Raw genomic sequence first — 144,179 nt, 5'->3', positions numbered from 1 at the left:
TTCTTGATTATATGCAATTTAGTCCTTTTGTTGTCTCCTAAGTTTTTAACATTTACTAAGATCAACTGTCTCTCTACAAGATAAGGCCCTCTAAAGAGACCACAGACGGTCTACCTTAGTGGTTAAGTATATAGGCTCTGGGCTCAAATTGCCTCGATCCAAATCTTCGTTTTACCACTTAACAGCTGTGTGACCTTAGATAAATCCTTCTCTTTGTACCTCTGTTTAAATGGAAATAACATCACCCCCAACTCAGGAGGATTTGTGAGGTTTAAATGTGTAGATTAATCATACTGGTCACAACCTAATAATGGGTTTTTCATCCTTTAGTGTGATGTGTGCCTCTTTTTTTTTTAATGTAAAGAAGACAACAGAATTTACCAGAGTACACTGCATGTAGTATGAATAAGTACTGTTTTGCAAAAATTTTGTTTCCTTTATCTATATGTGTGCATATATGTTTCAATTACATAAAATATACTTCTCATGGTGGTTTGCTTTTAAAAATGTCAGAACCACTGAATTAACACACAAAATAAAGGTTCAAACAGTGCCTGGCTCACAGTAAGCACTTAGTGCTATGACTGTCGTTGTTGCTGTTATGTACCTACCTGTTAAAGTTGTTTGTAGGATTACCTAAGGTAATATGAAAGCACTTTGGAAAGTCTAATATACAATATTAGTGTAAGTTAAAGGAAGCAAAAAGCCCTTCTCTCCACCTCTTAATACCCATACAAGCATAGCCCTGTTTCGGCACATATTTGTTGCTTGGTCCACAAGTTATTTGTTACATTGAACTGAAAAGTCCACAGACCATGACTTATCTACCACTCTGTCATGCTCTGTCAATATTTGCAGAGAAATAGAGGCATGGTGCCATAGTAAATTTATTTATTTTTACCTGGGTGGAGGTTGGGATGGGGAAGGCAAAAGTCATGCCCATGGGTAGCTGAAGGACGCAAGTGAGTCAGAGAAATTGCCTACTCCCACAGAGCCAGGTAGACTCAAATGCGCCACAGACCAGGCTGGACTGACAGATACCTGTGCCTTTATGCAGGGCTGAATCACTTCTCTCTATCCTCACCCAGGCAACTCATAAAAAAAAAAAAAATAGCCTCTGAGCTCCTCACAGGCATAGCTCACACCAGGAAAAACTGGGAATCCCCAAAAAGATACAAACAGCGGGTGACTATGCAACAAAAAGTTACCTGAGGGATTCCTTGAAATAACAAGCCCACCTAAACGTCCAAATAGCATTTAAATTCAAAACCCTGACTTAGAGAAAAATTCGGAAATGTGCTCACCAATAACTGTATCAGGTCTGGATTCCATCCTCAACACTGTGTGACCTTGAATTAGTCACTGCATCTCTCTGGCCTAAGTGATTTCATCTGCTAAAAAAAAAGAGAGATAAGACGTACCTCACAGGGTCATTGTAAAAATTAAAGACATTATGCAGTAAAATGGCTAACACAGGATCTGGCACTGGTAAATGCACAGTAAATGTCTGTCCCTTCTAGCCTCCAAGTCAACAACTACGGCAAACTGAGGTTCACTGGCCAGCTCATAGGCATCCCAGTCGCTTCATGGAAATTGCCTTCTTTTAAAAGAAGCTTTATAATACCATTTCTTTACCTCTTTAGCACAATAGCCTATTCTAGAAGTCTAGGAAAAAAATAATTTCCCATCTCATTCTTTACAAGTAGTGATTCCTAAATGTTTTGGTACTGAGTGCCCAAATTATGCATTGGTACTGCCCCCCTCCATCCATTATTAAACGAAATGAGCGAGAGACTCGGTATGATGACTACATTTTACAGTTATTTGCGTTCCCGTTTCAAATTAACAAAAGAAATGTATTAAAATTCCCCCGCTGAGGCTGCGACCAGCCTGCGGGGTTTCATCCCAATCTGGTCAGCGCACTCGCTGCGCGGGGAAGGCCCCGGCTCACGGACGGGAGGGGGGAATGGGGGGTCGGCCGCGTTCTAGAGCTTTCGGCCCGACTCGTTGGCGACGGATATAGGCCACATGTCGCCATTTTGTGTTCAGGAAACATGGCGGCCACCCCCACGGGGAAGAAAGGGGGGGGAGGGAAGGACCGCCACGTTAGCCGCTTTCCCTGAAGGATCCTAAAGCACCCCGTGCACTCGGCCTTTTCTGTCTGGCTCAGCCGAAGAAAAGAAGAAGGGGCAGAAATCACAACTGGCGCCCCAAGAGCCTCAGAGACCTTTCTTTACCGGGAGGAACGCACGGCTCCACACACGGCAAGAAAGGCCCTCCAAGATGGCGGGCCCTGTTGGGGCCGCCCCCGGAGAGCGTGGGCGCCGTGGCTGCACCGAGCGGGGAAAGGGCCGAAAAGCAGCAGCGGGAGAGTAACTCGCGCAGGGAAAACCGCAGGAGCTCCCCAGAGCAGGGGTAAATGCGGTCCCCCAAAATGCACGCCATTGTGTTAAATGTCTGACGAGGCGGCAGCGACTAAAACGACACCGCGCAGGAGGTGGGGGTTCTGCAGGTTTAACGAAAGAGTTGCAAAATGCAGACAAAGCATTATGTAAATGGACGCCATTCTCTTTATGGCCATGTTTCTAGCACTTCCCAGAAACCATGAGCAGAGCCGTGACTTTGACAGCGGCGCGTGGTGGGTTTTGGTCTTTCTCCCAACCGACCACCGCCACGGGGCCGAGGCGGGGGTGGGGGCTGGCGTGGGGCGCCCCGACGCCGAACATGAAGGGGCCCCACGTGCCCGCCCCGCAAGCCTCGCCTCGCCGCCCCTCCCCCCCGGAAGACCGCGGCAGCCCCTCCCGTCCTCCCCACACCCTCACGCACGCGCTCTGGCCGCCTCGAGCGCATGTTTTAAATCCGCGGCGTCCTAGCATCCGCCTGCAGTTATCGCCGGGGCTGCCCGTGTTGCTCCGCGCTTAAACCGCTTTTGTAGGGCGGGAAAATAATGTGTCGCCTCCGCGCAGAACACTACCGTTTCCAAACATCTGCCGGCGCCTCTGGGATTAATAAAATACATGTTCGTTTTAAAACTTTGCCGGACTCACAGCTTCTGCCTACCGGGGCTTTCTTTTCAATGCTAGGCTGTTAAAAGTGTATTTTAAAAACTACTCTATGGGGGTTGGCGCAATCTTGTGACCTAAAAAGGATGGGTCCTCATTTTTTTTTCAAGGGGTCCTGCGCAGCAAGCACTTCCGGGGTCAGAGGGTACGCGGGGTTGAAAGCGGGCTTCCCGCCCCGCCCAGACCGCCGAGGCTGCCGCCGGAGTCGCCACCGCCGCGCCCTCGCCCACCCGCCCGCCCGCCGCTCCCGGCCCCGCTCGCCCCCTCCGCCGCCGCCGCCCGCCCCTGCGACGACGCCGCGGCCTCCCGCCCTCGCCCGCTCGCTCCCGCGGCCCTCGCTCGCCTCGCGCCGGCAGTTTTGGGCCTACACCTCCCCTCCCCCAGCCAGCCACCAAAGACTTGACCACGTAACGAGCCCAACTCCCCCGAACGCCGCCCGCCGCTCGCCATGGATGCCGGTGTGACTGAAAGTGGACTAAATGTGACTCTCACCATTCGGCTGCTTATGCACGGAAAGGAAGTAGGAAGCATCATTGGGAAGAAAGGGGAGTCGGTTAAGAGGATCCGCGAGGAGAGTGGCGCGCGGATCAACATCTCGGAGGGGAATTGCCCGGAGAGAATCATCACTCTGACCGGCCCCACCAATGCCATCTTTAAGGCCTTCGCTATGATTATCGACAAGCTGGAAGAAGATATCAACAGCTCCATGACCAACAGCACGGCGGCCAGCAGGCCCCCGGTCACCCTGAGGCTGGTGGTGCCGGCCACCCAGTGCGGCTCCCTGATTGGGAAAGGCGGGTGTAAGATCAAAGAGATCCGCGAGAGTACCGGGGCCCAGGTCCAGGTGGCGGGGGATATGCTGCCCAACTCCACCGAGCGGGCCATCACCATTGCTGGCGTGCCGCAGTCTGTCACCGAGTGTGTCAAGCAGATCTGCCTGGTCATGCTGGAGACGCTCTCCCAGTCTCCGCAAGGGAGAGTCATGACCATTCCGTACCAGCCCATGCCGGCCAGCTCTCCAGTGATCTGCGCGGGCGGTCAAGATCGGTGCAGCGACGCTGCTGGCTACCCTCACGCCACCCATGACCTGGAGGGACCACCTCTAGATGCCTACTCGATTCAAGGACAACACACCATTTCTCCGCTCGATCTGGCCAAGCTGAACCAGGTGGCAAGACAACAGTCTCACTTTGCCATGATGCACGGCGGGACCGGATTCGCCGGAATTGACTCCAGCTCTCCAGAGGTGAAAGGCTATTGGGCAAGTTTGGATGCATCTACTCAAACTACCCATGAACTCACCATTCCAAATAACTTAATTGGCTGCATAATCGGGCGCCAAGGCGCCAACATTAATGAGATCCGCCAGATGTCCGGGGCCCAGATCAAAATTGCTAACCCAGTGGAAGGCTCTTCTGGTAGGCAGGTTACTATCACTGGTTCTGCTGCCAGTATTAGTCTGGCCCAATATCTAATCAATGCCAGGCTTTCCTCTGAGAAGGGCATGGGGTGCAGCTAGAACAGTGTAGGTTCCCTCATAACCCCTTTCTGCTGTTTTCCCATGATCCAACTGTGTAATTTCTGGTCAGTGATTCCAGGTTTTAAATAATTTGTAAGTGTTCGGTTTCTACACAACTTTATCATCCGCTAAGAATTTAAAAATCACATTCTCTGTTCAGCTGTTAATGCTGGGATCCATATTTAGTTTTATAAGCTTTTCCCTGTTTTTAGTTTTGGGTTTTTGGGTCATGAATTTTATTTCTGTTTGTCGATAAGAAATGTAAGAGTGGAATGTTAATAAATTTCAGTTTAGTTCTGTAATGTCAAGAATTTAAAAATTAAAAAGTGGATTGGTTAAAAAATGCTTCATATTTGAAAAAGCTGGGAACTACTATCTTAAACTCTTTGTTGGTGCATTTCTTTTCTTCCCTTCTAGTGTTAGGCTTTTGTAGGGAGAAGGGTGGGCCCGTCCCTGGTATTTTCTCCAGCCCTTTTCACCTTACTGGTAAGATTCCATTCCCTTTCCATCCCAACAAAGGAACACGGCAGGCTGGGCCTGCTTTGGGACGTTTGCAGAGACAGTGGGGGTCTCTTGGAGAGTGACATCCCTCCAGCCAGGTTCCAGAGAGAGGCCTCTGCCCATTTCTCTGGTAGAAAACATAAGGGGTTTCTCAGATGGGAAAAGTATGCCCACTCGGTAGGACCTCTGATGAATGGCAGTGTGTCCTCTAGTCCCACCCGCCCCGCCCTCAATCTCACGTGCAAAACTCTTAGCCAGGAACAAAAAACGTTCTGAGGTGGGAGGAGCCTGGGGGACCCAGAGAAGAGGTGGGGGAGGGAAGGGCTGGGCTGGGGGGGAAGGGAGGGGCTGAGGTGGGGGAAGGGAAAGGGGCTGGGTGGGTCTAAGGGCTTGGGAGAGGGTAGCTGCTACAGGGTGGTGGTAGGGATGGGGGCTTGGTTGGGCAGCAAGACTGAATGGGGGATGGTAGCAGCGGGGCGCATGTGTCGCGCATGCACCTGTGGCAAGCGGCCTGTCAAGAGGATGTTATTACACCTGCCAAGTGGCTACCCAGAAACAAAGGAGGCCAGCTTCTAATTCTCCTGCTGTGTGCAATGTTTAGAGAAATCATTGTGCCAGGAAATAATTCTGCCTAAACGGGGCAGTCCACACAGGCAGGAATGTAGGCTGATCATTGACAACCGCCTAAGAATGACCTCAGTGTTAAAAAATGCAGATTCCTGGGTCTCACCCCAAATCTAATCAGAAGACTGCATTTTCAGCAAAACTCCAAAAGGTCCTTAGATGTGAGTGCCACTGATTCTCTTCACCAGTGGAGTAGGAAGATCTTGCTGTAAAGGCCTAGCAGCCTCATGTCAGCCAGTGGGTCTAGGCTGAAACTGATGAGAGAAGAAAATTTTTCCACCATTAGGCAAAAGCACTAGAAACAGCAGATTAGGACAATAGACGATTAGGTGCCAGAGTGTGTTGTTCAAACCAGGCACTGTGGGAGATCACCAACAGCAGAAATTCCTGCGGGAGGGGAGTATTAGCCACCATAAATATTTGTTGAGGTTTCTTCTCCACAGGGCATCTGCTCTTTTTTTGGAGGTACAGACCTAGTTCCGAGGGTCCCTGGAGGTAAGATTGGTGCTTACCATGTGCTTTATACCCACTGCAGAGTCAGGCAGTTAGTCCCTGAAGGGAGCCCAAGTCCTGAAGTTAAACCTGAATTTAAATTTGAATCCTGCCACTTGGCCTTGGGCAAATTAAGTTCTGTATAAAATGGAGGTGTTGAAGTACGCATCTGGGCTTGCGAAAGAAAAAAAAAAAGCATGTGTAAAACAGAACAGCGCTTATAACACAGTAAACTTCAATATACCTTAGATTGCAAAAAGCCAAAGGCCCATTTCTGCCCCCAATGTCTTCGGGCAGAGAAATACTGAAAGAAAGCAATGTGTACTAAATGATAAGCTGAGAGAAGACAGTTGTCTTGAGGAGCCAGGATAGGTAAGGGAGACACTAGTGAAGACGCAGCAATGGGTTTGATGTCTTCTGGAAATAATGAGCACAAATAAGTTTGTGTAGAGTAGAGCAGAAGGGGATAATTAGGTTGGACCCTCAAACACCACGTTGAATGGTTTGTGAGATATCCTTGAAACTTGCTGGGGGAAGTGGTTCCAATACCCTATAAAAAGTAGGCCTCAGGGCTTCCCTGGTGGAGCAGTGGTTGAGAGTCCGCCTGCCGATGCAGGGGACACGGGTTCGTGCCCTGGTCTGGGAAGATCCCACATGCCGCGGAGCGGCTGGGCCTGCGCGTCCGGATCCTGTGCTCTGCAACAGGAGAGGCCACAACAGTGAGAGGCCTGCGTACCGCAAAAAAAAAAGTAGGCCTCAAATTTTCCTCAAACCCCATCCCCACCCCTTAAAAGGCAAAGCCGGCAATAATATGTAAAATAATGATTTAGGCAGCAAGGATGGATAGGATAGGATGGGAAGAATGGCAACTTGGAGAGAATAAAGGCAGGAACAGCAGTTAGAAAACTACCTCAGGTAAGTAGGTTCTAATATTGGTTGGGAAGCGGTATCAATAGAAATGCATATAGAAAGGGACCAATGCAAGAGAGATTGAAACTGCATGAGGAGGCCAGAGAAAGAGCTGTAAGGAAGGGGAGCAGTGAATTCAGACATGGTGACTGGAGTATTTGCAGGCAGAAATATTCAACAAGTAGCTTGAAATAGGAGACAAACTCTGAAGAGAAATCAGAGCTACAGGGAGACAGGTAACAAGAGGAGAGGGCTAGAGATTGAGCTTTGGGGTATAAGCTGGGGGTAAAGGGACCTAGTCAAATTGTTCACTGTATCTGTAGTGCCTGTCACCATACCTGGCATACAGCAGGGGCTCAATAAGTATTTGTGGAATAAATACAGAGGAAGCAGCCAATGAAGAAGGAATAGTCAAAGCAGCAGAAGAAAAACCAGGATAGCACCCTTGAGAGTAGTCAAGGAGGAAAGTTTCAAGGCCAGTGGAATGACAATAATGCAGCAATTGTGAGATTTAACAGGTTTGATTGAACATCTATGTGCAAACATAGATTTGAACTAAAACTTGAAGTTTTGGTACAGCTGGGAGATGTGTAATAGTCCATTGTAGTTAGAGCATGTTACTTGGTAAAGGGAGGGAAGGGGAGGGGGAGGAAGCCGCAGAATCATTTGAGGCTAAATTATAAACAGCTTTGAATGCCAAAATAAGGGTTTAAGCTTTATCTTGAAAACCAGTCATCTCCAAACATTTTCTTAAAGTGTACCCCTTCTGTAAAAAGTCTTTAGCATATACCCTTATTACATGCTCATTTATTTATAAATTACGCATATGTCTATAGTCATGCTTTTTATAAACTATATACATAATATAAAGCATAATTCTAAATATTATGTATATTAGAAAACAAAAAAAACTTAAAACTTAAATGTTAACAGTTAAGATAAAAACAAACTGAAATCTAATTTCTAATAGTTTTTTTTTTACTCCCTTTCCCCCCATTCATTTTAGAGATTAAAGGGGATACCGGAGAAGACAATTTCAACGTCCTGAGTATCCTTAGGGAGCAGAATTTCAGAAATATGGGGAGAAGCCGGACTGCAGCAGGAGGGGAGGGCCTGGGGGCTGAGGAATGGAGACAGGAGTATAGATGGCTCAAATACGTGGTACAAAGGAGAGAAAGACAGGACAGTGACTTGGGGGAGAACTGGGGGAAAGGTTTTTTGTTGTTTTGTTGTTTTTGAAAGGAATCTCACTAAAGGCAGAGTAATAAGGAAGCAATAGAAAGCTAAAAATAAAAGCTACAGGTTTAAGAAGACTGTAACTAGAAGAGGGCATTGGAGCAGTGACTATCAGTTGCCAGGCCAGTTTGACTACTAGAGTTAAATTCACTTTGTCCCCTCTCTTATGGGGACTTGCACTTCAAGACTCCTCCCCTTTCTCTTGGCTACCCCAAGTAGTGAACCACATACGGTCCAGCATCGCTGGGCCTGTCATCTGCGAAAAGGCAGCACCCAGCCAAACATATACATAGGTAGTCACCACCGGAGAAGCTGTCCACTGCCGAGTCCTCTGGCCACCTTGCTTGGCCTGGCCACCTGAGGATTCCAATCTGACCACGTCACTCCCCTGCGTAAAGGCCATCAAGTCTCACCTCTACCCGTGGTCTACAAAAGAAAATCCAAACTTCTCAGCAGAGTTTCCAGACCTTTCAGGACCTGTTCCCACCAGCCTCACCAGTGCAAAGACTGCTAGTCTCTTGCAGTTCCCCAAAGTCATTCTGTTTGGGCATCCTTGCATTTGGGAAATCATTGTTTCTTCGTAATTCTGACCCTGGCTGTCCTCTTCTTCATTACCTGCCTGGGGTTCTGGGGTTCCTGCTCTTGAGCATCAAAATTCTGCAAGGAAAGTTATACTCTGCTGGTTCTTGGTTCAGAGACCTGAGTTCTAGTCCTGGCTCTAAGTGACCGGGGACAAATTGCTCCGCCTTCCCGGGTCACAGTCCTCCCTCGGAGCTAACTGGGTAAGATAATATCCATGGCTGCTTGGGAAATACTGCCTTCGTGGGCACCCAGCCCTGCCTCTGCCTCCTGCGACAGGGCTGACTTTTGACACACAGGCCCTCTGTAAACACTCTAAGAGAGAAAAACGGAAGTTAACAAAAACTGGCACAGCAAACCCCAGCTTGGCATTTTGGGTAACTATTCCACCAGGGCTTGATTGAGGAGGAAGCAGAAAGGAACCTACCAGAGAGATTTGCTATGAATATCCCTGAAGGCGCTGTCCGCTTTAGACTTTCTGGGCAAGAGGAGAGGGCAGTAGAGGAAAAGGTGAAGGGGGCATGCCAGAGGTTACATGCGGGCAGGCGGAGCTAGGCCTCCAAGCAGACCCAGGCCCCGTCCCCCTCCTTCCCCTGCTCTTAGGCCCTAACGGTGAGGGCTCTGTGAGACGGCTCTGGCTCCCCTGAGTGCCCCCTGGACCCATGTCCACTGAAGTAGGGAGAGGGTAACTATAGCTGCCCCCTTCTCCTCCCAGCAGCCAATTAAGACTCCAGACATCTGCCACGAGGCTGAGTCCACCCTGATGGGGAGTTGAGACAACTAACTCTGCTTCAGTGACAGCAAACACATTCCCCAGTTAGTCACTCAGGTGGTGGAAGACCCCAAATTGCTTACTCCCTGAGCCATTCGACCATAGCAAGGAGACAGATGAACTTTCTTAAACCTGCCTCCATGTAGATGAAAACCCGTGCCTTCATTTGTTAGTTTACCTCTATTTCAGAAAACATTTTCAGGGCTTGCTCAGTGAGCCCTTAAGAGAACCTTCTCCCACTGGCTCCTGACAGGACGTCAGTGAGGTCAGATGTGGTCATTCCACAGCCTGCAACCTGAGCCACTCGAGCAACATCTCCAGGACTGGCTAACATTTATCAAGAGCTTGCTATGTGCAAAGCACTGTTCTAAGCACTTTAAATGAATTAACTCCTTGAATCCACAGGGCCCTATGAGGTACAGTTATTCTGATGCCATTTTACAGGTGAGAAAACAGGCACACTGCAGTGAGGTGACTTGTCCGAGCTTACAGAGCCAGCGGGAGGCAGAGACAGTATTTGAGCATGAGTAATGTAGCTCCCAAGCTGCTTTCTAACCACCATTCTGGACTGTCCCACTAGGCCAGAAAAACTGCCCTGGGAGAACCTAATTGTTTCATTTTGTCTTTAATAACTTTTATTGCCCAATCTTTCAGTTAACACAGCAATACATATTTTTGTAGAACATACATAAATAGATAATACATATGAAAATCCATATTGTTACATATTGCTAACTAGAAGTTAACATCCTCTAGTCTTTTGTTTTACGTACTACTCTTTTAAAGTAGCAAATATGGGGTTTCCCTGGTGGCTCAGTGGTTAAGAATCCGCCTGCCAATGCAGGGGACACGGGTTCAAGCCCCAGTCCAGGAAGATCCCACATGCCGTAGGGCAACTAAGCCCGTACGCCACAACTACTGAGCCTGCGCTCTAGGGCCTGTGAACCACAGCTACTGAAGCCCGTGCGCCTAGAGCCTGTGCTCCGCAACAAGAGAAGCCACCGCAATAAGCCCGCGCACCGCAATCAGAGAAAGCCCGTGCACAGCAGTGACGACCCAACGCAGCCAAAAAATAAATAAAATAAATTTATTTAAAAAATAAAAAAAAATAAAGTAGCATATATATACTACCCTTTTAAAAATAGATATACTCTACACACTAACTTATATGCTATTTTCCTTTTTATTAAATTGAGATATCATTCGTATACCATAAAATTCACCATTTTAAAGTGTACCGTTTCGTGGGTTTTAGTATGTTCACGAGGCTGTGCATTCATCACCACTATCTTATGCCAGACGTTTCACCACCTCAAAAAGAAACCCATACCTGTTACCAGACACTCCTCATTCCTCACACACCCCATCTACCCCATTCCCTGGCAACCAGTAATCTACTTTCTGACTCTATGGATTTGCTTATTCTGGACATTTCATATAAATAGAATTATATAATATGTGACCTTTTGTGTCTAGCTTCTTTCACTTAGCATGATGATTTCATGTTGTCACACATATCAATACTTTGTTCCTGGGCTTCCCTGGTGGCGCAGTGGTGGAGGGTCCGCCTGCCTATGCAGAGGACATGTGTTCGTGCCCCGGTTCCGGGAAGATCCCACATGCCGCGGAGCGGATGGGCCCGTGAGCCATGGCCGCTGAGCCTGCGCGTCCGGAGCCTGTGCTCCGCAACGGGAGAGGCCACAGCAGTGAGAGGCCCGCGTACAGCAAAAAAAAAAAAAACAAACAACTTTGTTCCTTTTTATGACTGAATATATTCCACTGTATGGCTATAGCACAAGTTGTTTATCCATTCATCAGTTGATAGGCATTTGAGTTGTTTCCACTTTTTGGCTATTATTAATAATGCTGTCATGAACATTCCTGTATAAGTTTTTGTGTGGACATAGGTTTTCATTCCTCTTGAGTATATACCTAGGAGTAGAACTGGTGGGTTATGTGGTAAATCTGTTTAACTTTTTGAGGAACTGCCAAATAGTTCCATGGGGGCTGCACCATTTTACGTTCCCGCCAGCAGTGTATGAGGGTTCCAGTTTTTCTACCTTCTTGCTAATGCTTGTTAGTTTCATTTTTTTTTTTTTTTTGAGTCATCCTAGTGGACATGAAGTGATACCTCATTGTGATTTTGGTTTGGATTTCCCTAATGATTTGCATTTCCTTCACTGAGAATTTTTTCTTGTGCTTATCAGTCATTTGAATATCTTCTTTGAAGAAATGTTTATTCAAATACTTTGTGCATTTAAAAAGTTAGGTTATCTTCTTGTTGAGTTGTAAGATTTCTTTTTTTTTTTTTTTGGCTGTGTTGGGTCTTTGTTGCTGTGCGCGGGCTTTTTCTCTAGTTGCGGCGAGCGGGGGCTACTCTTCATTGTGGTGCACGGGCTTCTCACTACGGTGGCTTCTCGTTGTGGAGCACGGGCTCTAGGCCCTCGGGCTTCAGTAGTTGTGGCGCACGGGCTTAGCTGCTTTGCGGCATGTGGGATCTTCCCGGACAAGGGATCGAACCCGTGTCCCCTGCATTGGCAGGTGGATTATTTTTTTTTTAATAAATTTATTTATTTATTTTTGGCTGCGTTGGGTCTTCGTTGCTGCACGCAGGCTTTCTCTAGCTGTGGTGAGTGGGGGCTACTCTTTGACGTGGTGCGCGGGCTTCTCATTGTGGTGGCTTCTCTTGTTGCTGAGCACGGGCTCTAGGCGTGCAGGCTTCAGTAGTTGTGGCACACAGGCTTCCGTAGTTGTGGCTCGTGGGCTCTAAAGCACAGGCTCAGTAGTTGCAGTGTTCGGGCTTAGTTGCTCCACAGCATGTGGGATCTTCCCAGACCGGGGCGCAAACCCGTGCCCCCTGCATTGGCAGGCAGATTCTTAACCACTGCACCACCAGGGAAGTCCCGTAAGAGTTCTTTATATATTTTATATACTAGAATCTTATCTCATAAATGACCACAAATATTTTCTCCCATTCTGTGAGTTGTCTCTTAACTTTCTTGATAGTGTCCTTTGAAGCATAAAAGTTTTTAATTTTGTTTAATTTTTTTTTTTTAGGCCGCACCTCACATGGCTTGTGGGATCTTAGTTCCAGGGCTCGAACCCAGGCCCTGGCAGTGAAACCTCCGAGTCCTAACCACTGGACCTCCAGGGAATTCCCAAAACGTTTTTAATTTTGATGAAGTCCAGTTTATTTTTTTCTTTGTTGTGCTTTTGGGTGTCATATCTAAGAAACCATTGCTTCATCTAAGGTCATAAAGAATTATACTAATGTTTTCTTCTAAGAGTTTTATAGTTCTACCTCTTACACTATAAAACTCTTAAAACATAAGTATAAATCTTTATGACCTTAGATTTAAGCCTTTGATCCATTTTGAACTAATTCTTATTTATGGTCTGAGTAGGGATCCAAATTCATTCTTTTGCGTGTGGATATCCAGTTGTCCCAGCACCACTGGTTGAAAAACTTTTTCATTATATCCTATTTTTTAACTTAATAAACTGTGAATATTTTCCACTGTGATAAAGCAATAAATACTATTTTGTAGTAGCATTTTTTATCAGCCATATGTGCTCCATTGCACTCATGTAATTTATTTAACTAATCTCCTATTTACAGACATTTAAATTGTTTTTACATTTTACTGTCTTAAATAAAGTGGTGAATATACTTAGAAAAGTATCTTGAGATACATCTCTGATTATTTTCTTAGGATAAATTATTCAAATGAGGAAAGGCTGGATTAAAGGGCAGCTTTATTTTCAAGGCTTTAGATGCATACCATCACCTTACTTTAGAGCAGCAGTTCTCAAACTTTTTGGTCTGGGGATCCCTTTACCCTCAAAAATTATTGCGTTTCCCAACAGGCTTTTGTTTGTGTGTGTTATTCTATTCATATTAACTGTCTTAGAAATTAAAACATTAAACAGATTTAAACATTTATATATTCATTGCAAAATAACTATCATGAACCCATTAAGTGCTAACATACATGATACTTTTTTTATTAAAAATAGTATTTTCCACAACAAAAAACATTTAGTGAGAAAAGCGGCTGTTTGACATTTGTGCAAACACTTTTAGTATCTGGTTTAATAGAATACGCTGGAGTCTCATTATCTGTTTCTGCATCAGGCTGGCTGAGATATCACACATCATCTAGCCTCTGGAAAACTGCACTCCACACTAATGAGAGAATGATAATGAAAAGGGCAAATAATATCTCGGTAATATCATAAAAATAGTTTTGACCTCTTAGATCCCTAAAGAGTCTCAAGGAGTGCTAGGTGTCCCTGACCACTCTTTGAGAAATGCTGCTCTGTGGAAAGATTTTACCAAGTATATTCTTATGACTGTACCCTTTTCCCTGCACCTCCACCAACAGTGGGCATCATCACTTTTTTAAAAAATTTTTATTTATTCTTTTTTTAATTTTTATTTTTTGTGTTAGTTTCAGGTGTACAGCAGAGTGATGCAGTTACGCACACACATGTATCTATTCTTTTTCAAATCCTTTTCCCATTTAGGGTATTACAGAATATTGAGTAGAGTTCCTTGTGCTATACAGTAGGTCCTCGTTAGTTATCTATTTTACATCATTTTTTAAAATATCTTTATTGGAGTATAATTGTTTTACACATTTTTTTTAACATTTGCTAATTTGTTAAGCAAAAAGCAGGCTGTCTTTATGATTTGAATTTGCACTCTGTAATTTCTCATAATGTTGAAACTCTTTTCATGATTTTTATATTTTATATTTTTCTTTTATAAATTGCCTTTTCATATCCTTTGCACGTTTTCTTCCTGAGATGAACATCTTCTATCTTAATGATTGTAAGAGCATTCTATATATTTAGGATATTAGCCCCTTGTCATGAAAGTTGGAAGTGTTTTTGATGTGCCTGAGTTTTGTTTTGTTTTGTTTTGTTTTATATAGGCAAACTTACCAGTATTTTTCATGGTTTTGTCCTCTCCTTTTGCCCTACCTAAAGTCAAATAAATTATCCTCTAATTTAATTTCCCACCAGCAGTGTGAATGTGCCTGTTTGGCCTAGGAAGGCATCAGGAAGTACCAGATTAGCACTTTTATAGTATTAATAGCATCTTCTTATTTTTATTCTATTGATTATGTGGGTATTACACAATGAACGTGAAATCACATTTGAGCCAGAATGAAGATGACCTTTGATGTCATCATGCCAGGACATCTCCCAACCAAGTGTCCTTGGGGAGAAAACTCCTGCTCACCCAGAACAAGGTGACAGAAATAAGTTTTATTGTTTGCGTGTCTGATAAGGTGGGTCTCACCTGCTCAGAAGTCTGGAGACTTGTGAGTCTCCTGTTCCTCCCAGGGGAGGAGGTGGCCCATCTGGGTGGGCTCCTGGCCTCATGCCAACGCTGTGGTGCCCAGCAGGGGGCTGTCTCAACGTACCTGAGATGGGGCCAATTTATACCCAAAAATTTAGCAAGGGATTCGGGTCTCCAGAAGTTAAAGCTTTATTAGGGGACAATAGCCAACGCACTCATGACCCATTTCTTAGGAAGAGCCATTTGAAAATAAGAAAAGGAAACTAGAACTTAACAGTCTGACAGGATATTCTAGCTAACCACAAATTTACAGAATTATAGCTTAGCTACAGAGATCTCCTTTCGCAACTTTTTGCAAATCTCTCCAGTAAATGCTACCTTCTAGAGCTTGACTGCTCTCTGAAAAAAGTAATCAGAAACCATTACAAAGTGGATTTTTGCATCCAAGATGACTAAGCCCAGTGAGCAGGGATTTTCCCAGGATTGTTTCCCATGTTCTTAAGCACACTAGAGATTTTTCTTTGCCAATCTGGCAGGTGAAAACAAATGTCATGCCATTGTGTTAATTTTCATTCCTTAGATTACTGGTGAGTAAAAAAAAAAAAAAAATTATACATTTCTCAGCTGTTTGCATTTCTCCTTTGGTGAATTACCTATTAAACACATTTTTCACCTTTTTCTGTTGGGGTGTTCGTATTTTTCTTATTGACTGAGGAGCTCATTATATAGTAAAATATTAACACTTCATCATATATACTGCATTTTTTCCCTCAGTTTGTCAGTTTCCTTTCAGCTTCTGCTCTGCAGAAGTTTCTAATGACTAAGAAGCTAAATCTATCAATCTTTAACTTTATGGTTTCTGTCTTTAGCGTCACGCTTCGGAAGTCCTTTCCTCACCACAATTATAAAAAAAAAATCCTCTTTTTTCTTCTAGTATTTTATGTTTTCATTTTTTACATTTAAATCTAATCCATCTGAAATTTATTTTGGTATATATGGTAGGAAAAGCTAATGATTTTTTTCCCCAAAATTGCTGGCTAGTTGTCCCAATGATATTTCTTGAATAATCCAGGAATGACAACTATGTGGCCTGAGTGTAGTCTTCTGTTCCTGGGCCCCTGGAAGACATTTCTAATCAAACGCAGAACTCCTGGCTAAGCCTAGACTAGGCCTCACAGCCCTCCTAGAACTTCAGGCAGCCACCTCCTACTCCTACCTGTGACATTTGGTATCAAGATGAAACTCTATCATTCTCTAGACTAATCCTTCCTCTTCCCCATTGATGTGAGAGGCCTTTATTAGAAAATACATTCTTTTTTATTCTAGACTTTCCTTTCTGCCTTATCTATATGCCTGTCTTTTCCTGTGCCTTCTCCACCCTCTTTGCTTATTACTTCTATGCACTAAATGGTAATAACTGGTAGCACAAGGCTTACACCCTTTGCAACACATTTTTGAATATTTTCTCTCCTTTAAACTTGTAAGTTTATTGAATCAAAGTACCTCCAAAATAAATTAATTAAAACTTAAAATTCATGTTAGATTTTCCAATCTAGATACATAGTATTTCTTTCCATTTTTAAAGACTCCCTTTATGTTTCTGAATAGTTTTATTCTAAGTCCTACACATTACTGATTAAGTTTATTCCTAGATATTTTATATTTGTGGTGAGACCTTTTTTCTAATACAATATCTAACTTCTCATTACCTGAATGAAAACTTCATGGGAGCCGAGACTACATATCTTTCATTCATAACTGTAGCGCTACAGCTTAAGAAACAGTGGCTCCACATTGAAGGCTCTGTACGTTGCTAAGTAAGTGAACATAAAGCAATGCTATTGTCTTAGTGTGTCATTAATTTGTAACAGGAACTTTGCTGAATTATTGATTAGCTTTGTTTTCCAAGTGATTCTCTGGAATTTTCCACATTTGCAAATATTGATAATTGTTTTCTTTCCAACCTGTATTGTTCTTATTGACTTTTCTTCTAAGACTTATTGAACTGAATAGATCTTTCTATTCAGGTTTCTATTGTTCTTTCAGAACAATCCTAAATAATAGTGATGGCAGTGGGCACCTTTTTTGTGTTCCTAACTTTTATGGTAATACTTCTAGTATTTCACTGTTAAGTATGACTACTAGAGTAAAAGCAAATTTGATGGAAAGAATATAATGAGTCCCATTCTGGACGTGTTCAGAGGTGTATTAGTGTGGAGATGCCCAGTAGACAGCTGGACATATAAGAAATCTGGGGGCTTCCCTGGTGGCGCAGTGGTTGAGAGTCCTCCTGCCAATGCAGGGGATGCAGGGGATGCAGGTTCGTGCCCCGGTCCGGGAAGATCCCACATGCCGTGGAGCTGCTGGGCCCGTGAGCCACGGCTGCTGAGCCTGCGCATCCGGAGCCTGTGCTCCGCAACGGGAGAGGCCACAACAGTGAGAGGCCCGTGCACCGCAAAAGAAAAAAAAAAAAAAAAAAAAAGAAAGAAAAGAAATCTGGGCTAGGGACTTCCCTAGTGGTGCAGTGGTTAAGAATCTGTCTGCCAATGCAGGGGACACAGGTTCGGTCCCTGATCTGGGAATATCCCACATGCTGCCGAGCAGCTAAACCCGTGTGCCACAACTAGTGAAGCCCACATGCCTTACAGCCCGCGCACCACAACTACTGAGCCCACGTGCCACAACTATGGAAGTCCGCACGTTCTAGGGCCCATGCTCTGCAACGAGAGAAGCCACCGCAATGAGAAGCCCATGTACCACAACGAAGAGTAGCCCCAGCTCACCGCAACTAGAGAAAGCCCGCATGCAGCAACAAAGATCCAACGCAGCCAAAAAAATTTAAAAAAAAAAAAAGAAAGAAATCTGGGTTAGAGGGACTTCCCTGGCCATCCAGTGGTTAAGACTCTGCCCTTCCAATGCAGGGGGCACGGGTTCGATCCCTGGTCAGGGAACTAAGATCCCACATGCTGTGCGGCACCGCCAAAAAATAAATAAAGAGGTTTTTGTTTTTTAGAAAAAGAAAGAAATCTGGGCTAGAGACAAAGATTTGGGAGTTAACATCATATAGGTAGGAGCTGAAGCCTTGGGATAGATAAAGTCACATAGAGAGAAGGTCAAGGATAGAACTGGGGAACACCAATCTCAAGGCTGGGTAGAGGAACAGGAAACCATCAAAGAAATGAGAGGAAATCAGTAAAGGAGTCACAGGAGACCAAAGATGAATTTCAAGGGAGAGGAGGTGATCAACACAGCCAAAGAGTGAGAAGGGGAAGATGGAAAATAGGCCAAGGATTTAGTGTCTAGGAGGTCACCTGTGACCTTAGCGAGTGTCAGCATTGTGATGGAGCTGAGCTCACCTGTAGGGGGTTGGGGAGAAGTGAGAAAGTGCAGACCACCATGAGGAAGAGGACTCCTTCAAGAAGCTTAGCGAGGAAGAGGAACAAAGAGATAGAGTACTAAATTGAAAGAGAGACAGAATTGAGGAAGGGATTCCAATTTTTCAGGTGGTAGTGACACGAGGATGTTTATAAGCTGAAAATGAAAAGACAGTGAAGCAGGCTAAAAGTCTGAGAAAGAGACAGAGGAAAAATAAAGGTGAGCAAAACGCAGAGGGTGTGGAAGGGATGGACTCCCGTGGTGGGGACCCTGTTAGCCTCGGTCTCTGCTTTCTCTGAAGCGGGAAGGACATAAGATGGGTGAGGATTGGTGCCTCCCGAGACAGTAACTTCCCACCTCTGTCCTTTCCCACTTAGACTGGCAGAGGAAGGAGAATGGGAGTCCAGAGGGCAGTGGAGGTGTGGAATCATAGCCTGGGCCTGCTGACTAGGGAGGCCTGAGGGGCTGCTGGGCAGAACTTAGGGTTCCAGCTCAAACTGGAAATCATAAACCCACCTGGTCACAGAGTAAAAGCTTCAAGAAATTCCAGTTTAATTGGTCTGGTTTTGGGCCTGGGCATCGGAATTTAAAGAGCTGCCCCGGTTAAACAACAAGGTCCTACTGTACAGCACAGGGAGCTATATTCAATATCCTGAGATAAACCATAATGGAAAACAATATAAAAAAGAAAGTATAGAGACTTCCCTGGTGGCGCAGTGGTTAAGAATCTGCCTGCCAATTCAGGGGACATGGGTTCGATCCCTGGCCCGGAAAGATCCCACATGCCACGGGACAACTAAGCCCGTGCATCACAGCTACTAAGCCTGTGCTCTAGAGCCCGCGAGCCATAACTACTGAGCCCGAGCACCACAACTACTGAAGCCTGCGTGCCTAGAGCCTGTGCTCTGCAACAAGAGAAGCCACCGCAATGAGAAGCCTGCACACCACAGCAAAGAGTAGTCCCTGCTTGCTGCACCTAGAGAAAGCCCGTGCGCAGCAACGAAGACCCAATGCAGCCAAAAATAAATTTAAAAAAAAATTTAAATTATATATATATATATATAATTGAGTCACTTTGCCGAACAGCAGAAATTAGCACATTGTAAATCAACTATACTTCAATAGAATAAAAATTAAAAATTTATAAATAAAAGAAAAATAATAACTTAAAAATGAAAAGCTGCTCCAGTGATTTTAACATGCAACCATGGTTGAGAAATGCTGGGGTCAAAAAGTACATTTGTGGGAATTCCCTGTCAGTCCAGTGGTTAGGAGTCTGCACTTCCATTGCAGGGGGCAAGGGTTCAATGCCTAGTCTGGGAACTAAGATCCTGCAAGCCACGCGGCATGGCAAAAAAACCCAAAAATGTACCTTTGTGCATATAGAGACTCCAAACCTAGCGGGGAGGACAAGGAGAGGCTCAGCTACCCTGGCTGAAGCCTCAATGTCCTGTGGGGCTGCGGGCATCCCCCCAGTCACAAGAGGACAGATTCCTGACTTGTTCTGCCCTTTGGTCAGGATCTGAATTCCTCTCCAACCTCTTGCCTGAAGTTAAACCACAGAAAGTTTCCCTGACAGAGAGACCCAGGGAGCCCTGGAATGGCAGTGGAGGGCCAGGTTGAGGAATATGACGGTAATTATGGCGAACAATACGCTTTCCCACTTAAGAACCAAGCCCTCGGCCAGGCTCACTGCTAGTGTGTGTGCCTGTATGTGTGTGTGTGTTTCAGGCGTCCTATTCAACTGAAATACAAAAGCGGCTCTGAGACTGGAGGGGAGGTTGAACAAGTGACCAGGATGAGTCATGCTGCTTGGCTGCAAAGACCAGGAGGCTGCCACTCCCAGTGGGGTGGGGCCTGGGTGGGAAGAGCAGCAGGTACAGCAGTTCCTGTGAACTTTCCACCCTGCCCCTGGGCAGGCTGCCTTTTGGGTCAAGCAAATATTTTTGTAAAAACTAAGACAGAAAATGTAACTTTCTGCTTATGGCCACAAATTTCTGGTGCAAGCAGACAAGCTGAAGCAAGGATGAGGCCAGTGATCTTGCAAAGCCCTGGGATGTTCGCACAAGGGTCGGGTTTACAATATTAGGCCGAAAACTGTGACCTTTTCAAAACAGGCTCAGGTTGGAACAAGAGAAGGGCTGCAGGGCATGGATGCCCCTGTGAGGAGGGGTCAGGAGGTAGAACTGGCCCAGAGGAGTCCTTTTTTTAAAAAAAAATTAATTTGTTTATTTATTTATTTTTGGCTGCGTTGGGTCTTCATTGCTGTGCGCGGGCTTTCTCTAGTTGCGGTGAGTAGAGGCTACTCTTCATTGCCGTGCGCGGGCTTCTCATTGCAGTGGCTTCTCTTGTTGCGGAGCACGGGCTCGAGGTGCGCAGGCTTCAGTAGTTGTGGCACGTGGGCTCCGTAGCTATGGCTCATGGGCTCTAGAGCTCAGGCTCAGTAGTTGTGGCACACGGGCTTAGTTGCTCCGCGGCATGTGGGATCTTCCCAGTCCATGGATCAAACCCGTGTCCCCTGCATTGACAGGCGGATTCTTAACCACTGCGCCACCAGGGAAGTCCCTAGAGGAGCACATTTAATGGACATTTTCAATGTGCAGGTTTTGGGACATGAAGGAAACTGCTCAACACAGAGCCCCTTGCCACGTGTGGCTGTTGAGCACGTGAAATGTGACTGGTCTGAATTAGATGTACAAAGCACAACAGATTTCAAAGATATAATACAGGGGGAGAAAAAAGTGTAAAATAGCTCATTAATAACTTATTGATACTTTTTTTTATACTGACTACACATTGAAATTATAATACTTGAACGTATGAAGTAACCTCTTTTATTAAAATTAATTTCATCTGTTTCATTTTACTTTTTAAATTGTTGCTATTGGAAAAGTTGAAATCACATCTGTGGCTTCCATGATATTTCTGTTGGACAGTGTTGCCATATGCCCTTCACCCAGTGAACTTTTATTGGACACCCACTTTGCCCAAGGAAGCCATATAATATTAATAATGGCTCCAGCTTTTATCAGGCTGACTACTTGCCAGGCACTTTGCACTGATTTAGTAACTTGCCCTAGTTAAGAAAGTACACTGGCTTCCCAAATCCCCATTATTAACCAATTGGCCAAACTGCCTTCCTGGTGGCAAAGACCTTGGGGTATAGTTGGGGTGCATCACAGATGCCTGCCCCAACATAATAGAAGGGCTGTGTGAAGCCGAGAACACCCAAGTTAAAAACCAACCCTCAGGAACACATACGCTTTAAATGTTTTTTTAACATGATTGAAACACACAGCCATCTATCTGCATTCTCTTTCCCAATTTTTTTTACAAAGATTGCCAAACTTTTTTGACATGCTGGTCAGTTTCTCTGAGGTTCAGGATGTGACCTGGGGAGAGAACAGTGGTTCTCCACCTCGGCTACCCAGTGTAATCAGCTGGGGAGCTTGGGGAAATGCTGATGTCTGGGCCCCATCCTTAGAGATTCTGATGTAATTAGTCTGGTTTGGGGCCTGGGTTTGGGGATTTTTAAACCAGGGAGGGGGTGGTTCTAATGTGCAGTCATGGATGAGAATCGTTGGAGTAAAAAGTTAACTGGTCCATATGGAGATTGGATCCCCCAACCCCAGACTCCCTCATTTGCTCTCTTCTGATTCATTCTGCCCACCTGACCAGCTGAAGGTGTGCTCATGTCCCGAACTCATTACGAGGGGCTGCTGGGGTGAACAGAGCTCAGTACAAGGAAAGGGACAAGATCACAGAGCTTCTTAAAGGCTGAGCATATTTTATTTTGGTTTTTATTATTATTATTATTTTTTTTTTGCGGTAGGCCTCTCACTGTTGTGGCCTCTCCCGTTGCTCCGGACGCGCAGGCTCAGCGGCCATGGCTCACGGGCCCAGACGCTCCGCGTCATGTGGGATCTTCCCGGACCGGGGCACGAACCCACGTCCCCTGCGTCGGCAGGCGGACTCTAAACCACTGCGCCACCAGGGAAGCCCCGAGATTTAACTTTTGAAAAAGAAATTTTCTTCTGCATCCTATCTTGCTTATCCCCACCCTCCCCACTCCCACCCTCCTCATGTAAATCAGCCTGGGGAATCAGATCTTGGAGAAACTTTGATCTCTTTATCTGAAGGCACAAAGATAGCATTGCAATGCCTGATGCTGGTGTGGAGGTGGCATGGTTCGGAATGCTTCACATTCTTCTAGCAAGTTTCACTGATACTGTATTCTCAGAGAAGGGACCTTCCTGCTTGAGCAAGGCCCTGGGGAAACTGGTGATGGAATGTACGGAAGAACAAGGACAGGGTAGGAGGGAGTCTTCTTTGAAAGGAAACATCAGTGAGCTCTGATATGCAAAGATTTGAAAAATCCTTTACATCAGTCACTCAGAAAGAACCTGGGACTGGGCTATGGACTTGGCTCTCTCACTGTATCATTAAAAAAAGACATTTCAAGTTTCCAAGCTACTAACTGCAACAGGCCTCTCACTGAGCCCCTGAGTCCCTCCAGCCCACCATCTGTCTGCACGGCTGCCAGTGCTTGCTCTGAAATGCACATCTGACCATGTTCCTCCCTAGTTTAGGATCAGTCTCCAGCTTGACTCCTACCCTGCGGCCTCCATGACCAGTAGGAAAAAAAAATCTAAACTCTTCTCTATGTCCTTTGAAGCCCTTCAAAATCTGGTCCCAGGATGCATTTTTTATCTCATCTGCAGATCTGCGCCCTTTCTCCTGCTCTCCAGACCACTGAACCTGTTGCCCTACCATCCTGTGTGTCATATCCGCCTCTGTACAGCCATGAGCTCCACCAGGAAGGGCAGCGGCTGGGCCCCTCTGGCCATGTCCATCCTCCAGCACCCATCCCAGTTCCTGGGACACGGGCTCAGTTAAGGTTTGATGCCTGAATGACCAACTAAATGAGCAACCATGTAAATTAAGGCCCTTGTACTGGACAATTCCTAAATTCTCTTCTGGCACTAGCTTCTGAGAACTGTTCCTCAGGGCCGAGCTCAATAACGGTCACTGCAGTTTCCAATCCAGAAAAACAGAGACAAGTGGTCTGACAAAGGGTTTAAAAGTTTTTGTTTATTTTTAGTAAATCATAAAAATTTTTAGTAAGTCCTATGGTTGCATAACAACGTGAAAGTACTTAATGCCACTGAAGTGTACACTTAAAAATGGTTAAGACAGTAGACTTTATGTTATGTGTTTTTCACGACCACTTTTAAAAAGGACCTCTCTGAATGTTCAGTTTCTACCACAATGCCCCTAGCCCTTCTGTCTAGTGAGATTTCAAGGTGATCAAACAAAAACCCCTTTGAGTAGGAAAGGTATTAAAACCTTTATTCTTAAAGAAAATGGAGAAAGAGAGGATTCCTGGTTTAATAAAATGTTCAAATACAGTGATACTCAAAGTACCGTAATATCACACATTTCCAGAAGCTTCAACTATCTATCACGGGGCCCAGGACTAAGAAATAAGCAAAAATAGCCTCTGAGTGGCCACAGTAAATGTCACTAGACTAATTAAAGAACCGATTTTATGAGGTAGGTGATCATCTCCACTTCATGATCAAGGAAATTGGGGCTTAGAAAGGGTAACTTGCCTACATTTATACAGCTGGCCAGTTAAAGAACCATGATTCAAGACTACTCTGGATGCGGAAAGATTTTAAAAAGAAAAAAACCCCAAGTTCATGCTATTTCTACTTCACCATGCCTCTACTTCTTGGATGCTATAATATTTATAATGTCTTTCTTGTTTCGCTTGGTTTGGTTTTTGTTTTGTTTTGTGTCGTTTTTATTGAGATATAGTTGATTTACAATATTATATTAGTTTCACGTGTACAACATAGTGATTCAAAATGTTTACAGATTACATTCCATTTAAACTTATCATAAGGACTTCCCTGGTGGCGCAGTGGTTAAGAATCCACTTGCCAATTCATGGGACATGGGTTCGATCCCTGGTCCGGGAAGAAGAGAAGCCACGGAAATGAGAAGGCCGCGCACCGCAACAAAGAGTAGCCCCCGTTCGCGGTAACTAGAGAAAGCCCGCGTGCAGCAACGAAGACCCAACGCAGCCAAAAATAAAATAAATAAATAAAGTTATTATAAAATATTGGCTACATTCCCTGGACAATATATCCTTGTAGCTTATTTATTTTATACATAGTAGTTTGTGTGGTTTTTATTTTTGTTTTTGTTTTGAGTCCTCCCAAAATAACTTTGACTACCTGCTCCAAATGGGACTTTATTGGAAGGAGACTGCGGGCTCAGAGAACTGAAGGAACAGTTAGCAAACGGGGCCAGACTGGCAGGAACCGGGCAGCTGGGGGACCTTCTCTCTAGAATGTGGCAGTTCATGTGACACACACCTGAGCTTGCCGGGCTCAGAGACTCTCTGTTCAGGTTTCAAATTCCCAGGAGGGAGAATCGGTTTGCCTGCCTGGGTTAGGTGTCTACAGCCCTATTAATCATCTCTGCCCAGGGAAGTGGAGGACTGGACACCAGTCTTGGCCACTGGGGCTCATCCTGGGTGTTGGCTCTTCTCAGAGAACGGGGGGAGTCCCTGTGGGCCAGGCAGACCCCGAGGTGTGTCTTCAGAAGGAAATTTCCTGGGGGAGGTAAGAAGGCAACAGGAGTACCCTGGCACCCCGAGAGGCCCCTGTGGAAATGCTCTGAGCTATAAATTTAGCCTAAGCTTTGCATATCATTCCATTCACAGTTTCATCATTATCCGGAGTTACAGACTTTGGCAGCATATCTGCAATTTTGACCTCAGCGGATTTAAAGTGTTAACATTCATCTTACCTGTGCCAAGGTGGCTGTTCTGCAGCTTGCCTTCCAAAGTAACCGTAGGGGGTTTAGTGGGTCAGAGAGCTGTTCACGGCAGGAAGAAATGAAGGCCTACAATCCAGAAAGCTCAGAGCTGCCTGGGTGGCAGGCTGTGCTCACTCTCCAGGACCCCCGAGGGCTCTCTAAAAAAGACAATTAATATGTATGTCATGCTTTTGACTCCATTTAACTGTGTGTTTGGGCTCATTGCATAGAAACCTGCCCCACACAGACAGTCTCATCAAGCAATAACCAAGCCTGGCCTAAATTCTAAAACTCATTTAAGGCTATTAAAACCATTAGCTCTAACTCAAGTTCAGCTTATAGGCACAAACCAGTAACCACATTAAATGGCCAGTAGTTCAGCCAGACTTTCAAAGTCAGGGAGGCCTGTATGCGAATACACAGCAGCAGCAACTACCATTGCACAGAACCTTACTGCTATCCTGAGAAAGCTATTATTACAACTATTTATGGATGAGAAAAGGCACAGAGGAGTTTTGACTTGGCCCTAGAACAGCATATTGGGGAACCCCAGATAGACTGAGGACTTGAATTCAGGTCTTCTAACACCAGAGTATGTTACCTAATGGTTCTTCACCTTTATACAGAGGGACTGGCTTCTCCATGCCAGTGTACCTTTAAAGAATGCATTGGATTAGCTTCTCTGCCCAAGAAAATAGTGTCACCCTTTTCTTGGGCTCTAATTGCAAGAACAGCTGAGCTGGAGCAGATCCTGTTGACCATTTGTTGCCAAATCCCGGATTACACTGTAGACAAGAGGAGTTTTCTAGGACTAAAGTGAGTATAGTTAGGGTGAGGATTTCAGGACCATGGAACTAGAAAGAACTTTATTCTAAACCTCAGGATTGAAATCCAAAACCAGTTTTTGCTTTTGCCTGTTAGATGTCAATCAAAGCTTAGTTCAGCTTCAGTGCTTAAACACAAGGTCTTCAGTGTTCTCTATGGATTGATGATTGTCTGGCCTCTCCATCACCCCTGGGTGTGGGAGATGAGTGAAAGTGGCATGGAAGTCGGTAAGATTTGGGGAGAGTGAAAATCAGCCTCTTCATGGTTCTGATCTGTGTTTTGCAAACTCTAGGTCAGGCTCCACTGATGGGTTAAGTCAATTTACTGAGTCAAGACTGACACCTTTTTTAAATGAAATAGAATAGAATTAGTCAAACAGGAAATAGACTATATCACATGTAGTCAGGGTAAGTAATGTTTCATGAAACATTTTAAAATATATACTTTTTTTAAAAACCAGTTTTTTTTTTAATTAATTAAATTTTCTTTTTTGGCTGTGGCTTGCGGCTTGTGGGATCTTAGTTCCCCGACCAGGGATCCAACCTGGGCCCCAGCAGTGAAAGCACCAAGTCCTAACCACTGGACTGTCAGGGAATTCACTAAAATAATTTTTTAAAATAAACATTTTTGTGGGTAGTGGCTTGCAATGTAGAATTTATTTTTTACGAGTCACGGTTAAAAAAAAAAGTTTGAAAGCCACTGGCTAGGCGGACTGAGCTGGAATGCCTAGGTTTATAATCCTCTCCACTTAATACTAGGTCTCAGCTGTCAGGGAATATCATGGGGGCTATTTCAAATCTGCCACCTAGAAGCATGAAACCAAAACCAAAGGCTGCAAAGAAAAGATTTAGAAACTTGGTTTTGAAAATATTTCTAAATTTTCTACATTAAAAGGTGTAAAACAGAATTGAAAGGTAAAAAACAAACTGAAAAAAAAATACTTGCACACAAATTTCAGAGTAAATGTTCTTAATATAAAAATGACTATACTAACACAACATTGCAAATCAACTATACTTCAATAAAATAAATGTTTAAAAATGATTATAAATCAAAAAAAAAGTCTAAATACCCAAGAGAAGGAAAAAGGGCAGAGGCAAACCATTTAAAAAAGGGAAATAAATGAAAATATGTACAACTTCACCAATAATGTTAATTAAAACAAAATATCATTTTTTCACCTCCCAGTGTTTTTTAAATAGCCGGTTTTGTCAAAGATGTAAGAATATAAAAGGCATCACATACAGCTGGTGGGACTATAATTAGATAAACTGGAGGAAAAATTGGCAATCCACACCAGAAGCCTTCAAAATCGTGTACCCTTTGACTCAATAATTCCTCTTCAAATAATTTATCTCAAGGAAACAATCATGGGTGTGTTCAAGGTTACCGACAATAGTAAAAACTGGGAAAACACCCTAACTATCCAATAATAGGAATGTTATGATCTCCCTTGTGTAAAAATTGAATAAATAAATAAATAAATACACACATAGCAGAGACTCCTAGCTAAGCCCAGCCTGGGCTTAGAGTTTGGGCCATTTGTGGGGCTGGAAGGCTGGTAACTCCTCTGGGAGTTCATTTTCCTGAGCTGACAGGTGAAGGCAGGAGGAAGGAGGAGTTTGGGGAACACAGGATTGGGGGCCAGGAAAGGCAGACAATGGGACTGTTGAATATCAACGGAAAGAGAGATTTGAGACAGAAGCAGAAAAGCTGTTTTCATGAGGGACTTTGTGAGACTTTAAACTGTTGCCTGGGATGAACGAAAAAGATATCATAGGTGTGGTGGTGAAAACTCTTCTGGAAAAAAGTAAAGCAGATAAGAGAGTATAGGGAGTATGGGCGATGCGGGACTTTGCAGGTTTATTTAGGGTGGTCAGGGAAGACCCCTCTAATGGATTGACATTTGTCAGAGACCTGAAGGAAAGGTGAGAACCAAAGGAGTCTAGGCAGAGGGAACAGCAAGTGCAAAGTCCCTGAGGCAGCAACACACTTGCTATGTTTGAGGACCAGCAAAGAGGCAGTATGGCTGGAGTGCAGTGAGCCAAGGGGAGAGTGAGAGAGTAGGACATTGTAGCTATTCTAAGGATTTGCCTTTTACTCTGAGTGAGTTGGGGAGCTACGGTGGGATTTTGGGTAGAGAAGGGTCATGACCTGACTTACGCTTTTAAAGGATCGCTCTAGAGAATGCAATGTAGGTAATAGACTTAGGGGTCAGGTGTGAGGGCTAAAGATAGAAGCTGAAAACTAGTTAGGAGGCTACAGCAATAACCCAGGCAGAAGGCAGTGGCTTGGACCAGGGTGATGGCAGAGGAGGTGGTAAGCAGTATTCATATCCTAGATATATTTTGAAGGTAGACTGGCAGGATTTGCTAATGGATGGGGTGAGACATGTGGGCTTATGTGTGTCTGTGTGTGCGTGTGTGTGTCTACATTGGGACCCCCCCCCCAATCTCAAGTGAATCAAGTCATCTGCATGCAGATAGTTCATGATATTTCCTGAAAGTTCCCCAGGAGATTCTAACCAGGGTTGAAAACCACTGCTCTAAGTTGGTATAGGTAATAGGAGACTTTTGTTCTTTTTTAATCTTTATTTTCTACAATAAAAGTTGTAATAAGGGGGTAAGAGATTTTAAACGAAACATCTCTCTTCCCCCACTCTGGGATATAAAATGTGGGTAAAATAACAACCATAGGGCTTTATTTTAATGATATCTCCATTTGCCAAATTCCTACCACCCTTCCACGACCAACATAAATGCTACCTTCTCTCTGGAGTCCCTTGAGCTTCCCCAATCCCCTGTGACGGCTAATTTTGCCCATTCCTGTGGCCCGTGGCCCTTCCTCTTGGAGCTTAGTTCACTAGTGTTTGTGCGCGGGAGTCTGTGTTTTGGCTAGAGGGAGTGGTCTTGTAAACCCAGTCTGGAAGCTGTGAAAGCAGGCCCTGAGGGGTTCTGTTTGTCTGGAGGCCACAATCCAACTGGAAGAAGTGGTGGAGAGATGACCTGGAATATCAGCAGGGGGACACAGCCAGGCTGAAGGCCGGCCCTGGATCTGGGACAGGCTGTGGCCTCCCCTGAGGCACTTGGCTCCAGGTTCATCTGTCCTGAATCCCTAACTCTGGGGAGGCAGGGAGTGAGCTATTTGTGTAAGACTCTGGCCCTGGAATGTATCCCAAGTTCTCCGGCACCAGGCGCCCAATTTGGAGGCCTAGTAAAAGGCTAAGAAAAGAGGTAGGGAAAGCCTCTTACCCTCTTACACCTCTTCTCCACATGCACTATTTAGTATCCTGCTTTTTAAACTTTCATGTCAAATTATGACTAGTTTCCCATGTCATTAAACATGCTTCAGAAATATAATTTTGATGACTACATATTATTCCCACTACCTAACCATCCTTTAGTCATTCCCCCATTGTTTAAAATTTAGATTATTCTGGGAGGGGGGGAAATAAAAAAGAAATGAAAAAGAAATAAATAAAAAGAAATAAAATTTAGATTATTTCTAGGTTTTACTACAATATTTAATACCATATATTTGATCTAAAAGGAAGAATTAGAATGCCGTCCCCAAATTTTGAGACTGCAACCAAGAGCAGACTGCAACGAAGCTCTTTCATTTTCCAAAAATTTCCCCACTTTTTTTTTTTCTGCTTTAGAAAGGCAATCACTCTTGCCAGCATCCGAGTAATATCATCTTTACTATTATTATTTAGATCTGTATATAGCTTTACGGTTCACAAAGCACTTTTTCACACATCATCTAATCGACGCACCAACACTATGAAACAGGTTGTTACTCCCACTTTACATTTGGAGAAATTGACGCTCGGAAACGCTATGTGACCTGTTGAAGATAACAATTATTGAGTGTCAGAGCTGAGACTTGGGTCCAGGTCTTGGGACTCCTAAAACCATAGCCTCTACGATATACAAAGTATTATGCTGGGGGTCGTGGGGGAGAGGTAGACAGCAGTAGAAGAAGGACAGGTATGGCACAACTGTACAAAGCAGAGCGGTCAGTGCCATTGATGAGATACAGATAAAGTGCTACCAACTGCGGCCTTGCAAGGACAAAGCGGTTCCTCTCACTGGGGGACATTATAGAGGCTTTTAGAGAAAAACGACTAAAAGTCAGGTCTTCAAGGATGATTAGGATCTGGATATTTAGAATAAGAAGGGGGCTTTCTAGAGGCACAGTGAGAGGGAAAGGAAAGTGTGGCTGATTGCGGAAAGGACCAGCACAGGGAGTGGAAGATGGGGTGGGGATGGAGGAATGGAATGGTAATTGTAGCCTCACAGAGGCTAGAGCCAGAAAGGCCTTGGAGCTCATCTGGTGAGCAAATCAGAGATGGGGAGGAATTTGCTGAAGGTAGTAACAGGCAAGGAAAGGGCAGGGTCTCGCTTCTACCCTGGTCTCTGGTCACCCAGGCCAGTGCTCCTTCCATGCAAGAGACGTTTATCAATCTCCAGAAACTAAGGGGTCATTTCCATGGCATAGTCTTTACGATGGATCAACGGCCCGCAGCAGGATGAGGGAACACAGCACCAGAGCTCGGGAGGAGACGGCCAGGAGGCTACTGCAGTGGCCTGGCAGGGTGACAGATGAGGCGCGAAGAAGGAGGAGTTAGAGGAACAAAGAGGAGGGATCAGAGAAATAAATATTGCAAAGGTCACGCTGCCAGGACCCAGCATCTAATCTGATAAGGGAGGCAATCCAGAGCAAGGGACTAGACCTGAGTTTCCAGCCCCTCAGAGAAGGAAGCTTCGGTGGTGTGAGGAGACCAGAAGCGGAGAGGGGGTGAGAAGTCAGGTGAGAAGCCAGAGAGAAGAGGGAGACTGCCAAGAAATCCTGCAGCATTGTCGAGCAGTCTGCGCCTCTGGCTACTGTTTGTGAAAGATAGATATGTTGCTATAATTCTTCTGGAAAAATACGCAAGGAAGTGGTATCACTCGGGGCCTTGGGAGAAAAATGGGTGGTTAACAGACAGGGGTCTGTAGTCTGTCCCTTTTAGATTATACCGTTGGACAATGAGCCATGGGCATGTAATATCTAACAGCAAAATAAATTAGAAAAAGGTTTTCAAGTTGTGTAGAAAATGGAAGGAAAGAAGTAGGAGGATAACACAAAGGAGTAACAGCTTCTTTTGTCCGAAGGAAAGGGAGACTCGAGCACCTTTGGAAGATGAAATTGAAAATGGGAGGGGGAGGGGGAGGTGAACAAGGGCCCGGGAGTGGCGTGGGGGGAGAGAGCTCCGAGGCCCAGGAGGAAGTCAGTCTTGCCAGGGAGGAGAAAAGACCTTCAGGAGGAGCAGGGTGGAAGGGAGGGAAATGGAAGGAACGTTGCCGGCGGATTCCATCTCAGAAAGCAGGCGTGATGAGGTGACACTGACACCCGGCGGGCCGGCAAAACGTTCATGGGCCTGGGGAGAACGACCTCTCAGACCTCACTGGTGAAAACGGGAATTGCTCCGGCTCTGGGGGCTGGATATTCAAGACAGCACCGTTTATGGTGGTAAAACACAGGAAACAAAGGGAAGAGCATAAACAACAGAATGATTAAGCAAACCGAGGTGCTTTCATACCGTGGATTAATATTCAGCCATTATTAGAGTGAATCCCAACTGGGATTTGGGGTTTCCATGAGGTACTAGAAAAGCAAGACGCAGAGTAGTGTAGATTATATGAAGCCATTTTGGAAAACAAAAGGAAGTAGAGTGTGTGTGTGTGTGTGTGTGTGTGTGTGTGCGCGCGCGCGCGTGCGTGTGTCTGATTTTACGTGGTCATGGGGAAAAATCACGTAAGTATATAGGTTAAAATTGGGATAGTGGAAGATGAGGAAGGGAGAGGGGGGAAAATCCTTCCAACTTACACAGTAAAAGAAGCAAGTGCAAAACAAAAGCAGAAACTACCGAGGACCCGAGATCGGCGATAAAGACCCTGAGGCCAAGGGTCGGGGCGCAGTCAGAGGAGCACCAGAGCAGTGGAAGCGCCCAGCAGCGTCGTTTCCAATTCGTGGGCGGCTGTGCCGGCTTCCTCCCTGCTCTTTGTTAAGGAGGACGTGAAGAGGGGAGGGCGTGCCGCGCCGCCAGCGCCCGGGGAAGGGCAGGGGAGGGTGCGCGGGCGGAGTCCGGGACCCTGCCGGGCCTCGCCCCGCTGTCCGTCGGCCGGGCCCTGTGCCCGGTTTAGCGTTTCCTCGCGGGCGGCGCTCCCCTGCCTGGGCCGCCCCGCGCCCCGCCGCCGCCGGGCAGCTGCCGCCTCCTGCTCAGACAAAGATGCCTGCGCCGGGGGCGGAGCCCCGGGGCCCCGCATGCACCCCCGCCGGCCCTCTGTCCCCCTCTTCCTGCCGCCACCCGCCGCCCCGCTTCCCTCCGACCGGCCCTTTGCTCCGCACCCCCTTTTTTAAAATCTCTCCCCCCCCCCTTTTTTTAATCTCTCCCTTCCGCCCCTCAGCTCCCGGTAACCTCTTCCGCCCCTCAGCTCCCGGTAACCTCTTATCTACTCTCTCCATCTCTACAAATTTGCCCGTTCTAGGTATCTCCTGTAAGGAATCGCACAATATTTCGCCTTTTGCGTCAGATTTATTTTGCTTAGCATAATGTTTTCAAGATTCACTCATATTGTAACGTATATGAGGATTTCATTCCTTTTATTTTTTAAAATTTATTTATTTAATTTATTTATTTTTGGCTGTGTTGGGTCTTCGTTGCTGTGCCAGGGCTTTCTCTAGTTGCAGCGAGCAGGGACTACTCTTCCATATGGTGCGCGGGTTTTTCATTGCGGTGGCTTCTCTCGTGGAGCACGCACTCTAGGCGCACAGTCTTAAATAGTTGCGGCGTGCAGGCTCAGTAGTTGTGGCACGCGGGCTTAGTTGCTCCGTGGCATGTGGAATCTTCCCAGACCAGGGCTCGAACCCGTATCCCCTGCATTGGCAGGCGGTCTTAACCACTGCGCCACCAGGGAAGCCCCTCATTCCTTTTATTTTTTATTTTATTTTATTTTTTGCAGTAGAATGTACAGGACCTGAAATTTACCATTTTAACCAAATTTAAGCGTAAGGTCCAGTGACACTAAGTACATTCACATGGATGCGCAACCGTCGCCACTGTCCATCTCCAGAACTCTTCCATCATCCCAAACTGAAACTATGTACCCATTAAACAGTAAGTCCTCCAACCCCTGGCAACCACCATTCTAATTAGTCTCTGTGAATTTAGGGCATCCATCACCTTTGTGGGGTATCTGCAATTGCCCGTGTTCCCTCTCTGGGGGTTTGAGGGGGACAAAGCCATACACTGGAGAATATCCAGATGTGGATAACGAGGATGAAAAACCTGGTCATAGGAGAAAGCATATATAAGAAAGAGTAGAGGAAACTAAGAATATTCAAGAAAGTGAGGTCCTAGGATGATTTTAATTCATGTTTTAAAAATAAATAAATAAAAGGACGGCAGACATTTAAAAAAACCCTCAAAACCCTGGAGGTTTTACGTTAACAACAAATTTTTTAAAAGCCAACAACAGGCTCCCTTTCCTTCACCTGAGGACATAGCAAGAAGATGGTTCGCCATCTGCAAGCCAGGAAGAGGGTTGTCACTAGACAGTAAATCTGCTAGCACCTTGATCTTGGATTTCTCAGTCTCCAAAACTGAGAAATAAAAGTTTGTTGTTTACACCATCAAAAAAAAAAAAAAAGCCAACAATGTGATGTGACTGGAAAAGACTCAAGGGACCACAAAGACTCTTCACCCAAGTGAAGGATGGCAGTGGAGGAAAATGGTTAGAACTGTCCTGTCAATAAAAATATAAAGTGATTCATATTTAAAATTTTCTAAAAATAAAAAAAAGAGGAAAACAATAAAATAAAATAGGGAATTCCCTGGAAGTCCAGTGGTTAGGACTCTGTGCTATCGCTGCCGAGGGCACGGGTTCGATCCCTGGTCAGGGAACTAAGATCCTGCAAGCCATGTGGCGTGGCCAAAAAAAATAAATATAAAATAAAATAAAATTTTCTAGTAGCCACATCAAAAAATTTTTTTAAGCAGTAAAACATTTTACTTAGCCCAATGTATTAAAAATTATTATTTCAGCATATAATCGATTTAAAAATTAATCATGAGGGCTTCCCTGGTGGCGCAGTGGTTGAGGGTCCGCCTGCCGATGTAGGGGACGCGGGTTCGTGCCCCGGTCCGTGAGGATCCCACGTGCCGCGGAGCGGCTGGGCCCGTGAGCCATGGCCGCTGAGCCTGCGCGTCCGGAGCCTGTGCTCTGCAGCGGGAGAGGCCCGCATACCACAAAAAAAAAAAAAAAAAAAATTAATCATGAGATCTCTCCCATTCTTTCATACTTGAGCTTCAAAATTAGGCTGGCCACATTTCAGGTGTTCAGTAGCCACGTATGGCTACTGTACTGGACAGGGCACGGCTGGAACCTGGGATGGGTGTCAGACAGATATCAAGACCCATATTCCACCCCTTACTAAGGTTGTGTAATCACAAATTACTTGTTTTCTCTTAGCTGTTTCTTCATCTATAAAATGGAACTAACAACAGTACCCACCCTATAGGGTAATTATGAGGATTAATGGCACATGAAGCACATAGTATGTGCTCAGTAAATGTTGATTATTATTAGTGGGAAATTAGGTGATTATTAATTTGAATTAATGAGATTTTGGTATTACTGTTAGTGTGACCTCATTCATTCCCATCAGATGCTGTGCTTTGGAGACAGTCCAGAGGGACAAAGTTAAAAGAAATGGACAAACTGGGAAAACTTATTTGCAACATATAGGATAAGCAATATGTTATTTTCGATATGTAGGAAGTGCTTGCAAATAAAATGAGGAATATGACCGGGGAATTCAAAAAAAGGACACAGGGCTTCCCTGGTGGTGCAGTGGTTGAGAGGCCATCTGCCGATGCAGGGGACACGGGTTCGTGTCCCGGTCCGGGAAGATCCCAAATGCTGCAGAGCGGCTTGGGCCCGTGAGCCATGGCCGCTGAGCTTACGAGTCCGGAGCCTGTGCTCCGCAGCGGGAGAGGCCCCAACAGTCAGAGGCCCGTGTACCGCAAACAAAACAAAACATACACACACACAAAAACAAAAAAGGACACAAACATCTGAAGTTTTTTTGTTTTTGTTTTTTAAAGGAAGACACATTTGAAGTTAAGTTCAACTATCCTAGGGACTGGATGAAAATAAACACATAATACCATTGTTCAGTAACAAATGGCAACAACCAGAATCTGGTGGCACCTAACATTGAAGACGGTGTGAGGAGATCAACTCTCTATTCAAATCAAGATTTTCTGAAGTTTCCATCCTCAGATCTGATCCTAGATTGCCAGGGTAAACAAGCTGAGTTCTGGCTTCAAGGGGGCGCTAGCCAGACACCCTTTTCTACCCACATTTTCCCTCTTCCAGGTGAAACTGAACAGCCGCAAACACAAGCAAGCTTGATTTATGTTTCTTTATCACATGTGCAGTCACTTCATATTTGCTTCGCTAATAGTCCTTTACCACTGTTGTTGACATTTCACGTGGCTTGAAATAGCCCCAACATTATTCCACATTTGGGCAGGGCTAACTGACCTTTCTACTTAAGCCACAAAACCCCCAGAATATTCTTAGGCTTCGGCTAACTCCTTCAGGAATGCTTTATCTGCCAGCAGGTTCAGCTACATATTTGCGGGGCCCAGTGTGAAATGAAAACGTGGGACCCCTTCTTCATAAAAGAAGGAAAAAATGCTTTTCCCTTTCTTCTGCAGTCTCTCTCTCAACCAGTCATAACAGGTTTTTATTTTGCTATTTTTTGCTATTTATTTTGCTATTTTGTGGTTTTTATTTGCTCTTTTTTTGTGGCACTCTCAGGCATGGGAATACTCAGGGGGCAAGTGCAGACCCTCACAGGTGCCTGGGGCCCTGCATTCTCAGTCTGGGAAAACTTGATCTTCTGGTAGGGGAAGAAACGAACTCAGACTGATCTAAGTCGGTCTTCTGCTCTCTGCATTCACGATGCCTCATGGTGCAGTCATCTCAAAGGGAGGGAAGGTTACAGGGTAACAGGAAACAGAGAAAAAAATATGTCGGTTAGGAGGTCAAAATATTATCCCTGCGCTTCCATCAGTGTCTGAGAGTTGGGTTAATGAGTCAGCCCCCGGAGAGCTGATCTACTCTTCGCGTGTTAATAAATCAGGTCTTGAGCCAGGCAAGGCTGAGGGCCAGTCAGACTAAGCTCTGAGGTGAGTTGACACCACGGGGAATCTCTGTGGATGGCCGGCCAGTCTTTACAGTGGTGACCCCATTCTGCCTCCCTTCACACACTTCTAGGAAGTTCCTAGACTGTTCAGGGGCTCAAATAGGAGAGAGGACAGTTAGCTAAAATCCTGTTTTATTGCATCACAAGAGGCCTCTCTTCAGGCACTTCCAGGCCCCTACTTTGGAGGGAAAAGCCTTCTGTACATTCAGTAAAAGATAGTTATGTAGGAAGCCAGGGCTGAGGATGCCTTCAGTTACAGTTCAGTGGGACACGTTGGTCCCACTTCCTGTAAAGCCAGTTTCTACACATGTGTGTTCCCTGCCTTCCCCACTCCCTGGAAGTCCAGCATTAAAAGAAACCAATGCAGGTCTCTCACTTTAGTCAGCCAAAGGATAAGAAATGATTCTTTCCTGACTCAGAGGGATGGGCCTAACACCCCAACACTGGCAACTACATGAACCAAAGAGGAAGCCGGGGCGGCGGGGGGCGGGGGGAGCACCAAGCTGGCCTCATTTGGTGTCCTTTCTGACATCTCCCCCGACCCCTGCAGTGTCCTTAGGGTTCAACTCTTCCCTGGAAGAGCTCCCTCCTGTCTGGTCGTTATGGTCACCCTCTGCCCCACCTGGACCATGTTCCTGTGACCACTTGAGCTTTGAGAAAAAGAGTGAGAAAGTTGAGGGCTTCTTATTAGTCAACATCACTCTTTTCCTGTTGGCAGCATTTATATTATTAACCATCTTCTGAAAAGCCTTTTTCCTCTTTTTCAGGGGGTGAGGATATATTATCTCTATTCTGGTTCATTCATTTGTTTATTCACTCAATCGTGCCTGTTGTATGCCAGGCATAGTAATGGATATGGGGACAAAAGGTAAGACTCTTGGTGTCTGTCTTCAGGTTCATCACTCACAAAGGATCTCCCCTTTCCCTGGCTACTTTTCCTCCTCCCCACTTCCTCCTCTTCCTCCTCTCAGTGCTTAAAGATGACATCTCCTGAGGCTTTTTCCTTTGGTCCTCTTCTTTTCTCCTGCGTGCCTTCCTTCACTCCCATAAGTCCAATGCCACCACAGTGCAAAAGTCTCTGAAATCCTACCCCCAGTTTAAAACTCTCTCCTGGCTTACATAATTGATTTTCCAACAACTGACCAGTTATCCTGGATGTCCCACAGTAACTCAATTAATATGGTCCAAGAAAACAATTCTCTAACTTTCCATCACTCCCACCCCATCCTGCCTCATGCCTCCTGACCACCTTATCCTGACTTGAATGCTTATGTGAGCATAAACACTCTTTCCCAGGATAAAAAGTATAGTTTGTTTGACTCATTACCCATGGCCCTGCCTTTCCATAGCCAATCAGTTGTCAGTTTCTATAGATTCTACAGCCAGGCTGTGTCTCACAGATGTCTCTTTATTTTCATTCCCACCTCCACCCTGGCTGAGTCTCTCCTGGACTGCTAAAAAGCCTTCTATCTGGTTTCCATGCTTCTGGTTTTTCCTCTTTTTAATTTTTTTTTTTTTTTTTTTGGTGGTACGCGGGCCTCCCACTGCTGTGGCCTCTCCCGTTGCGGAGCACAGGCTCCGGACGCGCAGGCTCAGCGGCCACGGCTCACGGGCCCAGCCGCTCCGCGGCATGTGGGATCCTCCCGGACCAGGGCACGAACCCATGTCCCCTGCATCGGCAGGCAGACTCTCAACCACTGCGCCACCAGGGAAGCCCCCGGCTTTTCCTCTTTTTAATGCAGAGCTCCCAGCACACCTTTTTCTTCCCTGCAAAGTCTTCAGGGGTTCACCACTATCACCAGAATAAAATGCAGAATCCCAAACCTGACATCCAAGGCCTCATCAAAACAGCCCTGTCCTTTCCCACATATTCTACTTTTCCTCAACACAGGCCCTGAGATTCAGCCAAAATGAACCACTATTTTCTCTTTTTTGGCTCATACTGTTTGTTCCACTTAACATGCTTTCCTAACTCCTATTTCTCCCAGTCCAAATCAAAGCCCAACTCAGATCTTTCCTATTCCATGAAGACTTTCTTTTCTCCCAAATAGCTGAATTTCTTTTTTCTTCTCTAAAGAATCACAGCCCTCAATGTGTACCTGAGCCACTCATCTTGTTTTGTCTTACCTCTCCTAATGAAGCAGAATCTTGAGGCAAGAAGAGTTGATTTCCCATGGCTGCATCTTCCAGGGCCTAGCACAGAGCCTTATATAGAGTAGCAAAAAAAATGAAGTAGAAAGAGCAGGAGCTTAGAATGAGAAGGCCTGGTTACTAACCGTTAAACTTAGGTCATGTCACCTAATCTTTCTCAGCCTGTTTCCTTATCTGCTATTTCCTACCTCATGGGGTTTACTGTACATCAAGTAGATATATATGTGAAAGGCTTTATAGATAGCAAAAATAACCTACATGAATTTATTTAGTCAATAATATCAATATTTATTTCATTGAAAGGGAAAAGGTTAAGGGAACATGGGAAGATATTCAGGAATAAGAAAGCACAGTGGTAAGCATTATCACAGAGGGCTTCTACTAAGTTGCCTAAAGATTCTCCCCTCCGATTGCACCTGGTCACACGGTGGAGACAAAGTCATCAGGCCCACTCCTAGCACGTGTGGGGCTTGGGACAAGCATGTAAATGGAGGCCCATATAGCATATGCCACATACCTTCATGACAACAAAGTTGCAAAATATGAGTGAAACTATGGTTTTATACAATTGAAAGTCTCACCAAAGTCGACTGAATTTAATTACTTTTACATATATTGGAGTATACTTTGATAGACTGGTAATATAAAGTAATAAACAGAAACTTAATTCTTAAATTATCATACGTTCCATAAAATTATTTTTCTTGTACTCATTTTGGCAAAACCTCTAAAGACGTGTTATAAGTGTAAAATACACACATGGATTTTGAAGACTCATTACAAAAAAAAAAAAGCAAAATATCTCATTGATAATTTTTGTATTGTTTACATATTGAAATGATAATATTTTGGATACACTGGGTTAAATAAAATATATTATTAAAATTAATTTCACCTATATCTTTTACTTTTTAAGATGTGCTACAGAAAATTTAAAGTTATGTTTTTAGCTTGTGTTATATTTCTGTTGCATAGTGCTGACCTAAGGATTAAAAATGAAAATGTATTTGAAGTGTATAAAATTTGAATAATTCATAAAATTTTAAACTAATGTAAAATATTAAAAATTATTTTTCATGTTTTCACAAATATTTCTTCTAAGATATTGAAAAATATTAAAATTAAAAGGAAAAATATAAATCATAATTAATGAATATCAAACATTTAAGTCAAAATTATTTAAATGAATTCAAAATTTTATTTAATTTTTTAAAAGTTTAAACATAATGACATATTTCTATAAAACCAGAACCATTTATAATTCTAGGAATATATATATATATTTACTTTACAAAGAATTATGCATGTTACAAATACATTTATGTAAATTTAAGAGTAATATGAGTCTTTTAATATTGCAAAAGTTCATTTCCTAAGGTGTCATATGCAATGCTGTGAATATTTGGTAAGTCATGACTATGTCTGTAACCATGAACTAGAACACAAAGAAAGAAAATTGATAATCTGCACTACTGGGAAACCGTACTTTATTTTGCAAGAATCTGTTGTATCTCTGCTATGGTATATTGATGGTAGAGAAGGCCTTATCCTAATCCCCAGAACTTGTGAATATGTTGCCTTTTATGGCAAGAGAAACTTTACAAGTGTGGCTAAGGTAAGGATCCAGAGTGGGGGGATTATCTTTGTGGGCCCAATGTAATCACAAGGGTCCTTATGAGGAGAAGGCAGGAAGGTCAGAGAGAGAAAGATAGATTGGAAGATTCTACATCACTGGCTTTGAATATGGAGGATGGGGCCATAAGCCAAGAAATACAAGTGGCCTTTAGAAGCTAGAAAAGGCAAGGAACCAGATTCTCCTCTAGAGCTTCCAGAAGGAACCGAGACCAGCTGACACCTCAGTTTTAGGACTTCTGATCTCCAGAACTGTAGGATAATAAACTTGTGTTGTTTTAAGCCATTAAATTTGCGGTAATTTGTTACAGCCGCAATAGGAAACTAATACTCCTGCTATCTGAGAAGGATCCAACAATTAATTTGTTTTTTCTCATAATAAAGTGGTCTGTTCCTCATATCTTCCCTGAACCCCAAAGCAATCTTCCAACACAGAGGCACACAGCCCACAACCTTCATAGCATCTGGATGCAATCCCCTTTCGTGTTGAGGACACAGGTTAACAGATGGAGAAGAGTGTTTCCAAAGGCCTGAATACAGTTAGTCATAAGAGTAGGTGTTTAGGGTTATGAGAGGGACTGGACTGGAACTGAATACAGGATCCTGAGTGACAGAGATTCCTGTGAGTTCTTTAAATAATTTATTATTTTATGTGTTTGTGATACGTGGGGCCCTCTAAAGTATAGGTTACAGAGTAGGCACTTCTTGCTTTAGTCTAAGCTCTAAAAGTAACAATTTGTTACAATTCAGTAACAAAGCAGGAAAGAGTGAATTAGTTGGGTTTTGTTTGTTTGTTTGTTTAGCACTGGTCTAATTAATTTCAAATCTAGAAGCAAAGGCATTGACAGAAGACCTCTTTTTTTATGCCTAAAAGATCATAGAATTGTCTTGTAAAAGTTTGCAAACCAATAGTTTGATGATACTCAATGGAGTAATTCTAGAGTTATTCCTTTAAAGGCTAGAACAAGGAAAGAATGCTCACTATTTTAAAACACTGTTCTAGAAATTCTAGCCACTGCAGTAAGAAAAAGATAAGATATTTGAAAGAAGACAAAAGTGTCAATATTTTCAGATGATATGCTACTTTACCTGAAAATATTAGAAAAATTTCTGAAAACCACTAGCATTAATAGGCAAATTCTTGATTATGTATATCCCAATTATGAAATATCTACAAAATAAACATACACAAGTGATAGATTTTCTATATGCCAATAATATAGTTAGAAAATATAATGGTAAAAAAAAAACCAAAACCCTCAGAAACATGCAGAGCCTATGTGAAGAAAACTATCAAACATTACCTAAAGACTTAAAAGAATAACTAGAGAAACATTCTGATTTGCATGGAAAAACTAAATATTATTCCAATGTGTGTGTTTCCAATACCACCAAATACTTCTCTAATTCTTAGTGGACACTGACTACAATTTAACTCAATTCTGACACTATCTTCCTGGAGGTGGTGTCAGATCCCACAGGTTAAGGGCTCAGTCCCACAAGACTGCTCCCACTTCAGACACCAATTGCAAGTCCAGGTTGCTACCTGTGCTTCTGAGTGACCAGCTATAAATTGGGAGGCTCTCATGACCCCCTCCTTGGGTTCAATTAGTTTGCTACAGTGGGTCACAGAATGCAGGAAAACAATTCACTTACTAGATTACTAGTTTATTACAAAGGATATTAAAGGATAGGAATGAACAGTCAGATGAAGAGATGCATGGGGCAAGGTTTGGAAGGGTCCAGAACACAGAAACTTCTGTGCCCGTGGAGTTTGGCATATGCCACCCTCCTGGCAAATAGATACATTCTGATTAAGCAAATTGGAAGCTCTCTAAATCTCATCCTTTTGGACTTTTTATGGAGGTTTCATTACATAGGTATGACTGATTAAATCATTGGCCATTGGCGATTGACTTAACCTCCAGCCCCTCTCCCCTTCCTGGTGGGTGGGACTGAAAGTTGGAACCAACTTGGTTGGTTCCCCTGGCAACCAGCCCTCATCCTTAGATGCTTTCCCAAAGTCACCTCATTAACATAAACTCCAGGGGACTTCCCTAGTAGTCCAGTGGTTAAGACTTCTCCTTCCAATGCAGGGGGTGTGGGTTCGATCCCCTGTCGGGGAGCTAAGATCCCGCATGCCTCACAGCCAAAAAAGACAAACAAACCAACCGAAACATAAAACAGAAGCAATATTGTAACAAACTCAATAAAGACTTTAAAAATGGTCTACATCAAAAAAATCTTAAAAAAAAAAACCAAATACACATTAAACTCCAGTGTGGTTCAAAGGGGATTGTTATGAATAACAAGACACTTTTTTGCTCTTATCATTTAGAAAAAAATTCCAAGCATTTTAGAAATGGGATGAAGACAAATATATTTTTTTATTATAAATCACAATAACCCAATTACAAAGATGTCAATTTTTCTCTGTGGTAAACTGAGAAATGGTGCCCTCAAAGGATATACACGTCCTAATCTCTGGAACTTGTAAATGTTACCTTATTTGGAAAAACAGTCCTTGCAGATGTGATTAAATTAAGGATTTGGAGATGAGGGGACTGTCCTGGATTATCCAAGTGAGCCCCAAATGCCATCGCAGGTACCCTTATGACATAGAGACAGAGGGAGATTTGACACACACTGAGGAGGGGATGATGTGACCACGGAGATCAGGGTGATGCAGAATTTTATGTTATATGCACATCTGGTTAGAGAAATAACTTGAAAGACAGATCAAAAGTTAGCAGTAATTTTTTGCAGTGGGACGAGTATGGGCTATCTATATTTTCTTCTTTTTACTTACCTGGATTTTTTTAAAAAACAATAAACATGCATTGGTTCTAAAAAAAAGTATTTAAATGTATGTGATTATTCTATTTAATTAGGAGCAATCAAAGTATCTTCAAAGTCAAGGAAGGCCAGTAGCCACCGGAAACAAGAGGCAATGAATGGACTGATTCTCCTCTACAGCCTCCAGATGGAGTGTGGTATTGTTGACACCTTCAGTTCTACCCAGTGACACTGATTTCAGACTTCTGGCCTCCAGAACGATGAGAATTAATTTCTCATCGTTGTTGTTAAGCCATAAAGTCTGTGGTAATTTGTTATAGCAGCCATAGGAAACAAATACATCCTCAAATGGATGTATACATTAAATATAATTCAATTTTTCATCCAATTCCATTTTTCTGGAATCTGGAAAAATTATTCTAACATTCTGAGAGAATAAGAAAATCAAAATGGCCAATACATTCTTGAAAAAAGAACTGTAATGAAGAAGGACTTATACCAGTAGATATTTAAGCGTACGTTAATGAAATTGTGATTACTACATGAGAATAGAGAAGCCAATCCGCAGAACAGAATAAAGTCTAAAGTCAAATCCATCTATACATATATAAGGATTCAGAATATGATTAAGACAGCATTTCAAACTGGTGGGGTAAGTGTGGCTTGTTCAGTAAAGGATGTGATGTTGGGCAATTTGCTAACTACCCATTTGTAAAAAAATAATAATAATATAGATTACTTACCTCATACCATGTATCACCATCAACTCCAGAAAGACTAAATATTTACGTGTAAAAATATCTACCCAGAGAGAATTTTTAATAAATTATTGTAAATCCAAAGGATGACATGCTAGGCAGTCATTTAAAACAATGAGAAAAATATTTTATGACACGGAGAGATGATTGCAACAAAAAAGCATGTACAGTACCATTCCAGTCAGAATTGTATATTATATGCACATTTGGTTAGAGAAATAACTTGAAAGACAGATCAAAAGTTAGCAGTAATTTTTTTCAGTGGTACAATTATAGGCTATCTATATTTTCTTCTTTTTACTCATCTGGATTTTTTTTAAACAATAAACGTGCATTGGTTCTGAAAAACAGTATTTAAATTTATGTGATTATTTAATTAGGAACAATCAAAGTATCTTCTTTTTCAAGATTAAATTCTAATATGCCCAGTTGTAAGGTATATTTTTTCACTGAGCACCTACTATCTCTCAAGTTCTTCGTATATTATTTAATCTTTCACAATAATGTTATGGGACAGGTAATAAAAATGTAAAATAATCCCCATTTTATGGATGAGGCATTGAAGGCCTAAAATCAAGCATCAGACTAGGATTTGAAGGCACATCTGTTTTTTTTGTTTTTAAAAAATTAATTAATTAATTAATTAATTTTTGCCTGCGTTGGGTCTTCGTTGCTGCTCACGGGCTTTCTCTAGTTGCGGAGAGCAGGGGCTACTCTTCGTTGCGGTGTGCAGCTTCTTATTGTGGTGGCTTCTCTTGTAGCGGAGCACAGGCTCTAGGTGTGCAGGCTTCAGTAGTTGTGGCACGCGAGCTCAGTAGTTGTGTCTCGTGGGCTCTAGAGCGCAGGCTCAGTAGTTGTGGCGCACGGGCTTAGTTGCTCCGCAGCATGTGGGATCTTCCCGGACTAGGGCTCAAACCCGTTTCCCCTGAATTGGCAGGCTGATTCTTAACCACTGTGCCACCAGGGAAGCCCGGTACGTCTGTTTTTAAGGTCCATGCCGTCATTTGTAATACCAAAAGACTGGAAATAACCTAACTGTCCATCAGGTGAACCAGTTAAATTACAGTACATTCATACAATGTAAAACTCTGCAGCCATAAAAATAAAAATGAGAATGCTCTCTATACACTTATAAGGAAATGTTTCCAAGACATAAGTGTTAAGTCAGGGGAAAACCCAGCAAGGTGCAGGAGGTGTGCACAGCATGGCACCATTTATGTTAGAATGGAGTAAAGAAGAGTATATGCCTGTTTTAGATTGTATATGCCTAAAAACATCATTAGAGGGATCAACAAAAACCTAGTAACAGAGTTCTCTATTTGGGATGGGGGAAATGGACAGATGGGGCACAGGAACAGGAGAGAGACTTTTCACTATTTACCTTTTTATACTATTTTAGTTTTGAGCCATGTATATGAATTACCAATCCAAAAAAGTAAATACATAAAAACATTTTAAAAGCAGAATAAAATTTTTAAAAACTCCTATCCTTTCTGCTCTTCCACATGCCTTAGACATCTTTGGAAGGCAGTCTGCATCCGCTTTTCAATGAGACACGCAGGGCAGCAGGCCTCTGCACTCCTCCAGTGGCTGGAACAACAGCGTCAGCACACAGACCAGGAAGACCGCCTGGCCAGCAAACTGCGCCAAGCCAAGCACAACCTCTTTCCTTATCCCTGACTTAGAAAAACAAAACCAATACACAAATCCTCTCATCAGCATTTCTGTAGCCAGCTGTTAACCAATCCTCTTCCTGCCCTTTACTCTTTCTTTTCTTCCTTTTTCCAGAAAAACCTGGAAAGCTCTGCAAAACTTTGTAAAAGGACTTACTAGCTCTGGCTGCCTTGTTGTTTTCCTTCTCTCCTTTGGCCTGTGTCATCCTCTCAGGCAAGGGCTGCAGTCTGACTTCCTGCCAGTTCGCCTGCTGGGTTCATTTCAGTGTCTTAAAAAAAAAAACAAAACCAAAAAAAACCCAACTATATTTTCCTGAACCTACAAACCTCAAGTTAGAGGTCATTTTGTCCAACTTCATCCAAAGTAGAACATCCCAGTTGTAAAATTTAGCAGAGTAAATGTATTTGGTTTTAAAAACACAATCCCTTGGTTCCACTTTGTCTATCCAATCAACTCGGAGCGACAGCTCTCATAAAATATCTGCTCTTGCTAAGAATCCCACGGGGCAGGTCTATTTGTGTGTGGAGTTTAGCAGAGCAGAGGGCCCCAGTAAATTTCCATTTAGTAATTCAGTGACTGTCAATCGACATCTAATATGTATCCATGGCTGTCCGAGGCCCTGGGCTGGGGACAAAAACAAACATGACACTCAGCTCCAGCCCTCAATCTCTAATAACCCTGTTAGGGCACCTTCAGTTCATTAATGTGTCTGGACTCGTTCGTTTTGTTCTTTAAATCCATTTGCAAGGTAACGAGTATACCACTAAGTTGTGGACATTTTCATGGTTAGCTGTGTGTCAGAAATATGATGTACAAGAATGGCTTTCTCCAGCCTCTCCCTTTTTTAAGATTTTGGGGAAATAGCTTTTACATTACAAAGATCAGAGTCAGAGTTCAAACTCTAGGTAATGTACTCCACACAAGATTCTCTAACCTTTCAGGGTGTTAATTAGTTGTAACAGTGTCAGAGCGTTCAGCTTTCATTAGCTATAATTCCTTGGCTCGTATGCAGGAAATTTGAGACATATGTCAGGTGCATTCAATGAAAGGTTCTGCTCAAATCAAATGTGAGTCTAAAAGCAAGTCATTCTCAGTGACACTGAGCTTGGCAGGGAGTCAGGTGTCTAGAACCATACCATATACCTCCCCTGAGGGTGCTGGGCCAGAACGCTGCCATCGAGTGAGTGATGCTAAATTTGCTGGGAACACGGGGCAGAAGGCCCTATGGAGACTGCAGGACCGCTCCCTATTACACGGTGTACAGCATCACCACGAATGCTACCATGAGATTCATTCTGTGCTGGCTTATTCTCAGAGGAAAACCCCAACCAGATTGAGAATAAGGAACGCCACAGACCGAAAGCAGCAGCCAGAAGCTACTGCACCACTGTGGCTTCCACAGATACATACAAAACACACTGGCAGGAAGGAGTGTTGTGTTTCTCAGGTTTCCTGTCAGGACATCCTGGCTTGAAACACAGTTTGTCACTGAAAAATATAAGCTAATCGACAGATGGGAAACTGCCAGATTGTGTCCCTGAGAATCTCAGAAATCTGTCAGCTTGCAAAAGACAGCTCAAAAGCACGTATGAAAATCACCCATTTCCATTAATAACAGGTAGATTTTCTTCCAGGTAAAGAAGAACATGGGAACGTGGGGGGTATGAATTGATTCAAGAAATATGGCTTGGGGAAGGTTCCATGTATGGATCCTGAGCAGCAGGGCCCTGTCGGTTTTTTTTTTTTTTTTTGGCTGTGCCTCAAGGCTTCTGGGATCTTAGTTCCCCGACCAGGGATTGAACCTGCGCCCCCTGCAGTGGAAGCACAGAGTCCCAACTACTGAACCACCAGGGAATTCCCAGGGCCCTGACTTAAACAGCCTTGGACCAAATTTACAATAATATTTGACAAACTCAGGGACTTCCCTGGTGGTCCAGTGGTAAAGAATCCGCCTTCCAATGCAGGGGACGTGGGTTTGATCCTTGGTTGGGGAACTAAGATCCCACATGCTGCGGGGAAACCAAGCCCAAGCGCCACAACTACTGAGCCCACACGTCCTGAAGCCCACATGCCACAACTAGAGAGAAGCCTGTGTACCACAACAAAAGATCCCACACGCCTCAACAAAGATCCTGTGTGCTGCAACTAAGACCGGATGCAGTCAAAAAGGTAAAAAGAAAAAAAGAAAAGAAATTGTTAAAAAATAAAAAAGATTTGACAAACTCAGGGTACAAGCATTACAGCATAAGGTGGTAGGCCCCATTTTGCTTGTGATTCTGAAGATCACCTGTGAATTCCCCATTGCCCCATGGACTTTGCTACCCGCATAACAGTTCAGCATAACAGTATAAGGCTATATACTGAACACTATAAGCCATCTCCCTGGGAGAACTGCAAGATAAAAAAGGATCCATTAAAAGGAGAGCGTAGGCCAGGGCCCTGTACTCCAGGTTTGTCAAGCTCCGGATTACACAGGGCACTCATACGTTAATTAATTTATTCAGTTACTCATTCAACAAACATTTATAGAACACCTGTGAGGTTGCAAGCACTATGCTAGGTACTGGGAATGCAAAGGTGCATAAGACCCAGATCCCTGTCTTTGAGAAGTTTACGGTTAAATGGTGGAGAGCCAAGAACACCAACACTTAACAGTAAGGCAGTATGTGGATGTTTGCACAGAGTGTGCCTGCCCTGTTCCAAACGTGGTGGCACAAAGAGAGTTAGGAAAGAGTGATCAGAGACTGTGATGCTCGAGCAGAAAACCTGAAGAGTAAATACGAGCCAGCCGTGGGAAGCAGGGGAAGGAAAGAATGTTCAGGCAGTGAGACCAACATGTGCAAAGGTAGAAGAGAGAGAGTAGACATGGCTGTGTGCATGGAGAAGAGAGGGTGGGGTGGAAGAGACGAGGGTGGATGAGGAAATTAGAACCAGGTGACCAAGGTTCTTGCTGTCATGCTTAGGCAGAGGCTGGGTCTCACGTTTGTTTTGTCCCCCATGGGGCTCAGAGACACTGGTAGATACATATTAGTTGCCAATAAATATCTGAAGACAATGAGGGGCCGCTGATGGGTTTTAAGCAGGGGAGTAACATGACCAGGTCTGCATAGGAGGCAGGCATCTCCGGGGAAGACCTGAAGAGGCTTAGAGTGGAGGCAGGAAGACCATGGACGCACCTGCAGTGACTGAGGTAAGAGACGAAAATGGGCTGAACTAAGGTAGTACCAGTGGGAGTGGAAAGAAATGGGTGGACACAGGATGGGTACATCATACAGGAGAGAGGGGGCTGCCATTTTTAGATCAAAGAGTATGGATATATTTATCATGTCTCATGGGCACTGCCAGACCACATGCAGAAATCATTGGTCAACCTGAAGATTCTTCAAAACCAGAGACTGAGACTATAAAGCTGGTGGTGTCCACTGCCCATTACAGTGTCTGGGTGAGATGCCACCTCTCAGGTCCCCACAGAACTTCTCTTGTGCTTATACCCACTGCCTCTTCTGTGCAGAGGAAGCAAAAACACTGTTCAGAAAAGAAGGACACCTAATTATCTTTAAGTGACCAACCTCTGTCCACATGAAGAGGTTGGGTTATAAATGAAGAGGCCTCCATCTCTTTACAGAATGTCTAAGGGAACAACAGGGATCAATTCAAGTCCTTCTCGCACAGAAGAGGAAGCCAGAACTCCAAGAGGGAGAGAGACTTGCCCAAGGCCAGAGCTAGAGAGGAACAGAGATAGCCAAGAACACAAGTGTCATCCCCATTCCCCCCCCCCAACAGAGGAAGTCCTTTAACTTTCCCCCAACCTTATCATTAACAGAGGGGGGAAGAGGAGGGGAGAGGTGAAGCCAGGAACGTAAGCTGAGCCAAGTTCAGTTACGGGCCACACCCACTTCCCCAGCTTCAAAGAGAACAGAGATGACTACGGACTTTGACACTTGCAGGTCGGTGCAGACGTTTGAGGCCCTGTTGTACATCCCTCAGCCTTGTTCCAGTGGGTACTGTCTGTTAACACTCGTAGTCACACTATCCACCTTTGATCTCTCCCTCCTCAACCACAAGCTTCTACTTCCTTGACTATTGTCTTATCATGCTCATCAAAACATTCTCAGAATGCCAATATTTTCGTCCCAATTTCACATGTGGCACCAGGAAGGAGTATGATAAACTTTATAGCTCTGAAGGCCTCGGTCAGAAAACAGTGCTGTGACACACAAGGTGGGCAGGCTGAGATCCCTCCTCAACTTCGTATCTCCAGCCTCACAGCCCCATCTGTGAACAAGGAACCTCCTGAGGAAACACATGTGGTCTCTGCAGATTCCACAGCCACCCTGTCTCAAGACCTGACTTCCCCCCCTCCCCTCCCCCAACCCCCGAGCAGGAAAAAGAGCAGAGAAGGTGCTTCTTTAGCTCTTTCCTCTTCCCCGCTTAGCTCTATCACATCTCACGAGGTCAACACCTATGTTCTTAGAACCATATTTAGGGGTTTAGGGTACAATTCTGTTTTCCTCTATCATTGCACCTGGTTTTTCTGGCTTTCAGAAGAAGTGTCCCATTCACAGATCGTGGCTTATTTTTCCACAGGCGGTGGGTCATATTCACAGACAAATTTTATCTCCTCGGTCACAACTTGGTCAGCTCCCCCAACTCACAGAAAATGATCAAAGACTATGTGTACCTTTACTTTTATATTAGCTTGCACATAATTCATTAAAAATTTAGAAGAAAAACACTTCAGCACATCCTCCAACCTCCCCACCCCTTGCTTTAATTTTCTCCACAGCACATCTGACATACTGTATAGCCCTTCATCTAACCCTCCTTCTTTCCCTCCCTCCTTCCTTCTCTTCTTTCCTTCTTCCTTTCATAGTCTTTCTTTCTCCTCACTAGAATGTAAACTTTTTGAAGGTAGGGCTTTTGTCTGTTTTGTTCATTTCTATATCCCTAGGACACAGCTCAGCGCCTGGCACATAGTAGAAACTCGATGAATGTTGAACGAACAAACTGTTGAATGAACAGTTGATTTTCCTTCCTTTTCTCTGGAGCCTACCACTCCCTCTTCTGCCACAACAGTGTTTTTTATCTAACAGCTAAGAGATCAGATGACCATGTATTTTATATCAGCTCTAGAGGGGAACTTCACTGAAACGGCAGTGGGTATGTCTCCTCCACCTCCAACATCTCCACCTATTGAAATCGTATCCATTTGTCAAGTCCTACCGAACTCTTCTGTAGCACCATCCTTTAACCTCCTACAGTAATCTCCCCTACCTCTGAAACCACAGCACTCAATGCCTGCATCACTCATCTAGAATTTAGCACCTTCTGCCTTATGCTGATAATATAATTTTCCTGAATGTGACTGCAACAGGAAGGTCAACAATAAGACAAGGGTAGTATTTCCTTGGCAAAGCTGGCTTCCTGCCCCTGCTCCCCTTCCTTCTACCCTCTTTCCCACAGATCCCCACTTAGCAGTGCTTATCTTGCTGAATTGAACAAGGACCCAGATCTGGGCCTTACACTTTCAGGCTGGCCCATGTGAAGGGACCCACCTCTCAAACACCTATTAACCAAGTTCACACAGAGGTCGCAGGGCATATAAACCAAATGCCAGTGTACTGATGCATACCAAGGAACAGTGGACATTCTATGGACTAGAATGCTTGAATTAGCCTGACTAGCTGATCTTTTCCTCATGGGCTAAAGAGTGCTTGGTTAACAGGGACTCAGAACAAAAGTAACCGACCTAAAGTCACCTCTCTACTTTACGGCAGGGCCCCCCTTCCCTGCTACAGGAGCAGTCTAACCAAGGCAATTACAGCGCTCAAGTCCCCTTAGTCAAGACCTGCCCTTCCTCAGGCAGTACCAGGCCCACTTCTTTACTTCAGAGGATGGCCAAGTCCCTTCTGCTCAGTTCTCCAAACTGCTTTATAACTTAACCTAAATTACAACCACTTTCCAGCCCTTCTTTCCTGAGATTGCTCCCAGACACCTGATTAGTGTTCAGAGTGTCCTCCAACATTTGGGCAACAAATTTACAGACACGTTCTAGGTTTACTTTCATGGAGAGCTAATCATCCATTACATGTGGGTTTTACTGGTCTGAAAGCAAACTTATTTCCTTTCACTTAGGTATACAAGCTACATTGACAAAATAGAAGACATTTCTCCAAATAAGCACCTGAGGGCCCACGCCTTGTAGATTTCAGTAAGTTCCTGTGACAGTATAGAAAGGACTGCTTTGGCAGCAAAGAGGAAGAAAAAAAACACCCTCCATTTAAAGTGGCCCAGGGTGAACTAACAAGGCGCATCTGCTTTTTTTAAAAAATTAATTAATTAATTAATTAACTTATGGCTATGTTGGGTCTTCGTTTCTGTACAAGGGCTTTCTCTAGTTGTGGCAAGCGGGGACCACCCTTCATCACTGTGCACGGGCCTCTCACTATTGCGGCCTCTCTTGTTGCGGAGCACAGGCTCCAGCCGCGCAGGCTCAGTAATTGTGGCTCACGGGCCCAGTTGCTCCGCGGCATGTGGGATCTTCCCAGACCAGGGCTCGAACCCGTGTCCGCTGCATTGGCAGGCAGATTCTCAGCCACTGCGCCACCAGGGAAGCCCCCATCTACTCTCTTGATCTAAAACACAAAAGCTATCTGCCTTGCTCAAAACCAAAGAGTATTTACCTACAAAGCGCTGGGTTTTGAGGAATGACTCCAAAATACCTGGGCCCTTATTAGTTTACCTTATCTTGGGAATTTCTCTATCTTTTGCTCTAGCCAAGTTCAAGAATTTACAAAAAGAAAGAAAAGAAAAGAAAATGGAAAGGGGACTTCCGTGTTTGTTGTCTTTCTTTTGTCTCTTGCAGTTCCACATACAACTTAGCAGTGAGTATGGGCTGCCATTCTCAGGACATAACACAGAGAACACAGACCCCCCTGGAGGTAACAGTGAATCTAACTTACACAGGCACCACATTTCTGCCCTTCGCACCATTGACTGGCAAATGAGCAATGGTTTGTAGATAGAGCAGGTGCAGGAGAGGTGGCTCCTGCCAGATGGTGCTAAAAAAAGGCCCAAGTCTGATACACAAGAGTCTTTCCATTAACCCATCCATGACCAAGGCAAAGTGTGTGGGTGGGGTTGGTCTTTCTCTGACTTTTGGGGCTTCTAGCGTCTCAAAGGGTACCTTAAGTGTTCCATCGCTTAACCTGGTTTTGCCTTGATACAAATGGCAGGGGTGGCCAAGAGACAGGGGATATAGAGGGGAACCCTTTAGTGTAATATGCCTTCACTCATACCTTCTAGATGGTCCTGAGCTTCTCATACCCCAGAAAAGGGCTGACTAGGTACTGCCGCTTTCCTGCCGGAGTCCTGCAGTGGAACTTTAGTATGGCCTCTGAGAGCACTTCGTCTACCATATTCTTGCTGTAAGATGCGATGCATGCCATTTACCCTGCTGAACCTCCTCTATATAAAGGGATAATTCCACCTAGCTCACACGACCAGCTGTGGGAATCTAATGAGATAACTTGTGTGAAAAGGCAAATACAGTCTCCGATACATGCTAAATAAGCACTCCAGGATACATTAGTTTTCTTCTTTCCAGGAGATAGTCTTGCATTCTGTTTACTCAGACCAACTTCCTATAAACTACTGGAGGCTAGCTTGTCCCCAGGGCTCGGGCCATTCCAGGAAAGATGTCTTGACCATAGCAGTGTAACACGAGATGAAAAATTCCAGGAAGGGGCAGCTAGAGGAGAAAGACAACTGAAGGGTGCCACAAGGCAGAGTGTGCCCTAGACAGGGCTCCCAGCAGGAAATCCTGCGGCTTCTCACTTCAGCAGTATCACAGATGCTTGGGCCCAGAGAAAATCCCCCCAACCACCCTTCCCTAAATTCTGACCAGACCCCAGGTTCAACTCATCAGATCATGGATGAACCCTCTGCCTTTTCCTCCAAACGCACTGGGCAGGCTGTGGAGCTCATGCTAGGAAAAGGGAAGCTTCTGTCCATTAAAAATCAGTACCGGGAACCACACAAAGCCTTTTGTTTTAAGGACGACCCTGGGATTAATGCCCCTGAAAAGTGGCTCTAAGGATCCGGTGAGAAAAAGTGGAAAAGCAATTTTTATATTTTGACTGACCGACTACCACGTGCTAGACCAGACTAGTGAGTCCGTGGAGTGGATATTTTGCAAAGGAGAAAACCGACAGAGATATGAACGACTCGCTCAGGGCAAACAGGCTGGCTAGAGCCCACGCTCCCTCTCGTTCCCCACCTGGCAAGACAGCCAGGGTGAGGCTCGGCCAATACCGGGAAAACGGGAGGGGCCCGGGTCCCCGGGCGCAGCTGCTCGTTCCCCGCAGATCCGCGCGGTCTGCAGCTCAGGGTGCGGCCCGGCCCCACGTGCCCCGCCGCCCCGGCGGACCCGTGGGCAGGAGTCCAGGATCGGCCCCGCCCGCGCGAGGGTGCCAGGAAGTCGGTGCCCGACCTCAGAGCTGATCTGAAGGCACCTGGGGCACGCCTGGGGGCCCGGCCGGCTAACGACCTCGGGAAGGCCTCGCGCCGGACCGCCGGCACCCCTCCCGTCCCAGCTCGCCTCGTCAGCACCTTTCCCGCAGCCCGGCCCACCCCAGCCCCACAGTGGGTCACGAGGCAGCGCCTGAGCTTCGTCGCCGGGTGCGGCCCGGTCAGTCCCGGCCGGGCCAGCGCTCGGCGCCAACCCCCGCCCCCGCCGCCGCTCGGCGCGCGCCACGTCCCCGGCCCCGCCCCCGCGAGCTACGCGGGGAACCCCGGTGACGTCACCGTCCTCCAGCTCTCGCCTTCCCGCGCTCTCCAGAAAAGACGCGAAGGTGGTGACGTGTCCTGGGGTTTAATGCGGCTGCGCAAGAGACGTCCGCAACAGAACGTCCTGCGGCGCCGCCTGGTGGAAGAAAAGCAGCAAACCCGCCGGAAAAGGCGGAGCGGGCGAGAGGAGAACGTGACTGACATCAGCTCTCGGAGCCGAGGGGGCGGCTGCCGCGTGACCAGCCCCCGCCCTCGGCTCCGGGAGCCTTTCTCTTCCTCTTTTTTTTTTAGTACAGTGTGGAAGCTTGATTATTATGCCCCTTCTTTTAAGGGTAAAACCTCGCCTTTTCTCAAACTTATCAACATAAGTTATATTGCTATAGAAGATTTGGGGGGGAAAAATAAAGGAAAAGATATGAAGATAAGGAATAGCAGTACCCCTTTTCATATTTACTCCCAGACTTTCTTTTACTTTAATCTTGCTGTATGTCAGTGTAAGTACAAAAGCTCTTAAGGAGGGACAAAAAGCAGCAAAGCCAAGTTAGAAAAACACGGTAGAGACTTCCCTGGTGGGGGCAGTGGTTAAGAATCCACCTGCCAACGCAGGGGACAGGGGTTCGAGCCCTGATCCGGGAAGATCCCACATGCTGCGGAGCAACTAAGCCTGTGCGCCACAACTAAGCCTGCCAGCCACAACTACAGAGCCTGCCTTACCTACAGTCTGTGCTCCGCAACAAGAGAAGCTACTGCAGTGAGAAGCCCGTGCACGGCTACAGAGTAGCGCCCGCTCACCACAACTAGAAAAAACCTGCGCACAGCAATGGAGACCCCATGCAGCCAAAAGTAAATAAATAAGAAAACACGGTAGAAGAGAGAAGTGCAGAATAGGCGAGACGAAAGGGTAATAGTATTTAATAAGCGTTTAACAGACTATCTTATTTACTCTGCACATCATCCAGACGAGGAAACTGGGGCTCAGAGAGTTAAATAATTTGCCCAAGGTTGCACTGTTAATAAGCGGGTAGCAGAGTGGGAGTTTGAACCCAGGGGTTAAAATCTGAACCTTAAGATGGTGGTCTAGGGAGAAGGGCGAAAAACGGCAGGGAACATATATGGTAGCAGACTGGCTTTGTACTTCTGTAACTGTCGATGGGAACTAGTTCCTAGGAACATGGCTACTGCCTCCATCAGTTGGATCAGGTTTGCAGGAGCGTGCCATAAAGCAGCCCAGACTAATATGCTGCCTTGAAACACCTGGCTATATGCAAGGGCCACTAGTTGCAGAGTGTCACCGACCTCCAGCACTGCCAATGAAAGGTGGGGGTCAGCACCTGCTCAGGTATTAGGTCCTGCAACTCAAAGTGAGGCTTGCAGTCCAGCAGTGTTTCTTCAGTCCATCAACTTTCTTTATTCAGCTTGATGTTACAAATGCGGAGTCTTGGACCCTACCCTGGAACTTCTGAATGAGAATATGCTTTCTAACTAGATCCCTGGGTGATTCCTATGCACACTAAAGAACTGTTGTTATCATGTCACCCTGCTCCCTTGGTGATACAGGTGGGATGGTAGAAAGATGTGAAGGGAGCTTGTGGCACTGGATGGTGGGAGGGCTGGGATAGGGAGGAGGTTTTAGTTTTCTGTTTTGGCTGTGCCACGTGCCCTGTGGGATCTCAGTTCCCCGACCAGGGATTGAACCCGAGGCACGGCAGTGAAAACCTGGAATCCTAACCACTAGGCCACCAGGGAACTCCCTGTAAGGAGGTCTAAAAAGAGGATCAAATACGGAGTATCAGCAAATATCACAAGATGTGAAGGAAGAAAACTAGGAAATCAGAATCTGGGAGATTAAAAAACAAAAAAGAACATGTTGAGGGGGGAAGCAGGTCCATCTTGGGAAAATTCACCAAAAAAATAGACACAAGGGCTGTTCTCTGTGACTGACTTTTCTGTGTTGTCTGTGACTTTTGCCTGAGAGGGTCCATTCACTCGAAGGGCTGGAGGAGGGCAGTCCCTGCCCATTCCCTCACCTTCAACACATAGAGTGGGATTTCTCTGAATTCTAGTGGACGGCAAATTTTGGCCTGTTTCTGACATGGGACACCAGGCGGTGACAGCAGAATGCTTCTTGGATGACATATACAGGTTGCACTCTGTAAGTGGCCAGGCCTGGGGGCTGGTGTGGGTGCATGTGTATGCACATGTGGGCTGGAGGGAAGGGAAGTGATTGGCAGATCAGACATGACAAGAATCAGTGAAAGATGGGGTGGACATATGCGACTGGAAATCGCTAGGCCCAGAAAGTCACAGAGCTGATGACATCTGGTACCTTGAGAGAGCCAGGTGGCAGGCCTACAGAACTCCACTTGGGTGCTTCTTGGAGTCAGATTTTCTGGAGGCCTCTGAGTGGCCTATCGCTCCTCTAAATAGTAAGTAGCAAGCTGTTGAGATGATAGCAGTTCTGGTAGAGGCAGGTGTGAACCAAAGTGTTCTGGGTGTAGGAATAGCAAGCTGTTCTCATGATGCCCATCATGTTAGGGCCCCCCGCCATGTTGCCTGGAGGAGGAGTTAAGATGCCATCCATCTCAGACCCATCAATACGCTCAGTCTGAGGATGGTCCGTCTGTCTGTGCAGTAGACAGGAGGCTGTGTGGACCTGGAGGGTCTTGCGCTGCTCACTCCAGAACACAAATAGTGGCTGCAGCATGGGAAAGCAGCAGGTGGGCAGCCCTCAGAGCTGGGAGATTCCAACGCCTAATGGAGGTGTGCAGTGGATGGTACAGATGGGAGCATGTATGGGTGGGTGCAGGGTTTGAAGAACACTGGACTGTTGGGAGTAGCTAGGACCACTCTACTCTTCTGGCATGGGGCAAGTCTGAAATGAGGTCAATACTGATGGTGTCCCAAAGGTGTCTGGATGCTGGGAGTGGGTGTAGCAACCCTACTGGTACTCCTAGGACCATGCTTGACCTGGTAGAGAGGGTATCAATGTAGAAAAGGTCAATGTAACTCTGAACCCCATTTCAGATTTTGATGAACTGTGTTGGTGGGCTGGGGTGGTCCTGGGTAGAAGATCTTGGCGCTCGAGCGGGGGCCTCTTTTGGTGAACTATTTGCCCCAGGCATGTGTCTTATGGCTCCTGTGGTTCTTCTGGCCCCTGTGGTTGGAGTCAAGTACTGCTAGACCCAGCCAGGATCTGCCTGTCACTCACAGATTTGGCTTGATCAAAAAGCTGTGACTGATGTCCTCAAAGTACTGAGGTGGAAAGACTTCTCAGAACAGGCCAACCACTGTGCTTCCTCGGGTGTTTTTGCTTGTAAAGCAAACACTCTGCCGCACCTAGTTTTAATTTCTCCTCTTCTCTATACCTATCCAAGCCCTTCCTCTCCTTTATTTTATTTTATTTTGTCCGTGTGGCACGGTTTGTGGGATCTTAGTTCCCCGACCAGGGATCAAACCCATGCCCCCTGCAATGGAAGCGTGGAGTCCTAACCACTGGACCACCAAGGAATCCCCACCTTTCTCTCCTTTAAAGCCCAGCACAGGTCTAATTCTCCATGGACCTCTGGACTCTCCTCAAGGATTTTCCCCATTGTCAGAAGCACTTGGGAGCTCTCCACACAAGCTAGCTCCTCAATCCTAGATAGACAACCCTTAATTTGCCTACCCATCCCCCTCTTGTAGGGGCACAGCTCCCCCTTTCACCAAAAATGATCACAGACTCCCCCACCCCCACCCCAGTTAGGCCCAGCAGAGCCTTTCTTTTGGGGATTTTGGACTTTGGATCAGGGAGAGTAGAGCAGTCAGTCCTGCTCTAGTGTGGAAGTGAAAGCCATACTTTCAGGTGCATTAGGAGCCAGAATTCCTACCAGAAGGAGATGCTCTGTGCTGAGAGTGAGGCCTCAGGAGAGGTGGAGATGGGTCAGATGGACCCTGGCTGCAGGGGTTCTGAGGCCTAGCCACACCCCAGCTTCACCCCAGGATGGTTGTCCAGCCCTATTTTAATGTCCATGAACCAGTCATTCGTTCGCATTTTGCCTGAGCTGGTTAGAGCTGGGTTTTTGTTATGTGCAATCAAAACAAAAAGCCTACCTAAGGACTTTTCTTGTCTTCCCAAGGACAGTGAATTATAAGGAATTTATATTATAAGGCAACATGACACAGTGGAAAGAACATGCACTTTGGAATAAAATGAAACATTTTTAATGCTGTTTCCAGCAAGATACTTAATCTCAAAGAGACTGTTTAAATTCATAAAAGAAGGGGTGATGGCTAAACTCAAAGAATGATGAGGACTAAATGAGAAAAATGATCAAATGAGAATCTAAATGAAAATGCCTGGGATGTAGCAGGCAAACAGGAAATGTTCATTCCCTTCTTTTCTCCTTAAAGGCAGGCTTTCATTCTGTGTCTTTCAGTGTATCTCCTGTGATCAATGAATTAAAAAAATAGGAATTGAATTTTACCACCTGTTAAACTTTTTGGAGAGTAAAGAAGGAAAGAAATATCAAGAAAACAAGCAATTACAAGCATTAGTTTGAAATGTCAAATACTGCCTTGACACCTGGATCTCTTTTTCCTGTTTTACTATCACCTGAATCTCCCGAAAGGTTTATAATTTTATAATTAGGCCAACATGAGATATAATTTGGAAAAACTAGTGACACTGTGCTTTGAGAAGAGAATAAAAGGGCATGACTGGAATTCTGCCAGGATGATCATCAACATTCTGCCCTAACCGGGGTACTATTAACTTTCCAACACTGTTGGTGTTAAGGCAAGTGCTGCTAACTTCTTAGAGAATTAGGAAAAGGTTGAAACAAACTCTAAAGGTGAGTCCTTCGAGAAGGTATGTGGGCTGGTTTTCTTTTTGTTCCTTCAAAAACTAGCCAGGAATACCACCCAATTTATAATGAAGACTATACACAGCAGCACCAAAAGGGCTATATGTACAAGAAGAGTTTTTCTTCAACAGAATCCACTTGAATGTGTTGAGAAACCGTATCTTAGCTAAGAGTAGTTCACTAAGGAACAGAGCCATCTAAGTGCCTAACTAGTATTTAAAGTTGTCAAAGGGTGGGGATGTGCAAATTTAGCAGCGAAAGACTCTTTTGTTTTGCCTCAAGGGAAAGTGATGGTGGTCAGAGGGGCCAGTTCCAAGGGCTGGTCCAGGGGGGGCCGCTGTTCTTGGTACTCCGCCACATGCCCATTGCGGTGGTGACCATACTCAAACTTGATCCGCAGCTCGCCAATCTTGGATTGGGGAAGAATATCTGGAATCCACTCAATGATGAAAGGTGTTGGCTCCTTTTGATCTGGGGAAGTGTTGCCTGAAGAAAAGAAAAAAAAGAAAAGAAAAAAGACTGATTAGTACAATTCCAAAACAAATTTGAGTCTGGACAGGACTTCCCTGGTGGCACAATGGTTAAGAATCTGCCTGCCAATGCAGGGGACATGGGTTCGAGCCCTGGTCCGGGAAGGTCCCACATGCCGTGGAGCAACTAAGCCCGTGTGCCACAACTACTTAAGCTCTCGTGCCACAAATACTGAAGCCCGTGTGCCTAGAGCCCATGTTCCGCCACAAGAGAAGCCACCACAAGGAGAAGCCCGCGCACTGCAATGAAGAGTAGCCCCCGCTCGCCACAACTACAGAAAGCCCGCGCGTAGCAACAAAGACCCAATGCAGCCAAAAATAAATAAATAAAATTTTTAAAAAATTGAGTCTGGACTTAAAAAAAAAAAAAAGTATGGTACTGGCATATGTCTACACAGATTAACAAAACAAAACAGAAAGATCCAAAATGGATACAAAAAGAACAGGAATTTAAAATAAGGTAAAAATGGCATTTTCAATTAGTACAAGAAATACAAGTGTTTCTTTTTTTTTTTTGCGGTACGCGGGACTCTCACTGTTGTGGCCTCTCTCGCCGTGGGGCACAGGCTCCGGACCCGCAAGCTCAGCAGCCTCGGCTCAACGGGCCCAGCCGCTCCGCGGCATGTGGGATCCTCCCGGACCGGGGCACGAACCCGTGTCCCCTACATCGGCAGGCGGACCCTCAACCACTGCGCCACCAGGGAAACCCACAAGTGTTTCTTATAACAAATGGTGTGCATCAACTACATAATTATCTGGAAGAAAATAAAAGGCAGAATCTTACCTCATAACTTACATCAAGATAAAGTCCAGAAGATCAAAGATTTAAACGTGAAAAACTCAGGTTAAAGAATGCTTTTGAAAAAATGTAAAATACTAGCAGAATTAAAAATAAGCATATGGTATCACCTTCAAAACTATGGAGACAATTAAGCATAGAAAACATAGTCCATTTAGCAAAAAACAGAAGAACAAAACAAGGAGACAGAAGACCAACTCTATCAATTATAATAAAGGGGAAAAACTATTGAAATTGGAGAAAAATCAAAACCAACAATATAATATTGATAAGAGATTCAATAAGAACAAAGTGTCACAAAAAAGTTAAAAGGATGGCAAACATCAGAAAAATGTAAAACAAAAGAAAGCTGGTGTCACTGTTGTAATATTGAAGAAAGATGAATTTAGGGCAAATGTTATTTTTACATTGATAAAGTATTGCTATATACCGAATCTACATTCTCCCAAAATTTCTCCCAAATTTTGTATCCTCCCAAGATTCATAAATTGAAAACCTAATCCCTGATGTGATAGTACTTGGAGGTGGGGGCTTTGAGAGGTGATTAGGTCATGAGGGCAGATGAATGAGATGAGTGCCCTTATTTTAGACTCCAGAGACATCCTTGCCCTTTCTGTAATGTGAGGACACAAAGTGAAGACTGCCGATGGCCGTCTTTGAGCCGGGAAGCAGGCCCTCACCAGACATCGAATCTGTTGGTGCCTTTATCTTGGATTTCCCACCCCGCAGAACTGTGAGAAATAAATTTCTGTTGTTTGTAAGCCACCCAGTTTATGGTATTCTGTTATAGCAGCCCAAATGGACTAGACAATATATTTACATTGACATCTGTCAATAACTCTGATGTACCAAAAACATTGCATTACAATACTCAAAGGCTTTTTGCAATATCAGAAGACATTTAGAGAAACATAATTGTAGTAGGAAATTGTCTCACAACTCTGCTAAGTTGTATAAGTCTTAAAGCTATACAAGACTTTACATTGGATAAATAATAACATCTTTGCTAGCACAAATTAATATCATACATTAGGTTAGTGAGAAAATATTTTTAAATCCCTAAAATAAATAGAAATTGAAAAGGCACATCTTCTGACCTCAAAATAATAAAAGTAGAAATTGATAGCTAAGAATATAAAAATGAAACCAACTCAACCAACTGGAAATTTTAAATACAAAGTTTTGGGGACACAGAGAAACTAAACTATGATTAGAGACTATTTAGATATTAATAATAAGAAGAACCTTAAATGTTATTATCAAATATGAATTTTAAAAATTGATAATTTCAAAAGGTATAAAAATTTAAAAATTCCAAGAAAGTGTTAGAAAAAAATTTTAAAGAGTAAGGAGAAATTTTTACAGACAAAAGCATAAAATAGTTCAAAACAGACATTCAGATAAATACAAGAGCCAGTTCCTTGAAAAAGACAAAAAATTCTTGGAGTATATAACTATAGACCTAGGTTTTAAAAGTTATGTGATTATCCTCTATACCAAAAATTATAAAATGGTACACAATTTAAATTTTGGATGAAAACAGGAGAATTTTTTGGGAAAAAAAACAATTAAAATCGACTAAAGAAGAGGTAGAGACCGTGAGTATAAATATAAATCAGAAGAAATTAAACAAGTTTTTAGAGAACTGCCTGCAAGTAAAGATTAGGTCCAAGAGAATAAATTCTTTCAAACATTCAAGGAACAGATATTTCCTAAGCTATTTTTTTAAATTAATTTTTATTGGAGTATAGTTGATTTACAATGTTGTGTTAGTTTCTGCTGTACAGCAAAGTGAATCAGTTATACATATACACATATCCACTCTTTTTTAGGTTCTTTTCCCATATAGGTCATTACAGAGAATTGAGTAGAGTTCCCTGTGCTATACAGTAGGTTCTTATTCGTTATCTATTTTATATATAGTAGTATGTATATGTCAATCCCCAAATCCCAATTTACCCTTCCCCCCAAGATATTTAATTTGGTCCAAAGCTTTCTAAAATCATTTTCTATATAACTATTACAAAACACCAAAAAAGATAGCCTCCAAAAAAGAAACTGTAGGCAGTTAATACTTATGAATCAATAATAAAAAATCCTAAATAAAGTATTAGCAAATAGACTCTACATAATACATATCAAAATAAAAAAGACCACACAGGATTTATTCCAGAAAGGCAAGATTACTTCAATATTAGACATTTATTCATAAAACTCACATTGTAAATCAATTATACTTAAATAAAATAAATAAATTTCATTGCACTTGGGTCAAAACAGTTCATCTTTTGAGGTTTCTCAAAAGATGGTAAAAAGTTATTTCAAGGGACTTCCCCGGTGGTCCAGTGGTTAAGACTCCCCCTTCCAATGCAGGGATCCAGGTTTGATCCCTGGTCGGGGAACTAAGTTCCCGCGTGCTGCGGGGTGTGGCCAAAAATTAAAAAAAAAAAAAAAGGTATTTCAAAAAATTAAATTCTAGGGAGTTCCCTGGTGGTCTAGTGGTTAGGATTTGGTGCTTTCACTGCTGTGGCCCAGGTTTAATCTCTGGTTGGGGAACTCCCGCAAGCCATGTGGTGAGGCCAAAAAATAATACATAAATAAATTAAAATAATTTAAAAAACAACTACATTAAAAAAAATCAATTCTATTTCCTAATAAAAATACTTAATAAACCAAGAATATGATATGCTGTTATAATAAAAAATTTTATCTGAAATCAATAACCAATAGTTCATTATTTAATAGTGAAACACAGAGCAGCTTTTCCCAGAAAAATTCTATGAAATGCTAATGGTATTCCCCTGAAAAGTGTTGACCGGTCAAATAAACCGGGGAAAACTTAAGTTAAATAAAGTTCAACAGGTATTTTAATTTCAGGATCTTTTTAATATGCAAATTTATAGGATGAGTTACTAAGAGGGATACATTATATTCTAAGACACTACTCCCTACTGCCTCCCTACTCCAGTTGTAACATTATCTGCGATCTGAGTATATCATACAACCAGGGAAGTTCTCATGTGGCAAAGTTTCTTTTCCCAGCAAAAAAGTTATTACAAAATTGACTGAACAAGGGTTCAGGGAGTCTTAGAATCAAGGGTCTTAGAATCAAAGAAATACAGTATGTAGCATTTCTCAAACTTATCAGATCATGGAACACTTTTTTCACAGCATACTTATCACTATCTCTTCTTCAAGACAGAGTTGGAAAATGCTATGCTGGAGGAGTTTTTACTATAGTAAAAATGATAGTTTAACTATAGTAAAATGAAAATCTCAGCTGCTAGCTTTACTATTATTCATTGTTGCTCTTGAAGTTGTAGCTAATTTAACAAGAAAAAAAAATGAGATATAAACATTTGATGGGAAACAAAATTATCATTATTTTTCAAGTGATATAATTGATTTCCCAGAAACAACAGGTAAACAACTATCATTGCTACTAGGAAATCATTAAGGAGGGCAATTTGATAGTAATTATATCAAAATCAAGAGCTTTCCATACATTGGCAGTAACAAGTTAAACACATGATAAATATCTTATTCCCAAGAGCAGCCAAAAATATATTTCACAAGAATTTGGCAAAATAATTATAAATTCTAAATTTCTTGGTGACACAGTTCACTGCCCTGACAGTGCTTATAGCCTAGTCAGTGGAAAGACAGGTGAGTGTTGGATGGCTAGGAGTGAAGGCTCTGGAGTCCAAAACTGCCTGGAGTTGAGGACCAGCTCCACCACTTTACTAGCTGTGTAACTCTGGACAGGTTACTGCACCTATCTTCACCTCAGTTTATTCATCTGTAAATGGGGATCACAGAATCTACCTCTGAGTGGGCTGATGAGCATTCAGTGGATTAATCTAGGTAAAGAACTTAAAATAACAGCTGGTACAGAGTAGGTGCTCATTAAGTGCTACTTGTTATAGTTGTCATTATTATTATTAAATTATTATACCCAAGTTAAAAATAGACAAAGAAAAAGCAATTCATCAAATACAAATGACTAATATGAAAATTTACTCTCATTAACATTTGAGGGTAATGCAAATTAAAAGAATGATAGAACATTTTTTGGCTATCAAATCAATAAAGATTAAAAAAAGAAACTCTTGGGGACTTCCCTGGTGATGCAGTGGTTAAGAATCCGCCTGCCAATGCAAGGGACATGGGTTCGATCCCTGGTCCGGGAAGATCCCACATGCCACAGAGCAACTAAGCCCGTGCACCACAACTACTGAGCCCACATGCCACAACTACTGAAGCCCGCGCACCTAGAGCCCATGCTCCACAACAAGAGAAGTCACTGCAATGATAAGCCCATGCACCGCAATGAAGGGTAGCCCCCTGCAATGAAGAATAGCCCCCTGCTTGCCACAACTAGAGAAAGCACATGGGCAGCAATGAAGACCCAACACAGACAAAAGTAAAAAATAAAAAAATAAAAAAGAGAAACTCTTTCATGCATGGCTAGCAGGAGTAAACTGCAGAAATATTACAATCTTTCTGGAGGGCAGTCAAACAATCAAAAGTCCTAAAAATGTACATAATCTTTGACCCTCCAGTTTAACTTTTAAGAATTTACCCGAAAGAATATCCTAAATAAATTAGGAAATAATTAAGGCTATAAAAGGTTTGTCTAAAAGGAAGTTAATTATAAAAGGAAGCATTGTTCATAATAGCAAAAAGTTTGAAACAACTTAAATTCAGGATTGACTAGAGTGAGATAACTTAATGAATGAATTTTATGAAACTGTTTAAAAATGTTGTATTCACAATAGCCAAAAGGTTGAAGCAATCCAAGTATCCAAACAGATGAATGGATACACAAAATGTAGTAGATACGTATAATGAAATATTGTTCAGCCTTAGAAAGGAAAGAAAATTTGTCACATGCTACAACGTGGATGAACCTTGAAGAGATTATGCTAAGTGAAATAAGCCAGTCACAAAAGGACAAAGACTGTATGATTCTAATTTGAGTCGTCAAATTCATACAGACAGAAAATAGAATGGCAACCAGGTCTGGGGGGAGGTAGGAATGCAGAGTTAGTATTTGATGGGTAGTTTCAGTTGAGAAAGATGAAAAAGTTCTGGAGATGGATGGTGGTGATGGTTGCACAACAATGCAAAAGTACTTAATGCCAGAAAACCTTATGCTTAAAAATGGTTAAAATGTTAAGTTTTATATTACATGTTTTATAATAATAAAAAAAGTTTAAAAAATAATGTTGAAGACAGACATGGAAAGCTGTTCATGGTATATTTTTAAGTGAAAAAAGCTGCTAAGATATGATCCCATGTTTTAGAAACTTTTTCTTTTCTTTTCTTTTTTAAATTTATTTGTTTGTTTTTAGTTTTGGCTGCGTTGGGTCTTTGTTGCTGTGCATAGGCTTTCTCTAGTTGCGGTGAGTGGGGGCTACTCTTCGTTGCGGTGCGCAGGCTTCTCATTGCAGTAGCTTCTCTTGTTGCAGAGCACGGGCTCTAGGCACGCAGGCTTCAGCAGTTGTGGCACGTGGGCTCAGCAGTTGTGGCTTGCGGGCTCTAGAGTGCAGGCTCAGTAGTTGTGGTGCACGGGCTCAGTTGCTCTGCGGCATGTGGGATCTTCCCGGGCCAGGGCTCAATCCCGTGTCCCTTGCATTGGCAGGCAGATTCTTAACCACTGCGCCACCAGGAAAGCCCCTAGAAACCCTTTTCATGCACAGAAAAAAAAGTCTGAAAGGGTATACACCAAAATCTTAATGATGATGTCATCTATAGTGGGTGGGATTACAGGTGGTTTTTATTTTTCTCCTCCTTTATGCTCTATGATGAAACCTATGATTTCTGTATAATGAACAGGTATTACTTCTCTAATTTTATTTTTTTTAAAATAAATTTATTTATTTTTGGCTGTGTTGGGTCTTCGTTGCTGTGCATGGGCTTTCTCTAGTTGCGGCGAGCGGGGGCTACTCTTCATTGCTGCGCGTGGGCTTCTCATAGCGGTGGCTTCTCTTGTTGCGGAGCACGGGCTCTAGGTGTGCAGGCTTCAGTAGTTGTGGCACATGGCCTCAATAGTTGTGGTTTGCGGGTTCTAGAGCTCAGGCTCAGTAGTTGTGGTGCATGGGCTTAGCTGCTCTGTGGCATGTGGCATCTTCCAGGCCAGGGCTTGAACCCATGTCCCTTGCATTGGCAGGCAGATTCTTAACCACTGTGCCACCAGGGAAGCCCTCTAATTTTATTTTTAAAGTACTGGCTCAGATGAAACAAAACAACTTATCCCATGACTGCCTTTACAAAATGCGTGAATGTGTCTTCTTTGTTCAAGGTCAAGCCCCAAAGTTGAGGACAGCGTAATACACACAGGTGACCCTCAAAGGAAGGTGTGCTATTGAAACCACCAATTTACTTACCAACTTTGAGAAAAGTTTTTAGTTCCAAGGGTCGCAGCACTGGTTGCTTTTCTATACGACCATAGGTTTCTGCTATGCTCTCTACTTCTACTTTAGGGCATTTAAACAGCTCATAAGTCCCATCCCGGTTCTGGATAAAACTCCGGGTGATTTCCAAAGGCATCTGCATATGGAGACAATAGCAAGAAAGGTGAGAAAGGAAAAACTTTCAAAGTAGACAAACATTGGATGACAACAGATTTTATTCATTCTTTTCTAAGTACACTCAAATTAACTAAAATTTCCCCTTGTATTTTCAAGTAAATTTTTTCAACAGTTCTGCCTTTCCTTTTCTCTCTGTAACTTTCATTTGAACCCTTACCAAACCATACTGAACTGAACGCCTAATACCTTCATGGCTACCTGACTGCTACTGGCACAGACCTGCTCTAAAATCAGTTTTATTCCCTCCCCTACTGCTCTGCTGGCAGCAATCTTCTCCTAAAAACCCTACCAACAGCACCTATAGCTGACCTCACATCCTGTGTGCTTCCACCATCCTTGAGACTAAGCCAGAGCTTGAACTGAATTTTGCCTTTGCCACTAAACAGCAGGCTGAGCTTCTCATAGCCTGTTTCTCGTCTGCAAAATACTGTTAATACCAGTGCATGGTTGTGAGATTGAATGGGGTGATACAGGTAAGTAACGTGCAACACAGAAGCTCCACGACTTGACTTTGCTCTGGGGCTGCTGCAGTGCCTCCCTGAACCCCGCCCTTTTCAGGCTAGAAGCTGTTTCTGCGACATCGTCCATTTAAAGAAGTTCCTCAAGTGTCTTTAGTGCGAACATAGGCCTTTCCTAAAGTTCCCATGTAAGTTCTATAGTTACCAAGCAATTTATTTTTCTGAACATAACAGTGCCTTGCAATTCAGCTAATCTTAATGTATTAAATCACACGATGCTGAGTCTTCCACACTATTCCGTTATCATAGGAAGGGAAAATCCTCACATTTTTAGGATCTGCTTGAAAAAAATGTCTAATATTGCCCCTGTGAGAAAGGACACAAACTACTTAAGAATCATTTCTCTAGTGAGAGCTAAATTGCAGTTTGGAGAGGAACGCTGAATTGTGCTGGACCCACGGACTTCACAAATAGTATATCATCTCAAATTATATACATACTTTCTAGCTGCTTGCCAGTTAACCTAGGGCTCACCATGGCTAGTAGGGGATCATTATTTAATTTACAAGAAAGAGCATCCCTGTTTTCTGATCCCAAAGGCAAAGAAAAAAGGATACTCCAATTTAAGATACATCCTCAAGCTACAGGGAATACCTATTAAAATCAGAGTTGGAACAATAAAGTCATGAATATTTCTGAATAATCTCTTGGTATGAAAAAAAGGAATTCTCTTTGGTGTCCATGACTCAAGGAGCTGGTACAAACATACTTCCCGCACTTGCTTCCCTCTCTTCCCCTCTCTGCCCTCCCACTATTGTAGAAATAAACTCTTACCTCTGGGGTATCTAAGATTTGTTTAACTTGCAGGATATTCGTGATATGCCAGGTATACTTGGAAAAGGTTCCCAGTGGCAAAGCATCTTTGCGAACAAAAGCTTCAAGGTAAAAAGGGGGTAAAATTAGACTATCGAAAAATAACATGCTCTTTCACTGAATTTGTTATCCAGTTTCTGGAGAGTTCAGTGAAGTGATATTCCTGCCTTATAGAATCTCAGTCCTCTAAAAAAGGTATTTTATACACACACACACACACACACACACACACACACACACACACACACACACACACGTTTTGGGTTGGCCAAAAGGTTTGTTCGTGTTTTTCCATAAGATGGCTCTAGTATTGCTTGGTGGTCTTTTTTTTTGCGGTACGCGGGCCTCTCACCGCTGCAGCCTCTCCCTTTGCGGAGCACAGGCTCCGGACACGCAGGCTCAGCAGCCATGGCCCACGGGCCCAGCCGCTTTGCGGCACGTGGGATCCTCCCAGACTGGGGCATGAACCCGCGTCCCCTGCATTGGCAGGCGGACTCTCAACCACTGCGCCACCAGGGAAGCCCTACTTAGTGGTCTTTAACTTCATTTGAAACAATCTTGTTAGATTGTATTGTGACAACTGTCCTATCAGTTGCATTTAAAAAAAAAAAAACTTATCAAAATTGGTGAATTTCTGTGTATCCATTTTAATACTGAAGATGGAAGAAAAAAAGCAACATTTTCCTTATGTTATGCTTTATTATTTCAAGAAAGGTAAACATGCAACTGAAACACAAAAAAAGATTTGTGCAGTATATGGAGAAGGTGCTGTGACTGATTGAATGTGTCAGGAGTGATTTGTGGAGTCCTGCGCTGGAGATCTCTTGCTGGACGATGCTCCACAGTTGGGTAGACCAGTTGAAGTTGATAGCGATCAAATCGAGACATTAATTGAGAACAATCAACATTATACCACGCGGGAGATAGTCGACATACTCAAAATATCTAAATGGGGGCTTCCCTGGTGGCGCAGTGGTTGAGAGTCTGCCTGCCAATGCAGGGGACACGGGTTCGAGCCCTGGTCTGGGAAGATCCCACATGCCGTGGAGCAACTAGCCCCGTGAGCCACAATTACTGAGCCTGCGCGTCTGGAGCCTGTGCTCCGCAACAGGAGAGGCCGCGATAGTGAGAGGCCCGCGCACCGCGATGAGGCGTGGCCCCCACTTGCCGCAACTGGAGAAAGCCCACGCACATAAAAGAAGACCCAACACAGCAAAAATAAATAAATTAAAAAAAATATATATCTAAATGAAGCGTTGAAAATCATTTGCAGCAGCTTGGTTATGTTAATTGCTTTGATGTTTGGGTTCCACGTAAGTTAAGTGAAAAAAACCTTCTTGACTGTATTTCCTCATGCAGTTCTCTACTGAAACGTAATGAAAATGTTCTGTTTTTAAAACAAATTGTGATGGGTGATGAGAAGTGGGTACTGTACAATAATGTGGAACGGAAGAGATCATGGGGCAAGTGAAATGAACCACCACCAACGACACCAAAGTCCGGTCTTCATCCAAAGAAGGTGACGTTGTGTATGTGATGGAATTGGAAGGGAGTCCTCTATTATGAACTCCTTCTGGAAAACCAGACGATTAATTCCAACAAGTACTGCTCCCAATTAGACCAACTGAAAGCAGCACTCAGTGAAAAGTGTCTGGAATTAGTCAACAGAAAACGCTTCATCTTCCATCAGAATAACGCAAGACCGCATGTTTCTTTGATGACCAGGCAAAAACTGTTAGAGCTTGGCTGGGAAGTTCTGACTCATCTGCCGTATTCACCAGACATTGCACCTTCGGATTTCCATTTATTTCGGTCTTTACAGAATTCTCTTAATGGAAAAAATTTCAATTCCCTGGAAGACTGTAAAAGACACCTAGAACAGTTCTTTGCTCAAAAAGATAAAAAGTTTTGGGAAGATGTGGGATTATGAAGTTGCCTGAAAAATGGCAGAAGGTAGTGGAACAAAAGGGTGAATATGTTGTTCAATAAAGTTCTTGGTGAAAATGAAAAATGTGTCTTTTATTTTTATTTTAAAAACGAAGGAACTTTTTGGCCAACCCAATATATATATTTTTTGTCCGTGCCGCGCAGCTTGAGGGATCTTAGTTACCCCACCAGGGATCGAACCTAGCCCCGGCAGTGAAAGTGCTGAGTCCTAACCACTGGACCGCCAGGGTATTCCCTAAAAAAGGAATTCTAGAAGCAAATCTATAATAGAGTTTTGGCAGAAATGTGATGAATCAAATGATAAGGATTTCTGCTATAAAAAGTCTCTGATGCTTCTTTTGAGATACTACTGATTTTTGACATCTTGGCAACTTGTTTGTTTGGTAAGTCTACACACAGAGGACTCTATTATAAAACAGCCTCTTACAACTTTAGATAAGTCAGAGGTCAAATCATAGTCCTTAAAATAACTACATAGAGTTTAAGCCTGCTCACGTGGTTGCCAATCTACTGCCCTGCCTCCCAGATTATAAAGGGGTTCCACTGAAGGACCCAAAAAGATCTAAGCAATGGGTTAAAATTAATGTATTAGGCCTAAAATCGTTTGTTTTTGTTTTTGTTTTGGCTGCACTACTTAGCATGCGGGATCTTAGTTCCCCGACCAGGGATCGAACCCATGCCCCTTCAGTGGAAGTGTGGAGTCCTAACCACTGGACTGCTAGGAAATTCCAGGCCTAAAGTTTAAACTGGAAGCATCAACACTGTCTCAAGGGACTTCCCTGGTGGCACAGTGGTTGAGAATCCGCCTGCCAACGTAGGGGACACGGGGTTGAGCCCTGGTCCGGGAAGATCTCACATGCTGCAGAGCAACTAAGCCCGTGCACCACAACTACTGAGCCTGTGCTCTAGACCCTGTGAGCCACAACTATTGAGCCCACGTGCCACAACTAATGAAGCCCACGTGCCTAGAGCCCATGCTCGGCAACAAAAGAAGCCACCAGCCCCTGCTCGCCGCAACTAGAGAAAGCCCGTGTGCAGCAACGAAGACCCAACATAGTCAAAAAAAAAAAAAAAAGATAAATTTATTTAAAAAAAAATTCTGTCTCAAAAGTCAGATAGATAAGGTGTAAAGACAGAGATTTTTATGGCCCTAAACAGAGAGATTCACAGCTTGTACTATTAAAAGACAGAATTAAACATCAGTCCTGGGAATTCCCTGGAGGTTCCGTGGTTAGGTCTCTGAGCTTCCACTGCAGGGGCACAGGTTCGATCCCTGGTCAAAAACTAAGATCCCGCATGCTGAATGGCTCAGCCAAAAAACAAACAAACAGAAACACTTCAGTCCCTATTACATCATCAAATAAAAATTTACTGAAGAAATAGCTCTGATTTCTAGCTGTAGTTACTCTTGGGCTATTTGTCCCTGAGCAATCTTTTCCTTCTCCTTTTCTCTCCCTTATTTCCTTATACTACCAAATAAGTATCTTGAGATCTCTAGTAGAAAGATATTATATAAAACCAAGAAATAAGTATCAGAATACTGTAATTATAAAATGTTCCAAGCCTGAGAATCACTCTAAAAATAAAATCTCCCTTCATCATAAATGGGGAATCATGAAAAACAAGTTTTAGTTTTTGACACATACTGTAATATGCTTCCAAGAAGCCAGCCCAAACAACAATTGGAGACTGCAATGCTTTTGTTGAAATTGGTTCATATCTAGAAAATATCCAACTTCTTGGTGGGCACCTTCATTGTGCTTCATCGGTGATTCTTTTACCAACATTGTGCTTTAGGAATCTTTCCATCAACTCTTACTAGCATGGGGCCTTTGAAGAGTGTGATCATTATTCTAAGAGCTGATGGGCTAAGGCTTCATGCTCTGAGCATGTAACGAGAAGTCCTAATCATGAAAATTCCACACAATTTTTCAAAACATTATTCTCTAAGGTCAAGACATTGATTGCTATTCCTGAGGAAAAATCCCATACCTGTGGTAGAGTTGGGAAGCCGTTTTTTTGCACTTCCTATGGATATTCTCTGCTGCAGGGCATCAAAAAAGGACTGAGGAATGTGGAACACCAGTGGCTCTGGTTTGCCTATAGGAAATAAGAAGAAGCTCATTTAAAGAAACTCAGTGGGCTTTCTGGTATGTAGGGGAAGGTGGAAGAAATGGAATTGATGGGTAGTAATAACTAAAGATACCACTGAGATTTCTTTTTTTTTTTTTCTTTTTTTTTCTTTTTTTTTGCGGTACGCGGACCTCTCACTGTTGTGGCCTCTCCCGTTGCGCAGTACAGGCTCCAGACGCGCAGGCTCAGCTGCCATGTCTCACGGGCCCAGCCGCTCCGCGGCACGTGGGATCCTCCCAGACCGGGGCACGAACCCGCGTCCCCTGCATCGGCAGGTGGACTCAACCACTGCGCCACCAGGGAAGCCCTGAGATTTCTTTATACCGAGGCAAAAAGAAGGCTTTGATTGACCTTTATGAGTCAAGCACTGTCGCCTGCCCTACTCTTGATCCCTTGCAATTATAACAAATACAGCACACTCTTGTTATCTACCAAAGATAACTTTTCAAATCCCTAATTTTGTAAACACTGCCACAGCACAGACTTCTCCCTTTAAAGAGGACATGAAATGAGATGAGAACATTGAGGCTGAGATGAGAAGGTAAACTTGATTCACTGCTGCTCACTATCCCAGGCACCTGCTGTTTGCATTCATTTTCTCAGATGGTCAGGACTGCCAATGCCAGAGACTGCAAAGTTAGGACACTTTATCCAATAAGCATCAGTCTCCTCTCTGATGTGAAGACAGGCAAACTGTTTGAAAATACGTAACAAATCTCTTTTAAAAAGTTGCAAGACACTAGGTCAACAGAAAGAGTATTCAGGGGAGAGGGTGAAAGAGTTCAGTTTTCCTTAAAAACTCTGCCCAAGAAGCAGGCTCCAACAGAGGGAAAACATCCAGAACCACATGGCTTAACATGTAACTTCCACCTGCGTGTAGAAGGTGTAGTTCTTAAAGACAGTTCACTTGCCTTTCTGAAATAAAGATCAAGCCAAGAAAAATGAAAATGAAAGGCTTTCTAGAATTCCATATTAAGGTTTTACATTCTATCAATTGATTTTACCTACTTAATTGAATGCAGAATGCCAATGACAAAACCGTCACTGCTTTTGAGCCACTAAAATTTTTTTTTGAATTTTTATTTATTTAATTTTGACTGCATCGGGTCTTAGTTGCGGCGCACGGGCTCTTCATTGTGGTGTGCAGGCTTCTCTCTAGTTGTGACGTGCGGGTTTTCTCTCTCTAGTTGTGGTGCATGGGTTCCAGAGCACGTGGGATCTGTAGTTGTGGCGCCTGGGATCCAGAGCGTGTGGGCTCTCTAGTTGAGGGGCTCGGGCCTTAGTTGCCTCATGGCATGTGGGCTCTTAGTTTCCCGACCAGGGATCGAACCAGCATCCCCTGCATTGGAAGGCAGATTCTTTACCACTGGACTACCAGGGAAGTCCCAAGCCACTAAAATATTAATATCGGGGCAGTTTAGAGAAGTCACTACAGAAAGGTTTTTAAAATCTTTCATCTTGAAATTAGATTATGGGCTATCTGCAGAGATCATTACAACTCTAAAACTACTAACTTACCACAACTCAGCTGATGGGATGCTAGGGTTTAGGTAAATTAATCTTGAAAAGCCCTTGTAAAAGACACAGAATCACAGTCCAGGAGAGAGCTGATGGTGACTTTGACAAAGGTGGTGGTAATGGAGATGGTGAGAGGGGGTGTTACAAGGAATGGGATGAAAAAGGACCACAGTTTATAGCTTACATTATTGTCAATATTCTATTTTAAGTTCTGGGAGGTGGGTTAGTAGGTATTTATTATATTATTTAAAACAATATATAAATAAATTTTGAAAAGAAAAGAAAAACATAGACTTTCTCTTTAACCTTCCCTAGCTTATTTTGTTTTTCTAAAAAGTAACTTCTGAAGTTTTATTTATTTTGAATTAATATAAATAAAACTAAGCATGTATTTCAACACCTCCATTCTTGTCCCTTTATTCACCACGAAGCCACAACTGATCTAATCCTTCAAAACTCATGTCCTCCTACTGAGTGTCTGCTGTTGGGCTACTATTCAGTTTGGGGTGCTTTATTTTTAAAATGATATTCATAAACTTCAACATATTCAGCAAAGAACATCAAAATGATGTGAGGTTTGTAAATATGCCACGAGGAGTGTTTGAAGACCTGAGATGTATCACTTGGAAAACAGAAGACCTGTCAGGCGGAGCAAAGGGTGTGTGCAGGGGCGGGGACTGTTATTTGAAAACAGGAACAGACTTATTCCGTGTGACTAGAGCACAGAACTAGAACCAACAGGAAGTATTATCAGCAAACATTTCCACTTAGTATGAGGAAGACCTTCCTCATAGTTCTCACTGTCTAACAATGTCATGAACTGCCTCCAAAAGCAGTGAGCTGCTCATCACTGCACAAAGCCTGGAAAACCATCCATCAGGGATGCTTTTAAGGCAATGGGCAAGGCTTGGGTGGATGGTCCGCCTCTGAAACTGCTGAGGTTCTATGAGGCTATCACGATCAACCCAAAGCCAGCTTGTGTTCTCCAATCTTCCTTAGCATGTCTGTGTAATTTTATATGACTGTCAGTCTCACAGGCTTAGATTTTTTCTAAACTATTTCCTCCCTTGCTTTAAGTGTGAGGACTAGAATGATCTTCTAAGGCTTTGGTATCTCCCTGACCAAATACACACCCATGCATACCCCAAGACCAAGGCTCTCTACCTTTACTTATTATTTGCTGTGGTTTTTCTCTTCCATCTCTAAATTCATTTTGCTGTTCCTGCATTTTGATTATGTGATTATTCCTTTATTTCATTTAGATTTCTACTCTCTTGCGGCCCAGTGCACTCTAGACTAAAGCCCAATTACTTTTTCTATCAAAACAGAGTAGAACTATAACACAATTACTTTAATTTCTCCTACTTTCAGCAATAGCCCAGTTGGATGACCAATACTTACCATCAAACTGATAGTGCATGGTTTGATGGATGCGTTCTGTGACACTGGCCAGCCAGTCTTGGAAGGATAAGGTCACTTGTGCCTCATCTAACAGCTGACTACAGCCTAGGGAAAAACAAAACAAAACTCTTCATTAACGTTTTTCTTACAGAACTTAACAGTTAATTGAAGTTTGAAAAAGCTAAGGAGTTTATACATAAAAGAGGAACAAGCTGAAATTCAAAGAAAGTAGATACAATAAATGAAATGGAATATTGCAGGATTCTTTTAAAGAATACAACTAGAAAAAAAAAGGAATAGAAAGCTCTGAGAGACTAATGGGTTTAAGATTATTAACCACAAAAAATTTGCAGCCTTTCAACATCAAACTGCAAATTGAAGAATGGCCTTGTATAATGGCTGTTTTAGAGCCATTAATTGGCCCTATTCCTGATGAATATGTCTATATACCCAATGACCTACCATTCTATTCTATTTCTTCTCCTGAAATGTTTTCATATGACTGAAGTATATATCCCCTTTTATTATTATTATTTTTAAAATAAATTTATTTATTTTATTTTTGGCTGCGTTGGGTCTTTGTTGTGGTGCGCAGGCTTCTCATTGCGGGGGCCTCTCTTGTTGCGGAGCACAGGCGCTAGGCGCACAGGCTTTAGTAGTTGTGGCTCACAGGCTCTAGAGCGCAGCCTCAGTAGTTGTGGCACACAAGCTTAGTTGCTCCGCGGCATGTGGGATCTTCCCAGACCAGGGCTCAAACCCGTGTCCCCTGCATTGGCAGGCGGATTTTTAACTACTGTGCCATCAGGGAAGCCCTATCCCTTTTTATAAAGAGCTAATGATGCCAAAACTACTATTCATTTAAGTTACAATTCTCATAAATAAATGCATATAGTGCTAATTTGGATTAAAAGCTATTTTCTTTTTTCTTTGCACCAAAGTGATAAAAATTTGTTTAAAATCTTCTACCAGATACTTTTTTTTTTTTTTTGCGGTATGCGGGCCTCTCACTGTTGTGGCCTCTCCCGCTGCGGAGCACAGGCTCCGGACGCGCAGGCTCAGCGGCCATGGCTCACGGGCCCAGCTGCTCTGCAGCATGTGGGATCCTCCCGGACCGGGGCACGAACCCGCGTCCTCTGCATCGGCAGGCGGACTCTCAACCACTGCGCCACCAGGGAAGCTCTACCAGATACTTTTGATTTGTTTACTTCCTGACCTTCCAAAAACATTTATTCTTGAATTGTGTAAGTTCTTAATTAATTAATTAATTAAGATTTGGTCTTGTATTGTTTGCTATTTATGTATCGGTCTTGCCTTCAAAACCAGAGTATGAGGGCAGGGATGATGTCTAATTTTTAAACACCCAGCCATATTATATGAAAGTTAAGAAAATGTCGACCTCCAAACATACAAGCTTAACTATTCTGAGTAGAAAATTGACATATATAAATTTATAAGTTATATTCAAATTAAGTCATTCTATCTCTTAAATGTTACTGCTTTTAGGTGTTTTCAAAGTTCACTAACTTTGGAGAACAGACTATATTTGTCTTTCTCAACAAATATTTATCAGTATAATTGTAAGATATGTTTCTTCTTCAATTTGGAACCCCTATACCAAATTGCATATGGGTAATCAGCAACAAAAGGAAAATATTTTACAAAATACGTGCTGCCAAAACATGTCAGTAATTTTTGTTGCATTTGTTATTTAAAGACAATTTGGGGCGGGGGGGGGGCTTCCCTTGTGGCGCAGTGGTTAAGAATCCGCCTGCCAATGCAGGGGACACAGGTTCCAGCCCTGGTCCGGGAAGATCCCACATGCCGCGGAGCAGCTAAGCCCGTGCGCCACAACTCCTGAAGCCCGTGCGCCTAGAGCCTGTGCTCTGCAACAAGAGAAGCCACCGCAATGAGAAGCTCGCGCACCAAAATGAAGAGTAGCCCCGCTCGCCGCAACTAGAGAAAGCCTGTGTGCAGCAACGAAGACCTAATACAGCCAAAAAAATAAATAAATAAATAAAAACAATTGGGGGACTTCCCTGGTGGTCCAGTGGTAAAGAAATCACCTTACAATGGAGCGGACGCAGGTTTGGTCCCTGGTTGGGGAACTAAGATACCCCATGCCACGGGGCAACTAAAACCAGGTGCCACAACTACTGACTTCGCTAGCGTCAACTAGGGAGCCCGTGTGCCGCAAACTACAGAGCCCATGCATTCTGGAACCTACATGCCACAACTACAGAGCCCACGCGCCCTGGAGCCTGTGCGCCACAGCTAGAGAGAAGCCTGCACACCACAACGAAGAGCCCGCGCGCTGCCACGAAAGATCCGCACACCTCAACGAAGATCCCAGGTCCGCAACTAAGACCCGATGCAGCCAAAAATAAATAAAATAAATAAGTAAATCTTAAAAAAAAAAAGACAATTTGGTTTTGAGACTGATTTGAGACCAGTGGGACTGACAGCACGGATCTTAGCCTCAGTGCCTGCTAGTATTTATCTAGGGGACAATATGAAGCATTTCTTTTGATTATATTGCTTTGGGCATCATTTTTTTTTTTTTTTTTTTGTCACCCTGCTCAGCCTGTGGGATCTGACCAGGGATCCAACCCATGCCCCTTGCATTGGTAGCGCAGAGTCTTAAGCACTGGACCACCAGAGAAGTCCCCTCTTTGGGCTTCTTCAGGATGATTTTCCAACTCTTTAGCCTATCCTGGGGAAGAGAAACTTACCCTGCCTTTTTAATGAAGAAGCAACCACAGGCTTTTTCAGGCCACTTTTCCTTAGATTACTGCTCACTGCATCTTGAGGCAGCAGTGAACTGTTCGTCTGTGCACCTAAACCACAAATCGTTATAGTGTTTAATAAAATGTCTGCAGAATATAAATCGATTCAATATTAATTTCTGAAGTCTAAAACATATAAAAAGTCTTTGCTAATTTCTAAGTTAGCTTCAGTTTCTAGAAAGAATTAGCATTAGCCTTTATACATAACATTTTAAATGTCTCGCACTCTTTACAGGAAGTTGGTGGGGGGACTAGAAGTGAAAGGAAGAAAAAACTTCACCCTTTGTTCCCACCTTTCAGACAATCGCTATTAATTTTCTGGTGAACTACTGTCCACTTTCTTTTTTGTAAATAGTTTATTTTGCTGGTTTTGTGCTTTAAGTAGCTCTAAATATACTGGGATTGCCAGATTTAGCAAAAAAAATTTTTTTGAACTTCAAACAAACAAATAATTTTTTAGTATAAATATGTTGCAAAGATTGCATGGGAAGTACTTACACCAAAAAATTATTCACTGTTTATCTGAAATTCAAATTGAACTGAGCATTATGTACTCTATCTGGCTACCCGAGTGAGTAACATTTCTCCAAGCTCTTCAGAGTCATTTTTCATGGCTGCCTGGTATTCTATCAAGTGGTTTATCACGGGTCATTTAACTATCCCCAGTGGCTGGCCCTTAGTTGTTTCTAATTTTTCAATATTATAAATAACTACACAATAGGCATCTCTGGACAAAATGCTTTTCCTGTACAAAGGATTATTTCCTTAAAAAAAGATTATTTAGAAGTGGGATTACTGAGTTAGAGGGTAAAAAAAAATTTTTTTTAATTTCAAATTTTCCTGGGAAAGACCCATAATCAAACATTTAACCACGATCTCTGCTCTTTATTGCTGCCAGAATTACCCCTCAAAAACACAGAAATAACCATGTCGCTTCGTTTCTCCAGCTTCCCAGCACCTGAATGCCTGTGCCTGACCATCTGACCCACCTGCAGCAATACTCCCTCTATGGGTAGGAACATTTTTTAAGGTTCTTAACAGATACTACAAATGATTAAAGCAACTTACACTACACTAGCCATGCTGAAGAACACTGATTTTACCTTTGCCTGTGGTCTCATCGCTTAAATATCTTTGCTGATTTGGTATCCCGAAGTATCCTGTTTTAACTCTGCATTTATAAAATGCTTGCATTTCTCTCTTCACTAGTATATTTGGAGTTTGGTCCTCAGGTGCGGACTGGTAATATTTTCCTTTTGTTTACAGCCTAGGTCGTTTTATTAAATTATTTTTTAAAAGATTTATTTATTTGGTTGCGCTGGGTCTTAGTTGTGGCATGTGGGATCTTCGTTGCCACGTGTGGGATCTTTAGCTGTGGCATGCTAATTCTTAGTTGAGGCATGTGGGATCTAGTTCCCTGACCAGGGATCGAACTCAGGGCCCCTGCATTGAGAGCGTGGAGCCTTAGCCACTGGACCGCCAGGGAAGTCCCTAGAGCCTAGGTCTTTTAACACTTACCGACTAGGACACTTCAGCATTTTCATACTGATTTATATGAGTCTTTAACTGACACTGATACATTTGAATTTAAAAAGAAAAAAGATACATACATGGAGCCACCTGCTGAAGATGCAGATAACAAACTATATTGCTAAACTATCGTGGAAAATATAATTAACTACTGTCACAAATTTAAAAACATATATCTATTGATGAAAATTTCATAACACTGTCCTAAGGCAGAGTAAGGTGTAAGACTAGTCTGATTGATTAAGGGATGAGCAAACTAAACGTGGAGTTTGGTCAGATCTTATACTTGGCCAGTAGAACCGACTCTTAGCTTCACTTGAGAAAGAATCATCAAGGGAGAGTAAAACTTTTTTCAGGAAACAACAACATTATTTCTTATACTTGCTGAGATTCAGTGAAACACATAAAACACAGTAAAACCACCTCTAAAGGTAACACCACCAAACAAACAAACCAAACAGCTTCTCACCAGATACTTCCTCCTTCTTCCTCTTCTTTGGCTTAGAGGCAGTAGACTCACAAGCTGATACTGTTGGTTCTGAGTGGCAACCTAGCTGAGGCACAATAACCTCCTTTAGACCTAAAATATAAGCAAATATCTGAATTATTAATACTACCCAAGAGTAAGTATGGGTCCCTATCTAGAGAAAATTAATTTCTAAAAATCCAATCCCCAAAACAAATTATAGAGTGACTGTCTGCTTTAAAATCCGTTCCTTTAAAGAACTCTCCCAAGCATATGTTTTTGTTCATAGACCATTAATACGATAAAAGGCTCTACAGAGAAATGTAAAACTAAAAAGTTGGGAGCTGCTGCCAACTAAAGATCGTTCAGAAATGAAAATGAAAAGCATCTACAAGATAAAAATGTTAAAAACATAAGATGATGTAGAAACATTTCAAGATCTTTTGAGCAAGGTACTAGTTTTCCCCATCTTCAAAGATAAGAAACAAGCAAGCAAGACAAAATAAAAGGGATTTTGTTTGTTTTTTCTTTGTTTTTACTAACATAGGGCATCTGTGGAGTAAAAAAATCAAAGCAAAGCTAACTGCTAGATTCATTGTTTCAATGAAAATGCACAAGTAGTCTCTTGATCATTAATTTCAACTAACCAACCAACCAAACTTTATGCAAGTATGCTCACTGGGATTAAAAGAAGGAATGCTTTTCATTTGATTTATCTAGCAACTGCTTCTGAAGGTTGCTAGGACAATCTCCAAATGCCATCAGTGGGACACTTTCATTGCCATTTTAGAAAAACAGAGTAACTGTGTCAACGACACCACCTACCGCTGGAATCAAAATTTAGGAAGTCTGAGAATTCCTGAGCCAATGTCTCGTCACTGGCAAAGGCACAGATGCAAGCAAAGAAATGAATGCATCTCTGGACCGCCTCATCCTTGGAGGCATTCGACTTCTGTGATTTCAGAGTCTGGCAGGAGCAGAAGAAACGGCGCTCAGGCAAGCTTTTGGCACTGATTTTCTGCACAAACGATGTATGCAAATACCCCAAACTATGCTTCTGGCTTGCCTTGCATTTCACCACCAAAATGTTTTTAGTAATCCTCTGTACAAGGGGACCTGTGGGTTCCGTGGCCAACTGCCAGATGGTTTGCTTGGTTTCTGGGGAGGCCTGCACTGCATTCAGGACTGAGCTCTTTAGCGTCAGAGGGGTGGCCTCTGCCTGGCAGTTCACGGCCAGCTTGATGTGCTGGCACTGGTTTTCCACAACACCCTGGGTGGCAGCTTTCAAGCATGCGGGGACGTAACACCGTCCAGAGCTCAGCTGAGTGATGAGCGTCCCATCCACTGTCTGGATGGTCGTCTCTGAAACACCTAGCTCCACAAAGCATCGGTAATCAGGGCCCCGGTCTCTTTGCCGCACCGAGTAGACTTGCAGATCAGAGCCTGTTATGATTTTGACAGCTTCAACACTAGGCTGCTTCCGTGCGCCATACCGGAATATGGTTCCACATGTCTTGTTCTTACAGCTCAGTCCCCGGGTTCCATTGTATGTGCCACAGCGGGGACACTTCCTGATTCCCCTCAATGTGGCCTTCCCCAAGTCAGATAAGAAAGCTGGGACCTTTGTCCTTAGAGAGTTTGGTTCCATTTTTCACAGGTCCTAGAAAAGGCAATAAGCCCATCAGCATGAGTATACATGCACACACACACATGAAGTTAAAATCACTTATGATATTTAGTATACAAAGTAAAATGTAAGAAGCTATCCACTATTCTCAAATTGTACCCTCAAAGAGAACATCCACTTAAACCCTCAAGCAAAATAAAAATGGGAGGAGATATGGGGATATATGTATATGTATAGCTGATACACTCTGTTATAAAAGCAGAAACTAACACACCATTGTAAAGCAATTATACTCCAATAAAGTTGTTTAAAAAAAAAAGTGGAGGAAACTTTGCCTTTCACATTTCACATCGCTCTCTCTCTCTCTCTCTCTCTCTACATATATATATATATATATAATTTTTTTTTTTTGGGCCACATCTCATGGCATGCGGAACTTTCCTGACCAGGGATCGAACTTGTGCTGCCCCTGCAGTGGAAGCACGGAGTCTTAACCACTGGACCACCAGGGAAGCCCTCTCTCTCTATTTTTTAAGTCCTAATGTAATAACTGAAGCATTTTTCTAGATTCAATCCTGTTCTATACAACAACCTAGATTAGTTAACCTACAATTTTTTTTTTTTTTTTTTTTTTTAGCCATGCCACGTGTCTTGCGGGGATCCTCAGCGGGGAAAGCGCAGAGTCCTAACCACTGGACCACCAGGGAATTCCCTAGTTAACCTAATCTTTACATGCACAGATGTTTGACTTGAGCAAAGACTGGAGAACGGGAAAGATAAGTTCTTTCCCTTCCACCATTCCCCACAAAACCCGGCCCAATCCTACCTCTATCAGTTGCCCGAGCATCCAGAAAAAGTGTGAGCTGAATTCATAAGACCTAAAAGGTGCTTCATTAGTTTGTGATGATCATATAGGACAGACGAAGACATAATCATGTGCATGGTAAATGACACTGCTTAACTCAAAGTCTTCTGAAGTTTGAGCTCTGTGTTGTAACAGTGCAGACATTCTGCCTTCTCCTTCTCAACCAGCCAATGGCAAAGCTCATGTCCAATGTTCCACAGTCAAAGATTCTCACTGCCCTAAGTGGAGACCTTGGCAGTCTAGAAGTAAAACAGGAAAAAAATATTAAAGTTATACAAAGACAGGATGATTCTTTCCTCCCAGAAAAGGAATCTAAGTCTTTCACAAATACTTGAGAAATATTTGATAGAAATTGTTATAGTTACTTTATACTTTGAATCGCAAGAAGGTAAAACAGTGTTAATGTCATTACACAGAGAGTTGTCAAGAACACCTAGAGCCATGGTATATAATTGGTTGAACACTCATCCCTCCTAATAGTAATGCACTACATTTTTAGAGTACTTTATGCTTTTCAAAGTGATTTCACATTCATTGTTTCATTTGAATCTCGCCATATTAGTATCTTATTTGAGCCAAACAATTGCTCTTCAGATGAAAATCAAAAAGTTAAGTAACTTGCCTGAGGCCACCCAGCAAAATCAGCAATGTGGTTTCTACTAACCCAGTGTCTGCTAAAAAGAGTGCGAATCTGTTTTTGATTTCCCCCAATATTACGAAAATTTTCAAACATATAAAAAAATTGAATTATACAGTCAACCTTCATATACCCACCCACTAGATTCTACAATTAACATTTTACTATATTTGCTTTATTACATACCTATCCAACCCTTTCTCCATCTATCAATCCCTTTCATATTTTAATGCCTTTCAAAGTAAGTTACAGGTATCAGATAGACATGCATATTATTAACTAAAGTTTAATAGTTTTAATGCTTTTTAGAAAGGTAAATCTGCTTGTGATTTTGAAGTAGGGAAAAGCTTTGCTTTTCCTCCCTGACCCCAAAGAATGGTCTTTTTTTTTTTTTCCGCTGCGTTGGGTCTTCGTTGCTGCACGCGAGCTTTCTCTAGTTGCAGAGTGTGGGGGCTACTCATCGTTGTGATGCGCGGGCTTCGCATTGCGGTGGCTTCTCTCGTTGCGGAGCATGGGCTCTAGGCGTGTGGGCTTCAGTAGTTGCAGCACGCGGGCTCAGCAGCGGTGGTGCACGGGCTTAGTTGCTCTGCGGCATGTGGGATCTTCCCGGACCCGGGCTCGAACTTGCATTGGCAGGCGGATTCCATTCATTCATTCATTCATTTATTCATTTATCTATGGCTGCGTTGGGTCTTCGTTGCTGCGCACGGGCTTTCTCTGGTTGCGGTGAGCGGGCGCTACTCTCCGTTGCGGCGTGCGGGTTTCTCATTGTGGTGGCTTCTCTTGCTGGGGACACGGGTTCGTGCCCCGGTCCGTGAGGATCCCACGTGCCGCGGAGCGGCTGGGCCCGTGAGCCATGGCCGCTGAGCCTGCGCGTCCGGAGCCTGTGCTCCGCAACGGGAGAGGCCACAACACTGAGGCCGCGTACCGCAAAAAAAAACCACAACAAAACCCTTGTCCCCTGCATTGGCAGGCAGATTCTTAACCACTGTGCCACCAGGGAAGTCCCAAGAATGGTCTTGATAAAAGACTCTCCCTTCACGTCTTCTATAGTCCACTGATTAACAAACTGGAAAGTACAAATAAAAAAAGCCTAAGAAGGCCCACCTTCTCATTGACTATGAACTAATCCCCCAACTGTAATATCTGCTGAGTGAATAAAGCTTTGTGAAATTTGATTTACAGCAGGGTTCTGCACCGTGGCACTACAGACATGTAGGGCTGCGTAACTCTTTGTTGCAGGGGGCTATCCTATGCATCACAGGATGTTTAGTAGCATCCCGGGTCTCCACCATCAGATGCCAGTAGCAGTCAACACACTTTCCCCAAGTTGTAAAAAAACAAAAATGTCTCCAGATATTGCTAAACGTCCTCCTGGGGGCAAAATCACCTGTTAAAAACCACTGACCTAGAGACATTACCCTGTTTACACAGCATTTCCTTCTTAAGTCAATAAACTTCTTTGATAGGTATTGTCACTCAGCCAAACATGAGTTCTTAGGGGAAAATGTTGTTCCAAAGTCAATTATCTCTGTGACCAAGTCTTTTAACTTCTGAGCTTCAGATTGTTTTATATATAAATCAATTTTTTAAAAATCTTTTTATTTTTAATATTTATTTTATTTTATTTTGGTCGAGTCGGGTCTTTGTCGTGGCACATGGGATCTTCGTTGTGGCATGTGGGATCTTTCGTTGCGGCGCACGGGCTTCTCTCTCGTTATGGCGTTTTCTCTTTTCAAGTTGTGGCGCGGGCTCCAGAGTGCACGGGCTCTGTAGTTTGCGGCACAGCAGGCTCTCTAGTTGAGGCACACGAGTTCAGTAGTTGTGGCACGTGGGCTTAGTTGCCCTGTGGCATGTGGGATCTCAGTTCACTGACCAGGGATTGAAGCCACGTCCCCTGCATTGTAAGGCAGATTCTCTACCGCTGGACCACGAGGGAAGTCCATATAATTCAATTTTAAAATTACACTGATGATGATGATGTCATATTATCATTAAAGTGTAAAAACAGAACAACTTTGCTCATTAAGGGAGGAATTATTTGCCAGTTATAGTTTATTTTGTAAATAAATCATGTAGAGCCGCTGTGTTGTGCTGTGGGGAAGGGAGACGGATTTGTAGACCCCAGAGCGAGGTTCTGCCTACCTGAGGCCGCTGCTGTGCGGAGACCCCAGGGGAAACCACAGTCACCATGTCTGACCAGGAGGCAAAACCTTCAACTGAGGACTTGGGGGATAAGAAGGAAGGAGAATATATTAAACTCAAAGTCATCAGACAGGATAGCAGTGAGATTCACTTCAAAGTGAAAATGACAACACATCTCAAGAAACTCAAAGAATCATACTGTCAAAGACAGGGAGTTGCCATGAATTCACTCAGGTTTCTCTTTGAATTGCTGATAATAACACTCCAAAAGAACTGGGAATGGAGGAAGAAGATGTGATTGAAGTTTATCAGGAACAAGCAGGGGGTCGTTCAACGATTTAGATATTTTTTTCTTTTCCCTTAATCCTTTTTATTTTTAAAAATAGTTCGTTTGTAATGTGGTGTTCAAAACAGAATTGAAAACTGGCACCCCATCTCTTTAGAACATCTGGTAATTTGAATTCTAGTGCCCATTATTCGTTATTGTTTGTTTTCATTGTGCTGATTTTTGGTGATCAAACCTCAGCCCAGTTCATATTGCCCTCTCCTTTTTAAAAATTACATGTGTGCACAGAGAGCCCGCCTTTTCCAGGACTGTGCATTTACAGGCTTGTGATAAATAAGATTGACTAATGCGAGTGCTCATAATGACTTTCCAGTTGGCCCTGAAGTTCTAGCATGTGATCGCTTCACTCCTGGACTGTGACTTTCCGTGGGAGATGGAAGTTTTTCAGAGAACTGAACTGTGGAAAAATGACCTTTCCTTAACTTGAAGCTACTTTTAAAATCTGAGGGTCTGGACCAAAAGAAGAGGAACAGCAGGTTGGAGTCAAGGTGACAGAGGTGGTGAAAATAATGACTAACTCCAAAGATGGCTTCACTGAAGAGAAAGCATTTTAAGATGAAAGAAAAGTCTTGTCAGAAGATCCCAGAAAAGTTCTAATTTTCATTAGGAGTTAAAGTTATTCATGCAGAAGTGTATACAGCAGAGCGCTGCTCTTTTTGACTTTATTTATACTTTTTGGCCTGGGATATGGGTTTTAAATGGACATTGTCTGTACCAGCTTCATTAAAATAAATAAAATATTTGTAAAAAAAAAAAACCAAAAAAATAAATCATGTAAATCTATGATCTTTTCAAAAATGCAAATTGAAAAAAATGTTAAAAGACAAGTCATCTTACAAAATAACAGTGCAAAAGCAAACTAAAAAGCTAAAGACCCTTTTATGCCCCACTATTATCACTACCACTATCCCTACATGCCCCCCAAAATCCTCACTTTTCAAGAGTAAATACAGTTATTTGGCAGTAATACAGGCTGCCATATATCCATCAGATTATTTTCTTTATAAATAAATAAACACATATATGTATGAATGTGGGTTTTTGTTTTAATAAAAATTGAATTATATTATACTCATTGTTCTGAAGTTTGCCTTCTTAACATTTTTCCATAGATTTCTTCCCATGTCAGCACAAATGGCTTTAACACCATCTTTAGCTGCTGAACAGTAATCTGTAGTGTGAATAGACCATAGTTGAACCAGCTCTACCAGTGGGTTTTTTTTTTTGTTTTTTTTTTGTTTTTTTTTGTTTTTTTTTTACCAGTGGGTTTTTAGTTCTAGACAATGCTGCAATGAACATCCTAAACATTGACCTCAGTACATAGATGCAAATATTTCAGTAGAAAAGATTCTGAACATTGTTTTTAGTTTTCTTAATTTATTGGGTACAGAATAAGATTTTATTGGGAGAAAAAAGTTCTACTTCTAAAAATATTATCATCATTAAATATATCTTCTTCATCCTATCTCACTTTCTATACTCAAATACATTCCAGGCAGATAAAACATTCAACTACAAAAGATGGAACTGCTAACGCAGTAGAACAAAAAAAGGAGAGAATTTTTTTCTTAAAATATTTTTTAAGGATATCAGATTGAGGATGGTCTAAATGACACAAAACCCAGAATCCAGAAAATATTAAATCCAGAAATGATTAATTTTTCCTATTTATTTCAGTGGTTTTATTTTAAACTTCTTTTTTGAGGTATATTTTACATACAATAAAATTCACCCATTTTAAGTGTATAATTCAATAATATTTATAAAATTTATAGAGTTAGGTATCCATCCCTACAATTAAGTTTTAGAACACTTCCATCACCCCAGAAAGATCCCTCTTGCCTTCTGGAGTCAATCACCATGCCCACCCTTAGGCAATCACTAATCTACTTTCTGTCGCTATAGATTTACCTTTTCTGGACACTTCATATAGATGGAATCATACGATATGTAGTCTTTTATGTCTGCCTTCTTTCATTCAACATGATGTTTTCAAGGTGCAACCACATTGTAGCATATATCAGTACTGCATTCCTTTATACTGCTGAACAGTATTCCACTGTATAGTTATATCATTTTGTTTATCCATTTACCACCTTATAGATACTTGGATTGTTTCCACTTCAGGGCTATCACGAACACTGTTGAGAACATTAACATGCAAGTCTTTGTGTAGATAAATGTCTTCATTTCTCTTGGGTAGATACCTAGAATTAGAATTACTGGGTGGTAGGGTAAGTTTACGTACAAGATTTTAAGAAACCGCCAAACTGTTTTCCAAAGTGACTGTGCCATTATACATTTACATCAGCAACACATGAGGGTTCCTTTCTCCATTTCCTGGCCAACACCTGTTACTGTCTCCTTGGTTATAGCCATTTGCCTATAGTGGGTGTGAAGTGGTATCTCACTTGGTTTTTATTGCATTTCCCTAATGAATAATGATGTTGGCAAAATTTCACGTGCTTACTTAGCCATATGTCTATCTCTTTGGGGAAATAACTATTCAAATATTTGGCCCATTTAAAAATTATGACTCATTATATTTGCTTACATAAAAATGAAATTTTTCTGGATGGAAAAAGGTACCTTAAACTAAGTCCGAAGATGAAAACAAACTAAGCAACAAAAGCAGTGCAAGACTTGTATGATGAAAACTACAAACCATAATTGAAAGAAATTAAAGACCCAAAAAATGGAAAGACATCTTTTCATGTTCATGAACCAGAAGACTTGATATTGTTAAGAGGCACTATTCCTCAAATTGATCTACAGATACAATGTAATGTATCCCTATCAAAATCCCAGATACATTTTTTTGCAGAAATTGACAAGATGATTCTAAAATTCATAGGGAAATGCAAGGGACCCGGAAAAGCGAGAACAATCTTGAGAAAGAACAAAGTAGAAGGAGTTACACTTCCTGATTTCAAAATTTACTACAAAGCAAATTAAGACAATGTGGACAGAGAAGGACAAATACTGTATTACATCACTTATATGTAGGACCTAAAAAAGCCAAACTCATAGAAGCAGAATAGAATGGTGGTTGCCAGGGGACTAGGGGATTGGAGAAATGGGGAGATGTTAGTGAAAGGGTACAAACTCTTTTAGTTATAAGATGAATAAGTTTTGGGGATCTAATATACAGCATAGTTATTATAGTTAGCAATACTGCATTTATACTTGAAAGTTGCTAAGAGTAGATCTTACATGTTCTTACCACAAACAAGAAATGGTAATTATGTGATGTGATGGAAGCGTTAGTTAATGCTATGGTGGTAATCATTTTGCAATATAAGCATATCACACTTTAAACTTTACACAATGTTATATGTCAATTACATCTCAAAAAAGCTGGAGGAAAAAAAGACAATGTGACTTAGACATACAGATATACAAATCAGTGAAAGAGAACTGAGAGTTCAAAAGTGAACCCTCACATTTATGGTCAATTGATGTTCAACAAGGACACCAAGATCATTTAATGGGAAAATAACAGTCCTGTCAACAAATGGTGCTGGAACAACTGAATAGCCACCTGCAAAAAAATGAAGTTGGACCCCTGCCTCACACTGTATATAAAAATTAACAAAGTGGATCATAGACATCAGTGTAAGAGCTAAAACTCTTAGGAAGAAACACAGGCATAAATCTTCGTGACTGGGACTTCCTTGGTGATCCAGTGGGGAGGACTCCACGCTCCCAATGTGGGGGGCCCGAGTTCAAGCCCTGGTTGGGGAACTAGATCCTGCACGCATGCCACAACTGGGAGTTCGCATGCCACAACTAAAAACAGTGCCGCAACTAAAGGATTCCGCATGCCACAATGAAGACCCCGCATGCCGCACCTGACACCCAGCGCAGCCAAAATGTATAAACAAATTAAAAAAAAATTTTTTTAAATAAATAAATAAACAAATAAACCTCGAGACCTTGGATTAGGCAATGGTTTCTTAGATATAACAACAAAAGCATAAGTGACAAAAGAAAAAAAATAGAAAAATTGGTCTTCATCAAAATTAAAAACATTTGTGCTTCAAAGTACACATCAAGAAAGTGAAAAGATAGGGACTTCTCTGGTGGCACCGTGGTTAAGAATCTGCCTGCCAATGCAGGGGACTTGGGTTTGATCCCTGGTCTGAGAAGATCCCACATGCCGTGGAGCAACTAATCCCATAAGCCGCAACTACTGAGCACAAGCACCACAACTACTGAAGCCCGCACAGTCTAGGGCCCACATGCCACAACTACTGAGCCCGCGTGCTGCAACTACTGGAGCCTGCGTGCCTAGAGCCTATGCTCCGAAGCCTCCGCAATGAGAATCCTGTGCATTGCAACAAAGAGTAGCCCCCGCTCGCCACAACTAGAGAAAGCCCGCACACAGTAATGAAGACCTAATGCAACCAAAAAATAAATAAAATTTTAAAAAAAGAAAAGAAACTGAAAAGATAACCTATAGAATGGGAGAAAATATTTGCAAGTCATATATATGATAAGGGACTTATAAGTTAACAATAAAAAGACAAAGAACCCAATTTAAAAATGGGCCAATGAGACTCCCCCTCGCGAGAGCACCAGATTCACAACTAACTGCTGAACAATCATCGAAAGGAAGACACTGGAACTCACCATAAAAGATACTCCACATCCAAAGACAGAGGAGAAGCCACAGTGAGACGGTAGGAGGGGCACAATCACAATAAAATCAAATCCTGTAACTGCTGGGGGGGTGACTTACAAACTAGAGAACACTTATACCACAGAAGTCCACCCACTGGAGTGAAGGTTCTCAGCCCCACGTCAGGGTTCCCAACCAGGGGGTCTGGCAATGGGAGGAAGAATTCCTAGAGGATCAGACATTGAAGGCTAATGGGATTCAATTGCAGGACTTTGACAGGACTGCAGGAAACAGAAACTCCACTCTTGTAGGGCACACACAAAGTAGTGTGAGCTTCAGGACCCAGGGGAAGGAACAGTGACCCCATAAGAGACTGAACCAGACCTACCTGCTAGTGTTGGAGGGTCTCCTGCTGAGGCGGGAGGTGGCTGTGGCTCACTGTGAGGACAAGGACACTGGCAGCAGAAGTTCTGGGAAGTACTCCTTGGCGTGAGCCCTCCCAGAGTCCGCCATTAGCCCCACCAAAGAGCCTGGGTAGGCTCCAGTGTTGGGTCACCTCAGGCCAAACCAACCAACTGGGAGGGAACCCAGACCCACCTATTAGCAGACAAGCAGATTAAAGTTTTACTGAGCTCTGTCCACCAGAGCAACATCCAGATCTACCACCACCAGTCCCTCCCATCAGGAAACTTGCACAAGCCTCTTAGCTTCATCCAACATAGGGCAGATAGTAGAAGCAAGAAGAGCTACAATCCTGCCGCCTGTGGAACAAAACCCACATTCACAGAAATTCACAGACAAGATGAAAAGGCAGAGGGCTATGTACCAGATGAAGGAACAAGATAAAACCCCAGAAAAACAACTAATTGAAGTGGAGATAGGCAATCTTCCAGAAAAAGAATTCAGAATGATAGTGAAGATGATCCAGGACCTCGGAAAAAGAATGGACGCAAAGATCGAGAAGATGCAAGAAATGTTTAACAAAGACCTAGAAGAATTAAAGAACAGATACCAGAAGAATTAAAGAACAAACAGAGATGAAAAATACAATAACTGAAATGAAAAATACACTAGAAGGAATCAATAGCAGAATAACTGAGGCAGAAGAACGGATAAGTGACCTGGAAGACAGAATGGTGGAATTCACTGCCACGGAACAGAATAAAGAAAAAAGAATGAGAAGAAATGAAGACAGCCTAAGAGATCTCTGGGACAACATTAAACGCAACAACATTCGCATTATAGGGGTCCCAGAAGGAGAAGAGAGAGAGAAAGGACCCGAGAAAATATTTGAAGAGATGATAGTCAAAAACTTCCCTAACATGGGAAAGGAAATAGCCACCCAAGTCCAGGAAGTGCAGAGAGTACCAGGCAGGATAAATCCAAGGAGAAACACGCGGAGACACACAGTAATCAAATTGACAAATATTAAAGACAAAGAAAAATGATTGAAAGCAACAAGGGAAAAACAACAAATAACATACAAGGGAACTCCCATATGTTAACAGCTTATCTCTCAGCAGAAACTCTACAAGCCAGAAGGGAGTGGCATGATACATTTAAAGTGATGAAAGGGAAGAACCTACAACCAAGATTACTCTACCTGGCAAAGATCTCATTCAGATTTGACGGAAAAGCTAAGAGAATTCAGCACCACCAAACTAGCTCTACAACAAATGCTAAAGGAACTTCTCTAAGTGGGAAACACAAGAGAAGAAAAGGACCTACAAAAACAAACCCATAACAAGTAAGAAGATGGTAATAGGAACATACATATCAATAATTACCTTAAACGTGAATGGATTAAATGCTCCAACCAAAAGACACAGGCTCGCTGAATGGATACAAAATCAAGACCCATATATAAGCTGTCTACAAGAGACCCACCTCAGACCTAGGGACACATATAGACTGAAAGTGAGGAGATGGAAAAAGATATTCCATGCAAACGGAAATCAAAAAAAAGCTGGAGTAGCAATACTCATATCAGATAAAACAGACTTTAAAATAAAGAATGTTACAAGATGGGCTTCCCTGGTGGCACAGTGGTTGAGAGTCTGCCTGCTAATGCAGGGGACACGGGTTCGAGCCCTGGTCTGGGAGGATCCCACATGCCGCGGAGCAACTAGGCCCGTGAGCCACAACTACTGAGCCTGTGCGTCTGGAGCCTGTGCTCTGCAACAAGAGAGGCCGCGAGAGGCCTGTGCACCGCAATGAAGAGTGGCCCCCGCTTGCCACAACTAGAGAAAGCCCTCGCACAGAAACGAAGACCCCACAGCAAAAATTAATTAATTAATTAATAAACTCCTACCCCCAACATCTTTTTTAAAAAACAAAAAAGAATGTTACAAAAGACAAGGAAGGACACTACATAATGAATGATCAAGGGATCAATCCAAGAAGAAGATATAACAATTATAAATATATATGCACCCAACATAGGAGCACCTCAATACATAATGCAACAGCTAACAGCTATAAAAGAGGAAATCGACAGTAACATAATAATAGTGGGTAACTTTAACAGCTCACTTACACCAATGGACAGATCATCCAAACAGAAAATTAATAAGGAAACACAATCTTTAAATGATACAATAGACCAGATAGATTTATTTGATATCTATAAGACATTCCATCCAAAAACAGCAGATTACAATTTCTTCTCAAGCGTGCACGGAACATTCTCCAGGATAGATCACATCTTGGGCCACAAATCAAGCCTCAGTAAATTTAAGAAAATTGAAATCATATCAAGCATCTTTTCTCACCACAACGCTATGAGATTAGAAATCAATTACAGGGAGAAAAACATAAAAAACATAAATACATGTAGGCTAAACAGTACATTCTAAATAACCAAGAGATCACTGAAGAAAACAAAGAGGAAATTAAAAAATACCTAGAGACAAATTACAACGAAAACACAAACATCCAAAACCTATGGGATGCAGCAAAAGCAGTTCTAAGAGTGAAGTTTATAGCAATACAAACCTACCTCAAGAAACAAGAAAAATCTCAAATAAACAATCTAACCTTACACCTAAAGGAACTAGAGAAAGAAGAACAAACAAAACCCAAAGTTAGTGGAAGGAAAGAAATCATAATGATCAGAGCAGAAATAAATGAAACAGAAACAAAGAAAACAATAGCAAGGATCAATAAAACTAAAAGTTGGTTTTTTGAGAAGATAAACAAAATCAATAAACCATTAACCAGACTCATCAAGAAAAAGAGGGAGAGGACTCAAATCAATAAAATTAGAAATGAAAAAAAGAAAAGTTACAACAGACACTGCAGAAATACAAAGCATCCTAAGAGACTACTACAAGCAACTCTATGCCAATAAAATGGACAACCTGGAAGAAATGGACAAATTCTTAGAAAGGCAAAATCTTCCAAGACTGAACCAGGAAGAAATAGAAAATATAAACAGACCAATCACAAGTAATGAAATTAAAACTGTGATTAAAAATATTCCAACAAACAAAAGTCCAGGACAAGATGCCTTCACAGGTGAATTTTAACAAACATTTAGAGAAGAACTAACACCCATCCTTCTCAAACTCTTCCAAAAAACTGCAGAGGAAGGAACACTCCCAGACTCATTCTATGAGGCCACCATCACCCTGATACCAAAACCAGACAAAGATACTATAAAAAAAGAAAATTACAGACCAATATCACTGATGAATATAGATGCAAAAATCCTCAACAAAATACTAGCAAACAGAATCCAACAGCACATTAAAAAGATCATACACCATGATCAAGTGGGATTTACCCCAGGGATTCAAGGATTCTTCAATATACACAAATCGATCAATGTGATAAACCATATTAACAAATTGAAGAATAAAAACCATATGATGATCTCAATAGATGCAGAAAAAGCTTTTGACAAAATTCAACACCCATTTATGATAAAATCTCTCCAGAAAGTGGGCATAGAGGGAACCTACCTCAACATTATAAAGGCCAGATATGACAAACCACAGAAAACATCATTCTCAATGGTGAAAAACTGAAACCATTTCCTCTAAGATGAGGAACAAGACAAGGATGTCCACTCTCACCACTGTTATTCAACACAGTTTTGGAAGTCCTAGCCACAGCAATCAGAGAAGAAAAAGAAATAAAAGGAATACAAATTGGAAAAGAAGAAGTAAAACTGTCACTGTTTGCAGATGACATGATACTATACATAGAGAATCCTAAAGATGCCACCAGAAAACTACTAGAGCTAATCAATGAATTTGGTAAAGTTGCAGGATACAAAATTAATGCACAGAAATCTCTTGCATTCCTATACATTAATGATGAAAAATCTGAAAGAGAAATTAAGGAAACACTCCCATTTACCATTGCAACAAAAAGAATAAAATACCTAGGAATAAACCTACCTAGGAAGACAAAAGACCTGTATGCAGAAAAGTATAAGACACTGATGAAAGAAATTAAAGATGATACAAACAGGTGGAGAGATATACCATGTTCTTGGATTGGAAGAATCAATATTGTGAAAATGACTATACTACCCAAATCAATCAACAGATTCAATGCAATCCCTATCAAATTACCAATGGTGTTTTATTTACAGAACTAGAACAAAATATCCTTTTTTTAACATCTTTATTGGAGTATAATTGCTTTACAGTGGTGTGTTAGTTTCTGCTTTATAACAAAGTGAATCAGCTATACATATACATATGTCCCCCTATCTCTTCCATCTTGCGTCTCCCTCCCTGCCACCCTCCCTATCCCACCCCTCTAGGTCATCACAAAGCACTGAGCTGATCTGCCTGTGCTATGCGGCTGCTTCCCACTAGCTATTTATTTTACGTTTGGTAATATATATATGTCCATGCCATTCTCTCACTTTGTCCCACCTTACCCTTCCTCCTCCCCATATCCTCAAGTCCATTCTCTAGTAGGTCTGTGTCTTAAAAAAAATCTTAAAATTTATATGGAGACACAAAAGACCCAGAATAGTTAAAGCAGTCTTGAGGGAAAAAAATGGAGCTGGAGGAATCAGACTCCCTGACTTTAGACTATACTACAAAGCTACAGTAATCAAGACAATATGGACTTCCCTGGTGGCACAGTGGTTAAGAATCCCCCTGCCAATGCAGGGGACATGGGTTTGAGCCCTGGTCCGGGAAGATCCCAGATGCCTCGGAGCAACTAAGCCCGTGAGCCACAACTACTGAGCCTGTGCTCTAGAGCCCGTGCTCCACAACGAGAAGCCACCGCAATGAGAAAGAGTAGCCCCCGCTCGCCACTACTAGAGAAAGCTGGTGTGCAGCAATGAAGATCCAACACAGTCAAAAATAAATAAACAAATGAATAAATTTTTTTAAAAAAGACAACATGGTACTGGCACAGAAAAAAGAAATATAGATCAATGGAACAGGATAAAAAGCCCAGAGATAAAACCATGCACCTATGGTCAACTAATCTATAACAAAAGAGGCAAGGATATACAATGGAGAAAAGACAGCCTCTTCAATAAGTGGTGCTGGGAAAACTGGACAGCTACATGTTAAAGAATGAAATTAGAACACTCCCTAACACCATACACAAAAGTAAACTCAAAATGGATTAGAGACCTAAATGTAAAACTGGACACTATAAAAAAAAAAAGAGGAAAACATAGGAAGAACACTCTTTGACATAAATCACAGCAAGATCTTTTTTCATCCACCTCCTAGAGTAATGGAAATAAAAACAAAAATAAATAAATGGGGTCTAATGAAAATTAAAAGCTTTTGCAAAGCAAAGGAAACTACAAACAAGATGAAAAGACAACCCTCAGAATGGGAGAAAATATTTGCAAGTGAATCAACAAAGGATTAATCTCCAAAATATATAAACAGCTCATGCAGCTCAATATTAAAAAAACAAACAACCCAATCCAAAAATGGGCAGAAGACCTAAATAGACATTTCTCCAAAGAAGACATACAGATGGCCAAGAAGCACATGAAAAGCTGCTCAACATCGCTAATTATTAGAGAAATGCAAATCAAAACTGCAATGAGGTATCACCTCACACCAGTTAGAATGGCCATCATCAGAAAATCTACAAACAACAAATGTTGGCGAGGGTGTGGAGAAAAGGGAACCCTCTTGCACTGTTGGTGGGAATGTAAATTGATACAGCCACTATGGGGAACAGTATGGAGGTTCCTTAAAAGACTAAAAATAGAATTACCATATGACCCAGCAGTCTCACTACTGGGCATATACCCAGAGAAAACCATAATTCAAAAAGACACATGCACTCCAGTGTTCATTGCAGCACTATTTACAATAGCCAGGTCATGGAAGCAACCTAAATGCCCAACGACAGATGAATGGATAAAGAAGATGTGGTACATATATACAATGGAATATTACTCACCCACAGAAAGGAATGAAATTGGGTCATTTGTAGAGACACGGATGGATCTAGAGATTGTCATACAGAGTGAAGTAAGTCAGAAAGAGAAAAGCAAATATTGTATATTAATGCATATATGTGGAACCTACAAAAATGGTACAGATGAACCGGTTTGCAGGACAGAAATAGAGACACAGATGCAGAGAACAAACGTATGGACACCAAGGGGGGGAAGTGGCGGGGGTGGTGGTGGTAGTGTGATGAATTGGGCGACTGGGATTTACACGTATACAGTAATATGTATAAAATGGATAACTAACAAGAACCTGCTGTATAAAAAAATAAAATAAAATTCAAAAAAATAAAAATGGGCCAATGATCTGAATGGATACGTCTCCAAAGAAGATATACAGATAGCCAATAAACACACGAAAAGATATTCAATATCACGTCACTAAGGAAATGCAAATTAAAATGTCAGTGAGATGCCACTTCACAGCCACTAAGATGACTAAAAAAAAGATAGACAATAACCAGGGTATAGAAAAACTGGAACCTTCATACATTGTTGATGGTATTACAAAATGGTGCAGCCACTTTGGAAAATTGATCGTTCTTCAAAATGTCAGAGTTACCATATGACTCCCAAGAGAATCTTTATCTATATCTATCTATATCTATATTTATATCTATATATGCCCAATGGAATTGAAAACATACAAAAATTTGTACTGGTGTTCACTGTAGTAGTATTCATAAAAGTCAGAAAGTAGAATCAATCCAAATGTCCAACAACTGATGAATGGGTAAACAAAATATGATATATCCATACAATGAAATATTATTTGGCCATAAAAGGGAATGAAGTTCTGATACATGCTACAGCATGGATGAATGAGCCTTGATATATTAGGCTAAGTGAAAGAAGCCAGACATAAAAAGCCTTACCTTCCATTTAAATGAAAAATCTAGGATAAGCAAATGCACAGAGACAGAAAGAGGAGTGGTTGCTAGGGTTGAAAGGCGGGACTGGGAGTGACTGCCATTGAGTGTGATGTTTCTTTCTGGGGTAATGAAAGGTTGCACTACTCTGTGAATATACTAAAAATCGCTGAATTGTAACATTTTATAAGGGTGAATTTTATGTTATGTGATTTATGTTTCAATAAATCTGTCATTAAAAATAAAGGGAAAATATTTGGAACACAAATAACAAAGGGTTAATTTCCTAAAATAAGAATTTTTACAATAAGAAAAAAGCAAACCCACTAGAAAAAATGAGCAAAGTGCATAAAAAGACAGCTTATGAAAAAGAAAAAAAATGATTTTTTTGGCAATGTGGCTTGTGAGATATTTCCCCAACCAGCGATCAAACCCAGGCCCCCAGCAATGGAAGAACGGAGTCCTAGTCACTGGACTCCCAGGGAATTCCTGAAAAATGATTTTAAACGTCCAAAATTCAACCTTACAATAAGCAAGAGGCAAATGAAAACAAGACTTCAGCAAAGTGACACAAAAGGTAAATGTTATCACATGAGGATGTGGAGAAATAGGCACTGTACACTATTGTGGGCGTGTAAACTGCAATATCGTCTTTAAAGGGATGTAAATAAAATAAACTTAAAACACACTTTGACTTAGCAATTCCACTTTTAAGATTTCATGAGTTCTAGTCTCACATGAACACAAAATATGTACAGGGGTACTCCATGCAAGGCTGTCCATAACTGCACAAGAACAGAAGCAGCCTAAGAGCTAACTAAATAAATCATGGTGTAACCATACAATATGCTACTATAGAGCCCCTAAAACGAATCAGATTTATATGTATTGATAAGGAATAAATATCAAGATATACTGTGGAGTAAAAAAAGGTATAATACTTCGTGTATAATGTGATACTCTTGGTTTAAAAAAGAAAAAAGACAGGTGAGATACACACATACAGAATATGTTGCCTCAGAAGAAGGGACTGGGGAATTGAGAAATAGAAAGTGGGAAGGAGATATACATTTCACTGTTCCATACGATTTGAATTTTAAACTTGTACTAGTATCACTTATTACAGATTCTATATTGAAAGCATACATAAACAAGTAACACAATTTGTAAATGACAGGGATAGAGTAGGATTAGTTAGTTTAGAAATCCCACTAGGGGATTAAAGAGAGAAAGGGAATTTTAAGGGAGTTTGGGAGACTGATGTAAGCTAATGACGACTCAAGAAAAGAATCCAGTAACCTAGCAACAATCCACACTACCTTGAAGGAAGACCAGGTGCATCCAAGCACCAGACACACTCAAGCCACAAATCCTGGTAGTTACAACACAAGACAATAGATATGGGGTCTGAATCTTGTTACATGAAGTCAGGGAGTTAATGATCCTTGAAGAATAGCATTTCTGCATGTAGCCAAGACAGGAATATAGATGAAAGGGGAAAGAAACTAGGTGAGAGGGGACATTATACAAAAACTTGAGATGAATTACCATATCTTAGTATAATTTACCACCCTTTTGCTAATATACATATGATTTAAATAGCGCCAAGGCAGTCCGGGTTAGACCAGATAGGGTCAAAGGAGGAACCAATGATGTAAGCCTTGACGTCTGCCCAAGACTGAGGAAGAAGGTGGTGTTCTCCTCTCCCCACTTTCTCTTTGATTATAAAAATATAGCCCTCTTTGTTCTCAGGGCTGTGCTCCCCTGCTGTCCAGCTCGTATCTCTCACAAGCCTCCTATGCTAATAAACTCACTCTTCACCTGCCACTTTGCCTCACGCTGAATTCTCTGAGCTTCAGTAAGTCCTGACACCAGGTGAGCAGTTTCAACTAAAAGACAGTGGGTTCGAGTCCCCTCCTAAGTCAGGGATTGTGGGCTCAATTCCCAATGTGAGGTGCAGGGGGGTTGGAGTCCCGGTCTGAGTTTTGGTTGGGTCCCACCCAAGAAGGAGTGCAGTTTCATAAAGAACCTGTATTTTTGAATCCTGCCTAGGAAAGCGTCTCCTCTCCCTGGCAAGTTTACTCAACAGCCTCCTCAGATGGTGTAAACGGACTGGTGCTGGAAGAGCTACCCCACGAACATTCCCTGTAGTGCTGGGTTTTCAGCCCCGTACTATTCGGCTGTAGAGGTATATACAGTTTGGTGAATGCTGTTTAAGGCTTGTGAAGCACAGTAAGTGAAGAGAACGATCACCATAAATAAAACATAAACTTGCTAACGTTTACTGAGTACAAGTAAGCTTTTCCCATGCATTTACTCATGTATGCTCACCACGATCCTGTGAAGTAGGTATTATTTTATCTTAGAGATGAAGAAACTGGCTCAGAGAAAGTAGTGATTTGATTAATGTCCCTCAGCCGGCCTCTAGATAATCTAACGTGAGTTTGGAATCTGCTGGATTCCGTCAAACCACAAGTGAGAGGAAGGGGCAGGACTAGAAGCCAGGACTCTCAACTCCAGGTCCAGGGTGCTTCCATTGCCCCGCACTGCCTCGGAAGAGTGGAGAAAGGCCCCCGGGGCCACGCAGACAAGACCCCTGTCATCCGGCCTGCGGGACCCGCACCTCCCACCTGGCTTCCGGGATGCGGCCAGCCCCCGGACGCACCCACCCGGGGACCTGCTTCCCGGCATCCTCCCCGCGCGACCGCTCACTTCCGGTCCTAAGTAGGCCCAAGCAGAAGCATCACCTGCCTGGCACCCTGCTCTTGGGAAACGCTATCCGCCGGGATTCCCAGCTCTACGCCCTTGTCCCATTGCCGCCCCCGCCTTCTGTCAACACAGCCCCCTTACCTGCCCTGCGCCCCCCACCCCGCCGTCCCAGGCCCCCAGCTGATGACCGCCCTCACCTCCTCTCTCTTCGCCTGCCACGGCCTTTTACAAACGCGGCCAAACTGTTCGCTGTAACGACAGTCGTTATTGGTCAGAGCCGCCCACGCGCGGCGAGAGCCCGCCCACCTCAGCTAGCGTTGTCTGACGGGAGTTGTAGTTTCCTCCTCCTGGAGGCGGCTGACAATTGGGGAATCCCGTGGTGGAATCTGCGCCTACCTGGCGGCAGTACTACTTAGGTGCTTTGCTGTGGAAAGAGTGCTTCTGGCCAACCCTGCTGGTACTGGAAGGCACAGACAACTCTAGGGCTGGTCATGACTGTTTCAGGCCTGAGTGAGTCCTATTTCTGAGTAGAATTCCATTGGTCATTGATGCAAAAATCAACTTAGATTTTCTACATTATTAGCAGATGCCGGCTGCAATTTAGTGTTTTGTCAAGGGGGTCTTGTCCACCAAAGTATTCGCTGCTTCTATCACTTGTGTGTTTGCATCAAGTTATTTTTTTCTCCCTTAATTATACTCTGACATATTACTTGAACGTTTTCCCGTTTAAGGCGTCGGAATTGGGTTCTGGTATGACCTAGTTTTGGTCCTTGGAATCGCACAGAATAAGTCTAATAAATAAGTCTAATCAAATAAATAAATTTGTGCTCCTGAGTACAAATGTGTTAAGGGTGAGGCCTGTGTGTGTGTGTGTGTGTGTGTGTGTGTGTTGGAAAACTCTGGAATGAGATTTCCTGCACCTTTAGCTTTCATCCTGATACTTATTAGTGGTGGCACTGTGGGCCGGTTGCCTGAGAACTGTCAACGGAAATAATAAAAATATTTAAAATAAAAAAAAAATGTGAGAGCTGTGAGTTTCAGTTTTATTCAGGGACTTACTTAGGACTATAGTCAGGGAGACAACCTCTCAGATAGCTTCGAGGAAGTGATCTGAAGAGGTATGGGGAGAGGTTAGTACATCTGTGATTTTGGAGAAGGGGTATGTGCAATCAAACACACAGCTTGGTAGAAGATTGCTGCTGGTCACAAGGCACAGATAATGATTTCAGTGTTTTTCTAAGTATGGGAAGATGCAAGAAACTGGGTTCATAAAATCTCCCGAAAATATCTATATGAAGTCCTATTCTGCCAGTTTTCCCAGAGCATGGAGTGCCCCATTTCTGATCTCCACCCTGAACTCCTTTCAGGGTGTGTTGAAGGTCAGTGACTGCACTGGCTAATGACTTAATCCTTGTTGAGCCAGAAGGTGAGTGACATTCTTTAGCTGGTAGAACCGTAGTCTTCTCAACTGTTAATGAGAGAAGTGGTCCCTTTCATGATTAAGGTTTGCTATGTTGTTTCTTAAACTGGAGGTAGGGGGAGAAGGGCACATTTCTTTCCAGGAAATTTTTCCAATTTTGTCTTTCCATTTCAATTATAAGGTTTTAAATGATCATCAGTATATCCTGTATCATCTAGATGATCACCTAGTAATACTGTGGGGTTTCAATGCCTGGTTGTGTTTATGATTGTATTAGTACCAAGTGATTATCTAAAGCAGTTGTTCTCAACTGGGAGCACTGCTACACATCTAGTAGATGCCATGGAAGATCCTGCAATGCACAGGACAGCCCTTACAACAAAGAATTATCTGGACCAAAATGTCAGTAGTGCCACAATTGAGAGACCCTGTTGTAAAGAGTGTTTAAATGTTTTTCAGTGGAATTGCCCAAATGTGTCCTAAGAGATCTGTGGGTTTTCTGCTGAGACACATTATCTGTTCCAGCCAGAAAGGAAGCTATCAAGCAACCCCATTCTAAAAGAGGTTTCTTTCTTCCAAGCCAGACACTCAGGGTTCTTCCATTCCTTCTTCAAAGAAGGGTCTTTGAAGAAACATTGCCATCTTCGAAGTCCTTTCTGAGCCCTCTTCTCATAAATAGGATTCTCAGAATTGCACAATATTCTCAAGTTATGGTTCATTATGGTATGTTAATTTTCAGTATGTTAATATTTTTTACCCAGTCACTTTACTTAATTCTCTCATTGTTTTTTTTTTAATATATATAGACTATTTTTTTAAAGTTTATTTTTGTCCGCGTCGGGTCTCAGTTGCAGCACGCAGGCTCTCTAGTGGCGCACAGGCTCCAGAGTGTGCGGGCTCTGTAGTTTGTGGTGTGTGGGCTCAGTTGCCCCGTGGCATGTGGGATCTTAGTTCCCCAACCAGGGATCAAACCCACATCCCCTGCATTGGAAGGCGGATTCTTAACCACTGGACCACCAGGGAAGTCCCTGCCCATTAATTTCTAACTTTCTTTTCTAATATAAGCATTTAAGGATATACATTACTTTCAAAGGGCCATTTTATTTGCATTCCACAAATTTTGATAGACAATATTTTTATTTTCTTTAAATTTTAAATAATTTAAAATTTTCACTATGGCGTCTTCTTTGACTCATAAGTTATTTATACATGCGTTTTCGTAATTGATTTCTAACCTAACTTCTTTATGGTCAGAAAACATGATAGGCTACTTTTTTTGATCTCATAGAAACTCTGCTTTATTTATTTATTTGTTAATAGATGAATAATAGCTTCTGATATTTAAAGACATTTCCAATAAAAAGAATTTGTGTGGTATTGGCACATTAGAACAATTATTCACAGTTCTTTGATTTTTGCCAATTGGCAATAATTATTCTTCAACTTCCCTTACCCTTCTAACTCCTGTGACCTTTAAAAACCAATATTTTCTTAAGTATTCCATGTGTGCTTGAGAACAGATGTGTATATATTTTCTTTGCTATTAATTTGGCTACATCAGCTTCATTTAGGGCTTCCTGGTATATATCTTTCTGCATACTTTTGTTTTAGATGTTGCTTCTAAGCAGTGCATCTAGATTTTAAAAATCCAATTAGACAATCTCTTTTATTAGCTTAGTACATGTATTATGCTTGTTAATTCATTTGGAATTATTTCTACCATCTAAGATTGGTTTGTCTGGCTTTCTCTGTTTCTTCTTTTGCCTTCTTTTGGATTTTTTTGTTACCTCCTCTTTTGGGAAGTTATATGCTCTATTTTTATTATTTTAGTGACGATCCTTTACATTTTAACTCAAGGCCAAAGCTAATACATTTTTCTGCTATTCTCCTGAAAAAAAATACAGTGATCTTAGAACACTTTAACCACCTCCTGTCATATATATTATTATTATCCAGTATTTTATTTTAGTTCTCCCTTATAAGAAGGCACTATTATTGTTGCTTTAGATTAAACTACATATGTATAAATTTCTTTGCTTACCATTTCTTTTTGCAGCTCAGACGTTTGTTTGGGGATTTTTTTCTACCTGAAATATACGCTTTAGAAGTTCATTTAGTATTGGATTTATTGTTGGCAAATTCTCTTGGCTTTTCTTTTTCTATTTCATCCTCATTCTTGTATGATTGCTTTAAGTTGGTTGTTTCTTTCAGCACATTGAAGATACCCCTCTGAATTCTGGCCCATCGTCTTGCTGTTGAAACATTTGATGTCAATCTAATTGTCATATCATTGTAGTAGTCTTTTTTCTCCCCCTCTCTGCTGCTTTTAAAATCTCTCTGTCTTTGATAATCTGCAATTTGACTATATATGTAAGCATGGACTTCATTTTATTTATCTTCCTTGGGATTCATTGTGGATCTTGTCTGAGAATTCCTACCCTTCAATAATTCGGGAAAATTCTCAGCCCTATCTCTTCGAATACTTCCCATCCCAAATTGTTTTCTCTCTTTATGGAACTCCAGTTTAAATATATTTTAGATTTCCCATTCTATTCTCCATGCTCTCTTCATATTTTCTACCTCTTTGTCTCTGCACTGTTGTACTGTTCCAATTCACAGATGTCTTCAGCTGTATCTAATTTGGTTTTGCCAGTCCACTGAATTTTTAATTTTAGCTTTTGTGTTTTTAATTTCTACAGGATCTATTAGTTTCTTTAAAAATTCTGCCTAATCATTCAATAGTCACTTCTTGCTCATATTTTTACTGCATCTTTTACTTCTAAAGACATATCACATATTCAACATGTGATTATTATAATGTCTTAAAGTCCTTGGAGGTCAAATGGACAAAGGATACAGACAGGTCACAGAAAAGAAACACAAACAGCCAACTATCATGGGAACAAATCACTAACTTTACTTACAATCAGGGAAATAAAAGAGATCATTTTACATGCATCAGATTGGCAAAAATAAAGGCTTAATAACAACCAGCACTGGTAAAAGTAGGGGGGCAAACGAGTGCTTTCGGACATTATTGGTTGGAGAGTAAAACGGTACAGCTTTTAAGAGCTGTACCATTATAACTGTACCATTATAAAGAGCTGTACGTTATAAAGTACCAATATAATTTGACAATATATATCATACAGTTTTTGCAATTTACATTCTTTAATCCATCATTCAATTGAGTATCCTAGAGAAACAGTACACACATGCACACAAACGCATTCTTTAACTGTTGTTCCGATTTTCTATGTAAAACGGAGATGAATGTTTTTTGTTGTGTATTTCCGAATGAAGAGTGGGGTTGTTTTTTTGGTGGTCATTTACTTATCTTTGTGATTTATTCATAGTTTATTGTATTGAGATTTTTAAAAATTGCTTTTTTAAACCCACCTCCTCTTTCCTCTCTCCTTCCGTCTATAGCCCACTTAATCGGGAAGGCAGAGGCTGCACTAGTTAACTATCCCCACCTCCCACTCCTTTACAGTCCACATTTTGCTCCTACTACTTCACTGAAAATGATTTTTTTTTTTTTTTTTTTTGCGGTACGCAGGCCTCTCACTGTTGTGGCCTCTCCCGCTGCGGAGCACAGGCTCTGGACGCGCGCTCAGCGGCCATGGCTCACGGGCCCAGCCGCTCCGCGGCATGTGGGATCTTCCCAAACCGGGACACGAACACGTGTCCCCTGCATTGGCAGGCGGACTCTCAACCACTGCGCCACCAGGGAAGCCCAAAATGCTCATTTTTAAAGTCACTAATTACTTCCTCATTGCTAAATCCAGTGGACTTTTTTTCACAACTTGTATTTTTCCCCTCTGCCAAATTTGACTCACTACTCCTTGAATGTTTTCCTCCTTGATTTCTGCAACATCGTGGACCCTCAGTATTTCTCCCACCTGTCTGGCAGCTCTTTGTCATTCTCCTTTGCAAGCTTCTCTGTCTCTGTCCCCTTCAATACTGATAGACTTAAGAGTTCTGTCCTCAGTCCTCTTCTCACTCTAGTGTCTCTCTGGGTGATTGCCACTCTATGGGTTGAACTACCACCTAAATGCTGATGACTCCCATCTCTATTTCAGCCTGGACCTCCCTTCCAAATTCCATATCATTACCTACTGGCTATTTCTACCTGAATGTCACACATGTCCAAGCACCACATTTTGAAAGGCAGACCTCATTAGCTTTCATCTTCTGCCCTGTAACTAGCATCTATCCTTACTCACCCCCGCAAACTGCGCTTCTTCCTTTTCCTACCCCAGTAACTAGTCCCAACCATCCATCTAATTGCTCATGCCAGGAACCTGGAAGACATCTTGACTAAAAACAAATTAGATCAATGGCTCCCTAGGACCTTTAAGATAAAAAAAAGTTCAAATTACTTGGCATGGCATAAAGAATTGGCCCTGGTTTGGTCCTTTAGTTTTAGCTCTTATCACCTTATACCCAGTACTCTAGCTGGTAGTACTATCAGCACATGGTAGAAATCCATTTGGTTAAAACAAGATTGAGATAAATTGATTGATTGATTTACTACCTACTGGGTATATACAGCACTGAAGGAAAGTCACCAGCTTTTAGTGGGCAACACAGGTTTTAACGATATAATCGCACAAATACATAATTTAAAATGATGACAAATACTATAAAGGAAAAGTAAACATAACATGGCTTGAGAGGCTACTGATTTAGATTGTGGGTAAAGAAAGGAAGGCATTTTAGAGGAAGGGACATTTAGGTGGAGAGTTGAAGACAAAGAGCAGACAAAAGGCATTCACATGGCAGGGCTCTGCAATGGGAGTCTCGGTCCCCAGTCCACTCTTCTTGGCCTTGCTTTGTGAAACATTTCTTCTTTGCCAGTTGGCTCAATGTTAGGCTTTGTCAATAGAGGGCACTGGGGGAACATGGCAAGGTGATGGTGACAGGAAGGCACATTCCTTATGGGTTCTGGTTCTCTCTTTTTATTCAGTGTGCAAGCCAATGGATCAGTGTACAGAAGACCCAGTGGCGCTCGCGTCAGTGGTTCTCTGGACCTGCCCCGGCTGCACCCTCAGGCCACACTTTACTTACCTGCAGCTGCTTCCATGGCAGCTTTGGCTGCACCACTCTCGAGGACTGACAGATAAAATACAGGACACCCAGTTAAAATTGGATTTCAGTTAAACAACAAATGACTTTTAGTATGTTTCTTGCAATATTTGCGATTGTGCTTTCACTTGCTAATTCTGGCAACCCTATAGCTCCCCCACATGGTGGACCATTTCTAAAGATTATCTCCAGCCTACCCACCTCTGGCTGATGGCAGGCAGCTTCTAAGGACCAGCTCTGGCCCACGCCCTCTGGCATGTTTGTTCAGCAGGTGGCACGTTCCTATGATAATCAAGCCCACTTTGAAGAGGTGAGAAACTCAGTGCTCTCCTAAACCCTTAGTTTCTGCATTGTCCCCTCTGTCCATAAATAGTAGCTGCTTTTTTTTGCGCCTGCAATTTCTGGATCCCTTTTAGTAGTTAACCACTTATTATTATTTAACAACTATTCACATTAAAATTTCCCTTTTCAAATTTTAGTGTTGGCTTCTGTCTCCTTGACTGGACCTTAACTGATATAAAGTGTTTACTTATTCAGGAAACTGAAAGATGAGTGTGGAGTGGAAGGGCTTATGGGAGACTGGAGAATGGCTTGCTGTGAAGTTGGGTAAGCACAGATTGCATTTGTAGAAGGCTCTGCGGGCCACCTTAAAGATGTTAGATTACTGCTAAATACAATTTGAAACAAAGACTTTCAAGCAGGGGAGTGTCATGATCAGATTTACATCTGTTAAAAGATTCCTTTGGTCTTCTGATTCTGGTAGAAATGTTAGCAGCCTGGTTCTGGATCTTTCCACTTCTGGAAACCACAGGGAGCGATAAGGAAAACATGACCAACTGACTCCCACAAACAGTTATCTTAAGTGAAACTAGGGATGCAAAGAAAACTTATACATTCCACATTGAGTGGAAGTGTGGTACTGGATGGGAGGCCAACTGAGTGCCATGGGGGAAGGACAGGGAGTGAGGAGGGGGCTGGTAGTGGCAGACCTCAGAAATCACTCACAAATATTCACTCTGAGAAGAGAGCCAAACCCTGAGTGGAGCCTGCTGTGGGGAGGACTGAACAAGCATATGAGTGTGGGAGAGGCAGGGAGGGAAGGTGTGTGAAGTGCCTAAGGGGTCCAGAGGTGATGTCTTTCAGAAAGCAAGTTAGGGGATCTCATTGAAGACATGAGTTAGGTCCCTTAATGTAGCAGATGAAGGAACCAAGGGAGCTCAGAGCTGGCAGAGAACTTCTGAACAAGATCACATCCCAGAGAAGACCCATGGCTACACTTTTAAGGAGACAATTCATTGTAGCCAGAGGGAGGTGAGATACCTCGACAAGGTCTTTCCCCTTCATCCTCCTGCTGGCACTTGGTCTAGGAAAAACCAACTGTTTCAAATATGAACAAATAGGAATAAGCACAGCATTTGTATCAAGATACTGTAATTAAAAATAAGACGGCAAAACTTACCTAGAGTTTCCCTGGAGAAGACTCACAGGAAAAATGTTCCCACAAAGCAGTTGAAAATAATATAGACATTCCAATATGAATTTTAAAAATCTAATGAAGTAAATGCAGCTAAGAAAAACAAGAATTCAGGGAAGAGACATCCCTGACGTCAAACAAAAATTGGTGGAATTTAGAAAACAGAAAAAAAATTTTTTTTCAGAAATGAAGATTACATTAAAAGGAACACAAGTGAGTCTGGATACCACAGGAAGCATATTAAGGAACGGAGATTAGAAATGAAAAACGCCAACAAAAAGGTAAAAATAATTAAGAACAAATGATAGAAACCATGTCAGGCAGAGGAAATCCAACACACAATTGGAATTGCCAAAGAAAACCAAAGCAGTGGAATAGTATTGATACAAATATTTGTGAATATAATTCAGGAAAACATGAAATATTATCTTGATGCATGTACTTGGCTCAGGGAATGTTTCCTTTCTTATAGAATGCTTTCCCTGACAACTGTCTCTTTCCATTTGCTTTTCTTCCAGTATTTAGTCTTTTCACATGCTCCATAGTTCCATAAAACATCTCACAATACACAGGCTGGCGTCTCAGATAACCTTAAGTCTAGCCCTCTGACCATCAGTCTGGATTGGCTGCCAGGTCGCTTCACAGCTGCAATCCTGGGACTTCCCGTTATCTCACTCGTGTTTGATCCTGTTTCTAGACGCTACATCATATTTTTTCTTTGATTTACTCTTATTTTGATGGAGTTTATCCAGTAACTGAGAATCAGTGAACAGGAAGAAAATCTTTTGAGAACTTGCATGTCTAAAAATGTCTTTATTCTATTGTCACCCAAGACATAATTCATTCAAACTTTTGAAGACAGCACCCCATTGATCACTAGGTTCCAATGTTGCCGTTGAGTATTTTCCTTGATCCTTTTTCTACCTGGTAAATTTCTGAATATTCTCTTTATAGGTCTGGCATCCTAAAATTTCATAGTGGTATGGCTTCGTATGGGTCTTTTATATTTATTGTGCAAATTCAACATTAGCTTTTTTTTAATCTTGAAACTCAAAATTTCATCAGGGAAATTTTCCTTTATTTAATAAATTCTACTCAATCCTCTATTTTCTGTTTTCTTCCTGGAACTCCTATTGATCTAATATTAAACCTCCTGAATTGATCCATATTTATTTTTTTCCCTACACTTTTGATTTGTTATAGAACATCTCTTTTAATATTCTCACTGAATTTATTCATATTCTAATTTCTTGTTGTGACATTTTATTAGTATCCTGTTCTAATTTCTTGAGTACAGTATCTTATTTGAGGATATGACAGTTGTTGAAGTTTTCTGATTCTTGAGAGTTGCTTTTATTTAGCTCTACCTTTTACAATCAAGGTTTTTCTCAATTTCTGGTGATCTTTGGCTGTCTTTATTTAGAAGTGAAGCACTAAAAACCTGTTTGGAAGGTTTGTGTACGTGGGCAGGGCTTACTGATTGGTACGCTCCACTGTAAGGGGACTCTTGGCCAGTTACTTTTTGGTGGGGACCCTCAAATGTCAGCATCTGTCTTTTCACTCAAGAGTTGCTTAGTTTTTCCACAGTAGGAGCCATCAAATCTTGCCTGGTGTGTTTAAGTGTGGCTGTTGGTTTTCTAGAGCTGAACACAAATAAGGAGCTAGGGATCTCATTTATCTAGTATATAAAACTGCTTAATAACTATTTTCTGCACAGCCTCTCACCCGAGCTTATTAACTCTGAGTAAGAAATCTACTTTTCCCTTTTTTAGGTGAATTACTATCAGAATAGCTTAGCCTTCAACTTTAGAGACCACAGTGTAAAGTCCTATTCAACTCAGAAACATTCAAATACATTTTATCAAGGCTCTTAAATTAAAATTTGTTGTTTTGGAGGTATGTCCTTCAAGTTCTAAATAGTCAAATGCAGTGACTGGAAAAAACGTGACAACCCCCTACAGAAAGATTTTGTTTTTAGAAATCGTCACTCTTTCATTGAAAGGGTTTGTTCTTTATTTCCTACAAACACATTTTATTTTTCCAATTCAACTGTAACCTCAAGAGCACCCTGTAGCTCTTGGTAAACTTAACTCTCTTTGTGTATGCAAACTAGTCCTTATCAACCGCCTTCTCAAAAGTAATAGAACTCTAACACATACAAAAGGAAGCTGAGTAAGCACAGGAACAAAACAGGAGAAGAATAAAACTAGAATGTGAATCTCATTTCAACAGGGAGAGAATATTAACAAGGAAAATGAGATCCTGATTTCATAGTGAGTTAAATCTACAGCAATTCTTTGTGGTATCAAACTAACCCAATGCAAACCATGGTTTCTGAAATAAGATTAAAAAGAAATCTAACAAATACCAGAGTGAATATAACAATATGACTAGACCAAAAAGAAAAAAAATCTCTCACACACAATAATCACTGCAAGAAGATCCCAAAGGTTATAGAAAACATAAAGGAACTTTAATATCCAAACAGTCAGGGCAAAGAATACTGGATTAATGACCCATTAAGTGTGAACCACTTTAGGTTCTTTACAGTACCAGATGTATTTTAAAGTAAAATCTGAATGCATATTGCAGAGAATGAATCCATTTAAAAAACTTTAATTTCCTTACCTGATACTAATACCAGTATGATTTTTAGACTGTAAATTTTTAAAATGATTTAACACTGAGAGTAAGATTTAAAGCAAAGTTAGCAATGTTCCTGAATTGCAAATTTGTTCAGTAGTAATAAGCCTTTGAGTAATGCTACTTTCTTCTCAAAAAGTAGTCAATGTACATTTTAGAATTGTGCAATAAGAAAATATTGGCTAATAAAAAGTGTTATTTCTTGAGATAGTCAAGATGAAAGAAAAACTATACTTTAGCTTGGATTATTTATGCCCAAATAATTTACCCTGCAATCCACAGATGTATAGGACATAAAATACTTTTGAATAAGAGAAAAGTGAGGGTCCTAAAATAGGAACATAAACCAGAAGAATCTAAAAACAGCATCCTGTTACTTTTTTTTGAGTATTTAAGCTGCTTTTGGTTGCATGCCCTGATCTGTAGAAGGTTAATTAACAAGGAAATAAAATTTCCAAGTGTTTAAAAAATTTACTCTTCTTCCATAAAGCAACTTTTAATGTATCAACACTTAGAAAATACACAGTGACTTGATGAAACATCAGTACAACTGCATAGAATTGAGCTCCAGAGAATTATACATTTATGAGCTGTCTTTCCTGGGCTCTGGTTTACAGGAGTATTGGCTTAGAGACCAGCTTAGAGTCATCTGCTCCTACCTGGAGGATACAGGCCAGGAAACTCTTAGGATTCCATGGGCCTTTTCTGTTCCTAAATAAAACACCAGGAGCTCTCTGGTCTTAAAAACAACCAAGCATCCAAATATGTATACTGGGGACCCTTCCCCTTTGTGAGTCAAAGAAGAGGAGAGTTTGTGACTTTCGCTGAAAACAAAACAAAACAAAATCTCCCACAATTCTTCTAAGAGACTGAAATATACTAGAAATTTCAAAACTAGAACAATGCCATCAAAGATTAAACCTCTTAATGCTCGGAGCCACCCCAAAATAATAAAATTGGGAACTCCAGGAAAACAGGTACCAAAAGAATCAAAGTAATGATTGCACTGAGGATTCTCCTCTTTGAAGGCTGGTTAAGGAGGTAGGATTTCACGGTTTTTTGTTTGTTTATCTTTTGGCCTCTGAACATTTAAAAAATGCTTTGCCCGGCTGGTCATTCAGGCTAATTTTGGAGTTCACAAGAAACCCCAAGCCTGACATAAGGATATTCTACAGTTTCACAGCTATCATTTGTACATATTAAAATCAAGTTGATTTACTCTTTTTGAGTAAATATAACTAGGATATGGCAAATTAATATATTTCTTTACATACAACTTTGTGTCTCAAAGTTCTTGAAAAACAAGAGCAGATGACTTTGTATTCAAAGACTACCAAAGTGTGTATTTGATATTCACATGCAAACAAAACCTTATAAATCTCCTGTCAACTCTGCATGATGCCTTTAAGGAGGAAATGACATACAAAGTTTGCTAACTGTGCAAAATATTAAATTGCTAAAACATTTTACATAATGAAATGATACATGTAAATGTAGAAGTTGACACATGAAATTAACATGGGTCCATAAGAACTTATCACATTTCAGAGATTTTCTTTAGTAACAAGTTTTTGTTTTTATATTTCCTGGTACACAGCAAAGTTTATCACAGAAGATAAAAACCCTTTTAAACAAATTCAACAGGGAATTCTTGAGGCACCTTCTCATATAAAACACAAGATGAATGCAATTATCAATCCATCTGAGAAAAGTTTTCAATCTAAAGATCATTTTTTTCCATTTAAGTATATTTCATAGAACTTTAATAAGGCAAGACAAATTTGTGAAAAAAATGTAGATACAAAAATGATGTAAACTAATAACTTATATTAAAAAACCCCAAAGGGAAAACAGTGGAGATGGGACAGCTCAAACAATGCCTATTTCAAAAAAAACCTAAAATAGAATTGTGCATAAGCTGAAGATTACAAAGAACTTCTAGACTCTGCACAGTTTTGGTTTTCCTTTTTTCTTTTTTTTTACATCTTTATATTACATGTTTTAAATCATATCAGGAATGCAAACTAGAACTGCACACTACTTCAGTGGAAAAAAGTTCAACATTGTGCAATTTTCTGCCTCAATTTTAAAAAAGTGGCAGCAATCCCTGCATTTGTATTTGAAACAAGGATTTGAGAAACTTTATCAAAAAAGGTAATGAAGGCAAAAATTGGCAGACATCCAGCATATTGTTTCTTTTTAAAACAATGCGGATGGTAAGTAATTTCATGATTAAAAAATGAATCTTTTAAATAAATACATTGTATCTGACATTTGCACTGACTGATTTGATAAATCTTTAAGTAAACAACGGCTTTACTACACTCCCTGTAGCCTTAAGCCACTGGCTTTAGATTCTGGAGTCCTTTTTCACTGGGTTTCATACCCTGCGACTCGATACCCTGCAGGCTGATTAGGCATCATGCTGCCATTCTGTCCTGGAGGCGGCTGCACTCCATAATTTGGTCCCATCCACGGTGCAGAAGACTGTGTCTGACTGGTGCAGAACGTGAAAGAAGCAGAGGGGAGGGGAAATCCACTGGTTAAAATAAAATGTAATGCCAAGAATAAATAATGCCAAGAATAAATAACACATACGTGGGAAATATCCTTTTTCTTAAGCCCAAATATAAGAATAACTGTTATGCCAGAGAAAGCAAAGGCAAAAGCTTTTTTCTTTTAAAAACAAGCATCCTTGTAGCTTTAATTTGTACAGTTTAATTCTGTTAGTTTAATTATAGCTAAGAAAATATCCTTTATCTATAAACATTTATTCCCTTGAACTCAGAAAAACTCATCTCTAATCTCAGAAAACTGTCCATCTGGAGTTTGACATATGTTGAACAAGCCACTACCTGAAGGAAACGTGATCATTTGGCATGATACGGACTTGTATTTATATTACTCAAAGAAGAAATTAAGGTAATTATTAGTATATGTAAACTCATAAATTTTCTCAACATTACAAGATTCTTTTTAATAAAAATGGCAAAGCGTTTTAATTTCCAGTTTGTTTTTCAGAAATTTAAGTAAAATTGTAATTCAGGATGTATAAAGAAGCTTTCATATAACAATGTATGAATAAACCCTCTTGCACAAAAAAAAAGCATAATGAATAAAGCAATTAGGATCAAAATAACTGTATCCAATAAGCCTAGCAACTATTAAGTTCTTATTTCCTTACTTAAATATTTGTTGATTAATTGCCAAGCATTACCAAAATTCTCATAACGCTGGTTATAAATCAAGACAACACATTTCTAGGCAAAATTTTAGATATACACTTAAAACTATAAAGTATAAACCTCTCTAAGTCTTTCAAAGGCTATGCTTTAGAAAGAAGGCACATTACCTACTAATTACTTAAAATCTCTTCCCAAGTTCTTGACATTTTCAAAGGCTAATAATAAAGGAAAAGAACAAGTATGCTTACTTAAATCCCTGCTGGTTCCATGGTTGGCCATACATTCCATATGCAGGTACTTGCCAACCATTAGGCATATATTGGCCAATTTGTTGTGCATTCCCATACCACTGGCCCCACTGGCCATAAGCTTGTGGATATCCAATTTGATTCTGCTATTAAGTAAAATTGTAACAGATAATTTAATATTATTTAAAGTTATAGGGGCATATACAGTCCTAATACACCACAAATACATAGCCGTAACACATAGGGCCATAATTACAATTAAAACTAAAGGGCAGGGCTTCCCTGGTGGCGCAGTGGTTGAGAATCCGCCTGCCAATGCAGGGGACACAGGCTCGATCCCTGGTCTGGGAAGATCCCACATGATGCAGAGCAACTAAGACCCGGGCGCTACAACTACTGTGCTCTAGAGCCTGTGAGCCACAACTACTGAGCCCGTGTGCTGCAACTACTGAAGCCTGCGTGCCTAGAGCCCGTGCTCTGCAACAAGAGAAGCCACCGCAATGAGAAGCCCGCGCACCTCAACAGAGTAGCCCCCACTTGCGGCAACTAGAGAAACCCCGTGCACAGCAACAAAGACCCAACACAACCAAAAATAAATAAATAAAATAAATAAATTTATATATATATTAAAAAGAAAACACTAAAGGACAAAGAAAAGTTTATAAAGTCACGGCTAATAAAAAAAAAGTGAGGTTATACTGCTTTAACTCTACAATGATGCTCTAAATGGAATACTCTTTGTAAGGCAGCAGGTTAGGGTTAGGGTTATTAAACTCAGGATAATGTTTGGGTGTTTTGTAAATTATCCATATGACCGTTTCCTTTAGCTAGGGAAGATAGGGAAGATAAGGACTATTTATTCCTATATTCAGTTTACTTAAGAAAGTTATATAGTTTAGGATTTTCTTACTCCTATCTTGATGCTCCATTTCCTCATAGAAATGTTTGTGGGATCAAGTTTGAACCACTAGAACTGCCTGGAAAAACAAAGGCAGCAAAATCTGGAAGAAAATGCCAAGGTCCTAAATATATTCATAGCTTTTGTTTCAACTGAATCAAACATGCTTGTGAGGACTTCCCTGGTGGCGCAGTGGTTAAGAATCTGCCTGCCAATGCCGGGGACACGGGTTCAAGCTCTGGTCCGGGAAGATCCCACATGCCGCGGATCAACTAAGCCCATGTGCCACAACTACTGAAGCCCCCGCGCCTAGAGCCCATGCTCTGCAACAAGAGAAGCCACTGCAGTGAGAAGCCCGTGCATGCAACGAAGAGTAGCCCCCGCTCGCCGCAACTAGAGAAAGCCCACGCGCAGCAACAAGGACCCAATGCAAACAAAAATGGATGGATGGATGGATGGATGGATGGATGGATGGATGGATGGATAGATAGATAAATAAATAAATAATAATTAAAAAAAAACATGCTTGTGAGTCCTCCAAATAGTAATGTGAATAAATCTACTAAGTATTAGAAAAAATTTAATACCCTGTTAAGTTTGTTGCAGCATTTTAAAATCCACTGTGTGAGCATGAGTCAATCGAGGTGGTCACATTCATCATGTCACCCCTGCATCCATGAACCACTACTCTGGAACTATAATACATGAAGAGCCCTTATATGCTATCATTTTAGCTAGAAGCATTAATGACGATTATCAACAATTTCATTTAAAAATACCTATTAGCCCAGCAATTACTCTGCAAAGTCAAGAACCTTCTCACCTGTTGCACGGGATTTATCATATCAAGAGTTTCTTTGCCCCAGTAGCATTTCACAACATGGCCTTCAATGGTAGTTCCATTAACAGAAACAATTGCATGTGCTGCACTTTCATGGGAATTGAACCTATTGAAAATAATAATAAGAATTACCAATATCAATTGTTTAGTATACATATAGCTGATTCACTGTTATACAGCAGAAACTAACACAACATTGTAAAGCAATTATACTCCAATAAAGATGTTAAAAATAAATAAAGTGCTTATGAATAAAACCTATTTTTAAAAATCAAGCTAAGCCTGAAATATAACAGGAAGTTAATATAAAAGAATCAATAAAATGGCATATTTTCATTGTTTTTCCCCCTCAAAGATCTTATAGTTCTGGGGAAATTTCTTTTAACAGAATGTTTTATTTGCCTTGTGTTGGAAGGAGGGAGCTATTAAAAAAGTGGCAAATATGATAAACACTAGAGAAATTTTTATTTCTTTATAACCAAAGTAAATTTTAAAGAAAACCACTAAGTTAAATGTTCAAAAATGATCTGGGGGGAAACATTTTTTTAAAAGCCACCCCTACCGAACAAAAGAATATCCTTTATCTGGAAAGACTCGAATTTCCATTATTTGTCCAAATGGCGAAAAAGTCTGACGCATTAGTTGTTCTGTTAGACAAAAAAAAAAAAAAAAATCCGCATTAAAATCCTACAAATACCAAGCCTTTTAGTTTAAAAATTAATCTCAAGATGCCACATAGGTAAAGCCCCCATACCTGTTAGCCCAGAAGTGACACCTCCACAATACACAGTACAGTTGCTTGGACTAGACTGATTTACGACCTCATCATATGATAGCTGTTTGGTGTTTGCTGGAGAGGAAAAATTTAATATTTTTAATTCATTAAATAAAATGTTCAGAAAGAGTAAAGCAACATTAACTACACTACTGTAATGGTAATATTTACCTTGATCAAAATGCTTATTTAATACATATTACATTTGACTGAGGATTAAACCTCCCCCAAGAATGTCTAAAAATTACTCAATATTCTCTATTTAATAGGAGACTTGACATTAGAGATATAATTTATTATTTATAATTACAAAAATGAAAACTAAGTACATTTTTGAACAGTAGTCTTGATTTGCTTCTCATCTATTTCTGCAATAAGTCTCCGGGAACAGCTCTAACATTTAAAATCTAGTGTATTTTCCTCCAAAATTCCACATTTCCTTTTCTTCTCCAATTCACCTACACTCATATGTACTCTTTGGAGCTGGAGGCTTTCGGGTTGCCCAGTTAGTTCTGATTTGTCTTCCACCAAGCCACTGGCCACCCATCTGTTGAATGGCGTTTTCAGCATCCTGTTCCACACAACATTAGAAATGACAAAGAAGCCACTATTAGTTGACGTTAAACAATTGTTAGCAATAGAGAAAACTCATGGTTGCTTTTCACAAATGTTTTTTGAATGAAATGCTTTGTGAAATACACAATATATGACAGCTTTCCTAAAACACAATGGTGCTTTTAAACTGTCTTTCTTTTACTTGGATATCAGACTTTGGGAATGTTAATCGCCTGAAAGACTCGAGCCCAAAAGCCCTTATTGAGGTAGCCATTGTAAAGTTCATGGAACAACCCATACTATTATGGATGAAAATTGCACTTTATACAATCCAACATGCTTTTAATGACAGTGTTTGGTTTCTCATTCATCTTACAAGTAAATACTGAACAGCTATCATGTCCTAGACAGCAGGTTAAGTGCTAGGGAAACGTTGGTCAATGAGGTAGACATGGTCTCTGCTGCCACAGAACTTACATTCTTTTGCGGGGGACAAAGAAAGTAATTACAGATTGTGGTAAATGCCATGACAGAAACAAAAGGTTGAGAGAGAGAATATCCCATGCTGAGATACAGGCATGGGAATCTACTTTAGAGCAGCATGATTAGGGAAGGTCTCTGAAATGACATTTAAGCTGAAATAGAGAGGAAGAGGAGCTAGAAAAGTCCAAACACCAGGGTGTTCCTGATAGAGGGAAAAGCACTGCAAGGTGTGTTAAGGCAGGAGAGTGTTTGGTACGCATCTTAAAGAAGCATGTGAAAGATGACTAGTTTTAATGGAATCTAGTGTGTAAAAAAGGAAAAGTGCCAGAGGAAAAAACTGATTATTTTAAGAAAGATTATCATGATCGATTTATGTTTTAAGAAGGCCATTCTTATGTTTTAAGAAGGAGAACAGTTTGGGGAGATAGTAAAAGGAAAAAGACACTTTATGAGACTAATGCAATATCCAAATTAAAAAAACAGTCGGTGACCAGGACTAATGCAGTAGCAGTGGATGTAATCTAAAGGAAGAGTCAAGAGAATCGGTGGGGAGGGATGTGCACAGTAAGCCAAAGGGCAGGAATCAAAGATAATTCCTAGGTTTTGCCTGGGCAGTAGGGAGGATAGTGCTAGCATTAATGGAAATGAGAAGCCTGGGAGGGAGGAGGGCAACAAGTTTGAGGAAGAAACAAAGATGATTTAAGACACATTAAGTTTGAGATATCTGTAAGACATCTAAATGAAGACCATTTGTTAGTAAGTGTGAAGTAAACGGAGCTGGAGACATAAGATTCAGAGTCATGAAGAAAGACTAGAGAGAAGAACGCATCCTGGGATAGAGTCCTGAAAAACAGCAAAATCTGAAATCTGGGTAAAGGAGAGATCAATAGCTAAGGTGACTAAGAAGGAATAGCCAGTGATGAAGGAAGAAACCCTCAAAAATCTACTGTCAGGGGCTTCCCTGGTGGCACAGTGGTTGAGAGTCCGCCTGCCGATGCAGGGGACACGGGTTCGTGCCCCGGTCCGGGAAGATCCCACATGCCATGGAGCGGCTGGGCCTGTGAGCCATGGCCACTGAGCCTGCGCGTCCGGAGCCTGTGCTCCGCAACAGGAGAGGCCACAACAGTGAGAGGCCCGCGTACCGCAAAAAAAACTAAAAAAACAAAAAAACAAACTACTGTCAGGGTCAAGCAAGCAGAAGTCAAGAGGTGAACTTGAAAAGGGTAGTGCTGGTATAGAGTAAGAACAAAAGCCAGCTTAAGAGCAGACTGAAAGGGACTCCCCTGGCAGCGCAGTGGTTAAGAATCTGCCTGCCAATGCAGGGGACATGGGTTCGAGCCCTGGTCTGGGAAGATCCCACATGCCACGGAGCAACTAAGCCTGTATGCCACAACTACTGAGGCTGCGCTCTAGAGCCTGCACACCTAGAGCCTGCAAGCCACAACTACTGAGCCCGCGCACCTCCAGCCCATGCTCTGCAACAAGAGAAGCCACCGCAATGAAAAGCCCGCGCACCGCAACGAAGACCCAACGCAGCCAAAAATAAATAAATATACAAAAAAATAAACTTATTAAAAAAAAAAGAGTACAGTGAAAAGTAGATGGGGTTCAGCTTTGGTTTGCATATGTCAAATGTCAGCTTAAACTAGCACAAAAGAACAGGCAAACTAAAAGCTGTTCTTGAGACACATAAAAAGGAAATGCATATTCTTAAAAAAGAAACAAATATTGCTTACCACACTAACAAGTCTGAGCTCCATACGATGTTTAATTACTGTTGTGGGTTGAACTGTGTCTCTTAAATTTATATGAAGTCCTATCTACCCTGCCCATAACTGTGAATGTGACCTTATTTGGAAATAGGGTCTTTGCAGATGTATTAGTTAAGATGAGGTCAATACAAATTAGGGTGGGCCCTTTAAGAAGGGCCGTTGTAAGAAGAGGAGAAGCTAATGTGGACACACACAGAGGGAAGAAGGCCATGTGGAGACCAAGGCAGAGACTGGAGTGATGCAGCTATAAGCCAAGGATACCAAGACTGCCAGTCACCACCAGAAACTAAGAAGAGGGAAAGAAGGATTCTTCCACAGTCTTCTGATGGAACATGGCCATGATGACAACTTGATTTTGGACTTCTATCCTTCAGAACTTTGAAAGAATACATTTTTGTTGTTTTAAGTCATTCAGCTACTTTGATACAGCAGCCCTAGAAAACAAATACAATTACTTGCTCACAGAAGAGGGAAAATTTTTTCTGTGGGGGGTATGCGTATTGTGAGTGGGAAACAAAGAAGTGGAAGAATGTGCAAACAACTCTTTTGAGAAGTTGGAGTCTGAATTATTAAGAGAAATAGGGATACAGATAAGGAAGGGATATGGGGTTAAGTTTATTAAGAGACATCAGAACATGTTTTTTTGGTTGATGGGAATGATTCAGTGAAGAGGGAAAGACTGATGACATAGGACAAAAGAACAAGCAGAGCACATATTATACAATTCCATTTATAAAAAGTGTTTGGATCAGGGAAATCTATATAGACAGAAGGTAGATTTAATAGTTGCTCAAGGCTGAGGGGAGAGGGTGTAGAAGAAAAAAGCTAGTGACTGCTAATGAGTATGTAGTTTCTTTTCAGGGTCATGAAAATATTCTAAAATTGTGGTGATAGCTGCATAACCGTGAATATTCTAAAAACCAATGAGTTATATACCTTAAATGAGTGGATTTTATGGTATGTGAATTATATCTCAATAAAGCTTTAGTCGGGGAAAAAACCCCAGAATAACCACGTGATCAAAGTCCTTAAAAAGGACGGAGTGGTGGGACCCCAATCATAAGTGATTTGGTCTTTTACAGGACCTTTCCTCCACTGTAATAGGAGGAAGAGGGAGAAGGTGAGTGCATTTAATGTAGGTTTGGTGGTTGAAAGCTCAGGGAATTCCTGTATGATAGCTTCTATTTTCTCAGCTGAAGCTCAGGGTGGTGATGGAGAAAAGTGAGGAATATCCAAGGAGAAATGAGGGGGCATGAAATAGTTATCAAAGAACAGGAAATCATATTTACTAGAGAAACATAGGTTTGCAAAGACAGTAACATGTACTCATCTAATGTGTGACCATTAAATTAGAAGCAAAACCATTGACTCAGTTTTTCTCTATCAATACTCAATTACTTCAGAGTAAGCAGAGAGGCTATGTTCAACCAGTACTGGAGTTTGCCTAGCACACACAACACAGGAAGAGGCAAGGAAGCCAGGGGTAATGTCAGTCAGTGCTGTGGCACTGAGAATGCCTGCCAATCACATATCCCAAATGTACAGAAAGTGAAATATAAATTTGGGAAGATCACATTAAATCACTTACTCTAAGTTACCCCTATCATATGATGATTGTCAGGATTACAATCCATCTCTGGCTAACTCCAGAGGCCACACACAGACATCATTTGCTATCCGACTTTCATACTACATATGCATTAAATAGTGACTTTCATATAGCAGGGGTATATATTCCGTAATCTCAAATGGAAAAAATGAGCTCTTAGTCAACCCAAAGCCCTCAACCTATTTCCCCAAGCAGCACAAGACACTAATATCCTATTTATCAATCCTTTAAGGAACTCATACTAATTGTGGCTATCAATCCATTGTATGAGGTATTTTTCTACCTTTCCTAAATATTATGCTGTGATTAACAGTAAAGCTTTGAGAACCAGCTACATTCTCATAGTTTTTATTTCCTTATCTCATCTTATACTTGGTAGATGGGACACATACATGACGGAGCGTTTACCCCTTCACCTCTCAATATGCTTTACCATGTGCAACTTTTCTTCTAATATACGGATTTTTCCTGACCTCTTAGGCTAACCTACTCCTTAGAAGACATTTTCACTTCATGAGAGGAAGATGATAGCTATACATTTAAACAATGTGATTGCAAGATATGATGTTACTGTGCAAACAGCGGACATACCATTACAGTGCATTCTACCCTCTTTTGCCTTAACTTATAAGCCATGTAAACATTTTTAGGGCAGATTTTTTATTTGAAAAGTAGATTTGGGGCAAAATGGTTGCAAGCTGGCTGCTATAGCAAGCATCTGGATAGTAAGAGTTCATAGAGAGGAATAACCAAACAGTTTCAATGTAAGCAGACAGGAACTAGAAAAAAACAAGACAATTTGACACTATTTGGCATAACTGCGAACGGGTGTATTTTTTTTTTTATGGGTGTATTTTTAAAGGACTCAAAATGATGCTCATAAATTTGACCTGAAGTCATCAAGAAATGATATCTATTTCAAATACTCTATTTACTAAAGTAAGAAAATCCTTTCTAAAATAATTTTATATTATCAAAAATTTTAATGGCTCATTCTAAGGCACTCTTACACAGAAAGTACAATATTTTTGTAGTAATCGTTGGCAAACAACAGTCGTAACATAGAGGCAATACAATAAAATCTAAGGTTAATGAAACCTTAGTGTATACTCCAGGATTAGTGCATTAAATTCTCCTACCATCCATCCCTATATTTTTAGAAATGTGATTATCTCTGCATTTAATTGTTTGGAAACTTGAGTTATCACACTAGCTACGTTTGAATTACCATGGGAATATAAAACAGGGACATAATGAATTAAATATATAAATGAGATAGTCAATGTCTAACTTTGGCTGATGATTTAAACAACTCTACTTTCTATATTCTGAAAACATTTTATCAGTAGTTTGCATGCATCAGGCGCTAAATAAATGCTGACTAAATGACCAAACAGCAGAAAAAAGATATCCTCTAGTAAGGGTATTAATTATCAGTGAAATAAACAAATGGCAGATGAGGAAAATGATTAACAATCGAAACAAAATGAATATTTTTATCCTTTACTCTTAAAGCACCACACATGCACTTTTTATTTATTTAGCTCACCCATTTGTTGAAAAAGGAGACAAAGCCATATCCCTTAGACTTTCCTGTTGCCATGTCTTTTACCACTCGGGCATCTCTGAAATCAGAAACAATCGGAAGTTTAGGTTTGCAAACTCTCCTCTGGATATCAAGTGAGAATTTCATACACAACTCATTTTCATGTTTCATCTTCATTAAAATGAACCTTTAATGCAAATTCACCTTTTATTCTATAAAATTTATCATGTATTAGCAAATGAGGCTTAATTTTATAAACATGCAAATCAATAACTTCTTAAATATATATGTATACATTGTACAGAAACTGCCTCCCACTTCAAAAAGTTTTTAAATTTTTAAATATTAAGCATGGTAAAAGCAGCTATTCACATGAATTTTACTTAACTTATAGGGTTCACAGGTACACTAAATGAATGGCTTTCTTTAACCATGCAATTTATAATTTGCTATTTGACACTATATACTTACTACCTAATCATTAAAAAATTAAAATAGAAAACTGGAAACTAAAAGAATGGAAAAGTTGTATATTCCCTAAATTAATTAAATTTTTTCATTTTCTCAGATCAGTTCATACCCCCCTTCCGGACTATGGGTAAATTTTGAGAACTTGACTTTTCAGAAATGTTAAATCATTGAAGAAAAATACTAGACACACACTTTAGTTTTATACTAAACTATATTTAGTTTTATATAAGAGAAGATTTTACACTAAATTCTAAAATAGCAATCATATAAGATTGATTGGAAACTATAAGATATAAAAGCAAAATTTTAAAAAGTCAGAAAGTAAAAAAGCACGCCAACATTTATCCACTGTGAACCGTAGCTTGTAGTTAGCCAGGGCAATTCTGTCCATTCTTCAGAGATACTCTGCAAAATAACCAGAGCCCTATTATTTGAGATTGAGTAAAAAACCCAGCCATGATAGCTAAAACTCCATACCTCAAAAAATTGGACTCAAATTGTGCTTCACAGGCAATCTGCTTTTAAGTTAGCCAGGTATGTCACAATGCTTGTTCTCTCAGGACACATGAACAAAACAGGCACTTTTACAACAAAAACCCAAGTCAGAAAGCCATGCAATATAATTTTATATTAAAGTATACATAAGCATATTTTGATCAATTTAGGAGTGATTTATTAAGTGTTTAGGGTCAAAATGACAAAGAGGTGATGGTGAAAGGGGAAAACTAATGCAAGCCACTTCTCAATATGTAAAAATACTTATTAAAATTATCTGTATGGTACACATGCATTTAATTTGTAGCTGATTCATTTCTATAGCAAAATTTGTTAGACTACCCTAAATTCAAGGAACAGGAAAAGTTTAAGCTATATAAATTAGGGAAAGAAAGTACTATATTTTATATACTAAATATTTTAATAGGCCAACATTTACTACACACCTTTTATAAATCAAGCACTGTTGTAGGATCTCTACGGGGAATACTTGACTATCATGAGAACCTTTCAATATATATATTTATCAACTTATCTCCTTTAATTGAAAAAAATCAGGAAGTGATGCTACCAACTGAAAATGGTTCCTTCAAATTTAGAAACACTAACTCTTTGGGTAGCCTAAAGCTTAGACGTTATCTCGACTGAAAATTATAAAACTTAAAGGCCTTACCAAGGAAAAATGATATATACATCAGTAATCATAGTTGACTCTAAGAAAATCTAGACTATAATTATGATACCAACATATTTAACAAAAAGAAATTATTGATCCTTGATTAAAAAGTAATGAAATTACTAAAATTTGAATGTCATTTAACTTAAACTCACCAATTGTTAAACAATCTTTATCTAATGCCAAACTAAAATTCCCATGCTTTCAGAAAAGCTACTGCAATCAAAATCGAAACATTTAATAAAATAGCATTTAATCTGTTAAAATGTTAGAAAAGCCTTTTCTTTTTAAAGGTAAGTTTCAGGAAATGTTAGCCTTGAAATATATTTAATGCTTACTTATATCTGAAAGGATTCTCTAAGGAAGGAGCAGCAAAGATCTATATCAGAGTTCTTTAATCTTTTATGGCCCTGTGACTAATCTGAAAATAGGATAAAACTTTCAAAGATACTCCATACCAAAATGAAAGCAAGCATAAAATTTTGCATACAGAGATTTACAGAAACTTTGAGAGGCCAAAGGTTAAGACCTTTCCAATCTAGATATTTGAAAGCCAGCTAGAAAGCCAGATAACCATAATCAAAGCCCTAAAACAGATTAAAAGGAACAGTCAAGAAATTATAACTTTATTTTCCTAAAGTCAGTTCTAAGAGACAAAGAAAAATGTCACCTAACAGAAGAGTCTACTTGTAAACCCTAATCGTGTGACTGCCTTTAAAGTTGGCCCCTTACTTATGGTCATTCCTTGGTCACTATGCATTTTCATCCTCCTACCAATGAACTAAAACTCTTCAAATGAAAACTTCCAAAATTCAACACCAATACCACCAGCTTTTACTGTCCAGTCTCCTTCTCATCTCTGCTGTTGGTCTGTTCATCAAACCAAACCAAAGCTAACATTTCCTTTTTCCTACTCTTCTAGCTGGAATAACAATAATAAAGCAACGAGAAACTCTAAAAATTTTGTTTTCTAAATTCAACGATTACTTCTAAGAAAGTGCAATCATCAACTTATTATTCTTACTCTATTACAGGCATGCTTTCCAAAATATAAAGTTCTTTTATGATGAATACTCCTTGAGTGACCTTTTTATAAAAGGCCTAAACTATACAATTAATAACAAATGCAAGCAAGACAGTGCTTCACAAAACACTAAAAGGCATTATTATTATTGTTAATAGCAACAACAAAAGGATAGATACCTGAGAATTAACATTTAATAACTGCGTTTTGGGTTGAATTGTTAAGGTTTCTTTTTGTTAAAATATATTAACAGAAAATGCATGGTATCATAGAAGTGCCAAAGGGTCTAAATTCCTTAGTCATAGCACAAGTTCACTAAAGATTATGACCAAGCTAGCAAGACACTCATATAAGAAACAATATGCACAACAGCACATTTGTCTCTTAAAAGCTAACGCTAATTGAAAAAGAGTTCTAAGATAATTGAAGACCAAAGATTTATTTATCAATGGGAAAATAATCTTTGGCTGTTAACTGCTTGAATAGTCTCTAAACAATACACTTATTCAAGTGAATATTAATACATCACATTCAAGTGTTAAAATTAATGTCCAAAATTCACAATAGATTTTCAAATTACTTCTATGTAAGATTGTTTCTAATATAAAGCATTTTAAATTTATCTTCTGTTACTTACGATATTCTTCCAAATGGTGCAAAAGCAGCTTTTATATCTTCAGTTGTAATTTCTGGACTGAGATCACCAACAAAGACATGGAAATGATCTTATAAGGGGAAGGAAGGGGAAGTGAAAAGAAAAATATAATTTTAGAATTTAAAAAAATGCTAAAATCTATTCAGTAAAGTATTCTTAAAATAATTTATGGATTATAGTAAAGTATAACACTATCCTATACCTAGACAAATCCTATCAGTTTTAAACATAATGAATCAAGGTGACAATACAGGAAAGATTCTCCTAGGGACTATGATATATCTAATGGGAAACTGACAGTTATATTTCTACTTATAGCCAATTATTATACTGGTCTAAGAAAATAAACTAATAATAATAAGCTTTGCAAAAAAAAATAATATATATATATTTATGACTTCATTACCATTCTAATAGTACTTATTTACATTTATTCAGTTTACCTATGTGATATACTTGGTTTAACCATATTTTGTGAAGAACAATCAAAGAAATACCTTGCATTGCAACAGTTTGATGTTAAAGTATTTGACAGTTTTCTCAAAAGCCAACAGTTTTGGTTGCCCAGACATTACACCATTCAGTTTATGTGAATCCATGTGCAAGTGAACTAAGACTGAAGGCAACAGAATGAAAACAGTAATCCCTTCACTTTATATCAGAGCCATTAAAAAAGCACTGGAGAGAAAAAACGTTCCCATATGTGAAGTTTTCTTAAAAAGACAATGCTCAAAAAAAAAGAAACACTTTAAAAATACAAAATAGTTGGATCAACACTTTAAATGGACATATATATCAATTCTGACAAAGTATATTTGGAAAGAAAAGTTACCCCTATTTGGCAGGCCTTTAGCAACATATTGGGTTGCCATTCGGGAAACACAGTTTCAGGAGCAACTCAAGCAATCAGAAGATCTGGTATGAAGCACAGATCATGACCTCAAGGAAAAAGGGTATCTTGCCCTTCAGTGGTGAAAGTATTTCTAAGGCATCAGCTGCTATCAATGGGGATCAGAGAACTTAAAATACCACCAAAGTAGTGGACAAACCACAATTGGTCAACAGTGGGAAAAAGGGGGAAAAATATTGCCAGAGAGACAAATAGAAATACGACCCCTCCCTCCCCGCTCCCCCCAATATCAAACAAAAAAACTTCAGGTGGTTAGTGAATACCCTTTCAAGAGATTTCATTTTATGTTTAAGAAGATACAATTACCTTGTGAACGCTGTGTGCTGACAACGGTACTACCTGATGACAAAGATTAGATTTGTTCTTAAATTTATTAACACAAACACATTCAATCATATCTTAGGATAACGATCAAAACATTACTGCAAATGTATGATGTTTATATGCTTTACAATAAAACTACTATGTACAATAAACACAAAAGTTCAAAGAGTATAAAATATACTTACTGCTTGTATCTTTCTTTTGACTGCTGGGGGTTGTTGCCCAATTCACTTTGACTTCCTAAAAAAATTTTTCTACATTTATACTCCATAAAAATAAAGGTAATAATCAGATATTACAAGATTTGCATCTATGAACACATACGTATATGTTTGAGATGAAGCATTCAAACTTTCTGGTCAAAATTTCAATACCCTTTTTTTTTTTTTTGCAGTACGCGGGCTTCTCACTGTTGTGGCCTTTCCCATTGCGGAGCACAGGCTCTGGACGCACAGGCTCAGCAGCCATGGCTCACGGGCCCAGCCGCTCCGCAGCATGTGGGATCTTCCCGGACTGGGGCACGAACCCGTGTCCCCTGCATCGGCAGGCGGACTCTCTACCACTGTGCCACCAGGGAAGCCCTCAATACTTATTTTTTAACATACACTTACGCAAATAATGTTAACAAATCCTAACCATACATACTTCTTTGTTAACATTCAACTAACCTTTCTTAAGTACCAATAAATTTTTTTTCTTTTATTCTTCCCCATTAGTATCCAATGTTCCTAGATCTTTCATCAAAGCTTGAATAATTCAACAAATACCTTAGTATTTACCATGTGCAAGGCACCATGAAGAACACTAACATAAACATACCCTCTAATTTGCTTTATCCCAGCTTCTTAATATTAAATGTGATCATTTTCTGTAAAGCGAATACAATGCTTCTAAAAAGGAAACAAAACCGTATACAACTTAGAATTCTCCAGTGCAAGTCACCTTCTTTAATTATGACAGCTTACCTTACCCATTATCTTCCGCCCATTCATAGCAGCTAGTGCTGCAGCTGCATGACGATGCTCATAAAACTCCACAAAACAATATGGATCATTTCCAGCTGTCTGTTGAAGAAGAAACACAAAAGCCAATTTTAAGTTTTATACATCTCAGTATCAGGCCATGGAGAACGAAGGGTCTTTTCTGCAAGTAAATGTTTCGATAAGGCAGTAAACACTAAAAAATGAACTATTTTTATAGAAAGCTATCTTCTTCAACAGCTTATACTATACTACTATATATAATTTAATCTTTTATTAATGACTAAGTGTTCTAATTAACTTTCTTAAACGTGTTACTAAAATGTAAGTAAACAGGCTCTGAAAACTGAAGAGTTTCTCTGGTAAGCAAAGTTTTAGAATATGTTTTAGAATGTGGACTTTCTGACATCAAAATTTTTGCCTGCTTAGAAATCTTTTAGAAATAAAAATTCTTGGGAATTCCCTGGCAGTCCAATGGTTAGGACTCCACGCTTCCACTGCAGGGGACACAGGTTCAATCCCTGGTCAGGGAACTAAGATCCCACAAGCCGTGATGCGGCCAAAAAAGAAAAAGAAAACCTCTCTCCTCTTTTCTACTGGTGTTCCAAGTAGTTGAGGTCTGATGACAGGTGAAGCCTGGATGTTTTCTTTTAAATTAAAGAAGCAGAAAAAACACCCAATATTTTACACCTATCAGTACAAAATACCAAATCACTTTTTAATTCTTTCCATAATCTCCTAAGCAGAACTGTTAAAATAAGAAACTAATTCAAAAGACTAGAATGATAACAGAAGAAAGAAATATGCCATTTTGTTTCAAGCACAATTAACAGTTAAAAAAAGTCACTGGCAATGATTTTAAAGAATTTTAGAGCAAGGAGGCAACCACAAAATTGATGACATTGAAACTATCCATTATTTTACTTTAAAAACATTAGAGAATATAAAAATGTTTTTAAAAATGTATAATCAAACTAATGTTATATTTAATGGGAATTCTATTACCAAGATCAATGTTGACAGGCATCAGAATGTGGTTAGAAAAGTGGCTTACACCTAAGAGTAAGACAATCAAATAAATAAGAATGTTCATTTTACTGAATTTGTACCCAGAAAAAAAAACAACTACTTTTTAGATTAAAAAAAAATTCTAAGCATATACATTATCAGCCTTTATACTCTAGGGAGTATAAAATTCCTAAATATGAACATCAGTGCATCAGTGTGAAAAGACTGGAATTTAGACTTTAATAATAATAAAATAATGATAAGGAGGAGGAGAAGGAATAGTTAATCTAAGCCTTTGAGTGACGAAAATCCAAAATTTATACAAAGTGGCAGAGGTAACCTAGCTAGCCTTTTCTGTAGGTCCAGCAGTCATTAACATTTTGCCTAGTGATCTTTAACAGGCAAATATCTAGAAAGACCCAGACACAGAGAGAATAGCAGCCTACAGACCTATGGAGAGAATAGATCAATCTGGGTTTACATCCTTGCTTTGCCCCATTTCTGTGTATATTAAATAGGAAGGGCTTCTCTGGTGGCAGAGTGGTTAAGAATCTGCCTGCCAATGCAGGGGACACGGGTTCAAGCCCTGGTCCGGGAAGATCCCACATGCCACGGAGTAACTAAGTCCCTGCGCCACAACTACTGAGCCTGTGCTCTAGAGCCCGTGAGCCACAACTACTGAAGCCCATGTGCCTAGAGCCCATGCTCCGCAAGAAGAGAAGCCACCGCAATGAGAAGCCCGCGCACTGCAACGAAGAGTAGCCCCCACTTGCCTTGACTAGAGAAAGCCACGCACAGCAACAAAGAACCAAAGCAGCCAAAAGTAAATAAATAAAATAATAAAAAAAAGGAATAACAGCTGCTTTGTAATGTTTCTATTGAGCATTTGTGATAAGGCATCAGCATTAAAATAACAGGCAGTAGGCATTCCATAAATACTATCACTAAGATAAGGAAGGAGCCCCAGATGAAAGATTGGTTTTAAATTCTCCATCATAGTCCCCTATCTCTCCCTCTTATCTTTCTCTAAGGGTACAGAAATCTTTTCTTCTTTATCCAAAGGCATACAGATATTAAATGTGATAAGAAAACACTTTAGGGGCTTCCCTGGTGGCGCAGTGGTTGAGGGTCCGCCTGCCGATGCAGGGGACACGGGTTCGTGCCCCGGTCCGGGAGGATCCCACGTGCCGTGGAGCGGCTGGGCCCGTGAGCCATGGCCGCTGAGCCTGCGCGTCCGGAGCCTGTGCTCCGCAACGGGAGGGGCTACAACAGTGAGAGGCCCGCGTACCACCAAAAAAACCCCAAAAAACAAAAAAACCAACACTTTAGAAGAGTGTAAAGGACAAAAAACATCTGTTGAATCCATCTCTATTATATGTAGGTGACCCTACCACATTAGGAGAAAGTTTTTTTTTTTAGTTTTTGGCTGCACCCCGCGCCAGATGAGATCTTAATTCCCTGACCAGGGATCGAACCGGCATTGGAAGGCAGAGTCTTAACCACTGGACCACTGGGGAAATCCCAGGAGAAAGGTTTGACATTTTAAAATACGAGACAGCAAACCAAAGCCAACTGGCTAAATAATTATTTTTAAAAATACCAAGTAAAAAAAAGTTAAATTGAAATACAATAGAAGAGAAAGTAGTAGATACAGACACATATATGATTTTCTTTCCTGGAAAAAAGAAAACCAAAAGTTTAAAGGTAGGTGAGACCAGGGATAAAAGGATTTCTCTTTAGCACTGTTTTTCTCATCAAAAGAATTTTAAGGTGCCTTTTAACACACATTATGACTCAGGATTAATACCAATTAGATGAGTGAATTCTATGTTTTTTCTATACATTAAGGTCTGATGGATGGGCACTGCCACAATACAAGAAAAACTTGAATCATGACCTTTAAAATTAAGTTAAAAACACTTTCACAGTATCAAAGTCTATTATTTTTTTTTACCCAATTTCCCATTTTAATTGTAATAACTGAATTTCTAGTTTAGCCAATCAACTGATACCACATATAAAACAAACAATTCTGATGCCTCAATACACTTTAAAACAAGAGCCCACATATAGTTGTCACCTGCTTTAGACATGATTAGTACCATTCTCTTCTTTCTTTACTTACTAAAACAAACTTCATGGCCAAAATGGGTTCATTACAAATTTACTAAAACCCCTATGAATTTAGACTGTATAAAGCAATTTAAGAGTTCCTGGAAGTAATGGATTTAAATAATGTATCATGGACAACCTCAGAGAAAAGAAAAAAAAGAAAGTTAACTAAGTAAAATACCCTTACATCCATAATCATTTTGCAGTTTTTACAAGGTCCAATCTGGCTAAAGAGCTGGAGAATTAAAGCTTCTGTCACATCTCGGGAAAGGTTACCGACATATCTGAAACACAAAGAAAAACAATTCATCATTTTAAATTTGCTTCTTTTGCATCAGTTCCTAAAGCTGATTACTGGAGAGTGAATATGGGGAATAGGTAGACCTTTGGCATCTACTATTTGGGAACTTTTTAAAAGTTTGTGAAAACTTCAAAATCTCTTTCAAAACATATGGAAGATACGTTACTTGCAAATATATTAATGAGACACTGTTAGTAGAGGGGAAGCTAGTGTGTGTGTGTTTTTATTCAAGGTTGTACAAATAAAACCTGTTGCTTGTTTCTAAGTTTCTAGGCTTACCTTAGGAAGATATGCTTAAAATCACTCAGATGAATCATTAACTATGTAGAACATTTTATACAATCAATCCTGGAAAGCTTTGCAATTATTTCTACTTCTACAGTATTACTGAGAACATTAAATTTTCTTCAATTTTTAATTCACATGATTTCCCTAAAACTGTCCAATTTAGGTATACTTTGGCTTACACAGTAAACATATTTTTGAAAAATCATGGATAAATCACTTATCAGGTGTTGTACATGCTCACAAAAGAATCGGAAACCTTTCAATGGGAAACCTTCCACTGATCAGTGATAGTAGAAAGGGAGTAGAAAGAGTCTAGGAGAGACTTTTAACAGATAATATGAAGTGGTGGCTAACAAACTTAATTAGTGTAAATAATGCATTATAAGACCACATGACTGGGATGATCCTTACTTTTTCTGGGGAAGGGGGATGATCCTTATTTAAAGGGTTTATAAATTAATTTTCAAAAGTGGATTTTAAAATGAGATTACCTCCAGACATGTTAGAGTTAGAGGTTTATTACTTCTGAAATCAGAGAATGTTGTCTCCCAACAACTGTAGTTTCTCATTCTTCTGCTAAGAATCCTTCAGGGAATGTGATGAAAGGTATGGACTCTCCCCCCAAAGATAAACATCTATACACGCCAGAAAGTGTGGATTCAATTCCTTCCTTCCATTTACCCATTCAACAGAATACTGAATGCTTACTGTGAAGGCACAGGTATAGGTTAAAATGGCAAAGGGAGAAGTGCTGAGTCTTAAGGAACAATGAACAGTTCCTTTATAGAAAAATGCTAGTCAGTAAATGTAGACAGAAAGCATTAAATTAGCAATGTGTAAGCCTGACTGAAAAATTGACTCAGGCATGAACCATTAATGGATATAAAACTATTAGGTGAAAGGTTGGTAAGAAAATGGATATTTGCAGGGTGCCTAAATTATCACATAGATCACTTAACAACTGCAAAGGGAAAACCCACCTTAAAAGTGAGAGCTTTTGGCCACTTTGACCCAGTGTTCAAACTTTAAATCATTTTATGGATAAACAATGAGACATTGTATGTACAATATGAATTATATAATATCAATCTATGAAGTATTCAAATCAGAAAGATCTAATTGAATCTAGCTAAGCTTAAATTGAGATCTAAGTTTACAGGATATTGGGCATATAAAACAATTACACAAATTACACATATATATATGTGTATTATGGAGACTTATTTGATTATTATATGGTGACTTATTTGATTATCTTCAAAAGATTATTGTCCTAAAAAAGACTGTGTTTGATTAAGAGGGACTTAAAAGACTGACAACCTAATACAATGAATAATCCTTGACTGAATTCTAGATTAAGGTGTGGGGGGGGCAAGAGCTTTTTCTTACAGAATTCTAATTAATAAATGTAGAAGAAATGAGAGAAATCACCATTAAAACACCTTAGTAATAACCACTACTGACAAGAATTCTTTGATACACCTCCCTCTCTGAAGTGAAGCTTAATTTCCCTCTACTTGAGGGTCGGCTACCTTAGTGACTCAATTCTAACTGACAGAGTATGTCGAGAAAAACAGCAGTCATTGTACAGTGGAGAAACAGTACCCTTCAAAAGTGCCACAGTAATGAAAGATATCTCCTTACATATTACAGGATAGAGACATGACAACTGAACACAATGTGGTATCTTGGATTAGATCCTGGAATAGAAAAAGGACATTAGTGGCATGGGGAAATGGTAATAAAATTTGTAGTTAACAGTACTGTACCAATGTTAATTTCTTAGTTGTGATAATTACATCATGGTTATATAAGTAAGATGTTAACATTAAGAGAAGCTGGGTGAAAGTCAAACGAGAACTCTGTACTATCTCTGCAACTCTTCTGTATCTATTCTTACCCGACTCTTGTGCCTATAAGAAATCCTAAGGATTGCATATGTCTAAATGAAAAAAATGGCTCTTCTGAAAATTTAATTCTAACATCTGCTTTGCTAAAGGTAGATAATCCAGTGACAAGCTGAACAGTATTTAGGGAACCCGGAGTCTATCATTTACTCTTTGCAAAACTTTAAGATTTTTCTCAGAAATATTTTCTAAGTGATTTACGTAGTTTGAAGATAGCTAATAATAATAATAAAATATACTTTAAAAAGCACTAAGGTCTGTACTGCCTTTATATTTGTTTATTTAATGTGGCCTGCTGTATACTATATGTTCCAGGAGGCTTTATCAATTAACTCTACACACAGCTGTTCGAGAAAGTCTCTTCAGAGGAAGTTACACAACAACTTGCTCTCAACCTTCGACACCAATACAATAAACTACAAGTAACATATATACTTGTAGTTCATTCCCATTTTTATATAAAAATGTTTCTTTAGTTGTCCCATACTTTGTCACATACTATTCTGTTTCTGAAGTGAAAGGATTTCCTCTTAACAGCATGGATTTAAGTTACCTGTGTAACAGATTTTTTTTTTAGGCTGCCAAATATCTTCCTGGTTTTAGAGAAATCCTCACCCTGTGGCAAAGTCTAACTCCTCTTCAGAAGATGAAAAGGCTAAATATGGTTATATAGTCTCCCTTGCATGTGATCTGGGCTAGCTCAATTACAGATACCAGTCCTGAACACAGAAGACAAAGATAGGGGTGAAAGAAGCAGAGACTGAAGAGAATCCACTTTGGTGGCAAACAGCCGCAGAGTCCCATGCCCAGTGAAAGTGGAAGCTGTAGTATCAGGTCCTCAGTAGGTGTGGCAGTAGTATCCTTTCTGGGATGATCTGTGGCTTGATTAGGACTGTAGGCCTGACAGTTAGTTGTCTCTCTTTCCTGAACATTTTCTAAGCCAGGTTCCATAAATTTCCTGCAAATTCTGGGAGTGTCCAATATCTTTTTAAACAAATTCCTTTTATGCCTGAATTTTTTTGCAGCTTGCGTTTAAGAAAATACTGAGTGATACAAAAATTGATACTGGAGCAGTTGTAAGCCAAATTCCCTGTCACAATGTCAACTGGACTACTAAACAAAAATGTAAATTTCTTACATTTATGTAGTTTTAATTTTTCAAGATGCTTTTTATTCAAGAACGTTAAAATATCCCTTTCTATGTGTTCCATGAACTTTTTGTTAACAGCATAGACTGAAGTATCCCATGTTGATATTTATTATATCACCTCTGAGAACATGTACCAATCTTGTGCAGAACTGGAAAGTAAACATCCTCCTTGGGCAACTGGATAAAACATGAGCATAAACTCTGTATTAGTTAACAATGCTGACTCAGTGTAGCCTCCTTAATATGAAAATTATATTGCCGTTACATAAGAGAATGCCCCTATTCTTAGACGTATTTAGCCCCTAAGTGTCATGATGTCTTCTCAAATGGTTCAGCAAATTTGGCTAACTATTAGCAATTGGTAAAGCCACATGAAAGTTATCAAAGTCTACAACATACTATTTTTGCTACTTTTCCATAGGTTTTAAATTTTTCAAAATAAAAAGCTTCCTGAGGGACTTCCTTGGTGGTCCAGTGGGTAAGACTCCATGCTCCCAGTGCAGGCACCCCAGGTTCAATCCCTGGTCGAGGAACTAGATCCCACGTGCATCCGCAACTAAGAAATCTACATGCTACAACAAAGATTCTGTGTACAGTAAAAAAATAAATAAATCTAAAAAAAAAAAGCCTCCTGAGAAAATTCAATGGAAAAAGTCATCAATGCTAGTGAAAACGTGACAGTTCTGGGATAGGATTTCATGTCAATTTAATATATACTTTTAAAGCTGATATTAAGTTCAAACAGTTATAACATTGGAATCCAAAACATTTTAAATATTCCTTTTGATTAGTACAGGTCTAGAAAATTTAAGCTACAAAGAAAAATTTACAAGGCAGAATGCTGTATTGGGTTTGTTATGAGCCACAATCGTATAAAAATGCAGACTTTGATATGAGGCCTCTGAAAATCTGAGTGAAAAACATGAATACGTTTTAATCTAATGATAAATTTCATAAAAATAGAGTTTTTTTTTCATTCATACTATATATCTACTATCTAGAACCCTGCCTGGAATATTTAAGTGCTCTATAAATGTTTGTCAAAGAGATAACTGTACTCTCTCAGAATTACTTTTGAACATTTGCAATTTGCTAGGGAATTAACCCATTTTGCCTGAGTCACTCTAGTTCAGGGGGGAAAGGTATATGTCTCCTACTAATTACGAAATTATGACAAGAGTATATTATACGTTACAGGGAATACAGTCAATAATTTATAAAATAACTATAAATGGAGTATAACCTTTAAGAATTGTGAATCACTATACTGTACACCTGTAACTTATAAAATATTGTACATCAACTATATTAAATTAAAAAAAAGAAATTATGTATGACAGTAAATGCTTGTTGTGCATAATACAAATACTATATACCAGCATCATAACCTTACTATTATTTAACAACTGTCTACTCTTCACAAAGGACACTCTGTTGCGTGATAGCTGAAACCCTCTTATTTTATCAGCTAGCACCTCCTTCACTTGGAGAACAGACCATATGCAGCCAGCCATCTCTTGGTACTCCCAGGGGATCATTTCCTGGACCTGCCCCCTCCCATGGTTACCAAAACGCATGGATGCTCAGGTTTCTTACAACTGGCCCACCATATCTGAGGGTTCCACTTCAGTGGATACAGAGGGCCAACTGTACATAAACCAGTCTGAACAAAAGTATCTAACACTATGCCCAGAAGACTTATTAATAAGATATCCATGCTCTCAGGACAGTTCTCGTTTTAAATTATATTTTACAACAAACTAACATTCTAGATGGCTGATAATTACGCGTTTGCAAATTAAAGTTACTGCTGACTTCACTCTCACATTCAACATCCAAACCACTGGCAATTCCCACAGTTCTGTTTTCAAAACATTTCCAGAATCAAACCACTTCTCACAATATGGTTGACCCTTGAACAACATGTGTTTGAACTGTGTGGATCCACTTATACACATGGAATTTTTTCACTAAATATGTACTACATGATCCACAGTTGGTTGAATCCACAGAAGCTGAGGTCTGACTGTAAAAGTTATACATGGATTTTTGACTGCTTGAGGGCTGGAGCTCCTAACCCTTGCATTGCCCAAGGGTCAACTGTACATTTCCAGAGTACTGCTGACAAGAAATTGAACAGTCTCTAACAAGGCACTGCTGAACACTCGTTTGTGGCAAAGGAAGGCACTTCCTCTGAGCCATTCAGGTACACAGGCAATACTGAAATTCAGACTGTATCTTACCCTCAAGAATGAGTAAAATCTTGATTCACTGCTTGAAACTGTACCAGTTTTTAAAACAAATTTATTGATCACTTACCATGGACCAGACATTGCTAAGAACATATTAAAAGCCTCTGACTCCCAAGGTTACTCAAACAAACATTTTATATTAAAAATAAAAAACACTGCTGGGAAAAATCAGGGATAAGCACCTACTCATATTGAATCAAGATTGGTCTGACTGGAAGAATGGGAGTTTTGGTTGAGAAAGGCAGAAGCGAGGGAGGGGATAATAGGAAATGTTAAAGCATGGACTACTTTGGGGAAAAGATTCTTGGATGGGGTGTTCTAGTAAAGCATACAAGGCAAAATTAGTCATAAATGTAAGTGTCAAGAGTTGAGGACAGTAGAGTTGCAGGATGATGAACAAAAGGGTATATGACTTGGGATGAGTTACTTTAATTCTAAGCTTAGCTTTTCCTCAGCTGTAAAATGGACCCATTTACTGAAGAATTCTGATGAGGATTACACAAGCTCATAAAGCACTTAACAGAGAACACATAACAAACGATAAGTATTCAATAAATAAATAATAAATTAAATAATAAATAAAACTTCATTAATTCTCCTGCAATGGTTGGTCCCCTGTCCCCAAGCTAGTACTGCTTGCTTTTGTAGACTGGCCTAGGAAAGCTTAAGTTGTCTTCATTATTTGATATTCCCAAATCAACGTACTAAATAGGTTAAATTCTCAGATTATTTTTGGCAGTTTCTGAAATTAAAAACTTCAAAATAAGAATCTTAAAGACATTATAAAAGATGAGCCGTTCTTAATCCAATATGCTGCTGGCTATCATACTTCTAGCGAAGAGGCAAGAGGGAAAAAAGGTTTCCATAAACTCTATGGGGCTAATGATGTTTTAGGGAGTATTCATCTACAGATATAATCTTTCAAAAGTCATGGGCTAACTGCTGCATCCTATTAAAAAGACACATAACGTACCTAACAGATTATGAGACAAACTATCAAAAAAGTTTACCTATTCATTAAGAAAACAAGTGTAACTATATTTCTCATATAGATTACAACACGTAAACTATTTTGTTGGCGAAAAAAATAATTGATTACGTTGTACTTCATAACAACTGTGATATCCAGAGAGTTGCAAAAAGAAACCTGAGCGTATTTTTATTGCCTTGAGTTCTCAAACTGCCAGTATTCTAAGAATAAAAACAAAAAAGCTACGTCAAAAACTCATCGGGCTTTTTCTTCTTTTCGAGAAAAGCAACAAAGGCAGGATCACCTCAGCGGATAATATTTCGAAAAAAACAAAGGAGAGGGGGCGGGGAGAGCAACACGACAAAGAAAAGATCCCAAACTAAGATCACTTAACACTAAGTCTAAAAATTCTCAGAGGTGACTAAATATGTTAAGGTACTTATCAATTGTTGCTTCATTAAAAACTCCCCGCTGCTTCAACGACATGTCAATCAGAAAAGTAGCAAGCGACGATAAAAATGCATTATATTCACTTCCCCTCAGTTAATATATACCTCCGGGGGAGAGTTCCATTTTTAAAAAGCAGTTTCAAGATCCTTAAGGGGTCCGATTTGGGACTTTTTGATCAGGGGAGGGGGTGCCACGGAAGGAAAGCCACAGAGAAGTTCAAGAAAAAACATTTGGCTTTTTTCCAGTTGGCAACTGCGAGAATAAAGTTTAAGTCCCTGAAAATCAGTATAAGCATTTTCAAGACAAAAATTCTTATCAACGAAAGACAATGAAAGGAAGAGTTTCTAGAGAAAATCAAAGTAAAATGAAAGGGAGACGGCTGTAAAAATCAAAAGAGGTTAATCGAGACGCGGGGGAGGGGGATGGGGGGAGAGAAGAAAAGCGTAGAACAAAAAGGCTAGCCGAGTTCTAAAAACAGGTTTGAATGAAAATCTTTTCTCCACGCCTAAGACCACAGAGCGCCCGGGACGAAGCCAAACGCGACGCTGTGGGGTAGCTACGCGGCAGGGACTAATTTAGAGGGCTGAGCCCCGTCTCCGTCCATCTCGTCCCCTCACAGCCCGGGTCTCGGTCCCTAGGCATCCCGGTGAGCGCTAGGGAGAAGAACCATGATATCGCGGCGTCCGCGGGGAACAATAGGGTGGGGAGCGGCGCAGAGCCGAAGCTTCGCTCCGGGACCAACACCATCCCGCCCCCCTCATCGCTGCCCCAGACTCACAGAGTCTTAGGCATTTCGTCCTCCATGGCTGCTGCTGTCGCGGCGGCGCCTCCGGGTCCAGCTCTCTACCCTTTACTACCTCACAAATCTTTTGAGCTACTATGTCTGTGAAATAGCTGGGTTTCTCGGCCGACCGGAGGTTACTCCGCCCCCTCCTTCGGCGGCAATTACACTAAACCACCCGGCCCAGCGCGAACAATGAAGCCCCAACACAAGATGGCGGCGAGCCGGGAGCCTTGAAGCGGCCAGCGAAGTGACCCGGGCCGCGCAGGCGCAGAAGAATCTTGCACTTTCAACCTCCTGGCCGCCAGGCTGCACCTCAGTCCTTATATTCACTCGTTGCGCAGCCGCTCTTCCAGCGACGCTCGGGGATGTCTCAGACTGCGCAGGCGTAAAGGTTAACTAGTTCATGACTTGAGGAAACTCTTTTGAATTACACTCCAGATTCGAATGTGTCAACAGTAATTTATAGTGAAATATAAATCTTCATGGAAATGAAAAATTGTGTTTCCAGAAGAAGAAAGATTATAAAAATTATTTAAGGCAAGGACAAAAGTTAGATGCGCCGCCCGGGAATCGAACCCGGGTCGCAAGAATGGGAATCTTGCATGATACCACTACACCAGCGGCGCTCACGATATTTGGTCTCGCTGAAATGCTTTAGGTTGACGTACAAGCAAACGTGTATTCCCGGAAGATTTGTTTATTTATTCAAAAATAAAAGTTTATTGAGAGTCCATATAATCTGTTACTTTTCATATAAGAAATGATTTCTTTTCTCTCATTCCGATACAGTTGAATAGATGTTCCTGCTTTTTCTGTACGGAAAAAATCTCATTAAAAAAATTTTTATTTTTAGCTTAAAAGAGTTTCAAGGGACTTCCCTGAGGTGCAGTGGCGGGACTCGGCGCTTCCACTGCAGGGGGCTTGGGTTTCATCCCTGATCAGGGAAATAAAACCCGCAAGCCACACAGCGCGGCCAAAAAACAAAAAGTTTCATTAAGAATTTGTCTTCTTCATATATACACTACCAAATGTAAAACCGATAGCTAGTGGGAAGCAGCCGGATAGCACAGGGAGATCAGCTCGGTGCTTTTTTGTGACCACCTAGAGGGGTGGGATAGGGAGGGCGGGAGGGAGGGAGAAGCAAGAGGGAAGAGATATGGAGATATATGTATATGTATAGCTGATTCACTTTATTATAAAGCAGAAAGTACACACCATTGTAAAGCAATTATACTCCAATAAAGATGTTAAAAAAAAAAAGAATGTCTTCATGGTATTAACCAAATTTTTGAGAGCCTGGAATGTATTTCTAGATCTTAGCGGAATTTTTCTTTATATTTGAATTTCCTTGGTATAGTCAATGTATACTGAAAAATATTTAAGAAATAGTTCTTTAATGCAAATAGGTCCCAAGAATTCTAAAACCAACTGACTCAGAATATATACAAATTTCAGCCCTCTTCCAGGGAAGCAGAAAAATTAGGGCTCTGAAATGTACTTCAGTATACTCATTATGTGTTTTGTATTGCATTTCATAAGTTATGTAAAAGTTTTTAAACATTGGGAAATGTACATGCCCCAAAATGTGGTGTTTTCTTTGGACTAGTTCCTTTAGACTTCGATACTTTTGGATAACCATTTTTAGAATTGTCTTTAGAATCTGGTGCACATTCTTGGGATTTTATTCAAAGATATCAAATATTAGTCTTTTGGGGATGAATAAGACAAATGTTAATAGTGGATAGTATTTTTAAACAACGTTTTGAGATGTAATTCACATAACATACATTTCTTCCATTTAAAATGTACAGTTTGGGAGTTCCCTGGTTGCCTAATGGTTAGGATTCCGGGCTTTCATTACCACAGCCTGGGGTTAACCCCTGGTCGCGGAATTGAAATACCCCAGGCTGGCAGCCAAAAAAAAAAAAAAAGGAAAAAAATGTATAAAGATAGAATGCACAGTTCAGTGTTTTTGTTTTGTTTTTTCAGTACACGGGCCTCTCACTGTTGTGGTCTCTCCCGTTGCGGAGCACAGGCTCCGGACGCGCAGGCTCAGCGGCCATGGCTCACGGGCCCAGCCGCTGCGCGGCATGTGGGATCTTCCCGAACCGGGGCACGAACCCGTGTCCCCTACATCGGGAGGCGGACTCTCTACCACTGCGCCACCAGGGAAGCCCCAGTGTTTTTTTTTTAGTGTAATCACAGAGATGTGCAACCATCTCTATAATCAATGTTAGAACGTTCACCGCCGAAAAAATGAAACCCTTACCAATTAGAAGTCACTTCCTATTCCCCATTCCACCCCCCGCCACAACCCACTAATCTTCTGTCTCTATAGATTTGTCTATTCTGGACATTATATTGTCCACGAAAAATTTGATTAATAGTCAATCTAAGAAAGCAATAGAGAATTTTATTTGAGCCAACCTGAGGATTATAGCCCGGGAGACAATCTTTCAGAAAGCTCTGAGGACTTTTCTGCCCATTAGAAGTTAATGCACAGGGCCTCCCGAGGCTGCTGCCAGTCAGGTGAGCTCCGGTCTGTCTGCGCTGCGGCAGGGAGGCCGCCGGATCAGCGAACCAAACCAATGCTGGGCGTGGAGGTGGTGCCTCAGTGTTCTCTGGGAAACAAGCAATGGGAAGGTGCACTGGTCTCCTCTAAGCCATCACCTCATCTTTAACCTGGCTCAGGATGGGATGAAACTATCAGAGACTTAAGGTGATCAAAATATATGACTTGACTAAAGTAAAGTTAAAATATTGTGGTGTGCATTTCAATTCTCAAGCCATAGCTCCCACCATTGAGCAGATTGACCAGTCTTTCGATGCAACCCATCCTGGAGTGTACAACTCCACTGAGCAGCTCTTCCACCTCAACTTCAGAGGACTGTCTTTTTCTCTTTTCAGCTAGATTCATGGACCGAGGCTCCCAAGTGCGAACCCAGTTTTGCCCATGGTCTGGCTTCTCTCCAGACAACACACGAAGCAATCGTGAAACGAATGCACATCTACAGTGGAAACAGCCTACAGGATACCAAGGTTCCCATGATGCCCCGAGCTGTTTCCTGGGCAATGTGTGTGCTGAGAGTATAGATGTTCTTTGAGATGGAACTGGACCCTCAGGTTTATGACTTCGCCTACTTGCCGCAGGTTGCGGACCCAGCCTATTAACAGATGCCAAGATGTGGGTATTTGAATTCTTAGTGTATTTTGGCAGTTCCTGCCAAGATGTTCTTAGCATGCTTACCTCTCCACACAAGGTCTTCTACAAGTCAGAAGACAAAATGAAGATTTATTCTCCTTCTCCTGATAAGCAAGTTCCATCCAAGTGCGATGACTACTTTTTTAACTACTTCACTCTTGGAGTGGACATCCTCTTTGACGCGAATACACTCAAAGTGAAGAACTTTGTCCTATACACCAATTACCCTGGACATTATAATTTTAACATTTATCACCACTGTGAGTTCAAGAATCCACTAACTGTAAAGAGAGAAAACACAGATGGTCAGACAGAAATGTGCATGACCTACAGCAAGGGGGACAACATCCAAGAACTTCTGGGCCATCCTGTGGAGAAGCCTGTTGCTCTGCACAGGTCCTGCTCCCCAGACAACACCAGCCCATTTGGCTCCACATTCTGCTTTGGTCTTCAGCGGATGATCTTTGAGGTCATGCAGAACAACCACATTGCCTTGGTGATCATTTATGGCCCTCCCAGGCCTGACGCAGACCTGAGGGCCACGGAGCTCCACTAGGATCATCACCACCCATGCCCCTCTGCCCCGTGGAACTGTGCATCGCATCCTATTCAGCAGGCCACCCTGTGGGTTTTCTTGGACACCTTATCAGTGTGGAAGAGCTGTTGTGATATTTTGAGCTGGATCTCAGGCTGGGTGCTCTGCCATGGGGTGAGAGGCCCAGATATTCCTCTGTCCATTCTTAGCCTGCTGGTGCCAACAGGGGGCACAAACTACAAAGAGAAGCACAAACTCTGAGCCTTGATACCTGGACCCAGGAGCTCTCAGCTAACATGTAAGGGGAGAGTGTTCTGTCTCCCCTGACCCACACACATTGGGAAAACTTGAGGCTCTTTCTGTGGCTGAGGACCCAGGCACCCAGGACAAGGACAGGGTCCTGCCTTTGGCCCAACATTGCCACATGACCCTTAAGGCAAGCAGGTAGCATGTCCATAGTACTTGGCTGCAACTTTTGTACTACATCCACTTTAGTTACTGGATGAGCTGGCTGTGGCCAAGGTGGCCCACCTGCCCTTCCCTGTTTCTTTCATGCATGCGCTCCCTGCCAGGCCCAGTAGGCACACCCAACTGGTTGAAACACAACTTTCTCCCATCAAGGTATGTGCCCAGGCCTGCTTCCCACCTTTCTTGGAGCCAGGCTTCAAGGCTGCCTGTTCCCCTACTCTGCCCCAACCTGGCTGACAGGGCTGCATGTTTCCATCCTGTTTGCCTCTTTTATTTAATGCCAGAGTTGTAGCCAGAGACAACTTCCTCCTTTTTTGTGTTTCAGCATTCTGCTCTGTACTGTGGGCTTGACTCCCCTTCCCTGACTCTGGGCCGTGTCCCCTGGCCAGGCCCATTCATAGCTCAAGTCCTCTGGGGCTCAAGGAGGGCTGGGCTGCTCAGTCTCTT

At 41.3% G+C, this 144,179-nt stretch overlaps 3 protein-coding genes, 1 non-coding gene and 2 pseudogenes across 16 annotated transcripts; 3 read left to right on the top strand and 3 right to left on the bottom strand.

Annotated features, from left to right (window-relative positions):
* The first annotated feature begins 3,311 nt into the window (after nt 1-3,311).
* Nucleotides 3,312-4,924, top strand: PCBP1 (poly(rC) binding protein 1). The gene has a single exon (XM_060169972.1). It carries the CDS (start codon nt 3,511-3,513, stop codon nt 4,579-4,581), a length of 1,071 nt encoding a protein of 356 aa, XP_060025955.1. The 5' UTR covers nt 3,312-3,510; the 3' UTR covers nt 4,582-4,924.
* Nucleotides 4,925-58,272: 53,348 nt separating this feature from the next.
* On the bottom strand, nt 58,273-100,466 carry C13H2orf42 (chromosome 13 C2orf42 homolog). 6 transcript variants are annotated; one of them, XM_060168694.1, is made up of 11 exons: nt 100,431-100,466; nt 87,492-87,721; nt 82,414-82,691; nt 80,786-81,620; nt 79,964-80,074; nt 77,911-78,015; nt 75,182-75,286; nt 72,122-72,229; nt 68,144-68,244; nt 66,648-66,810; nt 58,273-59,415 (listed from the first exon to the last, which is right to left on the bottom strand). In XM_060168694.1, the coding sequence occupies exons 4-11, from the start codon at nt 81,606-81,608 to the stop codon at nt 59,207-59,209; spliced, it is 1,725 nt and encodes a 574-aa protein (XP_060024677.1). In that variant the 5' UTR covers nt 81,609-81,620; nt 82,414-82,691; nt 87,492-87,721; nt 100,431-100,466; the 3' UTR covers nt 58,273-59,206. The 6 variants fall into 6 exon arrangements, with proteins under 6 accessions (XP_060024677.1, XP_060024676.1, XP_060024675.1 ...); XM_060168693.1 differs by lacking the exon at nt 100,431-100,466 and adding an exon at nt 90,590-90,676 and having other exon boundaries at nt 87,492-87,787; XM_060168692.1 differs by lacking the exon at nt 100,431-100,466 and having other exon boundaries at nt 87,492-87,825.
* On the top strand, nt 85,176-85,586 carry LOC132531354 (small ubiquitin-related modifier 1-like; annotated as a pseudogene).
* Nucleotides 100,467-110,666: 10,200 nt separating the features above from the next.
* Nucleotides 110,667-139,780, bottom strand: TIA1 (TIA1 cytotoxic granule associated RNA binding protein). 8 transcript variants are annotated; one of them, XM_060169042.1, is made up of 14 exons: nt 139,522-139,780; nt 133,659-133,714; nt 131,613-131,709; nt 128,291-128,389; nt 127,511-127,565; nt 127,308-127,340; nt 126,074-126,161; nt 122,774-122,849; nt 117,268-117,376; nt 116,785-116,880; nt 116,593-116,677; nt 116,013-116,136; nt 114,292-114,437; nt 110,667-113,355 (listed from the first exon to the last, which is right to left on the bottom strand). In XM_060169042.1, the coding sequence occupies exons 2-14, from the start codon at nt 133,676-133,678 to the stop codon at nt 113,229-113,231; spliced, it is 1,155 nt and encodes a 384-aa protein (XP_060025025.1). In that variant the 5' UTR covers nt 133,679-133,714; nt 139,522-139,780; the 3' UTR covers nt 110,667-113,228. The 8 variants fall into 8 exon arrangements, 6 of the variants coding, with proteins under 6 accessions (XP_060025025.1, XP_060025023.1, XP_060025024.1 ...); XM_060169040.1 differs by lacking the exon at nt 133,659-133,714; XM_060169041.1 differs by lacking the exon at nt 133,659-133,714 and having other exon boundaries at nt 114,292-114,434.
* Nucleotides 139,781-140,082: 302 nt separating this feature from the next.
* On the bottom strand, nt 140,083-140,153 carry TRNAG-CCC (transfer RNA glycine (anticodon CCC)). The gene has a single exon. It is a non-coding gene; the product is annotated as a tRNA-Gly (tRNA).
* Nucleotides 140,154-142,115: 1,962 nt separating this feature from the next.
* On the top strand, nt 142,116-143,285 carry LOC132531254 (phagosome assembly factor 1-like; annotated as a pseudogene).
* Nucleotides 143,286-144,179: the final 894 nt, after the last annotated feature.

The sequence above is a fragment of the Lagenorhynchus albirostris genome, chromosome 13 (assembly GCF_949774975.1).
Source record: "Lagenorhynchus albirostris chromosome 13, mLagAlb1.1, whole genome shotgun sequence".
In the NCBI taxonomy this organism is placed as follows: Eukaryota; Metazoa; Chordata; class Mammalia; order Artiodactyla; family Delphinidae; genus Lagenorhynchus; species Lagenorhynchus albirostris.
Note: the sequence above shows the minus strand (reverse complement) of the source record. Positions and strands in the feature narration are given on the sequence as shown.

Bases quoted from the DNA above. Each gene is read 5' to 3' on its own strand.
- C13H2orf42 (XM_060168694.1), bottom strand. From the start codon at position 81,608: ATGGAACCAAACTCTCTAAGGACAAAGGTCCCAGCTTTCTTATCTGAC. The intron at 80,075-80,785 runs GTAGGTGGTGTC...CTTATATTTTAG, and splicing joins CCTAAATTTTGATTCCAGCG to GTCTAAAGGAGGTTATTGTG. The intron at 72,230-75,181 runs GTAAGTATTGGT...TATTTCCTATAG, and splicing joins CATGCACTATCAGTTTGATG to GCAAACCAGAGCCACTGGTG.
- TIA1 (XM_060169040.1), bottom strand. From the start codon at position 139,547: ATGGAGGACGAAATGCCTAAGACTCT. The intron at 127,341-127,510 runs GTAAGTATATTT...CTTTGTCATCAG, and splicing joins TCAAAAGAAAGATACAAGCA to GTAGTACCGTTGTCAGCACA. The intron at 113,356-114,291 runs GTAAGCATACTT...GTTCTGCACCAG, and splicing joins TGGAACCAGCAGGGATTTAA to TCAGACACAGTCTTCTGCAC.
- PCBP1 (XM_060169972.1), top strand. From the start codon at position 3,511: ATGGATGCCGGTGTGACTGAAAGTGGACTAAATGTGACTCTCACCATT.